Source organism: Mus caroli, unplaced genomic scaffold (assembly GCF_978045245.1).
Source record: "Mus caroli unplaced genomic scaffold, Mus_caroli_1 scaffold_4, whole genome shotgun sequence".
Lineage (NCBI taxonomy): Eukaryota > Metazoa > Chordata > Mammalia > Rodentia > Muridae > Mus > Mus caroli.
Window position 1 is genome coordinate 67,396,259 of NW_028227259.1, and position 136,330 is coordinate 67,532,588.

The 136,330-nt window shown below is 44.1% G+C and overlaps 3 protein-coding genes across 8 annotated transcripts in view; 1 reads left to right on the forward strand and 2 right to left on the reverse strand.

Moving 5' to 3' along the window:
- The window catches only part of Tlr1 (toll like receptor 1), an 8,873-nt gene extending 3,722 nt beyond the window's left edge, over positions 1-5,151 (reverse strand). Inside the window, exons 1-3 of the mRNA XM_021163718.3 lie at positions 5,098-5,151; positions 4,377-4,696; positions 1,713-1,781 (exon numbers count right to left, since the gene is read on the reverse strand). The gene's annotated coding sequence lies outside the window, so the exon portion shown is untranslated. The remainder of the gene's footprint in view (positions 1-1,712; positions 1,782-4,376; positions 4,697-5,097) is intronic.
- Positions 5,152-17,457: 12,306 nt separating this feature from the next.
- Positions 17,458-34,255, reverse strand: Tlr6 (toll like receptor 6). 3 transcript variants are annotated; one of them, XM_029476998.2, is made up of 3 exons: positions 34,220-34,255; positions 31,866-32,002; positions 17,458-19,945 (listed from the first exon to the last, which is right to left on the reverse strand). In XM_029476998.2, the coding sequence occupies exon 3, from the start codon at positions 19,912-19,914 to the stop codon at positions 17,500-17,502; it is 2,415 nt and encodes an 804-aa protein (XP_029332858.1). In that variant the 5' UTR covers positions 19,915-19,945; positions 31,866-32,002; positions 34,220-34,255; the 3' UTR covers positions 17,458-17,499. The 3 variants fall into 3 exon arrangements, with proteins under 3 accessions (XP_029332858.1, XP_021019100.1, XP_029332860.1); XM_021163441.3 differs by lacking the exons at positions 31,866-32,002; positions 34,220-34,255 and adding an exon at positions 30,938-31,002; XM_029477000.2 differs by lacking the exons at positions 31,866-32,002; positions 34,220-34,255 and adding an exon at positions 30,849-30,924.
- Positions 34,256-41,244: 6,989 nt separating this feature from the next.
- Positions 41,245-112,443, forward strand: Fam114a1 (family with sequence similarity 114 member A1). Of its 4 annotated transcripts, XM_085836711.1 has the most exons (15): positions 41,260-41,292; positions 43,505-43,576; positions 50,939-51,294; positions 66,597-66,684; positions 76,538-76,651; positions 76,771-76,880; positions 80,074-80,208; positions 86,173-86,325; positions 92,198-92,321; positions 99,116-99,207; positions 100,793-100,954; positions 101,979-102,118; positions 104,855-104,927; positions 109,226-109,279; positions 111,207-112,443. In XM_085836711.1, exons 3-15 carry the CDS (start codon positions 50,947-50,949, stop codon positions 111,321-111,323), a joined length of 1,710 nt encoding a protein of 569 aa, XP_085692837.1. In that variant the 5' UTR covers positions 41,260-41,292; positions 43,505-43,576; positions 50,939-50,946; the 3' UTR covers positions 111,324-112,443. The 4 variants fall into 4 exon arrangements, with proteins under 4 accessions (XP_021017910.1, XP_021017911.1, XP_085692837.1 ...); XM_021162251.2 differs by lacking the exon at positions 43,505-43,576 and having other exon boundaries at positions 41,245-41,292; XM_085836712.1 differs by lacking the exons at positions 41,260-41,292; positions 43,505-43,576 and adding an exon at positions 43,601-43,745.
- The last annotated feature ends 23,887 nt before the right edge of the window (positions 112,444-136,330 follow it).

Genomic DNA, 136,330 nt, shown 5'->3' on the forward strand with positions numbered 1-136,330 from the left:
GAGACCCCTGGGTCACTGTGTCATGACCCTCCTGCTATCAATGTTTGTCACCTACACAGGTTTTGGGGACTAATTTTGGTCTTACCCAAAAGCTGATAAAGATCACAGTAACTGGTCATTCATTCATTCATTCATTCATCCATTATTTAACTAATCCATATACACTACTCACCCACTAGCCATGTTTTAGGGTCTAGACACAGAACACAGGGCGTAGACAGAAGAGGACAAAGTCTGATTCTCAAGACAAAGACCTGATGCTAAATAACTAATTATAATTTCATGGAATGGTTACGTGTAATCTAGAGAAATGAATCAGGGCCAGGCAATGGTGGCGCACGCCTTTAATCCCAGCACTTGGGAGGCAGAGGCAGGCGGATTTCTGAGTTCGAGGCCAGCCTGGTCTACAGAGTGAGTTCCAGGACAGCCAGAGCTACACAGAGAAACTCTGTCTCGAAAAACAAACAAACAAACAAACAAACAAACAAACAAACAAACAAGCAAACGAATTATGGTACCAATAATCACCGAGGCAACACTGAGTAATTCGTTTTGATTCATTCACTAGAGAAAGTCTTTCAGAGATGACCCCAAGGTAGACACAGGATGAATCCAAAGAGCCAAAGAAAAAGCCTGTCTTGCAGAAGAAAAGGCAAACACAAAGTCTTGAGATGAGACTGAGGTGAGCTGATCTGAGGAACAGGGAAGTCAGGGATAGTCTGGGGTAAAGCAAACACAAGAGACTTAGGGCCAAGATCACTCAAGACCTTGTGAGTCACGGCAAGGAATTAGGGTTAGGTTCTTAATTGGTCACTTTTCTCTGCTGTGATAAAAGCAACCCGAGGAAGAATGGGTTTAGTTAGGTTTTGGTTCCAGGCGGACAGAGTCCATTATTGTGAAGAAGGCATGGTTGCTGGAGCAGGAAGCTGGATAGTCACATTTTCATCCGTACACATGAGAGAGAGAGAGAGAGAGAGAGAGAGAGAGAGAGAGAGAGAGAGAGAGAGAGAGAGAGAGAGAGAGAGAGAGAGAGACTGAGACAAGGCTATAAATCCTTAAAACCCACCCTTACTGTGACACATACTTCTTTCAAAAGGCCCCACCTCCTAAAGACTAGCCTCCCCAAGCAGCACCACCTACTGGGACCAAATGGTCAAATACATGAGCCTATGAGGGCACTTGTCATTCAAACCACAACAGATCCTAAGAGTCACAAAGATATTGAGTTATAATAATGCATGCATCCATCCATTTATCCAGCCAATATTGGAGGTATTTAAACATGGAAAAGCTTCAGAAAATCTTTTTTCATTCATTCAGCCGATGGATATTTCCCCCTCTCAAGTGTGAGACATTGTTTGGTTCCCATTGTTCTGGTAATCGACCCATATGATGCTGTCCTGCTGTCCTCTGTCCAGTGGTATATGAGAACAAAGGCAGCTGTGTTGAGATGAACCCTAGAGGCACTTCAAATGTAAGCTGCACAGCTATGCAGTTGTCTCTGTGAATTTTAAAACTCCCTAGAATGTCACTAGAAAAACGAGACACCAGGACCAACCAAGATCCAGACTCCTGCCCACATGTCCTTCACCATACATCAGATAGCACAGACAGATCTAAAGAATTCAATTCTCAGAAATATACCTGTGCTATAGAAGTTCCAGGCTACACATGCAGGCCTCTCTGCTTTCCAGAACCCTCCCTGGACTTACGTTTCTGTAGGGGTGTCCACAATTGCCTCTGCTCGCCTGAGTTCTTCACCAGCTGCATTCACAAACACTCTGAGCAAGAAAGATGACAGAGCTTCAAGATTCTTGGGAAAAGCAAGACCGACCTTTGCATAGCATCAATTGCCCTTGGAAAAGCCTCGGAATATTCCAGTTATCCTAGCCCAGCACTCCAAAGAGCGACTCACACAAGGAGCCATATTTAAATGGGTGTTATGGGTCTGAATGGGCCCCCCTGAAAGTTTTGAACTTGAATCTTCAAGGGGGTGAGATTAGGACCCAGGCCCCTGGGAAGGTAGAAGTCATGGAGGCAGAAGTCTCAAGAATGGGATAAGGTCCCTTTGGAAAGGACATCATAGGACTCTCTGCCTGTTTCTTCCAAGAAGACATAAGATGTTGACCATCCACAGTAAGAGATCTTTTGTCAGGTCCCACGCATAGAGCACCCTCAACATGGACTTCCAGCTTTTGGCACTACTAGGATACATTTCTCTTGCTTTGGAGTATGTGTGTCTGTGTGTCTGTGTGTGTCTGTGTGTGTCTGTGTGTCTGTGTGATTGTGTGTCTGTGTCCATGTGGGTCTGTGTGTGTGTGTGTGTGTAGTCCCACAGATCAAACTCAAGACCCAGCACATGCCAGGCAAGCTCTCTACCATGAGCTACACCCCTGGCACCAGGATCCTGTCATCTGAAGGTCACTATTGTTCTTGTTAAAGCAGCTTACTCAATCTTAAGAAGACAATGAAAATCAAAATAATACTCAGTTACCTCCTGGGTAATTCCTGAATACTGGCCAGGGCTCAGTATCCCAGGACAGAACAGCATGTTATAATCAGGTCAGAATAAACATAATTGGGCTCAAGACTTGGACTTCCCTCGTTATTTCTTCGTGTGATCTAAACCGGAGACTTTCCCCAAAGTCAAGCCCAGACTCCAGTGAGGCAGTAGTCAGCACTGTTGGGCATAAAATGTGGAGACGTCTCCATGATCAAGGTGAAGTATCTTTGTTCCCTTCATAGCAACCTCAAAGGGTTAGAATCCACCTACGGTCGGGTATGCAATGAAACAGCCTGGCCCAAGCATGTGAACACTGAGCCTCTGCTCTGCGCTTACCTCAACCAGTTGATTCCAGAGCCCTTTCACTTCAAGTCATTAATGGGAGGTTCTCAGTTCGAAAAACTCCTTTCTCATTTATATAATTAAGAAATCAAGGGCTGGAGAGATGGCTCAGAGGTTAAGAGCACTGACTGCTCTTCCAGAGGTCCTGAGTTCAATTCCCAGGAACCACATGGTGGCTCACAACCATCTGTAATGGGATCCAGTGCCCTCTTCTGGTGTGTCTGAAGACAGCTACAGTGTACTTACATACATTGAACAAGTAATAAATGATTAAAAAATAATTTTGAAAAAGAAATTAAAATATTAGGACTAGTGAGATGTCTTAGCAGCTAAGGGCAGTTGCCCCCCAGCCCTGACAACCTGTGAAGCACACAGGAGGAGAGAATCGGCTTCATAAACTGTCTTCTGACCTCCACATGTGCACACGCAAACACACACACTCAAAAGATTTTTTTAAAAAGCTAATTTTTAAAGAAATCAAAGTATTATATACATAAAGAAATAAATTTTAGATGCTTGTAGAATCTCTAAACTGTAGATATCAAACTCACTAAAGTCACTAAAAATCAATGTCTAAATTTTCTAGTCCAAACAAAAAAGAAACTCTTGTTGCTACTATTTCTTCTGTTTTTGTTGCTGTTTCTTTTTTTGTTTTGTTTTTTAGACATCCTCTCAACATATAAGCCTTGCTATCCTGGAATTCAGTTTGTAGCCACATAAACCAGGGTGCCTTCAAACTTGCAGTGAGCCTTCTGACTCAGCTCCTAGACTGCTGAGATGACAGGTGTGTAGCACCATGCCCTGCCAACATACTGTTGAACAAAGTCTTAGGGAGAGTCAATGACCCCCATCTATTTCAGAACCCCCACACTACTTTAACATGAACAAAAAGGATAATTCATTAATCGAACAAAAGGGAAAATGGAAAGAAAACTTTAAAAGCCTGAAAAATCCTCAGATATATTTATGTCCATCTTTATGATCCAAGACAAGCTTAGCTGCCACCCAATCACAGAAGGAAGTGACCTTATGTGTTACCTCTGCTCAGAAACTCTGGGGACATCAAATCAGGGTTTGGCTGGTTTTAAATGGTAACACCCACACAATGAACCTCACTCATTCAGTTCTGCAAGCATGCATGAAAAGCTTGCTCTATGCCAGAGTAACTATTAACCACGCTGGAAGGTCCCACAGAGGGCAAGAGAGTTCCTGGGCTTCCTGTGTGGCTGGGGAAACTTCTGCACTGATCAATTTGGATGGAGCTTGGAGAGCATTTTCAAAGACTACGACTTCACCTTGGTTTCCAGCTCCCCAGAACAGTGCCAATCGTCTGAGCAAAGAGACAAGTATATCTAGTAAGAATAACCCAGGATAAAAAATGAAAATTAGCCTCCCCATTAAAACCAAGGAGCTGTGTGCATCACAGAACCTCTCCAGGAGAAATGAACTATACAATCCAGTCTCTTTCACTGGCATAATGGAGCACCTGTGACAGACGACTTGATAAAGAAAAGAGGCTAATTCTACTTACAGTTCTGCTCCACCGACAAGGGGTCAGTCACATCCTGCGATGACCCTGAGAGCAGGATCCCAGCGCAGCACCCGGAGAGAAGTGGGGACACGTGTATGCCTTCCAGTCACATCTCTGCTTCGATTAAGCTAGCAGTATTTATTCATGGACTTCTACTCTGGTGATCTGATGGATTCCAATCCTAGTTTCCTCGAAAAGGACCACCCCCAAATGCCATGGTCAGCCTGAGCTTCCGCTCTCTTCATGCCTCAGAGAAGGTATCCAACATGTGGGCTCTTGGTAGACACACTCAAGTGTTTGTGGGTCACAACATGTTCCATCTTCATGAACATTTCACGGAGAGGAGGATGGATGGGGGAGAAAGAGAGGTTGGGAAGGTCATCTAAAAATCAAAACAACCGTGTCCAAAAGCCAAAAACCCCTGTAACAAAGTATTCATACACACACACACACACACACACACACACACACACACACACACAGAGAGAGAGAGAGAGAGAGAGAGGAACACACAAGGTCTTGAAAATAAATCACATGAAGGGAAGCTTTTCTCTGAATTAAATTAGACAAAGATTAGTTTCAAATCACACAGTCACAGTAAGTAAATATTGCTACTTAGAGAAACATCCACAACTTGATCATAGAGACAGACGTTTCCATTTCTACATGGCAACTAGCACTGGCCTTGTTTTTAAAAAATAGAGTAATTTGTCTTACTTACCAAGACAACCTTACCCGTCCGACAGAGCAGTAAGAAATTCAAGCTCCTACTTCCTCCAACATTTAATTGGTAACTGCTTTCTGCATTGAAAGAAAGGGCTCTTTACTGCCACCTAAGGCAAATTACTGGAATTGCACCATATCTTAAAGAAAACTAATTGGTAGACATATACACAAATGGAGTTGTATCCTTATGGTTCTACATTTTACTACAATAGGCTCATTGTTGTCCCCACTAATGGGGTGAACTGGTAGACTTTCATTGGCTGAATCCGACCTGCGGTGGCTGTGAATGCTGGATTCACATCTCTTTTGCTGTGAATGCTGGTGGGTCTCATCTCTTTTGCTTTTCCTCTGGCCCTTTGCTCATTGTCTAGTGACTGAGCAGAAGTCAGGGGGCAAGATCAAAGTTTTACAGGAGATTTTTTTCTCTTTAAGAGAAAAGATGATTTGTGAGAGGCTCGTAGGACAAAGACTCGTCGCGTCTTTTGGGCCACTAGTTTTCAAATGCGATTTGGAGCAAAATTTCTCCACAGATATTTTCCAACTTTCTTCAAAACATCACCTTTTAAAACTCTGTTCTGTTGTTTTGTTTTGTTTTGTTTTGTTTTTAAAAAAAAAAAACATGCCACCAGGGTTCTGTTTTCTCAGAGAAAATGCAAGCATCCAAGATGCCTCCTCTAGCTTGATTTTGGCCAGCCATCTTAAAGGATCTATTCTGGGGGTCACACTCCTGTAAAACAACCCCAACAAAAGGTCAGTTGAAGCTAAAGAATGACAACTGCCTCCACTCTTGTCCTCAGCCCAGTGTCCGGTCACAGTGTGACTGTGGGGACCACCAAACCCCCTCTTCCTCTCCCTCCACGCACCTCCACGGTAACCAGCTTTTCTACTCTACAGACAGCGAGGTTCACTTCCCCCAAACTAAGAACACCAGGATTGGTGTTGAACACTTTGATCTTTCTCTGTTCCCCAACTCAGAATTTGTTTAGTGGAGAATATTTAATTCTGGTAGTCGACAACCAAGAACAAGAACAGCCAGCCATCACAGCTCTTGACTACCCCTGTCTCCCAACCAGAATTTGTTTAATCAGGTAAATGTGGGGCTTGATAAAGTTCTGAAACTGACCAAAAAAAACCCCAAAAAAACAAAAACAAAAACAAACAAACAAACAAAAAAGAAGCACTAGCCAGGTGTGGTGGCTCATGCCTTTAATCCCAGCACTTGGGAGGCAGAGGCAGGTGGATTTCTGAGTTCAAGGCCAGCCAGGTCTACAAAGTGAGTTCCAGGACAGCCAGAGCTATACAGAGAAACCCTGTCTCAAAAAACAAACAAACAAAAAGAAGCACTAGATCATCACACACACACACACACACACACACACACACACACACACACACACCCGACAGACAGACAGGCAGACAGGCAGGCAGGCAGGCAGGCAGACACACACACACACACACACACACACACACACACACACACACACCTTCTTCCTTTAAACTCATAACTGGAGATGGAGAATGTCTGAGAATTCAGCCCTTGGCTCCTGTAGTAGTCAGGGTTCTCTAGAGGAACAGAACCAACTAAATGGCTGTGTTTACATACAGGGGTTTTATTAGAGTCGCTTACAGGCTGTGGTCCTGCTAGTTCAACAGTGGCTGTCTACAAGTGTCCAGTAGTTTTTTGGTCCACGAGGATGGATGTCTTGACTGGTCTTGAGTCTACTTCAGAATCTTAAAGAAGTAGGCTTTAGTAACAGGGAATGAACGGACATTGCAGCTAGAGCAAGGACAAGCAGGCAAAGAGCAAAACATCTCCCCTCTTCCTTGTCCCTTAAATAGGCTGCCAAGAGAAGGTGTGGCTCAAACTTAGGGTGGGGCTTCTGATCTCAAATGATTGGATTTAAGGTGTGTCTTCCTACCTCAAAAGACCCAATTAACTACAACTACCCCATAGCAGCTTGGGTTTCCAGTTAATCCCAGATGTAGTTAACAACCAGGAGTCCACACCACAGCTCTCAAAGGCACCGGCTATGACCCCAGATCTAAAGGAATGCCTGAGGAGGTACCCACTGGTGCAGCAGTAGCCCAAACGTTATGAGGTAATCAACTGCTCTTGAGTCAGATCTGATCACCAGGAAGGAAATCCTTCCTGGTACCTAATACTGTAAACCTGGTTAAACTACCGTAAATCAGGAGGTTATCTGCACCGGAGGGGGAACTGACCACTGTTGTCTTGCTAAATGGACACGTTGTTAAACTGCCTTCTGAGTGTTCATGTTTATCAATATAGATTAGCAGTGTCTTCAACCTTGGCCAGAGGAGCCTGCGTCTGCAGTGGTCATCATTTAATGAAGAGTCTCCTTGCTTGTCAAAGTGCTAAGAGTGAGTGACTATTGGATGCTCAGCCCTAAAGAAGACCGTAAGAAGGACATCTAGATTAACCCTCGAATACCCATGTATCAATACAGCCACCCCTCCCAAGGAAACCTTGAACTCTCAGAGAATATGGCTTTTTAAATTTGTAAAAGTAAGTAAAGTATTAAAATTATATATTTTACAATATAAAACAGTATATCTAATACAAAACATTATCAGTTAGAGAGAGAGAGAGAGAGAGAGAGAGAGAGAGAGAGAGAGAAAGTGAATCGAAGTCTTCAAAGCCTGGTGTGTGCTCTAGTCTTCTCATTTGGGCCACCCGCCTACATTCCAAGTGCTCAATGATCACATGTGGCTATTGGCCGCCATATTGGATAGCATCAAGCTAGTTGACACTGTCATAGCTGAGAAAATACATACAAGCCTAATACCCAACTTTTCAGCACAGCCACTTCTCTGTCACCTCTGTTCCATGTCCAGACATATCTTTTTGGATCCAGTGTAAATCAAATATCAAGAAGGTTTGGTTTGTGATTATGGTTAGTGCTGTGTAGTCACTGCCGCCACAATCAGTTTGCAAGATTTCGTCACTTCAAAATGAACCAATGTGTCTCTTGCCCATCACTCTCTACCTGTGCACACTAACCAGTCTACTCTCTAGAAGACACGAATTTCTATGGATTTGTCTCTTCCCACTTTTATCTCTTCCCACTACTTGAAATAGGTGTCTTTATCCATGCTGGGGTCCTTCCTGACTGGCTTCTTTCCTAGCATCATGATTTCATGGTTAATCCATGATGTCCCACAGACCTCTCTCTATCTCTCTCTGTATCTCTGTCTCTCTCTGTATCTCTCTTTCTCTGTCTGTCTCTGTTTCACACATACACACACACAAACAAACAAACAATTTTGGTTTTGGTTTTGATTTCCTTGAGACAAGTTTTCTCTGTGTAGCCTTGACTGTCTTGAAACTCACGCTGTAGACCAGGCTGGCCTCGAGCTCACAGAGATCCACCTGCCTCTGCCTCCTGAGTGCTAGGATTGAAGGCCACCACCACCACGCTGATATTCCATTCTTACTGCTGAGTGATTTTCAGATGTATATAGCTATACCTCATCTGTCCATTCATTACCGGATGTACATCATGGCTCCTATGAGCAATGCTGTTATGAGCAGTGTGTACACATCTTTGGGTAGACATATTTTCTCTTGAGATGGGCACAGGCCTGAGATTGCATATAGTATGGAAGTTCTGTTTACCCTTCAGAAGAGCCACAAGGCTGAAAACCGCAGCAGCACTGCCCTGGTAAGCCAGCACTCGGAAGAATTCTAGTTCTTCACATCCTTTCTAACACTTCTTTAAGAACCTTTTATTGGTTCTTTGTGAATTTCACATCATGCACCCTAGTCCCACTCATCTCCCCCCCTTGTCCCCACCCTCCAGCCTTGCAACTTCCCCCCAACACAGAAAAAAATCTCACCGTGGTAGCTATAGCACATCAGTGTGTGTCATGGCATAACCCTTTGTTCACACTTCTTTGCTTACAGATGTTCATTGCAATGACTCATTGGTCTGATACAAGGCCTCTGGCTTCTGCTACTGGATCCTCACTGGGACTCCTCTCTGATAGCCTGTTGTTGCTCTTCATCATGGAGATCCTGTAGCTTTGGGTCTGTAGGACCAGCCCCTTCATGCGCTCCAACAGTTCATCGATAGGGTAGATATTGCGGTGGACCAGTTCAAAGCCCTAGATCTGGGCATGGGAGGTATCAGCTTGGCCAGATCTCCTGCTCTTATGTTCTCAAGAAGACTCACTAGCAACCCTTGCTACCAGGACCAGCTCTACTCTGCTGCCTAGGTGTGGTGCAGGGCCCACAATCATGAGTGTTGTCATCTGGTGAGGGACACGGCCAGTTCTCATACTCTCATGACCCTGGGGGCTAGCTCTCCTGCCTGCCATAGATGGTGAGGGGTGAGGGATGGGAGGAGGGTATCTCTCCCTCATCTGTGCCACTGCCCAACAGACAAGAGGAAGATCTGACTCACCTTATTCCCGAATCCAGGACCAGATCTACTGTGTTTCCCAGGGGCTGCTCTCCTGAGTGTACAGCAAATGAGGGGCGGGGTCAGCTCTCCCACTCTTGATGACCTCAGGGCCACCTTTCCTGCCTGCCATTGGTGGTAGGGGGAAAGAAGGGAAGCATATCTCTCTCACCGATGTCTCTGCACAGCAGACAAGTGGTGGGACCACCTCCCCCACGCTCACACCTACACTTCACCATCAGAGTCAGTTCTACTGTGCTGCCCAGGTGAGGTGCAGGGCCCGCTCTCCCTAGTGATGCAGCTGGTGAGAGGCAGGGCCAGTTCTCCTGCTCTGATGACCCAATGGGGGAGGGGAAAACGAGGAAATGGGATCTCTCCCTCACTCACAACACTACATAGAAGGCAGGAGTCAAGACCTGCTTTCCCATTCTCACACCTTGGGGCTGTGACTTAGTCGGGGGTTTTACTGCTGTAAACAGGCACCACGACCAAGGCAACTCTTATATGGACAACATTTCATTGGGGTTGGCTTACAGGTTCAGAGGTTCAATCTATTATCATCAAGGCAGGAACATGGCAGCATTCAGGCAGGTATGGTGCAGGAGGAGCTGAGAGTTCTACATTTTCATCTTAAGGCTGCTAGGAGAAGACTGGCTTCCAGGCAGCTAGGATGAAGGTCTCAAAACCCATGCCCACATTGACACACATATGAAAGAATAAAACAAAAAACAAAAAACAAAAACAAAAACAACCAGAGGTGCTCTGCCATTAGGCTGTATCCTGGGTCTTACCTATCTTTTAATTTAGTTTATTATTATTACTACAATTAATAATAATAATAATTAATTATTAGTCTAGTTTCTTATTAATGCTATTGTGGTTATGCATTCATGTGTGTATGACGTGTTGGAGGAGAAGGTGCATATGTGGAGTCACAGGACAGTTTTGTGGAGTCAGTTCTCTCCTTCCACATTTGTGTGGGTTCCAAGGATTGAACTCAGGCTCCTAAGCATGTGCAGCAAGCGCTTTCCATGCTGAGCCCTCGTGGCAGCCCCATATTTGTCTTTTTTTATTTATTGCATTGTAACAGTTCTTTATACATACTCCAGATATAAATTCCTTATTAGATAAACGAATTACAGATTTTTCCCTATCTTGGAGTAATTTTCTCTTTCTTGAAACACAAAGACTTTAGTGTTTTGTTATGTTTCATTTATCTTTTTTCCTTTTGTTGTTTATATATTTTGGAATCATATCTAGGGAAATACTGGCAAATTCAGTGTACCTATGTACACTCTTGGAGGATTGTTTTAACTCTTTAGGTCTTTGATATTATTATTGAGAAAGAATCTTGCTATATAGCCTAGGCTAGCCTGGAACCACAATCCTTCTGCCTTCATCTCCTACCTACTGGAATTATAGGTTTGCACCTATGTCTGGCCTATTTGTTTCATTTGTCCTGTGATGGATCGCAAACCCAGATCTTTATGCATGCTAGGCAAACACTCTATCACTGAAATAAACTCAGTCCTTCAGCGTTTGATAATCTTTCATCTTTTGTACATAGTGTGAGTCAGGGATCAAACTGTTTTCACATGTGGATATCTGTGATGGTTTGTATATGCTCAGCCTAGAGAGTGGCACTATTAGAAAGTGTGGCCCTGCTGGAGTAGGTGTGTCATTGTGGGAGTGGGCTTTAATACCCTGGAAGTGAGTACTCTGCTACCAGGCTTCAGATGAAGATGTAGAACTCTCAGCTCTGCCTGTACCATGCCTGCCTGGATGCTGCCACATACCAACCTTGATGATAATGGACTGAGTCTCTGAACCTGTAAGCCAGCCCCAATTAAATATTATTTAATTGTCTGTTCACATCAGCAAAACCTTAAGACAATATCTAATTGTCTCAGCCCCATAGTTGAAAATACTTTTCCTCCCATGGAGGAATATTCTTGACACCATTGTTGGGAATCAATTGACTGTAGACACACAGGCTTACTTCTAGACTCTAAATTGTTAAGTAGCTTATTTATCCTTGCATTGCCACTATAGTCTTTTAAATTTTTAATTAATGTATTTTTATTTTATGTGCATTGATTGGTGCTTTGCCTGCATGTATGTCTGCATGAGGGTGTCAGATCCCTTGGAATAGGACTTACAGACAGTTGTGAGCTAACATGCGGGTGGTGAACCCTTGTAATCCCAGCACTCAGGAGTGAAGTCACAGGATTGTGAGTTCAAAGCCAGCCAGACCTACACAGAAAGACTTTGTCTTCACAAAAACAAAGCAAGTGTCAGCATCCCTGCCTAGCATTATGCAATAGCATTATGCAGCTGGCATAAAATTCATATCTTACAGAGAGACCCAGGATAGTCAATGTGAGATGAGAAAGAAGGACTCTTACTTTTTTTTTTTATTTTAAAACTAGCTATAGGACTATGTGGCTGGAGAGATGGCTCAGTGGTTAAGAGCACTGACTGCTTTTCCAGAGGACCCAGGTTCAATTCCTAGCACCCATATGTCAGCTTACAACCGTCTGTCTGACCTAATCCTTGTGTCACATGAAGTCACAGCCTCTGACTTTACTCCTGCTTGCTGGGATTATAAGGGTTTCTTATGTATTTGTATATTTGCCATTATACTTTGTCCCTAAACTTAAACATATAATTCAAATATTATTTTAAATATAGGTTCTATCTATGAAAGAAAATGTGACCTTTATGTGTCTTCCCACCTCAGCCTAATCTAGAAATCCACTCACAGGTATGTCTCTTAGGTGGTCCTATATCCTGTCAAGTTGATAAGCAATACTGACTATACACGTATATGCATCATTATACTCATCCCAATTTGAACATACAATTCAAATATAATTTGGATTGAGTACTGGGTCATATGTGCGGCATGAGTGTTGGGTCCAGCTGTGGTTCCTTGCCCTCATATCCTCTCTCAGGGAGACACCACTGCACACCGGACAGGAAGGATGAAGCAGTGTCCAGAACAGGTGGGGTCTGAGACAATCTTAGCATATGCACATACCTTTATTCAGTGTGGGCTTGTACGCATATACTTCATCCGGGGTGAACCAGAGCTATACATACAAACCTTGGAAAGTGGGAAGGGTTTCTGCTTAGGGTGATGTTTCATTGGCTGAGGCCAGGAGTACCTCGGTTGCATAAACAGGTATTCCAGGAAGTTGAACCTCTAATTTCTCTAAGGATTATGTGACATTCCTCAAGTAGAAGATTAGGGTTCGAGTTCCCCAGATCGGGTGGACAAGAGGAAGCCCCGCTAAGAAAAGGGAGTTCTTTATTATGTGCCAAGCACAGGAAAGCTGTCCTGACATGGTAGACTACAAACTTATTAACAAGTTGCAACAATATGACAGTTCTATTTTTTTTTTTTGAGCAAGCTCCATTCTGATTTCTATTGTGGCTACACAAGTCTGCATTCACACTAGTGCTGTATAAGAGTCCCCACTCTCCACACCCTTGCCAGGATTTGCTGTCATTTGGTTTTTTGATTATACTCTTCCTGACTAGAGTGGGATGAACCGTGGCACGATTTCAGTTTGTTTTCCTAATGCCTCAGAGTGTTGAACACTTTTCAACAGTTTATTGGCTATTTATATTTCTTCTGCTGAGAATTTTCTGTTCAATGCATTAGCTCATTTAGTAGATTAATGACTTGGCTCTTTAATATTTAATTTTTGTGGCTTTTTAAAGATTCTAGCTATTAAATTGCCTGTCAGATGTATAGTTGGCAAATTTTTTTTCTTCTTCCCATTCTGTAGGCTGTCTCTTCACTATGGTGGTTACTTGCTTCTCTCCCTCTCCCTCTCCCTCTCCCTCTCCCTCTCCCTCTCCCTCTCCCTCTCCTCCCTCTCCCTCTCCCTCTCCTCCCTCTCCCTCTCCCTCTCCCTCTCCCTCTCCCTCTCCCTCTCCCTCTCCCTCTCCCTCTCCCTCTCCCTCTCCCTCTCCCTCTCCCTCTCCCTCTCCCTCTCCCTCTCCCTCTCCCTCTCCCTCTCCCTCTCCCTCTCCCTCTCCCTCTCCCTCTCCCTCTCCCTCTCCCTCTCCCTCTCCCTCTCTGTTAATTTTATGCAATCCCATTTGTTGGTTCTTGGGAATATTTCCTTACCACTGGAACCCTTTTCTATGTCTGTGTCTTGAGGTGTTTTTCATGTTTTCCTCCAGCAGTGTCAAGGTTTCAGGCCTTACCTTCGGGTCTTTGAAACTACTGGTCAGTGTTCAAACTGCCTCGTAAAATAGAAATACTCAGACTGTATGTTTCCTTCTCTGTGTTTAATTCCATTAAGTGTCTTCTACTGTACCAGACTAAGATCATGAACTGTCTCAGTTTATGCTTGTCTTGAAGTGCCCTTGATTTATTTTAAAAGATAGTTTAGCTAGGTATAGCAAAGTTGTTTGACAATTATTTACTTTCAGAGTTTGAAACATACCCTCACACATTACCCCAGATCTGAAGTTCGCTGACAAGAACTTTGGTGTTACTCTGATGTTTGCCTTTCTGTGTCTTTCCCTTGCAGCTTGAGTACAGTTTCTTTGCTTTTCTTTGCTGTTCTGACATTTTTATTGTAAGACCTCATGGGGAAGGTCTTTCTGGGTTATGTCTTCTTGGGGTTTTAAATGCTTCTTGTGTCCGAATGTAGAATTTTCACAATGTCACTGAGTAGGTCCTCTGTGCTCTTGTTGTCTCCCTCCGCCCTTTTCTATACCATGGATTCGCTGCTTGTTTCTCTTAGCCATGTCTCTGCATGCTTAGATAGTGTAGGCATATGCTCATCTTTTTCATATTGTTACTGTGGTGCAGTCCTTTGTCGGCTATGTCCTCCATCCTTGAGGACATTCTTGCTGGCTTTAGTTGATGCCTTCCACTGAGTTTCCCTTTGAGGTATTGAGGTTTTCATTCCCAGCATATATTATTATTATTATTATTATTATTATTATTATTATTATTATTATTGTGGTGGTGGTTATTAGTTTTTGATACAAGGTTATTATGTTACTGTTATTAATTTTTTGATATGTTATTATCATTAGTTTATTGACATAAGGTTTCTCTGTGTAGCCCTGGCTGTCCTGAAACTTACTCTGTAGACCAGACCGGCCTTGAACTCAGAGATCTGCCTGCCTCTGACTCGATGGGATCAAAGGCATGGATCAAAGGCATGCACCACCACTGCCCAGGGAGCATTTTTTTTTTTACCTTAACTTCCTTGCTGAGTTTCTCTTCCACGTTACTGGCCTTTTCACCTGCATTGCTGGTTTTCCTAGTTCTCATGCTGGCTCTCTTTCTTGCTGACCTTCCTCTCCAGACTCTGAACGGGATTCCTTCACTCATTTGCATTTTCTTTCAGGTTTCTGATAATTTTTAAGTGAAGTTCCAACATTTTATCTAGTATTTTACGTTTTTCGATACCTTTTAAATTTTGTCTTAGTTCACTGAGAGCTTCGTACAATGTGTTTTGACCAAATCCATCCCCTAACTCTTCCCAGGTCCACTTCCCTTCCCTACCCACCCAACTTTGTGCACTGAAAAAAAAAATTCTTCAAGACCAATTTGTGCTGCTCAAATATTCTCAGATGTGTGGTCTTTCACTGGGGCATGGTCGGTTCACCGGGAACTACACTGTTCAGTATCTTTGGATGCAGTAGTTGATGTTTCCCCCCTGATCTTTGGAGGGTTGGCCTGCCTTACTCTTTCATGTTTCTTGTGTCTCTGTGTTGTGATTTTTTTTTTCATCTGATTGTTTGGATAACTTCCAGTTTCGTTTGGGCATCTTCTCATTGAGTAGCCTGTGAGTGGAGGCATGATCTCTGGGACCACTTCAAAGGGACAAAACCGAACCAACACAACCAAACAACCAAACAACCCTGCCGTGAGAGTAATATCACCCATACAAGACCTGGGAATACAACTAAGAGCAGTTACAGCCCACTGTACGTCATCACCCTTAATCACAATACTGAAAGAACCATAGTGGAGGCCTTTACTGGCCACAGTCAGGTTTGCAGGCTGTGGCGTGGGCAGGGTCTGTCACCATCTGTGATGTGGAGCAGTATCTCATAATTGTCACCTTATTACGACATTGGGCTTTTTTTAGTTAGTGACAATTTGCATCTTTTTAGTGAAACATTTGTTCATGAGATAGTGCTGTTTTCATTTTAGGAGTATAATTTAGTTTTATTTTATATAGTTTAATCTTATTCTGCCTTCTCATTTATGTTCCTGACACTGGCCCTGCCAAACTCTGTGCAGACATTTCACTTCCTGCTCATCATTTTTATTGCATGATTTTTTGAAACAATGAATCTATATATTTTATGTACATAGATTTTAAGTTCAGTTTTCCCCCCCTTGGTTACAGCTGCCAGGCAGCTGAGGCTGATGAGCCAGGCCTAAGAGCACTCTGGTTTTAGCACTTGCTGATATTCGGAATGCCAAAACTCCCTCCACAGCTGATTTCTGCCTGCCAGCTAATCTTGCTGCAGAATCACTGGGTATTTTTAGTAGTTTGTCATCACAAGTCTGCACAAGTCAGCTTCAGCATGCTATTGGTGTTTGCTTTTGAGGTAGGGTCTCACTGTGTAGACCAGACTGGCCTCGAACTCAGAGATATGTCTTCTTCTGCTTCCCAAGGGTCAGTGTGCCTTGCTGCTTTGGTATTTTTAAAGTTCTTTTCTACAACAAGTCGAAATGTCTACTTTTTCTCAAATGAAAGTTCTTAGCCATTTCAAAATTTTTATTATCAAAATAAAATGTTTACTAAGAAAAATCAGATCACACAAGTAAGTGAAAAGAAAAAACTCAAGTCAACAAAAATCACACCACATTGTTGTAACATCAGTGGGAATTTTTTTTTTCTCACTAAACCTATGAACATGTTTCAGCTCTTGATGCCAACTGAACAAAGTTTCTGTTGTTCAGAAACTTTTACTAATACACACACACACACACACACACACACACACACACACACACACACCCCTGAGGACAAAGCTCAGCCTAAGGCCAACAAGGACTTACAGGAGTCTCCGACACATACAGTTGAGGTAGCCTTCTTTCTTGCTAACATGAAACCATGTAGACTCCTGCTCACACTGAATTCATCCAGGAAAGGAGGAGGGAGAGGGCACTGTCTCTGAATGATGGAGGATTTACCCAAAAAGGACTGTGTTAGCATGAAAGCAGACAGCTATGCCAGCTGGGATTGAGCTGCCTCTGTCTAAGAAGCAAACTCCACACCCATCCTCCAGCCTCATCCCATAGCTCAGTGGAATCAAGGCTTTCACCAAGTCTCTGTCAAAGATATGAAGGAACGAGAAGCCAGAACTCTCAACTTTGTGCCGCCATAACAGGAGACCTGATGCAGACAAAGAAGAATGTGATCATGGTTTCAGTCCAAGTCCCGAATTCCTGGCTTTGGGACCCGAGGCCATGCAGTGTATCATGGCATTGAGGGCATGCGATGCAAGGGCTGTTCACCTTGTGATGATAAGGAAACTGAGAAAGGGGTCCTGGGGTGGGGGAGGGCACACTCCTAAGCTAATAGTGGTGGTTCACCCCTGTAATCCCAGCTCTTGGGTGGCTGAGGCAGAAGGGATACTCGGAGCTCAGGGACAATCTAAACAACACATGGTGAGACCCTGATATAAGAACAAGAAAAATGAGCCTTGAAGAAAAAATTACAGCCTTCAAAGACAAGCCCGCAGTGACCAACTTCCTCCAATCAGGGCCCCATGCTAATTGTCCATTCAGCTGTGAACTCAGCAGTGGGCAAGTCCATTAATGAAGTTAGCACCTTCATAAACTACTTCTAAACATGTTATTTATCATAAGCACAAAGCAAACTAAGACACCACAACAGAAGTACCTCCAGGTAGGAACTTAAAACCACAGTGCTCATGAGAGCCCAGGTTGACAGTTTATTAAGTTGGAAACCCAAGCTTCAAGTTTACGCATCATCCTCATTGACTAAGGCTAACTTCATAATAAACAAAGCTCTAAGGTTGGCCCAAAACAGCCCACGTTTGCCCTTCTCAGTAGGCCATTCCAAGTAAGTCCGCTGTGCCATGAGAGCCCGCAGCTTGTGGTATCTACTGGGAATGTTGTTCTGTGGAATGGGTTCCAGCAAGATGAGGATTAAGTTATCAGAGCCTTCATGGAAGAGATTATGATGGGCAAAATAGAGTTCATAATGGCACCACTCACTCTGGATGAAGTGGGGAGACAGCACAAAGATGGACTTGTAACTCTTCTCAATGAAATTGATGATGTTCTCCACAATGCTCTTGCCAGGGACAAAGTTCCTCTCATGGAGGCAAATCCGGATGTCATCTTTCTCTAGGTTGGGTAGTAATTCGTTCTTCACCCAGGCAGAATCATGCTCACTGTATGAGACAAAAGCATGGAACTGGAGGTTTCTCTGGAGTTCCTCTAAGGGGATGTGCCTGGCCCTGTGCCTGGTCTGTGTCCACTGACACAGCATCCTCACATACCAGGGCAGGTCAAAGTAGAGACAGAGGAAAGCCCCAGTGACAGCCAGCACCAGCATAGTGGCCCCGATGGTGACAGTCAGCAGAACAGTATCACAGGACAATGGAGACATGTGGAAGTCCTGCAGTGCGGTTCCCTTAGAGCTTTCTGGGTAGTCACAGCTGTAAGAGTCAGGCCAGCCCTCCACCACTTCTCTTGCTATCTGGCCTATGTTCTTGACAAAGTCCCTCAGCTCACATGTGCATCGGAATGGGTTGTTTCCTGCTGTTAGGGATCCAACATTCTGACAGCTCTGGAAGAAATCCTCAGAGGGATGGGAAACTGAGTTATGGTCGATGACCAGCACAGAAAGGCTGCTGAAGGCCCCGCATCCAGGAAGGTCAGTTAAGGAGTTGGATGCTACATTGAGTTCCTGCAAAGCCTGCAGGTGGGTGACATCTTTAGGGATGCTCATTATCCTGTTGTTGTGAAGGTCAAGGACCTTGACCTTGGGAGGTAAGCATCTGAAGACAGAGCCTGAAAGCATATTCGAAGACAAATTCAACACCAATATGCTCTCAGCCCAGGCGCATGTCCTGTCATACGCAAGAGAGTTCAAAGAATTCAAACTAACATCCAGAGTTTCCAGAGAGGACATATTCTTAGTCATGAGAGCTACCTTAAAAAAGTTCTTCAAACCATTCCTTTGTAAGATAAGTGTCTCCAATCTCTTTAAGGTGGAACAGTCTTGAAAAACACTGTCAGTGAAAACATTCTGGGTAAAGTTCAGAAATGTAAATGAGCTTGGGGATGGCGGGCACACCATGTGGATGAAAGGGGTGTCTGAGATAGAGAGCATCTTGATGTTCATCTCAGCAAACACTGAGTATAGCGCCTCCTTTGAAAAGAGGAACACTTGGTTTTTGACGTGCTCTATTGTCAGTGACTTCAGTGCTGTCTCCAAGTAAGTAAATTCTTCCCTGTCGATCCTCTCAGTTATCATTAAGTTGTAAATATTGAGGTGCTCCACCGGTCGGGGCCAAAAGAATTGGAAAAGTTGAACCAAGCACTTCCAGGTTGTTTCTATGTGCTGGAGGGTCACATTCAATAAGGTTGGACCTCTGGTGAGTTCTGATAAAAATGTCATTAACCTTTGACAGTTTTCATCGTTCAATTTAATATTACTCAGTTGTAAATGTCCTACAGCGTTTACAGACATGTTCACTTGCACAGAGAACAAGCTATTTGGATGAAAGACCAAATGGAGAGCGGTGGTGTTGGGAATCCGAAGACTTTCTGTTTCCCCGCCTTTTATGTGATAACTCACTAAGTCCAGAAGAATGCAGCTTAGATGCAAGTGAGCAACTGGGAGCAGATCCAGTTGTCGGAACTTTGCAGCGCTTAATCCCAGGAAAGTCAGCTTCGTCAGGTTCCCAAATTCCTTACACACAGGCAGCACATCAAAGTCATTGAAAGAGAGGTCTAGATGCTTCAGGCTCACCATAGGGCAGCAAGAGATGTTTCGCAACCAATTGTGTGAGACATCCAGGTATTCTAAGTCCTGATTGAACAAGAATACATGGAAATCGAGGCTCCGTATCCTGTTGTGGGAGAGTCTCAGAACTCTCAGCTCTGACAGAAAGCTGATATCAGGCATCCGAAGCTCAGATATAGAGTTTTGAGACAGACTCAAGGCTTTTATTCTTGGTGGCAGGTCTTTGGGGACATGAGTAAGGTTCCTGTTTGAATAGTCTACCATAGACTCAAGATCATTAGAGAACGGGGCCATGCTTCCGACTATTAAGGCCAGGGTGCAAACAAAGTGGAAACTCCCCACGATGGGTTTTCTGTCTTGGCTCATGTTGCAGAGGCTATCCAAGAGGGACTTTACCATTCTTCACAGCATTTTTACTTGGGTCCAAGCTCTAGAAATAAGACAGACTTTAGGGTGAATAAAGATTAAGTGGTGAATTTTAAGCTTCCCATTTCCAAGATTCTGAGAGCTTTCTTCTCCCACCCTGCACTCATCACCACCCCCATTTTTTATGTGATATTGTCTCGGTCTGAAGCCACAGGGAACAATATGAACTTTTAATCCAAGTACCGTGATTATCTGTTTTGATTAGTCTTGGGGATTCCTAAAGGATTCTCTAGGGGCCTCAAGTTTCTTTCCCATGCAGAGCTTTCTCGGGGCTGGAGCAGCCTTCAGGGTGATGTTTGTCAAAATCCAAAATTTAAAGACAAATATATGATCTGCAGCCACCTGAACCAGAGGTAGCAAAGGATGAACAACAGACACAGGGAAGTAAGAGAACAGGAGAGAGGATATGCACAAAGGGGAAGCAGCAAGAAGAGAAATGGAGAGGGGATGGAGGAAGGGCAGAGGGGGCAAAGAGGCCCAGGGGTATCAAGACACATACACACTCGAGAATCTATACCATGGGGGCTCTGAACAGATCTGAGAAAATATCTGAGTCACATCAGGGGACAGAAGCCAGCAAAAGACTGTGGAAGTCAATCAAGTCTCCACAACTTAATTCTTCCCTCCCTCCCCCCCCCCCCCCGCCAACCCATTCCCTAATGCTATCACATTGACAGTTTGGTGTCTGGTATACACATTTCAGGGAAACAGAAGCATTCAGATCCTGGCAGGTTCCATCACTGGAGGAAGGTCTCCACTTTCATCTGTTCTCTTGTTGTTATAACATAATACCAGGGATTGGGAAACTGGTAAAGAATAATTCTTACAGTTCTGGAAGCTAAGAGGCCAAGAGTTGATGCATCTGGTGAGAAACCCCTTGTTGGTGGTGACTCTTTGCAAAGCCCTAATGTCATACAGAGCATGACATGATGAAAGAGATAAGGCGGGGGAGGGGGGAGAGTCTTGTAACAAGCTACTCCCTTTATGTCTCTTTAATTTATTAGTCCATAAAAAGGTTGATCCATTTATGATGGTGCTGCCCAAGGTCCTGCCTCCAAAAGTAATTTACATATGACTTTGGTGGTTAAGTTTCTAGCATGTGAATCCTGTAGATCAATATTCAAGCCATAGGAAAAGCCACAAATGCAGGCCGCTTCTAGAAATGGTTGAATTGCTTGATCCTCAACAGCACGTCGAAAGAATTCAGCCTTATTGATGTCTTGATTAAAGACCTACAAGATGCATCGTGGAACTGTAGAACAATAAATGTCCCTCATGTTGAGGCGCAGAGTTATCAATGGTTTGTTACCGCAGCAGCAGAGCGGACTGTGTTGAGCCATCTTTTCATTAATCAGGGTAGCAAGCACTTTCACTGAGATCCCCAGAATTGGATTGTACAACCAGACTCACAATCCTGCAAAGAGCCAACTTCACAGAAACAAGGACTCAAACTCACCCGGGAAACAGATAAAAGAATAGGACGGACGACATACTGTCTGTCCTCAGAACAAGGTGAGAGTCTGAGACAGAAAGGAATGGACTCTTGAACACTCCAGTGATTGAAATGGTGAACTCTTTGGACGAGCTGAATCGTAAAAATAGCCCCATTGAGTGGGATAGAAGGCCAAGAAGGGAATTTTCCCTAAGACCCACCATAGGGGGCCAAAGAGAAACCACAAAAGAAGTGCTAGAAGGTGTAGAGACCAGATCCATGGTTACACCCTGGGAGAATGGGTCCAATCCTCAGAGAAAGAAATTGAATGCCCTGGCAAGGAGCTTCCAGAATGAACTCCTAGTGGCTTAGTGATAGAAGACTTGTCTAGCATGCTTGAGGTTCTATGTTCAAGCCCTAGTACTGCCAAAAAAGAAAGATAAGAAGAAGCAAGGCAGGGGCTGGAGAGACAGTTCAGTGATCATGAACACACACGCTGTTCTTACATGCCACTCCCAACACCAGTAGGACTGACAAAATGCTCAGACATATAACAATAAACAAATAGATTTCTTAAAAGAAAACGAACAAATAATTAGCAAAAGTGTAGTAATGTTTACTGCTGAGCCACAGCAAATATTGATGACAAATATTTTTAGAAGAAATTGGGACAACTTTGCCAAGGATTATGAAGGAATTATTAGATGTTGGGAGAAAAAAAAAAGAATGAAACTGAAGCATGTTGGGAGTTCTTGCTTGATCGAGTGGAAGCTCTAGGTATCAATAAATTCAAGATGTGAGGAAATTATAAAGTTAAGTGTGGGAACAAAGCAAATGAGTCTGAAAAATTAGCGTAGTTCCACTGGGTAATGTGGTAATTTATGTAAATTCCTTTAAAATGTGCTGCTCTTTACTTCAGCAATTCCACGGCTGAGCATTCACTGGAGGGATCAGTAGAGGTCCACAGGACGATGAGGTTGTGGGGATGCTCACACCGTGATGAAAACCGGAACGATCAGAATGGCTAGGGTAGAAAATGACGGTTCATTCACAACGCGGCATGACATACAACCTCAGTCACTGCATTAAAAAAAAAAAATCCTGCAATATAACATTAAGTGAACGGAAGGAAGGTTACCGCACTGCACACACACCAAGACTCTAATTTGTAAGAATACAGATTACAGCATCACAAAACCTGTGGGGGGAGAATGTGAAAAAATTATGCCAAATGCAAATAGCAGTGGTGCCAGGATCGGGGCTTAATTTAATTTTCTTTCTTACAGTTTCAAGTATTTCTAAAATTTCAAAACTTTTAACATCTTCTGGGGTCTCTGGCTATTATCTCTTACAATCTTGTAAAAAGCTGTCTTTATTTGATGTGCCAGGGTGAAGTGATATGGGGGTGGTCCCCCATCTCAGACGAGGAGAGGGGGAAGTTGGAAGAGGAGCTGCCTTAGGGGGAACTGATATAGGAGAGGGAGCTGATATTGGCATGTAATGTAAATGAATGAGTGAATGAATAAATAAATAAATAAATAAATAAATAAATAAATAAATAAAATAATGGGAAAAAGTTGTCTTTAACAGACTTGCAGCTTGGAGTGTGGAGGCGGGCATAATGTCCCACTCCGAGCTGAGGCAGTTGAGGGTTGCCGGGAGAGGAGGAGCCTTTGGTAAGTCTAACTCAGTCCAATATAAGGCAACATAGCCAAGAATACATGGATAGCACAAGTTGGATTTGATGGGATTGGACGGGGGTGGGGTGGGGGGACACTCGGGTGGGTGGGTGGTTAAGAGTTAGGAAGGGGCGAAGGAAAACAGTGTTCAAAATTCTCAAAGAACTAATCAATTTAAGCTCTCTTAAAATATACCCCGCCAAAAAAGTTTTATATGCGAGACTGCTCTGGTTGGGGAGAGAGAAATCCGGCCTACATAGGGCCACAAGCCTCTTCCGGTCAGAAAAGCACCAGGGCAGCTGGGGCGCAGGTTCGGCTGACACTCGCCAGCTACCCAAAACACCCGCCACAGGATCTTAAGACTTCTGGTGAGTGGAACACAGCTTCTGCTCCAATCCAATTGCGCGCGGGACCTGAGACTGCATTAGTTAGGGAAGCAGAAACCGGCCTGAGTAGGGCCACAGGCCTCATCCGGCCGGATCAGCGCCGGGGTAGCTGGAGCGCAGGGTTGCCTGACACCCACCAGCTACCCACGACCCCCGCCGCAGGATTTTGGGACTGCTGGTGAGGGGAACACAATTCTGCTCCAGTCCAATCACGCGGGACCTGAGACTGCTCTGGTTGGGGAGAGAGAAATCCGGCCTACATAGGGCCACAAGCCTCTTCCGGTCAGAAAAGCACCGGGGCAGCTGGGGCGCAGGGTCGGCTGACACTCGCCAGCTACCCACAACACCCCCCACAGGATCTTAAGACTTCTGGTGAGTGGAACACAGCTTCTGCTCCAATCCAATTGCGCGCGGGACCTGAGACTGCATTAGTTAGGGAAGCAGAAACCTGCCTGAGTAGGGCCACAGGCCTCATCCAGCCGGATCAGCACCGGGGTAGCTGGAGCGCAGGGTTGCCTGACAACCGCCAGCTATCCACGACCCCCGCCGCAGGATTTTGGGACTGCTGGTGAGTGGAACACAGCTTCTGCTCCAATCTTTAAACAGTGACAACGATAACAACTAACCCCAGAGATTACCAGATGGCAAAAGGTAAACGTAATAATCTTACTAACAGAAACCAAGACCACTCACCATCATCAGAACCCAGCATCCCCACTTCGCCCAGTCCAGGGCACCCCAACACACCGGAAAAGCTAGACACGGATCTAAAAGCATATCTCATGATGATGGTAGAGGACTTCAAGAAGGACTTTAATAACACACTTAAAGAAATGCAGGAGAACACTGATAAAAAGGCAGAAGACACTAAAGAGGAAGCACAAAAATCCCTTAAAGAATTGCAGGAGAACACTGCTAAAGAGTTACAAATCCTTAAAGAAAAACAGGATAACATAATGAAACAGGTAGAAGTCCTTACAGAAAAACAGGAAAACACATCCAAACAGATGATGGAAATGAACAAAACCATACTAGACCTAAAAAGGGAAGTAGACACAATAAAGAAAACCCAAAATGAGGCAACACTGGAGATAGAAACCCTAGGAAAGAAATCTGGAACCATAGATACGAGCATCAGCAACAGAATACAAGAGATGGAAGAGAGAATCTCAGGTGCAGAAGATTCCATAGAGAACATCGGCACAACAATCAAGGAAAATGTAAAATGCAAAAAGATCCTAACTCAAAACATCCAAGAAATACAGGACACAATGAGAAGACCAAACCTACGGATAATAGGAGTGGATGAGAATGAAGATTTTCAACTCAAAGGACCAGCAAACATCTTCAACAAAATTATAGAAGAAAACTTCCCAAATCTAAAGAAAGAGATGCCCATGAACATACAAGAAGCCTACAGAACTCCAAATAGACTGGACCAGAAAAGAAATACCTCCCAACACATAATAATCAGAACAACAAATGCTCTAAATAAAGATAGAATACTAAAAGCAGTAAGAGAAAAAGGCCAAGTAACATATAAAGGCAAGCCTATCAGAATTACACCAGAGTTTTCACCAGAGACTATGAAAGCCAGAAGATCCTGGACGGATGTTATACAGACACTAAAAGAACACAAATTCCAGCCCAGGCTACTATACCCAGCCAAACTCTCAATTAACATAGATGGAGAAACCAAAGTATTCCACGACAAAACCAAATTCACACATTATCTCTCCACGAATCCAGCCCTTCAAAGGATAATAACAGAAAAAAACCAATACAAGGACAGGAACCACGCCCTAGAAACAACAAGAAGGTAATCCCTCAACAAACCTAAAAGAAGACAGCCACAAGAACAAAATGCCAACTTTAACAACAAAAATAACAGGAAACAACAATTACTTTTCCTTAATATCTCTTAATATCAATGGACTCAACTCCCCGATAAAAAGACATAGACTAACAAACTGGCTACACAAACAAGACCCAACATTTTGCTGCTTACAGGAAACTCATCTCAGAGAAAAGGATAGACACTACCTCAGAATGAAAGGCTGGAAAACAATTTTCCAAGCAAATGGCATGAAGAAACAAGCTGGAGTAGCCATTCTAATATCTGATAAGATTGACTTCCAACCCAAAGTCATTAAAAAAGACAGGGAGGGACACTTCATACTCATCAAAGGTAAAATCCTCCAAGAGGAACTATCAATCCTGAATATCTATGCTCCAAATACAAAGGCAGCCACATTCATTAAAGAAACTTTAGTAAATCTCAAAGCACACATTGCACCTCATACAATAATAGTGGGAGACTTCAACACACCACTTTCACCAATGGACAGATCATGGAAACAGAAACTAAACAGGGACACAGAGAAACTAAGAGAAATTATGAATCAAATGGATCTGGCAGATATCTACAGAACATTCTATCCTAAAACAAAAGGATATACCTTCTTCTCAGCACCTCATGGTACCTTCTCCAAAATTGACCACATAATTGGTCACAAAACAGGCCTCAACAGATACAAAAATATTGAAATTGTCCCATGCATCCTATCAGATCACCATGGACTAAGGCTGATCTTCAATAACAAAATAAATAATAGAAAGCCAACCTTCACGTGGAAACTGAACAACACTCTTCTCAATGATACCTTGGTCAAGGAAGGAATAAAGAAAGAAATTAAGGACTTTTTAGAGTTCAATGAAAATGAAGCCACAACATACCCAAACTTATGGGACGCAATGAAAGCATTTCTAAGAGGAAAACTCATAGCTCTGAGTGCCTCCAAAAGGAAACTAGAGAGAGCACACATTAGCAGCTTGACAACACACCTAAAAGCACTAGAACAAAAGGAAGCAAATTCACCCAAGAGGAGTAGACGGCAGGAAATAATCAAACTCAGGGGTGAAATCAACCAAGTGGAAACAAGAAAAACTATTCAAAGAATCAACCAATCAAGGAGCTGGTTCTTTGAGAAAATCAACAAGATAGATAAACCCTTAGCCAGACTCACTAGAGGGCACAGGGAAAGCATCCTAATTAACAAAATCAGAAATGAAAAAGGAGACATAACAACAGATCCTGAAGACATCCAAAACACCATCAGATCCTTCTACCAAAGGCTATACTCAACAAAACTGGAGAACCTGGATGAAATGGAGAAGTTCCTAGACAGATACCAGGTACCAAAGTTGAATCAAGATCAGGTTAATGATCTAAACAGCCCTATATCCCCCAAAGAAATAGAAGCAGTCATTAATAGTCTCCCAACTAAAAAAAGCCCAGGACCAGATGGGTTTAGTGCAGAGTTCTATCAGACCTTCAAAGAAGATCTAATCCCAGTTCTTCACAAACTATTCCACAAAATAGAAACAGAAGGTACTCTACCCAACTCATTCTATGAAGCCACAATTACTCTGATACCTAAACCACAAAAAGACCCAACAAAGATAGAAAACTTCAGACCAATATCCCTTATGAATATTGATGCAAAAATCCTCAATAAAGTTCTTGCTAACCGAATCCAAGAACACATCAAAACAATCATCCATCCTGACCAAGTAGGCTTCATCCCAGGGATGCAGGGATGGTTCAATATACGGAAATCCATCAACGTAATCCAGTATATAAACAAACTCAAAGACAAAAACCACATGGTCATCTCGTTAGATGCGGAAAAAGCATTTGACAAGATCCAACACCCATTCATGATAAAAGTCGTGGAAAGATCAGGAATTCAAGGCCCATACCTAAACATGATAAAAGCAATCTACAGCAAACCAGTAGCCAACATCAAAGTAAATGGTGAGAAGCTTGAAGCAATCCCTCTAAAATCAGGGACTAGACAAGGCTGTCCACTTTCTCCATACCTATTCAACATTGTACTTGAAGTCCTAGCCAGAGCAATTCGACAACAAAAGGAGATCAAAGGGATACACATTGGAAAAGATGAAGTCAAAATATCACTTTTTGCAGATGATATGATAGTATATATAAGTGACCCTAAAAATTCCACCAGAGAACTCCTAAGCCTGATAAACAGCTTCGGTGAAGTAGCTGGATATAAAATTAACTCAAACAAATCAATGGCCTTTCTCTACACAAAGAATAAACAGGCTGAGAAAGAAATTAGGGAAACAACACCCTTCTCAATAGTCACAAATAATATAAAATATCTTGGCGTGACTCTAACTAAGGAAGTGAAAGATCTGTATAATAAAAACTTCAAGTCTCTGAAGAAAGAAATTCTAGAAGATCTCAGAAGATAGAAAGATCTCCCATGCTCATGGATTGGCAGGATCAACATTGTAAAAATGGCTATCTTGCCAAAAGCAATCTACAGATTCAATGCAATCCCCATCAAAATTCCAACTCAATTCTTCAACGAATTAGAAAGTGCAATCTGCAAATTCATCTGGAATAACAAAAAACCTAGGATAGCAAAAACTCTTCTCAAGGATAAAAGAACCTCTGGTGGAATCACCATGCCGGACCTAAAGCTCTACTACAGAGCAATTGTGATAAAAACTGCATGGTACTGGTATAGTGACAGACAAATAGACCAATGGAATAGAATTGAAGACCCAGAAATGAACCCACACACCTATGGTCACTTGATCTTCGACAAGGGAGCTAAAAACATCCAGTGGAAGAAAGACAGCATTTTCAACAAATGGTGCTGGCACAACTGGTTGTTAACATGTAGAAGAATGCGAATCGATCCATTCCTATCTCCTTGTACTAAGGTCAAGTCTAAGTGGATCAAGGAACTTCACATAAAACCAGAGACACTGAAACTTATAGAGGAGAAAGTGGGGAAAAGCCTTGAAGATATGGGCACAGGGGAAAAATTCCTGAATAGAACAGTAATGGCTTGTGCTGTAAGATCGAGAATTGACAAGTGGGACCTCATGAAACTACAGCTTCTGCAAGGCTAAAGACACCATCAATAAGACAAAAAAACCACCAACAGATTGGGAAAGGATCTTCACCTATCCTAAATCAGATAAGGGACTAATATCCAATATATATAAAGAACTCAAGAAGGTGGACTCCAGAAAGTCAAATAACCCCATTAAAAAATGGGGCTCAGAACTGAACAAAGAATTCTCACCTGAGGAATACCGAATGGCAGAGAAACACCTGAAAAAATGTTCAACATCCTTAATCATCAGGGAAATGCAAATCAAAACAACCCTGAGATTCCACCTCACACCAGTCAGAATGGCTAAGATCAAAAATTCAGGTGACAGCAGATGCTGGCGAGGATGTGGAGAAAGAGGAACACTCCTTCATTGTTGGTGGGATTGCAAGCTTGTACAACCACTCTGGAAATCAGTCTGGCGGTTCCTCAGAAAATTGGACATAGTACTACCGGAGGATCCAGCAATACCTCTCCTGGGCATATATCCAGAAGATGTCCCAACCGGTAAAAAGGACACATGCTCCACTATGTTCATAGCAGCCCTATTTATAATAGCCAGAAGCTGGAAAGAACCCAGATGTCCCTCAACAGAGGAATGGATACAGAAATTATGGTACATTTACACAATGGAGTACTACTCAGCTATTAAAAAGAATGAATTTATGAAATTCCTAGCCAAATGGATGGACCTGGAGGGCATCATCTTGAATGAAATAACACAATCACAAAAGAACTCACACAATATGTATTCACTGATAAGTGGATATTAGCCCAAAACTTAGGATACCCAAGATATAAGATACAATTTTCTAAACGCATGAAACTCAAGAAGAATGAAGACCAAAGTGTGGACACTGTGCACCTTCTTAGAATTGGGAACAAAACACCCAGGGAAGGAGTTACAGAGACAAAGTTCGTAGCTGTGATGAAAGGATGGACCATTTAGAGACTGCCGTATCCAGGGATCCATCCCATAATCAGCTTCTAAACGCTGACACCATTGCATACACTAGCAAGATTTTGCTGAAAGGACCCAAATATAGCTGTCTCTTGTGAGACGATGCCGGGGCCTAGCAAACACAGGAGTGGATGTTCACAGTCAGCTATTGGATGTATCACAGGGCTCCCAATGGAGAAGCTAGAGAAAGTACCCAAGGAGCTAAAGGGATCTGCAACCCTATTGTTGGAACAACATGATGTACTAACCAGAACCCCGGAGCTCTTGTCTCTAGCTGCATATGTATCGAAAGATGGCCTAGTCGGCCATCAATGGAAAGAGAGGCCCATTGGACTTGCAAACTTTATATGCCCCAATATAGGGGAATGCCAGGGCCAAAAGAATGGGAATGGGTGGGTAGGGAAGTGGGGGGCGCTATGGGGGACTTTTGGGATAGCATTGGAAATGTAATTGAGGAAAATATGTAATAAAAATATTAAAAATCAAAAAAAAAGTTTTATATGCAAGCATGCTTGTATTATTTATGATATAAATACACACATAAAGAGGGCCCAACCTCTTCAACAAGGTAGCAGAGAATGGATATTCTCGGATGAGGTCCCCTCCTACAAATCCCCCCTGGCAGCTTGCGTGTCTATGTTCAGGGGACTGTCATTCAGCCGCCATGTCCCCACATGGATATGCGCATCCTGGAGGATGCTCAGAACCTCGAGGAGTTCCTAGCGTACACATTCTGGCACACAGCCCCAGTCTTTAATGAATTCGTAGGTAGCATGGGTGGGACAAAGGGGAAGGTTTATTTATTTATTTATTTTAAAGGAATGGGGAGACAATAAGAATTTGCTTAATACATCAAACAGAAAGTGAAAGAGAAAAGAATAGTCAACCACAAAACCAAAAGTGGTGGCGGATGGAGGGAGCGCTGTAAAAATTAAAGCTACGAGAAAGGGAGGGGTGTTGTAATCAAGTCAACACAAGCGCAAGAGAAACCTGGCTCTGTCAAACTTTGGGTTTGAAGGCCAAGTGCCAGCTTCTGGCTGGATTCAAAGTTACAAAGAGTTTGGGAATCTGATCTCAGTCACTTCCAACAAATGTTTATTCAGATTCCTCTGTGGACAAAGGGCACGGCAAAAACTAGCGCAGCGGAAACGAATTCACATAGGAGGGACAGAATTAAATCCTTCCTCCAAAACGCTCATAAATTAGTGAGAGGTACAGACCAATAAAAGATTATAGTACCACGTGTCGAGGAAACAGAACACTGTTTCTATACACACAGCCCAGTGTGCTGTCACGACCACAAAAGACTACAAACTTCGTGAAAGGAGAAACCAGCCCAAACCAGGGGGACAGGAAAAGTCACAGAAGTCAGCTCACTTCCTTGGCTACCGCTGAAATGCCAGCTGTTGTCTGTCTACCCGAAAGTCACAGAAAGTTCTTAGGGAGTCCAAACGACAGCCACGCTTTAAAACACCACCACAAAATCGTTTTGTAAAAATTTCAAAGATATGTTACCTATTTCCAGCACTGACGGTACCATTTTCTTTCTCGATTGAAACATCAACGCAGTAATTTGAAAAATCCAGAAAAGCCTTCTTACTTACCAAGACTTCCTTCTCTGAATTACTCTGAAAAAATAAGTTGCTTGACCAACCCTAGTCCTGAGCCTGGGAACCACGGTACTTAAGAGTGGTTTGGCGCCATCTCTTGGTACCCGTTGGAATTACCCCGTGTATAAAACCCTTCCAAAGCAGAGGGGCTCTGAGCTGCAGTCTATAAATCTTTGCTTCAATCTTTAGATTCATATAAACAAGCAGATTATGAACATTTTGGTGTTACTAGGACTATTTATTTAAGGTATGTTTTGTCTGCTTTTTGGTTTTTATTTTTGTTTATTTTTGTTGTTTGTTTTGTTTTTATTTCAGACTGAATTTTAAATTGCCACCAGGATAGAAGTTAGGAGATTCACTTCTGTGCTGTGACAATCCTTCATATTTCCCCTACAAAATCACCACTGTCATTCGAGCAAGGTTTCAGCATCTTGGGACTGGCAGAGATACTTTAAAAACAAAATAAGCTTAAAGCTCATGGTGTGCTTTTTGGAAAGCCGGTTTTCAAGAGAAGTTTCAGTGTTAATACACATTTAGCCAGCCTCTACAGTTTGTCAACATTCGCTACTACTGGGAGCTTCAGTTCTTAATTCGGGAAGAGCAAGTGATGCTGGTCTTCTTCCAGAGCAGCTTAGAACTTGGTTTTCTAAAGATTGTTTAGAGTTTGAGAAACACGTTTAGTCAAGGCTGAAAGGCAACGAGGATGAAGGGCAGACACTTTGAGCAGGTGTCCCTGTACCCGGGCTTCTCACTCGTTTAACTAGATGATCGTCTCCTAATTGATCTCTCTGGCTACCATCATCTCGTCTTTGCAAAACAAACAAACAAACAACCTACCAAGACTGTGAGTTGGCCAATGATAAGCTGGAAACCACTTCTGCTTTGGGGGGGGGGGGGGCGGGAAAGAAGAAGAAGATCTTACCGCTCATCGTCACTCAGCAAACATAAGAGGAAGTCTTCTCCGAACTGGGGAGGCTCAGCAAGGAGTGATGGGGCAAAGCTGGCAACTAGTGTGTGGAGGGAGCAAATGAGGGGAGACATCAGGACCCGACTGGAGACCTAGGCAGACGGGAGAGGAGGCAATGAGATGCAAGGGATTGCAGGCAACACTGGGCCTGCTTCTTAAGAAACCTCATGATTCAGAGGTATACACACACAAGCTTGAGCGAACACGCACGCACGCACGCACGCACTCAGGCACACACATACGTGTGCCTAGCACTGAAGAGTGGTCACATGACTGGCGTCTCGGTTGTATTGCACAGTTATGATGACATTTGGGCAACTCACATGGAAGGGACCACATGACAGGAAAAGGAGCAGAAAAGAGAACACATTGGGCCGAGCGCCTCCCTTAGCCAACGGTGCAGCTTTGGGCAAGTTGTGTGACCTCACTGAGATTATTTTTTCATCTACAGAACAGTCAGAGTTGTGGGTTTTTTTAGGGATGATAATGAATACCAAGCAGCTGGAATGATAACTGACAAAAAAAAAATGGTGCGGGGAGAGTGGGAGATTTGGATTCTGTGAAAGCCATGTTTTCACGTGGAAAAGTAGAAAGATCATAGAACATTGAGATCCCATGAAGTAAACCAGGATGCAGAACCATGGCCTAGCACGCATATACAGGGCTCGTCATCCTGCCGGCTTTACTCTGGGCACTTTACAAGTACTTACCAACACTCATAAAGGTGCTGGGAGATAAGTGTTCTACCCCCACCTCACACTGGTTCAGGAGTAACTAAGAAATGGACTGGTCAGGGGCAGGCTGCCCCAAGACTGTGCTCAACATCACAGTGTGCCAGGTCCCAAGTCTCACATAAGGAGACTCAGAGAGGTAGCCATTTGACTCAGAAGCCGGAACTCACGTTCAGAGTCAGAAGCCGATGGATGCCTGCAGCCAGAAGGCGGAGGGAGCACCACCCTGCCTTCACTTCCAACTGTCTGACTTCTATAGCCATAAGAAGAACATGTTGCTGTTGTTTTAAGCCATGTGGCTAAAGGAAATTTCCTATGTCGGCTACAGGAGACTAGTAGCATTATCACATACATACACTGGAACACATACAATGCTTTTCTTCAGAACTCTTATCTTCCAGCAAAACTAAGAGAGAGTCCCATTCACCATGTTATCCCCCTTTGTCCTTTAAAAAATACCATAGATGATGTTCCATATTTTATGAGATAGCATCTTACAAGTGGGTCTCATATCCTCCTGCCTCAGCTCCACGGGGTTGACATTGCAAGCATGTGCCACCCTATCCAATTTTATGTGTTATGCTACTTTAATTTTTTTAAATGTCACAGTGGGGTAAATAAGATAATATAACCTAAAGCCAGCTAGTATCCTGTCCCAGTTCAGACAGAAGCAAAACATTATCAAGTACTGATATTAAACCTAACATTTGCTGTTGAATTTGTGGGGAAGACAAACCACGGACTGAATTAAAATGGTATTTGTAGTGCATACAACCATGTAATGGTATCCAAAATATATCAGGTTTTCCACACATCAATAAAAATGTGACTGAGAAACCCAAAGAGCGGGTGCAAATTAAGCCAAGAATATAATCAGATGGATTTGGGGGTGGGGGCGCTAGAAATGGGTCTAACATGAGAAAGCACACAGCCAAGCATCCTCACTGCCTGTGGGAAGATATAGATTCATACACTACTCAGTGCACACTCCTGCGATAGACAAAGAACGGGACACTCAGGGATACCAAGTATAAGTCAGAATGTTAGGAAACAGGAGCTTACCAACACTTCCTGGGCTCCCAATTTGTTAAAACGGCTCAGAGGAGCCAGACGTTGACACCATTTTTGAAGCTCTTCTCATGACTCTAGGAGGACCTGGGCAGTGAGACCTGCATACTAGCGTGGTGTCTGGCTCCTAGCTGCATCCTTACAGGACCCTGGAGGCATCTACCCTTGACTTTCTGATTTCCCCATCTCTGTCTTTCCCTCCAGCATTTGAAACCAGTCCTTGAAATCAATCACAGACTGATCTCTACCATTCTGCCTGATGTTTCAGGTTTGGTGTTTGGTTCACTAAGTTGAGCACCAGCCCTTCACTAATTCAGGTTTTGGTAGTTGTTATAGAACACCCCTGATTGTACCCAAGATGCTGTTAACACCAGTGGCTACGCTCCAGCCATGATCTGGCTTGTAAGCATTCTGATTTCTATTTCTAGCTCAAGTCTTTCCCTCTGATGCCAACAGTCCCCAGCCTCACTGCACTGACCAGAAACATCATGGGCCACCCCTTCATTATACCTCTGCGTTCATTCTCAGCGACCTCACTCCTCTCTCCTCAATCCAAATTAAGTCACTGTTTTCCCAGGACCACATTGCCAGTGTGACTTAGCAGAGTTGCCAGTAAATATTGACGCTACCCAGGGCTGGTCTCATGTGGACTTCAGACTGTGTCCTGGCCTAAAGGAGGTGCCATTCTACCAGCTTTCCACCACCCTCCCCTGGCCCAACACCCTCCTACCCTTTCTCACGCCCACCCTTGTCCTCTGTTACTTACCTGACATCACTCTCCCTTGTTCATTTTTAGCTGATGATGCTTCATATTGCACAGATAGGCCTCTTCAGAAGAGCAGTGCTTTACAGTCTGCTAAGCTCTGCCAGTTGACCTGAACAGCTCTGTCCTTCCCTTGTGGAGCAGAAGACTCACTTTTGCCTTGTCTACACAGTAAATCTCTCTTGCAATTATCCTTTCTCCACTTGTGGTGGTTTGACTAGGAACGGCCCCAGTAGATTCATGTCTTTGAATGCTTGGCCCGTGGGAGTGGCACTATTAGGAGGTGTGGCCTTGTTGGAGTAGGTATGACTTTGTTGGAAGAAGTGTGTCACTGTGGAGGTGGGCTTTAGGTCATGAGTGTGTGTGTGTGTGTGTGTGTGTGTGTGTGTGTTCAAGCTTTGTCCAGTATAGAAGCCCTGTCTCCTCCTGACTGCCTTGAGATCAAGATGTGGAACTTAAGGCTCCTCCAGCCCCATGTCTGCCTGCACACTGCCATGCTTCATGCCATGATGACCATGGACTAAAACACTGAAACTGTAGCCAGCTCCAATTTAATGTTGTCCTTTATAGGAGTTGCCTTGGTCCTGGTGTCTCTTCACAGCAATAGAAACCCAAGCTAAGACACTGCTTTAATGCCAATGTTATTCTTCCCTAGTGTGGGATTTCTGACCCTCACATGATGTTGCAGTTTTCTTCACCTCTAAAAAGCAAAGCTCTTACTTGAAGGCACAGTCTCCTCATCCTTGGTCCTCCTCACACCGCTGACTTATTTCCCCCATTCACTGTCACTAATTATTCTCCTCCTGTTTCATTAGATACACACCAATCCCTGCTGCTCAAGAGAGATAGCTCACTAACTGACCATCATGGTGCCAAATAAAAGGCTCAGGTTTCATTTTCATCTCCTTTGAATCATCAAGCAACATTTTATGTGGTTGAAACATCTTTGGTTGGAGTTAGTTCAAGACTAACTATGTAGCCTTGGCTGTCCCGAACTCTTTCTTTAGGCCAGGCTGGCCTTGAACTCACAGAGACCCACCTGCCTCTGCCTCTTGAGTGCTGGCATTAAAGGTGTACACCACCATCACCCACCTTGGTTGAAACATCCTGAAAGGTTCTCTATCTGGGTGTTCTGGTCACCCATCTTCCAGCCCCTTTTCTTGAGTTCTCTGTGAGCTCACTGACATTCCTTCCCACCCTCTTGGGTCCTTTCTGTCTCAGGTCTTCTGTTTTGATGATGAGATAGCTAAGGTCAAGGGCACCATCCCCATCTCTGGGTCACAGGGATAAGTGAAATAGTTCCATGACTTTTCTATTAAAAAATGTGAAGGCTTCTCTTCTACTCAAAAGTATAGATGGACCCCAATCCTCTCACCCACCACGCTCTGGGCCTTACAGGTTCTACAGAACCTCTATTTCTCCTAGTGTGCTATCAAGTTAGCTCCCTCCCCCACCCCACCCCCCGCCCAGTAGAAGCAGCATTACTTGCTACATAATGCATGCTTTTGAAAAGTTGTGTTGAAAGCCTGGGGGGGCTACTCAGTGAGTGGTTAAAGTGCTTGCCAAAGGAGTGTGAGGGCTGGAGTTTAGATCCCCAGAGTCCAAGTAAACACTGGATGGGCTTGGCAACCCACCTGTAAGTCTAGCCTTGAAAGGCAGAGATGGGATTCTCAGAGCAAGCGGCTGTGGCGACTAGACAGATCAGTGAATTCCAGGTTTGGACAATAGGTCCTGTCTCTTTGACCAAGGTAGGAGAGCATTTGAGGATGATTCCCAACATCCACCTTCTGCTTGCATATCACATGTACCCACATGTATGCACACTCCCTCACATGTGCACACATACATGCAAATGTGTACACACACAAATACACACACACATACCACATACACACATGAAAAAGGAAAAATGTTGAATAAACTCTTCAACCATGCTGAATCACAATGGACAGCAATTGAGACATGTCTGATAAAGGCAGCCCAACTATTCTCTTCCTAACCTCTTGGAGGAGAATATATACAAAGACAGTTATTGCAACATTCTCTATAAGTGAGTAAAATACAAAGCACAGGAAAGATCCACTAACCAGGAAATTGCTACATTGTGGCATAGACTAGATGTCTAAAGGATACCAAAAATGAGTGTCCTAGAGCTACATGTATGAACATGATTGATTCTCAGAAAAAGCTATGTTAGGACTGGGGATGCAGCTCAGCTGGTAGAGTGACTGCCTAGCATGCAAGATTCCCTGGATTTGATTCCCAGCACCTATAACTTGGGTATAGTGGAGAATTCCTGTAATTCAGCACTTGGGAGGTAGGGTAAGGAGAATCAGGAGTTTAAGGTTATCTTTGTCTGCATAACAAGTTTGAAGCTAGCCTGGGATACCTGAGACCCTATGTCAAATAAACAAAGAAGTTAATGTTGAATTAGCAAGTTTCTATAGCTATTTGTAAATTTCTAAATCATTTACAGATTTATTTGGTCATTATTTAAATCATTTGTAGCATTTTAAATAATTGTTATACATTTATAGGTAAGGATATTGGCAATAAACACACACCAGTCCGGGTGAAGAGACTCACAACTACCTACCTCAGTGCAGTGATGCTCTTCAGAGAAAGCAAGGAAAGAAAGGAAAGGGCTTTCACGCAGATCCTTAATGTTTTTTCCTTTGAAATAAAGGTTCTAAAATAAATATGTCAAAAAAAAAAAAAAGTAAAACCTGACACCTCTTAGCATTGTCATGGTACAATCTCCCTTTTGTGCCCACAAGTGAGTACTTAACCTGTTATCTTTGACTTCTCTATATGTTTTTAAACAATTCAAGATATTTTAAATCAATGAAAAAAACTTCCTTGCAAAAACGTAAACCATCTGAAAAAGACCAGGCTGGCTTGGATGTAGCTGCCTTTGAACTCTAAGGGCATAATTACAGTTTGGCAGAAGCACAGGGAACCGTGTTGCTAGGATTGTCTGGGTGAAAATTCCTTGCTGCATAAGCATGTTTGGGTCAAAAGAGAAAAAGGAAACACTCCCTGTCTGACTGAGCTGCTGACCTCTGCAGAGGGACAGACAGCTACAGCAGAGGCAATGGCCGTCTCTAGGATGCGGACTTCTGTGGGTCATTGAAACATACCTGTTCCACCTGAGACACAATTTAGTAAGAGTCACGGTTTTAGGACTGGGGTAGAGTGTGTGTGTGTGTGTGGGGGGTGCTCTGTGCTCTATTTTTTGAAGTAGAAAGTAGGGTACAGGAGTCAAGCACTAGATGAGGGTTTAAATCCTCAATTTACAAAGACCAGCTGTTGAGATTTTGTCTTTTACTGTCTATTGTAATGCTAAATTCGGGCCCCAAGACCTGGAGTCTGCACATAGACCTAAGTGACCTTGCCTCATAAAGATGCCAACAGCCAAAAGCTGGGTAGGAGAGACGTAGGTGGGGTTTAGGTTTCCCAGGCTTGGGAGAAGAGGAGGAAGAAGAAGCCACTGTGGGTTAGGAGTCAAGAAAGCATGGCCCTGTGGGCTGGCCAATAGGAGTTAAGCAGCCCAGATGGAACACAGTGAGCGATAATTCGAGGTTATCGATAGGAAAGTAGATTCTAACAGCATGGAGGGTAGATACCTGCCCTGCTCTTGTGCTGTTTAAGACGCATTGTAAATGTAAAGGTTGTTTGTGTCTTATCTGGGAACTAAATGGTCAAAGGCAGGGTAGAAACCCCCTCGTTCGGGATTTAAAATTTCTACTTCAACCAACCTTGGTTTCTGCCCTCAGTCACATCCAGATGACTTTCCAGAGTTTCTATGAATATAAAAATAAAAACCGGGCATGATGGCACACACCCTCGATTCCAGCACTTGGGAGGCAGAGGCACACAGATCTCTGAGTTTGAGGCCAGCCTGGTCTACAAAGAGAGTCCCAGGATAGCCAGGGCTATACAGTAAAACTCTGTCTTGGGAAAAAAATGAAGTAAATAAATAATTAGCCTTAATTAGCTTCAATTTCTTTATCCCATAGGGAAAATGTAAGGAAGAAACCCAAAGTGACCTAATGGTAGACTGATCAGATACATTGTTATATAAACAAAATATGATGTCGACTGTAGTAGAATGCTTTGACTGACCCATGTTGGCCAAGAACAACGGTTACCAGTAAACAACGGTTACCAGGAAGGAAAAAAAATGCCATAATCTTGCCTTAATTTTTAAAAAATTTTTGATACACGGTGTCACTATGCAGTTCATGCTGGCCTCAAGTTTGCTGTGTGGTCCCGGCTGGTCTCAAACGTGCAATTCTTCTGCTTCATTCTTCTTGCCGTGTGTGTGTGTGTGTGTGTGTGTGTGTGTGTGTAGAAAGGAACCACAGTAGAATATCCAGGCACTTAAAAATGGTAGTGATCGAATGGCGCACCCCTGCAATCCTAGTAACAAGTTCAAGACCTGCCTGAGCTAGTAACCGGTTCAAGAACAACCTGGACAACCTGGCAAGACCCTGTCTCAAAATAAGATGAAAAAATTAAAAAAGGTTAGGAATGTAGAATATATATATATATATATATATATATATATATATATATATTCCTGTGTCTACTCCTAATCCTGACAAAATGATGATGATGGTGATAATAATGGTGATAGCGGTGATTGATGATGATGGTGGTGGTGGTGATGATGATGATGATGGTAGTGGTGATATTAAAGGGATAAAAATGAGGTCGTTGTCATTTTTTTTAAATTTTGAATTAATAATCTATTTAATTTTTAGGTACAGGAATTCTTTCTTCAGTTGAGACTGAATACATAATATTAATGTGTTCAAATTCACTGATGGATATAGAAAATTAGGAAAAAAACTGTAGGCTATACCATATCACATATTATTTGAATGTTCTAAAATTCAAAGGAATGACATATTCTCACAAAACTCTTAAAAAGAAGTTGACATACTTTTGTGAAAATCAGACTAGAAAATTAATGGCTTTTCAGTAGAAAGAGATTTTCAAACTGTCTCATTATATGATTTAAAATAAAATAAAATTTGCTGTCACATGCCAAGGTGCTCTTCAGAGGCTTTAGAAGTAGCATACCATAGTAAGCACCCGATACAACCTGTCAGCAACCAGTGAGAACCAGGGTCTAAGGGCTCAGAACACTCAGTACCAATAACAGGGTGGACCAGGCACAACTTACAGCCCCGTTGAGTGGTCTCACTATCAGAGGGAAACAAACAAACAAACGAAGCTAATGGAAGCAAATGCAAATACCTGAACTAGCTTAGAAATCCAAAACTATCAGTCTTGAATGGCCCCCCTCAGAGCCCCTCCCACTCCGAACGTTTTTTCTCATCTTCCTAAAAAGAAAAAAGAAAAGGGCAACAAACTAGCAGAAGTCAACTGTCTTAGGGTTTCACTGCTGAGAGCAGACACCATGGCCATGGCAACTCTTAAAAAGACAACGTTTGATTGGAACTGGCTTATAGGTTCAGAGGTTCAGTCCATCATCATCAAGGCGAGAGCATGGCAGCATCCAGGCAGGCATGGTTCAGGAGGAGCTGAGAGTTCTAAGTCTTCATCTGAAAGCTGCCAGCAGAGCAGTGCCTTTCAGGCAGTTAGGATGAGGGTCTTAAGTCCATGACCACAGTGACACACCTACTCCAAGGCCACTCCCAGTACAACAAGGCCACACCTCCTAATAGTGCCACTCCCTGGCTCAAGCATATACAAACCGTCATACCAACAACTGACTACTTAAAACTGAGAACTCCAGGGTGGTGAAAAATCCCCCCAAGCACACAAAGTTCTATTCTAATAGGTGTTTATTGTTTGCAACTGCACAGAAATGCACAAGCAACTCCTCAAAGGAAAGAAACACACAAACGGAAGCTGCCTAAAAAGAGAGAGAAAACCAGAAAGGAGGGCGCGCATGAGAAATGGTGACCAGTCAAACCTTGGAGGCACATACCTTTAATCCCAGGCAGAGGCTGGCAGAGGTCTGAGTTCAAGGCCAGCCAGGTCTACAGAGTGAGTTCTAGGACAGCCAGGGCGACACAGAGAAACTAAGTGGTGCAACCCCATCCCACTCCGCCCCACCCTACCCTACCCCCTGCTGCCATCAGAGAGGGGGGGTGGGGCGAAGGCAGAGGAGAGGAGAGGAGAGGAGAGGAGAGGAGAGGAGAGGAGAGGAGAGGAGAGGAGAGGAGAGGAGAGGAGAGGAGAGGAGAGGAGAGGAGAGGAGAGGAGAGGAGAGGAGAGGAGAGGAGAGGAGAGGAGAGGAGAGGAGAGGAGAGGAGAGGAGAGGAGAGGAGAGGAGAGGAGAGGAGAGGAGAGGAGATTTTGTTTGCTTTGGACAAATACATTTTCCACGCCAAATGTGCAATTCCCAGGCCAAAGAGAATGAATTTGGGCTTTGATCCACATTTCCAAGCTGGCCTTCTAGAAAGCATGGCTCCTTTGATTCTTTTTACTTTTGTTTCTAATCACATCCCACTCCCATCGCTGACGTGGTCAGAGAATTCCACCTAACTTAGAACCGGGAAATCCCACGGTGAGGCTAGGGGACTCCTTACAACGTGCAAGGCTCCCCCAGTGCTTCGTAATGGAAGGCAGGGGACCCTGCGCTCTGCCCCGACCACGGATCTGGGACAGCGGAGTTCGGAGTTCGCAGCAGGTCAGGGCGCAGTGGGGCCGGGCAGGGGCGGGGGAGGGCGGCCCGGGGCGGGGCAGCTTGGCCGGTCCCTCCCCTGCGGCCGCGTCCCCGCCGGTCCTGCCGACGTGGCGGGGCGGGACCCGGGGCTCCCGCGCGCACTCGGCCGGCCAAGCGGTAAGAGCCCGGGGCGCCCTCTCCCCATCCCCTTCCCGGGCGGGAGGGGACCAGAGCGCTGCGACCCTTGTCCGCTGTGGGGTGTGAGAAATCACCGGCGGAGAACCGTCCCGAGAAAGCAACTTGCTTGGGGACGAAGGTCGGGGGAGACGCGGCCGAGGGCCCTGAGTGGGTGCGGGCGTGTGAGTGTGTGTGTGTGAGTGTGTGTCGCTCCAAGTCCACGCTCATGCACACACCCACACGCCCGCACGCCCGGTCTGCATCCTCGTCCGGCCTGGAGCTCCGTGGAGTCCGCTGCCAGAGGCTCGGCACAAGCCAGTCTGGAAAGTTTCCCCAAGTGTCCCAAGTCTGGGGCGGGCTGTAGGGTCCTCCCAGCGCGACGCTCTGAGGGATCCAGTTCTTGCTAGTCAAAGACCTCCATTCCTAGGGTGGGCTTGCCCTCCCCCTGGGAAAACCGAGCACAGGCCTTGACCTCCATCCTGGTCCATCATCCCTCCCTGGCGTGCCCCCCACCCAGCATGCCTGCGCTCCTGCTCCCCTGAAACACCCTAAACTAGCACCTCTTGGGACCCCTCTTCCCCACCCCAAAGGCAGCCCCTTTGCCCAGCCGGCTTGTCTTCTCCAAGGAATCTGGTGAGTATTTCCCAGCTGTCAGTCAGTCCTCACTTGGATTTCACTGGCTTTTCTTAAAGAAGGAGGACTTTCCGCAGACTATGGGAGCACTATTTGGGCCATACCATCAGTGTCCACTCCCGAACCTCTTGATAGAAGCTGATGGCTTTTTAAATCAGCAGCCCTTGAACTCCTCCCTGGGACACCAGAACAAGAGACACAAGGTCATCCCGAGAAGCCTCTCTTAGCTCACCTGACTTCCTAGAGTTCTTTCCTCCCAACCCATGTCCTAGACTCTCTCCTCCATATCCTCTATCAATCCTGAAATGCTCTGATTAACTTCTTACATTGAAAGCTGCCAGCGATGGAATGAAACTCCAAGGGTGGGATTTGAAGCACAAGTGAGCCAGTGTAGAAGGAATTTGGGGACGGGGGTGGGGTGGAGTGGGTGTTAGGGGGTGGGGAGTCGGGGGGCTTCCTGAATCTTGGGGATTCAGATGTGTAAGTAGTTATTTCTTTCATCAGAGCAGGCTTATGTGAGGCATCGTTTTTCGTTCAAATCAATATCAAACACAGTATATTTCAGTTGAGTAAATATTTGTGGGTCAGAACGAAGCAAGGGCTCGTGGTTCACAGGCTTGAAGGGTGACATAGACGAGTCTCCCAAAGGCATTCGAGAAGTCTGCGGAAGTCTCAGAAGAAGAGATACAGGAGCAGTTAAATTTTTAGGAGGCTATGGAGTAGACAAAGATCAGCTTCAAAGTTAAAGATGACATCAAGATGCTGGGTAGCCATGGGAACCGGAATTGGCCTGACCGGAAGACAAGGCATCAGTGGAGAGGCAGCCAGCCTGGGGGTTTAGGAGCCGTGTGAAGAGAGAGGGCCAGTGCTGGGGGGAACAAAAGTTTAAGTGTCGAGTTGCAAGAGATAGGGTTGTGTGGACTGTGAAGGGCCACACAAACACTCCTGTTAGTATTCGTTTGTTTGTGTGGATGGATGTGTGTCTGTGGGCCATGTATATGCAGTGCCCACTGAGGCCAGAAGAGGGCGTTGGATTTTTCCCTCTGCTGCCCCCCCCCGCGCGCCCCCCATCCCCGGAGGGGGGGGTTGGAGCTATTGAGGGTTGTGAGCTGCTATGTGGGCGCTGGAAACCCAACCCATGCAAGTCCTCTGGAAGAGCAACCTGTGCTCTTAACCACTGAGCCACCTCTCTAGCTCCTACTTAGTTTATAAGCAACGCAAATACAGTTCTCTTCTGTGCTTCCAAAAATACCTGCCAGGTATAGAGGCAGGCCTGGAGTCAGAGTGTGTGCACTGCGAAAACTGGACAGATCTGGGAGCCTCTCCTCTGTGAGTTTACTCTGAGTCACACACTTTTGTAAAGTAAGAGACAATCTGGGACAAGTTTCATGTAACCACATTTGTATCTCACCAAGTGAGGCTACTTAAAAAGGAAGCCATCTACTGTCACTACATTTTCGTGACATTTTAATACCAAGAAAAGCACGGATGCTAAATGGCCCAATGAAGACAGAGCTTTACTTCCAATAAATTTAGACTTAGGAAAATCTTGAAACCCTCTCCTCATTTTTCTCCGCAGTCGGGACTTGGGGACAAAGTTTCCAGATCAGGTTATCCATTCCAGCTTGACACAGGAGGGAGCTGAAAGCCGGTGAGAACGAGGGAGTTGTTTGCCTACAAAGAGACACTGCAGTCAGACCCAGAGGCCACTGTTTGGGCTTTCCACTTCAGAATCCAACTCACTGTTCCTTCGTGCAGCCTCTGGTCTCAGACACACGGATGTGTATCCTGACGGTCTAGAGCTCATTTCTGATGTCTAGGTATTTGCACATACTCCCATCAGCCCGAATACTCATGCCAAAGGCATGGTCAAGATTCTCCCTTGCTCTAGTTCAGGGTGTTGTTTATTATGCTGTTTTGCACAGTTCTTTCTCTAGTTTTCTTTCCTTTTAACTTAATATTTTTTTCAGTGCTAGGAATCAGACCCAGTGCCTTGTGCATGTTAGGCAAGCACTCTCCCACTGAGCCATACACCATCCCTGGATGGCTTTTTAATGGTCCTGTTCTAGCGCCTTATACATTTCTCATTTCTGAAATATAGTCCCCGTGCCTCTCGCACTTACTGGGGGTGCCATGATACAGCCGCCCCAATGGTTCTTGGGGCATTTTAGATGATGAATAAATTTGCTCATGAAAAACTAACTTATTCCCAGTCCACAATGGCTTCATTATGCACCCCTTTCCTCTCCTTGGGGTTTCCTGAAGCAGCTTCCTTGTTTCTGTGGGTCAAAGCCACCGACATGGCTGCAGAGATCACTGTTCCAACCCCAAATCGGGAGAGACTTCCAACCATGCAGATTGGATGAGCAGCACCGACCCAGGACACATGGTGCTCACTCGAGTCCCCGTGCCCTGCCCTAGTCCCTGCTCAGAAATGGCTGTCCATTTAGAACACAGTGTCTGGTGGTGACAGACAAAAAGGCAGTCTTAAAACTGATGACACGTTCCCCATCACAGTATCATCCAGAACCAGTGAAGGTCTGTCAGGACAAACAGACGGAAGACTTGGGATGTAGCTCAGTTGGCAGAGTGCTTGCTTAGTGTGCCCAAAGTCCCAGTTTCATCCACAGCAGGGCATAAAATAGGTGCGTTGGTGAATGTCTGTAATCTTAACACTCCAGAGATGACCACAGAAGAATCAAAGGTGCAGGGTCATCCTTGGCTATATAGAAGGCTAACCTAGGCTAAATGATATCTGATCTTAAAAGAAAGAAAGAAAGAAAGAAAGAAAGAAAGAAAGAAAGAAAGAAAGAAAGAAAGAAAGAAAAAGGGAAAAATATTGTTTTGATCTTTGTTTTGGTAGGTAATAGAGAAAAATCAGGCCTGTGACAGAAAACAGAAAAGATTAAGGTAACTAAGTGAATACAGATTAGGAATATAATTAGAAGTTAAAACAGGACTCATCCCCATAATTATTTTGGCCTTTCTGCAGTGTGGGCATTCTGTAAATTCATTTTAACAACTTCCACTGAAAACTTTGTGGATGATTCTTTGTTTCTGAAGGGCTGGTTTTTGCTGTTGGTTGAATATAACACTAACACCAAGAGGAGACCTTTAACTGCAGCAGTCTTTCTGTGCGTTAGCTGAACTAACTGAAGGCCATTTGGTCACCAGAGGTGGCTGAGGCTGGGGGTCCTGCCCTCTGCTGCTCCCCCACACAAACAGTATTCCCATGAGTCTCCCTGGGTTTGTGCGGAATACGTACATGTACACTAGCAGTCAGGCTTGGTTATAGCCTGTCCCTGGAAGCCTGTGGTCCTTGCTCATTGTTCTTTTAGGCCTGTATTCTAGAGCCAGGGCTGATCCAGTGCCCAGCTAGCTTCAGGCTTTAGAGTTCTGCAGTCAGCAAGAAGCTATGGAAAAGCCCAACCCCAAAGGACCTTGTTGGGCTTGATACAATCTTAGACCCATACATAGAAGGACAGAGGACACCAGAGCATTGTTTCTAATGGGAGCACATGTCTTAAGGACTTGCCATGCCAATTTCTAACCAGGCATATGCAATTTGCCATACCCTTAAAAACCCTAAAACATCATTCTAAGAGGATGAAGGCTGAGGTCTCTCCAAGGGTAGACACCCAGTGATAAACCATGACGCTTACTAAAGAAATCTGAGATTGTGTGCCTGAGCTGAGCAACATAGATATTAGCCAATCATCGTAAGATATAAATTAAAATTTATTAACATGCACATAGGTCATATGGCACATGCCACAGGACATTAGAATGCCTGAGAGTGTTACAATAATGGAAGCATCCATTGTGGTTTTCATTTGCCCACAAATGTTTATCATGTCCCTGCTAACAGAAAAGTCAAATTGCAGTACATAGGGATATATATCTTTAATCCCAGCGCACAGGAGGCAGAAGCAGGCAGATCTCTGTGAGTTTGAGGCTAACCTGTTTTACAGAGGAAGCTCTAGGCCAGTCTACATATTAAGACCTGGTCTCAAAAAGAAAACAAAAAACAAGCTAAAGAAAATGGAGTTGATTGGAGCTTCTTAGTCATCCAGATCAATAATAAGGATGATCAGATTAATGTACAAAGAAATAAAAGTATTAGGTAAAGCCTATGACTAGCTGTGGCTGACAAAACCAAAATGAAACAAACAAACAAACCAAAAAAAAAAAAACAGATAAAAATGATGTGGATGTGAGGATGTGCTTGTGTTTCTTCCGGAGCCTGTTGTCCAGGTTACATCCAGAAGATCAGTCAGGAAGACAAGAGTGAAAAAGAGATCTTTCTTACTCCTTAGAACCCACACACACACATACACACCCTCCGCTCTGGGGCTAGATAGTGCTCTGTGTGCTAGCTTAGACAGTACGTATTTCTGTTTCTGTGGCCTTACAGCCACATGGTCTGTGTTCCATCTGCAATGATCCACCATTATCAAGAAGTGCTAACTGCATGTGAACAGAAAGGTTCATCTATGTTCAATAAAATTTTATTTACCCAGGCAGGGAAGGGCAAAGAGCAAGATTTGACCAGCAGGCTGTACTTTGCCAACACCTTATTCCAGACCAGGCCCAATTCACAGAGACGTTTTCATTATCGGCTTCCCGCTGACAACACCTCGTCAAGTGTTCCCTGATGTCCAGTCTGTTCCATCTCACTCCTGTAACCCAACACAACAGCCTCTCTCAGCCCAGTGGCCTTCAGCCATCTTTACTACTTCAGCAAGATTTCAGACAGACTCTTTGGTCTCCCACAGCTAATGCTGCCTGCCTTAGACCTCAGCCACCAGCCAGAGCAATGAGAATAGCCTTTGCCTTTCCCAGCACTAGACTTGCAGGAGTGTGACATCCCAAAAGTCCATACTTTGGTTTAAAAGGAGATATTCTAACTTAATTTTAAGAATTTATAGCTAGAGTTTCCTCCCAAGGCCCATGTACTTGCATGGACAGTCTCATCATAGCATCATTTGAAACCACTTACCATAAAAGCACAGACATTCTTAGTGCAGTCTTCAGTGTTGAGCATATTTCTTGAGCTTTCTAATATATGCAGAAATACATGTGCAATATACATATTCATAATTCATATTATACTTCATTGATAATTGAGAAAAAATTAATATAATAATATTTTAATATATAGCCAAGATCCTTGTCTTTCCTGGGTTTTCAGTTTAATAAGAAAAATACCTCAAGTGACTTTATTCAGATAGTTCAGTTTGTCCTAGAGGAAGCAGAAGCAAAGCATTCTGGGAATTTAGAAGAAGCATTACATCTAGGGGAGAGACACCAAACATGAACAAGTGATGGTTTTACCTGGACCTTAAATACGCTAGCAAAACAATGCACTAGACAAAGACAGAGAGAATACTTAGCAGACATCTTATCTGATTGATTAGCCAATACCAAAGTCCATGGAGTCATGCTTGCCACCATAGAAATTGTTTTGTCTGTGCTGTGCCAAGACAGTAACTACCTCCAGCTTACTTGGCCATCGGTGATTCAGAGCTGCTCTGGACCCACTCAAACCCATTATGTCCAATTCATCCAATTGAGCAGCCCTGAGGTTGTAAACGAGAAGGGAATGGCAAAGCCCTCCGAAGGTTCTGCTGCCCCTCCCAACCGTGCTGTGTCTTACAGCATTAGTGAAGGGCGTGTCTTCTGGACTCGCCCGTGGTGGAGGATCAGATTTTAATAACCAGTGCAGTCTGTTGTGAATGTGTCCGCAGACAGTAAAGTTGTCTCATTTAATGTTTGGAATGGCATAGTGGGAGCTAAGTCTAACGGGATCGCACCTCGGATGGCGGTAGAAGTATGTGGCTTCCCCTCAAGGGGACAAGGAATGGAGAGGCTCTGAGATGCATCCAGGATAGCCCTATAAGTAGAACCAGTAGAATGTGGATTTGGGGAATAGCTGAAGGGGAAAAAGGAAAGTCCAGGGGTGAAACTACAGAGCAGCTCCACACTGAAGACCGTCAGGGAAGAGAAGTGGGGAAATGGGCGTGGCTTCTGAACACCAAAGCTCTGATGGGGTTCAATCTCAAAGTCACGTGTTTCTCGAACTTTATTTCTGTCATTTACTAAAGATATGTCTTCACTAAGCCTCAGTTTTCTGATCTGGAAAATGGAGCTTACCATACCTAGCTCACAGGAAACAATACATTTGCATAGCCTGGCTAAGGTGAGCGCTCGGTAAATCATAGCTCTGGGTGTTTTATAGTCTCTGTTTTAATTCAAAGTTTTAATTTGGGAATTTTATGCAGGAGTACTTTATTTACATCATGTCCACTGTTCTCTTCCCCTCCTCACATGTCCCCCACTCCTTCTCAAATTCCTGACCTCTTCTTTAATTATTATTACATATGTAGGTATATATGTGCAAATATATGCATACACGTGTGCACGTACCTGCTGAGTCCATATAGTGTTGCTCTTCTGTCTATTGCTTATGGCTGACCACTTGGGATTGGGTAACCTATCGGGGACTCATCCTTGAAGAAGCCTGTCTTCTTAGTAACCATTAATCGCCTGGAGCGCTTGGTTTAGGGGCGGAGGCTAGTGAGACTTCTGCTTCCCACTTCAGCATGTCAGCTGCTGTTGTCGTTACGTGGCTCTTGGTTGGGTGACTATGTTGTGAAGATTTCTTGGGTGCAGCTTCCCTGACTTCTATGGAAAGCGTGATCTCACAGCAGACACCCTGGTCCACTGGCTCTTATAATCGTTCTGCCCTCCCTTCCACGGAGTCTCCTGAGTCTTAGGTGGAAGAGTTGTGTTGTCAATGCATTAACTGGGGTGAGGCACCCCACAGATAAGTTTTGACCATTTGGGGGTTTCTGAAATGATCTCCATCTGCAGCAAAGAAGTTTCTTTGATAAAGGGTGAGAACTGCCTGTCTGAAGACAGAAAGACAAGCATTTAGAATGAAGTTAGAAATTATACTGGTTTAGGAAAATGGCCATAGTAGATTCTCTTTAGAGCCCATGACTTCTATATACTATATATTCTTAAGAGGGTGAAGTTTTCCTGGACAACAGCACTGAGATTTAAAGCCTGTTATTGGGAGAAATGTAGGATTTGTTGTAAGAAATACATAAGGCAAGGAGACCTGCTGTTAAAAAATCCCAGCACTTGGGAGGCAGAGACTGTTGGATCTCTGAGTTTGAGGCCTACCTGGTCTACAGAGATGTTCCAGGATAGCCAGGGCTACACAGAGAAATTCTGTCTAAGAAAAAAAAAGGGGGGGGAGGAAAGAAGGAAGGATGGAAGGAAGGAAGGAAGGAAAGAAAGAAAGAAGAAAGAAAGAAAGAAAGAAAGAAAGAAAGAAAGAAAGAAAGAAAGAAAGAAAGAAGGAAGAGGAGGAAGGAAGAAAGAAAGAAAGAAAGAAAGGAAAGGAAGGAAGGAAGGAAGGAAGGAAGGAAGGAAGGAAGGAAGGAAGAGAAAAAAGAAAGAAGAGAAAGGAAGGAAGACAGACAGACAGAAAGAAAGAAAGAAAGAAAGAAAGAAAGAAAGAAAGAAAGAAAGAAAGAAAGAAAGAAAGAAAGAGAAAAAGAAAGAAGAGAAAGGAAGGAAGGAAGAAAGAAACAATAAGTTGTGGAATGATGTCCACTTGGCACTAAAATTTCTTATTGGCATATTAAGCTATTGTTTACAAATCATAAAATCCACTTACTATGGAGTTTCCTGTGTTTAGGCATTCTGGTTAGTGGTTTTTGGTGTATTAACACATCTATACAGCCAGACACCGCTCAACTGCAGAATATTCTTGTCACTTCCAAGAGAACCCTCCTCTGCATTAGCAATTACTGCCACTCCTCCTCCCTTGAGCCCCTAAAACAGCCACTTGTCCATTCTGTGTTTGTGGAATGGAGGTAGGTGTTTGAGAACCACAATAAGCAAGTAGTGGATGAAAACTGTTACAAGGACTGAGGTCACCAGGAGCCATGTGTGTCTGTAAGTCCTTGTGTGTGTGGATGATGCTGCAAAAATTCATAGCACTTATTAAAATCAAGTTCACAGATACATTTTTTTCTTCAAGTAAAATGTTCTCACTCATTCACACATTCATTGGTTGTGAGTGGAGGGTTCCCTTGTGGAGTCAGAGGACCACTCTCAGAAGGACGTTCTCTCTGGCATAACTCTGGTGGCTACCAGCCATTCTTTATTCTTTTCTTTTCTTTTTTTGTTTTGTTTGATTTTTTTGAGACATGGTCTCTTCATAGGGAGCCCAGGCTGTCCTCACAATCATTTTCCAGACCAGAAACCCAAGGGCATACATTGAGGAATCGACAGAATTAAAGTTTGAGGCATTTCTGTCCATGAGACTGAATCCCATCAGAGCCCCATCAGCAGTGCTGGCTGCCTCTTACAGCAGATTCTATTACTTACACAATACACATTTTCTCTCTTACGGTGTAGAGGTCAGACTGGATCAGACACCGATTTTTCTTAGGCTTAGATCAAGATGGTGGCAGGGCTGGGTCCTCCTAGACTCTCAAAGAGAAGAGTTGTTCTCTTGCCTTCTTCAGTCTCTGGTAGCTGCCCTAGTCCTTGGCTTATGCCCCTCCACCAACACCACTCCCACCCCACCCCTGCCCATCCTTAAAACACCTCACTTCAGTCTCTGCCTCTGCTTTCATGCCATCTGCTTCTCCACGTCACTCCGCTTTCCCATCATGGCCGCTGCACTGAAGAGTAGTGGGGACACTCATCATTATGTTAGGGTCACTCAGAGAAATGAAGGCAGCCTTCCCATGCCCAGATCCTCAGTAGCACCCAGAGTTTCTACTGCCATGTAAGAAAGCACTCACACATTCCAGGGTTAAAAAAAATAGGCATCTTTATATGTCTACCTATATAGAGTTACATAGCGTTACTTAGGTCACATAGAGTTACTTCCTCGTAGAAGGGAGTTTACCCCTACCTACTAGGCCTAATTCAGTTACTACATGCTTTGAATGAATGTTACCAACACAAGTGTTTGTGATCACGTTTACAGATATTAAAATGTCTGATGATGCTCGTGACACCATAGCCAATGGAGTCGGAGAAGATGCTGCTGAGATGCCCGACAGTGACTCCCCTGCTGAAGAGGCAGCAGAAGTGCAGTGTGGTCCAGCTACAGCTTCAAACGAACCAGCACCAGCTGACCACACGGAAGAGCAGCCTGAGAGCACAGCTGCATGTGCAGAGTCCACCCCTACAGGGATTCTGGACCAGTCCAAGGCCAGTGCTGCCGACGAGACTCCCCTCAATGGAGAAGTAACTGAAGACACCCTGGTTGAGTGCATTGATTCCGTCAGCCTCGAGGGAGACACCGGATCTGAAATACCTCTGAAAGAACAGAACGATGCGGTAAGAAAAAAATCACCATATTTTAACCTAAACTCTCCCTGACAGCCAGTGTCTGGCCACTGTTGCTAAGAACACAATGCCAAGAACCACGGACAAGATAAGGTATCAAGAAAAGAGGTTTATTCTGACTCACAGTTCAATTCCAGGGTAGGGAGATTTTATATATATATAAAACCTTTCCTCCAGGGTCTCAAGGTAATTCAGGGCATCATTTGGCAAGAGATAGTTGTGCATAAGACACCTTGCCAATGGCTGTTATAGCAGCCCTGTTCTCAGTCTAACTCACTGATGGATTAAGCCCAGGAATGAGCTCACCTGTTTGTAATGGCAGAGGCCTAACCTTTTGTGTTTGTTTGTTTGTTTGTTTGGAGTGTTGGGAATAAAATTTGTGGTCTCTCCCATTCTAGACAAGTTCTCAACCACTGAGCTACAGCCTTGGTCTTCTAGCTAGTCTTTAAAGGTCCCGCTTCTTCTTCTCCCTGGCAATTAGATTCTAATGTAAGTTTCAGAGGGAAGTGGAAAACCATATTCTGAGGTGACACCATGTTCAACCTATCAAGCGCAGCACTCTATGCAAAGCTCTGCCACTGAGATGGGAGAGTTCTAAGTGTGCTGTGACACCATATTTGTCCTTAAAGCATGCTCTGTGGTGGGAGGGAAGACACTGAGAAGAGGAATTTGTGGATCTAATATTTGTATTTTGAACATTGCGTTAAGAGTCATGAGAACCATCAATTCCTGGACATAGCCTGTATGCCAGGAACTCTTCTGGCCACCTGGTTTGCAATTCTCTCTATGTAACAGTTCCAAGCTAGGTATTCCTGACTCCAGTTGATAGGGGAGGCACCTAAGCTCAAAAATGATATGGAGCTTTGTCCTGCACTGCTTAGTTCATATGTATAATTGTGTTGGCCTTAATAATTCCACATTATAAGGACCAGGAATCTCTGGATAACCACAAGAGCTATGCTGCATAAGTTAAGGTCTACTGTAGAGACCTTCAACATTTAGACCACAAGTTTATTATCACTTGTCACCTTCCAGGGGACTGGAAGCAACACTCACTTGGTGATCCTCCCCTTGGTGCCTACACCTGCCCCTCTGCAGGATAAACTAAGCCAGTGTCTCCCTGTTGGTCCTCCCGTCTTGTAATAGGAAGAGTATTTGAGACAAGGTCTTGCCATGTTCCTCAGGATAGCCTCAAATTTAGCCTCCTGACTTAGCCTTCTGAGTGCTGAAATTATAGGCACTTCTTGTGCTACAACAACATAGCCATCTAAGCTTGGTTTCCTGGTACTTCCTGCTCCAAGGCATAGAATAGGAGGTGAGCTGTTAGGGTGATCTAGAATGATTGCGCATGAGGGGGTCGGGGTCTAGCCTTCACAAAGTACTAGTCCTGTTAATCTTGAGGTGTGCTCTTCAAGTCACCTAGAAGTGATTGTGTATAATGTTCTGAGAGGAGACATGGGACAGAGAACCAAGAGGTCTGATCATTCATTTTCCAGTGGCCATTGCCTATGTTAGTTTGGTCAAGAAACATTATATCTCTGTGTCTGAATTTTTTTTCTCTATAAAATGAAGAATTTTCACGCGAAGATTTTAGTGATGGCTTCTAATGTTTTATGATTTGTATTCAAGGTGTGGCTTCTCTTTATTTTCCTCAACGGTTTGACTCTCAAACCTGCTCAAAGATAATATGAGCTTCCAGAGGGAGGAGGGATTGGTTCCCTATCACTGGAAACATCCAACCGTTTGGCATTGCCACAGGTTATCTACAGAGTTCACTCTCAAGAGACACACAATCAACTTTAAAGACAAGGGAAAAAATGGGAAACAATCTCATAGTGTCTTAAGAAAGTTTACAATTTTGTGTTAGGTTACATTCAAAGCTATCCTGGTGCAGGGTGGACAGGCCTGGAATTCTAACTAAAGCTAAATGTTCATTCTGTGAGGATGGCGTGGAGGAGGCTTGAGAAACAGCTGGGCATTTGGATCAGATATGGAAAATATCCACAAGGGCTTATCTCTTCTGAGATAAGGCCTTTGAAGCCAGCCATGGACCTCCTAAAGTATCGCAGACTCTCAGACCTCAAGTCAACTCTCGGCTCTAGCCAAGCATCCCGGTCACTGGGGATGCTTACGATGTCCTGACTCCTGAGTTCCACCCTAACAGAGTCTGATTTGTGGATGGTGTTCTGACATATGCCTTCTAAGGAACTTCTCATGTTCATCCAGAATTGAAAATAATTGTTACAAGGCAAAGAACCTTGAGGGAACTTTTTTTTTTTGTTTTGTTTTGTTTTTTGTTTTTTTGTGGTTTTTCGAGACAGGGTTTCTCTGTGTAGCTCTGGCTGTCCTGGAACTCACTTTGTAGACCAGGCTGGCCTCGAACTCAGAAATCCGCCTGCCTCTGCCTCCCGAGTGCTGGGACTAAAGGCGTGCGCCACCACGCCCGGCTTTTGAGGGAACTTTTAATGACTCTTGGAGTAGGTGATCTCTCGGTATCACTTCAGCTTTAAAATATTGAAGTGCTAACCCAGGGTTGGGTGTTTGGCACATTGATAGAGACTAGCATGGGCCATGGTCCTGGACTAGGTTCTTCAGTGTTTGGAGGATACTAATCCGTCCTTTTGGCCCTAGGTAGCTTCTTGAAAATTAGTCTTTAAATAGAAACAACAGCCATAACATACCCAGAAGTAGGAGGGGAACACACCTAATTTCCAAGCTGGCAATTTGTGTAGTGTTTACCAAGTATACCAAGAGATCCTGTTATTCACCCGAAATAAAGCAAAGGAGGGAAGGGGTGGGGATCCAAGCTAAGTCTTCCTAATCCTGAACCCATCCTGCATATTTGCTGTTTACACTGCAAGGAAGACATATGAAACTGCAGGTATCTCTGCTGATGGATAGACACAGGATGAGCACATAGCTTAAGTGACAGAGTGCTTGCCTAGCATGCAAAAGGCTCTGGGTTCAACCTTAGTGTCAGATAAAAATCTCAGCAGGATGAAGAAGCAAACGGATCAAGTTTAAGGTCATCCCTGACTATACAGTTGAGTTTGAGGCCAGACTAGGCAAGAGAGACCCTGGCAACAGATATCCCACCCCTACTCCCTAAACACACACATACACACACAGAGAGAGAGAGAGAGAGAGAGAGAGAGAGAGAGAGAGAGAGAGAGAGAGAGAGAGAGAGAGAGAGAGAGACATTCACCTCCCTGCTGGCATTGCAAGAACCTTGGAAAAGTGAGCATTTCCTCATAGCAAACATCCCAGAGATATTGAAATGGCAGTGTAGAGACTGTCCATCATCCATAGCGCTGGGTCTGAGGCTCTGAGTGTTTGTGGCCCTGCATCTGGAGCTTAGATAGAACCAAGGAACAGGACCAGTGTTTCTGCACACATGTCTTAGGGTTTTACTGCTGTTAACAGACACCACGACCAAGTCAACTCTTATAAATGACAACATTTAATTGGGGCTGGCTTACAGGTTCAGAGATTCAGTCCATTATCATCAAGGCAGGAACATGGCAGCATCCAGGTAGGCATGGTGCAGGAGGAGCTGAGAATTGTACATCTTCATCTGAAGGCTGCTAGCAGAATACTGGGCTCCAGGCAGTTAGGATGAGGATCTTAAAGCCTACACCCACAGTGACGCACCTACACCAACAGGACCACACCTTCTAAAAGTGTCACTTCTGGGCTGAGCATAGACAAACCATCACAACACGTTTGTTCCCAGAAGGGCAGAAAGCAGTAAGGGAGTGGAGGTCAGTCCCAGGCACAGGTTTTCTTTTCTTTATTTTTGAGAATTTCATACATGTATACAATGGAATATGATCATATCTACTCCCATTTCCACCTCTCTAATGCTCCCCATTTTCCTCCAATACATTCCCTGACCCAATTTTATCTACTTAAAAAAAATTCACTAAATTGAGTTAGTATCACCTATATATACAAGGGTGTGAGGTTGCACCCTCGAGCATAGGAAATCTATCAGCAGCCATACCATTAACAAAAATGATTGGCATCCCAGCAACTCTTCCCCATCAATAGATCTTTGCTGAGGGTATGGCCCGGAGACCATCTACCCCATCTAAGTCAGAATTTTGATTGGCTTGATCTTGATCTTACAGGTAACACTAGCTGCTATGCGTTCAAGATTGTGTTAACAACATCATGTCCAGAAGACAGCACCCATCAAAACTTCCCTTACCCTTCAGTTCTTACACTGTTTCTGCCTCTCTGATGTCCCCTCAGCCTTGGGTTAGTGGGGTTAATACAGAGGAATCATGTAGGGCTAACCACTTTCTTTCAGCGCTTTGACCCAGTCCATCTCTCTCTACTGACTGTTGTCCTCTGGTGTGGGAATCTGGGTGAAACCAGGGATGGAAGGGATGGCTAGCCCAGTGGAAGGTGGGTATGATATGGAATCCTACCATCTCAAAATCAACTTAAGCCAGGCATGGTAGTGCACACCTTTAATCCCAGCACTTGGGAGGCAGAGGCAAGTGAATTTCTGAATTCGAAGCCAGCCTGGTCTACACAGTGAGTTCCAGGACAGCCAGGGCTACACAGAGAAATCCTGTCTCAAAAACCAAAAACAAACAAACAAACAAAAAAATCAACTTAAAATGTGAGATGGAAGGATAGTAGAACGTGTGTGAAATAAAGGAAGGGTGAAGATACTGAACATTAAAGAATTAAGCAAGGATGGGAGCCAGGGCATCGGGAAGAGAAAAGGGTAGTCAGTGGGCTAGCCACAGATATGTATTTGTTAAAAAGCCATATGAAAACCCACTAGTTAGTATGCTAAGTTCCAAATACAACTAAAAAAAAAAAAAAAGAATTTGGACAATGTTGCTCCAGAAGACAGGGGTTATTAAATGAATATCAGAGTTCAAGGCAGGCCCCAGAGGGATGCAAAACAATACAGGCTATTGTCATTGCTCCTGGATGCCCACCATGACCGTATTATATGACACTATTGCTAAAGATACACACACTTTGGCCATAGAACATAGAGAAAGTCACCTCAAATGTACCGGGGGAAACTTCTTTCCTGTTGGTTAACTGTCATAGTGCTGGAAGTTACTATTGCATTGCTGGAAGAGAGAACACATTGGTGGTCTTCTCACCAGCACTGGACCCCAAATTCTGCAGGTGCCATAGTGGCAGGGGCCAAGGCAAGGTGTGCCTGCAGGCACAATAGTGGTGCAGGGGTAACCAATCACTTTTTGATTTGCTATGAGGCCTGCTCCACTGGAAAGAATTTAAGGTCTAGTCCTGTAATCCTAGGCAAATGCACATGGCTTGGGCAGTCATAGACCTTATGGTAGAACTTGATATTATTTTGGTAAACGGTCATGCTGTCAAAATTTCCTTCATTTATACTTATACCATGGGGTCAAATTTAAAATCTTCTGTGTAGGGGTAGATTTAGTCTCACTTAAGGAATTACCAGAAAAAGACATTCTACTCTCTCCCTTACATTCTTCCACTGAGTTCCTCAAGTTAATATTAGAAGTAATCAATTTTGCACTTAATCTTCAAATACTGGCCATTTATTATATTCGCCTATTGTTTGATATTTACAAGCAATCTTCTTTCGATGATAAAAATAATTCTATCAATCCAGGTAAAAATAAATCCTTTAGACAAAAACAAAAAACAAAACAAAACAAAAAACCCAAAAAACAAAAATAGATAGGCAGGGAGGAAGGAGGCCCTTAAAATAGAAAGTTCATCTCTAAATTGGTTACTTGTCTCCTGTATACAGGTTCTTTAGTAATGTCAGACTCTATTGGAAAACAGTCATGCTCCTAAAATATCTAAGGTTCTAAAGTATCTAACCCTGATAAAGCCTCATTATCCGGTTTAAAACAAAGTTTCTGTAGGAAAACTGTCTTCAAGAACACACTAAACTTTGTCATGCTGTGCATAATGCCTGTCTATAAGTGACCCGTATCTGCACAGTTACTTTGTATCCAGGTGGAGGCTCTGCCTTGACAAACAAGAGGGCGCCACCAGGACAAGGTGAGAGCAAAGTATGTGTGGTCAGTAGTCTACCAGGTGACAACTGTGACAGTTATGTCACGGTGCCATGTGCAACCTAAGGAAAGGGAGTAATTACTTTGATGCATAGTCTCAGAGGGCTTGGGCCATGGTCACTTTGTCTAAACATCACAGTGGCAGGAACATGTGACAAAGGCTGTTTCACCTCGTGGCAGACAGGAAACAGGAAAGGAAGATACAGGAAGAGGCCAGGACCAATCTAGCTCCCAAGGATATGTTCCAAGTGACTCGTACTTCCTGTGTTTACTGTCTTCTAATAATGCCTTAATGTTGTGAATCCACCAAGGGATGATGAGAACAGTCGCTGTGTTGGCAGCCTCGCATCCAATTGTCTCTGGAAACACCATCAGACACACTCAGAAGCAGGCTTTAGGCTCTCCTACGTTATCTTTATCCAGTCATGTTGTTGGTCAAGACATCCCGTCACACTGCTCTGAAGGATCAACCATCTATGCTCTCAAGAAAACCATCTGTCTGTGGGACTCTTATTCTGGCCTGCAGGCTCAGAAGCCTTGGAGCTAAGCCTTTCTGCAAGATTTACACAAAACATCTGTGGGAGAGAGTCTCTGTCCTACTCAGCCATCAGATATTAGCATGACATCTCCTCTTACACCTCCACCAACTCTGTGCTATCAAGAATCCAAGACACATGGCAACTGCATGATTTCTGCAGTCTAGCCAGGGCAGGCAGTCATATGGAAGCAGTTATAGCTGCAGTGTGAGGGAGGCCTTCAATGGAACATTTATGTAAACCAACCTTTAGGATCAGGTAAGTCTCTCACATCAGTCCAGAGAGTCTTGGGTACTGTCCTTGTTCTTATGAATGTTATATATCAGCCCAGCAACCCTTAAATGACCCAGCCTGGGTCAAGTTTTTCTAGATTCTTGTGTGTGTGTGTGTCTATAGCATGGGGCTGGAGAGATGGCTCAGCAGTTAAGAGAATTGGCTGCTCTTCCACAGGACTTGGTTCAATTCCCAGCACCCACATGGTGGCTCACAACCATCTGCAGCTCCATTTCCAGGGGATCCAGCACCCTCACACAGACACATATGCAGGCAAAACACCTATCAATGCTCATAAAAAAAAAGATTTGCCTACAGGCATGTATATAGGAATATTTTCTAGATTAATGGTTGGTTTATGAGGGCCCTGCCCACCGTGGGCAGTACTAGGCTGGTGGTCCTGGGTTCTATAGGAAACAAGGCTGAACAAACCATGAAGAGCAAGCCTGTGAGTAGCATTCCTCTCTGGCCTCTGATTCAGTTTTTGCCTCCAAGTTCCTGCCTTGAGTGCCTGCTCTGATTTTCCTCAGTAGTGCATTGTGAACTGAGAGTTATAAGACAAAATAAAGCAAGTCCTCTCTGAGTTGCTCTTGGTCACAGCAATAGAAACCCTAAGACACCAGCAGTGGAGAGACAGAGGCAGGACTGCAAGGTCATCCTGGGCTACTTAGTTTGAGGACAGATTGAGCTGTGTATTAGAATAATTGAGATGCTTATTAAGAATCCGTGCTTCTGGCCTGGGCATAGTGGCTCCCACCTTTCATCACTGCAGCCAGGCGGATCTCTGTGAGTTCAAGGCCAACCTGGTCTATATGCTGACTTATATAGTGAGACCCTATCTCAGCAACAACATCAGACCTCTGGGTTCTGCCTTGAAATACTTTTATGCAGATGATCATAGCAGAGAATGTGACTTTATGTCTAGCTGACTGCCCCAGGTGGCATTCCCGCAGTGTCTGTGGATAAGGGTGGGGATTTCTAAAACCAGGATACAGAAGTCTTATAGGATGCAGAGGAGCTGAGAAGAGTCTAAGACCGAGAGACAGCAAAGTGGAGATATTTTGCAGACAGTTGATATTTTAAATGAAACATCAAGGGACACGAGAGGTAAGATAGTCCATGGAAATTGTTTCCTGTGTCGGTTTGAGAATGCTCCTCTGTTCCCTCCCTCAGGTCTCTGTCTATCACCTTGCATGAAAAGGCTCACTAAATTTCAGGGGTAGCTTTATTTCCCTGAGAAGAATCTAGGCATGAGTAACCAGAATTCCCCAGCGTTCAAAGCTGAATGGAGGACCATTGACACAAGGCAAAGGCCTCCCTTCTTTTTATATTATATATCATATTATATTTATTATATTTATTTCTGTGTGTGCACATGTGCACACAGGCATGTATATATATGAGTGCACATGTGTTGTGGTTCATGTGTGGAAGTCAGAGGTAACCTGCAGGTGTCAATCCTCTCCTTCCACCACATGGCTCCTGGGATCAAACTCAACTCATCAGGATTGGCAGTGGCACCTATAACCACTCATTCATCCTGCTGGGCTGAAAAAGTTTCCCTTGTGCCTGGCCATGTCAAGGCAGGAAGACTCTCTTGGATGTGTTTAACTATCTATAAATCTTGAAGACCTTTCTTTTCAGATATTTGGGGTGCTAGTAAAGAGTATGCTGTGTTCACCAGTTAAAATATATTCCTGCAATTTGGAATGCTAATTATCCAACCATCAGCTGTTAATGGAGGCAGAGATAATAGGATTGCTTATTACGGCTGCCTCTGGAGCCTGGGTTTCCTAATGAGAATGCCCTGCTGACCCGGACTGTACATATTTTATTGGAATGCTGACAGCTCTCAGATTGTAGCTTAATCTAAGAAGCCTACATAATAGCATACTATGTATGTAAGAGTGTTCTAAAAATAACCGAAGTCATAACACTGAATGCTGACAGTAAGTAAAAATGGAAAGATAGGGCAGCGGCAGTGCTGTGCTTTGGATATAGTTTGAGTTGGCTCCCTAAGGGATGGGGTTAGAAGGTTGGTTCTCAGTGCAGAACTGAACTGTTGGGAAACTGTACCTCTGGCAAGTAGGGACCAGTGGGCATTCCTAGGGTTCCTGGGAAAGCTGTCCTAAGAAAGGATTAAGGTGCCTCTCGTGAGACTCTTGAGCTCTCACGAGAACGGGTTGTTAAAAGGATGAACCTAAGCAAGTAGTTGTTCTCCGGCTTCCAGTTTTGAGATGTAATTCCTTAATAGCTTAATCTAAGAAGCCTACATAATAGCATACTATGTATGTAAGAGTGTTCTAAAAATAACCGAAGTCATAATACTGAATGCTGACGAGCTCCCACTACTGGGACACCATCCACCTTGAGACTCTCAGCAGAACCAAGCCAGGTCTGGAGTTTACCTTGAAGTCTCCAGAACTGTGAACTCAGTAAACACTTTTTCCTTATAAAATGTGCCTGCCTCTGGTATTTTGTTATAGTAAAGAAGAGTGAACGGGCACTGATGCTATGGAACTAGAGTGCTTTAAATCCCAATCTGTTAAGTTTCAGATCCTACTGAGAGGTCAGGCAATGAAAGACTAACATGAGTCTGTAGCTTGACAACAAGGAAGCCACTGTGACTTTGACGCAGATGGCTTCATAAGGTGGTGGTGGGAGGACTCTTGCTGTCTTTGATGGAGAGGTGATGACAGGACTGGGTACAGAAGATCAGCATCATGCTGAAGAGTTGGGGAAGAAACATAATGGAGCATAAAGCTGGTTTGAGAGAAACCCCTTCTTCCTGTTGAGGTGCTGTGGTGGAGACACTGTAGGCATAGTTAAATGTGAGAAGTCACTGTTGGGAGAAAAAGGAAGCCAAAAAACCTGGAACCAGCCCAGGGTGGGGCAGTGTCAGGTGGTAAGGATAGTGGTAACTAAAAGGATGACACTGTTTCCATGACAACAGAAGAAAGAACCCATGGTTCCTTGGCTTGGGTATCCTTCGATTTGGGTTTAGATGGGTTTTGGTGTAAGCTGATGTGTGTATTGTATAAAAAGGAGATCTGCTTAGATGCTTAATTTGATTTAAATAGTTAGTGTTTAGTTTATTAAGACTGCAATTTTAAACACTCAATTCTTCATCCCAAAAATCATAATTCTGTATATAAGCCCAGCAAAATTGAGCAGCAGTTTTCTAGGGATATTTGTTTAGTGTTTGATTCTTGTTTTTTCCTAGTGACCTGAATGTTTTAAATGTAATATATTCTATATCCTTTCGATTATAATTCTGTATATAAGTCCAGCAAAATTGAGCAGCAGTTTTCTAGGGAAATTTGTTTAATGTTTGATTCTTTTTTTTCCTATTGACTTGAATGTTTTAAATGTAATATATTCTATTTCCTTTCAAGTGCCTCATCTATAGATTACAAAACCTTGTTGAGTACTTCATAATTGTTATAAAAGCTATTAAATATATAAAGTGGGCTTAAAGACCTAAATGTTAATACAGTATTCCTAAATGTGGGCCATTTCAGCTAAAGTCTGTGATGTGATAATTCAGCTAGTCATTGTAAATTGGTTTTCAAACCTTATGACCCTGTTAACTTTCATAAATATCAGTAGGACAGAAAAGGTCAAATGTGCACAAAAAAGCATTAATAGCGTGGCTTTGGTGCTTTAGCCTTTCCATATTTAAGTTTTAAATCATCCTAGAGTTGGAGAAGGTTTACTCATGAGCAAAGAAAATTACTTGGAAATAACTGAGGCCATTGCGAGTGTGACCTTCTGACAGAGCAGCAGGCACCCAGGACAGCTGCAGCCTCATTGCTGTATTGAGGATCCTTTCAGAGTATCTGTGCCGTGAGTTACAGGACTTAAGGAAGACCTGGTCTCGTGGGTCTAATGACGGGCATCCCTGATATGAGATCTACACAGTACCTGATTCCTCATCTCTCCTGGGGATGGGACATCCAGATTGGTCTTTGATCTTAACGCAGAAATATATATATTTCCACCTAAATGTGAATGGTCCTCTAGATATTTACCTTGTACCTATAGTTTTGAACTGGTTCGCCTAAATTAAATAGTTTATTTTCCCAGAGCTCTGACTCAGGGTCTCACACAAACTAGGCAGATGCTTTGTGACAGAGCCACACTCCAGCCTCAGTAAATGATGTGGTCATTTGGGTGGTGGTGATGGTAGTGTTAGGAATGGAACTTGGGCCTTCCTCAAACCAGGAGAATGCTGTACCACTAAGTCACAGGACCAACCTAAAAAGCACTTTCTATTTGATGTTAGGTGGGATGCTAGACATTTAGATGTCTTCTCTATTTAAGGAACTTTGAACTTGATGAAATCCTGCATAGTTAAATATTCTTAGGATCACACAATGGATGCAGTTGTTCAAAGGACCAATTGTGTTTTATTTTTTGTTTAAATTTTATTTATTATATGTGGATGGGTGTTTTGTCTATATGTATGTCTATGCATCACATGCATGCCTAGTGCACACAGATTTCAGAAGAGGCTGCTCGATCCCCTGGGACTGCAGTTATAGATGGTTGCCAGTCACCATGTGAATGCTGGGAATTAAACCCAGGTCCTCTGGAAAAAGCAGCCAGTGCTCTTAACTGCTGAGGCATCTCTCTAGCCCCTCTAATTATGATTTAGATGTCCTTGATCAATCCAAGTCTGATTTGCCCCAACTATACAAGGTCATTCTTCTGAGTTTATGGGAAGGAGAGAAAGAAAAACAAACCATAGTGAGTTCTCATAGGATGCCTTCTGCTTTCTGAGTTAGGCCCTGAAGGTCTGTGTTAAAGGAGGTGAGAGCTATCTAGGTGAAAGGTGAGAAACAAAGCTTTCCAGCAGCATTTAATAATGTGAGAAACAAGTTGATGCACTCTGCTTATTTCGTCTTATTTGGGTGTGTGTGTGTGTGTGTGTGTGTGTTTGTGCGAATGTAGAGGTCAGAGGACTTTGTGGCGAAGGTTATTTCCTTCTGCCTTTATGTTGATTCCAAGAGTTGAACTCATGTCATTAGACCTACATGGAAGTACCTTTACCCCCTGAGCCATCTCATGGGACCTATGCGGCTATTTTATAGGCTCCTAAGTGTGTCACCTAATGACCAGTTAGTGGAGACAATACTTAGGATATATAATTCATGGTTGATATTTATTTAGTTTATATTTTTTGTTAAATGTGCACATCTAGCCACTCAAGGACTTTCTATTAGTTATAGATATCCCTTGTAACTAGTCAGAAGTTCAATGTCAAGGACTTTATTAATAAAGCACAACTGAAGTAGTCGCTTATTACATAGCATTTGACTTTCTGTTTTATTCACTAGCCAATTACCAGCTGTCAGGGCACAGTCAATATCGTAGATCTGAGTCAGAAGCCATCACCCCTGAGTGCATTGTTCTTTCTAATCACAGGCAGTGATTGGCCCAGTGAAAGAATTATATTAGTCATCAACTCACATCTGTCCTCCTGGTGGTACAAAGTTGCTACTGGATTCCATTGCCGAGTGGGATGAATCAATGCAGACACCACAAACGAGTGCAGACAGTCATGAGTCATGGGCGTTCCGCTCATGTTGACAAGTCTCTCTCTGTTTCCAGACAGAAGGAAAAGCTGACAGCCAGCTTGCAGAGCTCCCTTCTTCACAGCCTTAAAGCTGGTGTTTCAACCTAACATTTATGCAGCGTTTAGATGACAAATTCATAGGAAATAATTTTTTAATCAGCTCAAGACCTGCAGGGTTATTGGTGCTGAGAGTTCTTCTATGTATGTAAAACATTCATTGCATATACTCAAGGTACAATTTACAAAAGTTTACAATATCACTGAGCGCATTCCCCCAATCCCTGGGAGCTCGCCCCTGTCTTGTCTTGCATTTTGTAACAAATGAATGGGGGCTGAGAAAAGCTTCCGTAACTCATTACACAGAGTAGCAGAACCTCGACTCAATTCTGCACAATTCAATTCTGTGACCTTTTCCACTGGTCTCTCTGCTGAATAGATGATATTTGATATTTACTGGGTAAATAGGAACGCAGTGAGATACAAATAACTAAAATCCACATACAGTGGTTTACAGAACAGCGATATATTTTTCTCCCGTAATACAAAAGAGGAGACAAGTAGCTCCCGGTGTTGGCTCAGTGCTCCATCAGCATCAGGACCAGGGATGCTTTGGCCTTTCTCTGAGGCAGAAAATTTCCCTGCTTCACTGCCAAGCATCGTTTCCACACTCAGAACAGGAGGAAGAATTGGCGACGGCTGTAACTGAAAATTTATCACAAAAGCAACGGCTTTTATGTACATTTATGTACATCTTTGTGAATAACTGAGCAGTATACCACCCTTATCTGCAAGAGAGACAGTAGGGGAAAGGGCACTGGGGATGACTGATGGCCAGCCTTGGAGTTACAGAATCTACAGGTTATATAGGCCTCTTCCTCTCCTCCCTCCCTCCCTTCCTATAAAAAAAGCTCTCTTACTTTGTCTATATACTTACTGTGGGTCTATATATTCTTCCTTTGCTTTCTATGATCTGTTTGTGAATAGTAAGAGAAAGCTGTGTTTTTCGCTGACTGAGTCAGGACTCACTCAATGAGATTAACAGAAACTACTACATTCCTATGCAAGAAAATGGATACATCTATCCAACAAATAATATTAGGCACTCTTTGAAACTTTAGTGATGAATTAGGGGCCAGAACCAAAAAGAAAGAGAGGAGGACACGCGCACACGCGCGCATACACACACACAGACACAGTCAGAGACAGAGAGACAGACAGAGACAGACAGACAGACTGAGAGACTGGGAGACTGAAAGGCAGGGAGGGAAGTTTTTCCGTAAATCTCTAACCCAAATAAGCCTGGGCAATGAAAACACAACTCAATTAATATGAATACATGCTGTGCACCTAGATTGAGCAGATCTACCACTACACTACCATCTTCCCCATATAAGAGACCCCTTAGAACTTGCAGTTTCTCCAGGTCATGTCCTTCTGTTCTACTCTCCTTCTTCCTCCTCCTTCCATCAGCCTCTCTCTCTCTCTTTCTCTCCCAAAACCTTCATCTCCACCTTCCCCTCTTTCTCCACCCAATCGCCGGCTCTAGCCTTTATTTATAAATTAAGGTGCTGACTCATTCCTTGTTCGAAGCCCCTCACAGGAGAACGGAATCAACATCAAATATAGTCAGCTCCAGGGCTATCCACAACAGGGAAGCAACACTATGAGGGACTCTTCTAGAATACAAAGTTGTGAATGCAGCCCAGACTAGACTAGACTAGCTAAGACTAGAAAGCCCAGATGCTGCTGAAAGTCTATGCAGTGGCCTGGGTGCACCACCATCTTGCATGCCCTACTTTCCCTTAGCTAGCTCGGTGAATAGAATAGGGTGACCCTCCATGCCTGCATTTTTTGTTTGTTTGTTTATAATTGATTTTTTCATTAGGTATTTTCTTCATTTACATTTCCAATGCTATCCCAAAAGTCCCCCATAACCTCCCCCCACTCCCCTACCCACCCACTCCTACTTCTTGGCCCTGGCGTTCCCCTGTACTGAGGCATATAAAGTTTGCAAGACCAATGGGCCTCTCTTTCCAATGATGGCCAACTAGTCCATCTTCTGATACATATGCAGCTAGAGACACAAGCTCTGGGGGGTACTGGTTAGTTCATATTGTTGTTCCACCTATAGGGTTGCAGACCCCTTTAGCTTATATTTTGTTGGAAAAAAAACAACTCACACTAAACCACAGTCTCCAGTTCATAGTTCAGAAGCCAGGGAGACAGACTTTGATAAGCCAGAAACACATTCATCCCTGCAGGTGAGTGCTAGAGTTACAGGGGTCATTTGAGTGAAGCCAACAGCTTGAATACAGATATCCCACAAAGCTTTCTGTTGCCACCACCCCTCTCCAGGCTAGTTGATGCCCTTAGTCAATGCTGGACACCACCATCTGCCAACCACACTAGCATTTCCACTCCATCCCACTCTGGAAGTTAACTCTGTCTTGAAAGGCACATTTAGTTAGCTTTGTAAGAATTGGTTAAATGTTTTTGAATCAGCTTTTGTTTTGTTATATTTCTCCCTCTGCTCTCCATCACTCCCCTAACCCTGACCCATCACCCCTGGCAGCCCTTGTCTGTCTTTCATGTATTGGGAAGACTACTGATCCCTCTTCACACTGGGCCGAGTTCATAGGAACCAACACCTCCATTACTCTGGTTCCAAAGTACATATTGCTGTGTGGGTCAAGATACTCTTTTATGACCCATATAAACTACAAGCCTGAGAGATGTGGTTGCTTGGTGATAGGTTTTGTTCCTGAACTTTCTCTGCTTCTCAACTGCTTCTCTGAATGAATGTTTTTCCATATTCAGGGGCAAAATGAATATCTGACCTGCTGCTAATCTGTTCTTCTGCAGGCTGTGGACCCCTCGTCACAGGCAGGAAGATGGGCAGGCTGGGGATCCTGGGGGAAATCTCTGCTCTCATCTGCATCAGCCACAGTAGGTAAGTGTTGGATGTCACCAGAACAGAGTTCAGAAGCTTGAAGGGACAAGAGATTTTGACATAGCGTACATTGCTGGAGTTTAACGTTTGCCCAGAAGAAATCCGTTTCCATTTCCACTGCTCTAAGGGCATCTCGTACATTAACGCGTTTGTTCCTGCGATGACTCTGTGAGGAGACAGTCTATTTCCTCCACTTTACAGATTCAAAACGCTGAACCACCGAGAGACGAGGACATTGTTCAAGTCAGCATTGTTTAGTGTGGGATTTGAAAACCAGGTGTTGTGGTTTTAAACCACTATCTTATTATTGTCCAATAAAGTATAGATTTAAGATACAGATATGTGGATATGTATGCACATATTTGTGCATATACACAAATAAACACACACACACACACATTTTAAGAACTGAGCCTTACTGTGTAATCAAGGCTGTCCTTGAACTTGTGAGTCTCCTACATCAGCCTCCTGAGTGCTGAGATTTCTCAGGTACCGCCACATCCAGGTTGCTACATTCTTCTAGCTATGTGTTTATCATCCAACTTTAGTAGTGTTTGTTTTCTGTCATCTGGTGTTCTGTCTGTCTGTTTAGGAGAGGGTCTTGCCATGACTTCAATCTCTTTTACTCTCTAAAAGAACTAACCAGCGATGCCCGTGTTTAGCAAGCAGGCAGTGGCTTCTGTGCTCACTGCCCTCTGTCCTTCAGGCCTCACGGGCAGTGCTCGAGCTGCAGCCTTCACTTGTGTTTGGTGTTAACTCTTGAAGTCCCTCTACCTGAGGCACCATGAAGATAATAAGTACAGTATCTTGCTGCCTTCACAGCCACACAATAGCCCTTCTGGTCCCCCGCCCCCCAACCCCAGCCAAACAGTTAATCCAACAGAGCCTACATCTTAGAATCTAGCATCAGGACTTGGACTAGCATCAGGATTGTGCCAGTTGCTGTTGCCCCATTCTCACAGCCTTGATTTCTTTTCCTGTTGTTGTTGCACAACGCCTTGACAAAACAAGTTAAGGAGAAAGAGTTTATTTGGGCTCCCAGCAGTTCTGGGGTACAGTCCATCATGCCAGGGGAGTAATGACAGCAGGAGCCTGAGATGACATGTCACACTCCATGCATGTCAGGAAGCAGGGAGATACTGATGCTTGTATTCCGTCCACTTTTCCCTTTGTCTTCTTAAAAAATTATTATATTTCATTTATTCTTATCAGGGAGAAGGGTAAGCAGGCCGTATGTAGGAGTCAGTTCTCTCTCCGGTTCTGGAGACTGAACTCTGGTCAGCAGGCTTCGTGGCAAGAGCTTTTACCTGCTGTAGAGCCATCCTGCTGGCCCACTTTCTCCTTTTTATACAGTCCAGGATCATACTCCAGGAAATGGAGCCATTCACAATGGTCAGGTCTTCCCTTAATTAACTTAATCAAGATAATTTCCCCCATAGACATGCTCAGAGATTAACTTAACATAGGTAATTCCTCAAAGGTGTCCCTGGAGGAATGTTTCCTAGGTGACTCTAGAGCTCATCAAGTTGACAGTTGGCACTAACCATCATACTCCCTCATATGACCAAGATGTCCCACATAAACTCGAGGGACACAGTTTGGTATACCCCCTTGTATTCATTTCTTCTACTGTTCTCAAGACACCATTGCCAGTTTGGTCACTAAGTCTATTTTATAGACTTGTGGTCAACACTTGGTATGGCTCTAGCCCTACACAGTAGCAGTCGCCTGTAATAATGACCTTTGTGTCACTGTGACCAAAACACCCAAGGGTAACTTAAAGGAAAGACCATGTATTGGCTCGGAGTTTCAGAGATCCACTCTGTGGTCCTTTGCCTCAGCATTTCTGCATGCAATATGGGGTTAAACACCATGGTGGCAGGAGCCTGTGGGAGAAGAGAGTCTCTCCTGCACCACATAGAAGACAGGAGGTAGGACAAAGGGAGGCAGGAGGGAGACAGAGCAGTTCCAAGAACACACCCCATGAGGCTTATTACCTCCACATAGGCCCCTTTCATCACTTTCTAGATATGAGCAGTAATGTGAGCAGTAATGAGGGATAACTTCTGTGACATCCAGAAAAAAGTGTCAATACCAGGGCTTTGTAGCATTAACATTGTAGCATCAAGGGGCAAAGCAACTTATTAGGAAGCAGGGTGCTTGTGGCCAGGGAGATGCTCTTGAAGGTTCATAGCTTGCCTTCAGAAAGTAAAGAAAGAAAATAACCACATCCAACTGCTATTGATTTCCATTCGCAGCCTCATGTCATCCCCAGGGTAATTCAGTTGCAGATAGACACGCAAAATGCAGTCCTTTACACATGGCTGACAACTGCACTAGAAACACAAGTCCAACTCACAAAGGCAGAAACACTGTAGTCATGGTGGTTTTAAGTCTCTACAGTCAGCAGGAAAGTGATCAGAGATTAGAAACCTTTGGAAGGTGCTACTTTCTTGGAATGAACCCTGTACTATTGCATACTAGGAATGGAGACCCAGTATCAGTACTTCTGATCTGTCATGGTAAAAGACTGACTCCATAGCTACACCTGGTAGCTGCCCTTTGTGAGACCCAGGTTCTCTATTTGAAAAAGAGTGTGTGTGTGTGGGGGGGGGGGGCGCGGTGCTGAAGAGATAGTTCGGCGGTTAAGAGCATTGACTATTCTTCCAGAGGTCCTGAGTTCAATTCTCAGCAACCACCTGGTGGCTCACAACCATCTGATGCTCTCTTCTGATGTGTCTGAAAACAGCTACAGTGTGCTCATATACATACAATGAACAAATAAATCTTAAGAAAAGGGGGATACTTGAGAAAGCATAAAGTCTCTTCCCACTTGTAGAAAATGATGTTTCCATCTCATGGTTACCTGTAGATGGAACTCTGTGCGCGCAGCCCCTGTGCCGAGTGGAAGCGTACCGCACTGAGACTTGCGTTTCACCCCTCTGCGTGTTCGGCCTTGTCTTTTGGTGTATTGCTTTGAGTCTAAGGTTAAGAGGAATGCATATGTGAAACCAAGCATTTCTAGCTACCAGTTCTATGAGGGACCCTCCATCTTAAAGATATTTTCATCACTCCGAGACAAACTGTGTCACAGTCTAAGAAGACTTAATCATCCACCACACATGCCTGTGGAAAAAAATTCACAAAAATGCAACAAAAATCTCTGTCATCCCATTCAGAAACCAAAGGGAGGAAATGTTAAAAAATACAGAAAAATGACCCAATAAGTGATAATATTAATAACTTCAAAGCAATATCATGAAAATCAGCAATGATTTCCCACAAGCACATTATAGACAGATCTTTTCTCTTGGAGGAAGTGGATGGTCCAGCTGTTACGCTGAGTCAAACCTCTTCAGAATGGGGAATTTGTTACTAGAATAGCCAAAGGCCTACATGTTTGTTTGAAAAGTTGCTTGTGACAGTGTTATGACTGCAAATATCTAATGCCAGGACAGTTGACTGGGGAATAGAGTGCATCTGATATTTCTTTCTCAAAGTCACTCTGTCCTTTCCCATCCTCGCCCAGGTTGCAAGTTTTCACAGTCTGGTGACACTCTCTACCAGCCCTTTCGAAACAGCATCGATGTTTATTGCAAAGAATGGCAGACTCATCAAAACTGTGCTACTGTGAAAACTCCCCTCTGTACAACTGTAACATCAACAGAAAGGAAATATCTATCTATCTATCTATCTATCTATCTATCTATCTATCTATCTTTCTACCTATCAATTTATTATGAAGTAATGTTGATGATATAAAAATTCTTAAGGGTTAGGAACCCTGACTAATACAGGGTTCTCTAGAGGAATAGAACTTACAGAGCTAATATGAATATATATGAATACGTATATATATATATATATATATATATATATATATATATGTGTGTGTGTGTGTGTGTGTGTGTGTGTGTGTGTGTGTGTGTGTATGTATATCCTATATATATATATATATATATATATATATATATATATATATATGGTCCAGCTAGTTCAACAATGGCTATCTACCAATGAAAGGTTAAAAAAAATCCAATAGTTGTTCAGTCCACAAAGCTGGATGTCTCAACTCTTCAGTATATGTCAGAATCCTGAAGATGTAGGCTCTAATGCCAGCAAAAGAATGGACTGGCAAACAAAGGAAGAAAGAGAGCTTCCTTTTTCCATGTCCTTTATATAGACTACCTGCAGAAAGTGTGGCCCAGATGAAAGATGGATCTTCCTACTACAAAAGATCTGGATTAGAAGTGGGCCTTCCATTTCAAAGGGTTTAATTGAGAAAAAAGTATCTCACAGGTGGGCTCAGCCATTTGGGTTTAGTTGGTTCCAGATGTAGTTGAGTTGACAACCAAGAATAGCCATCACGGTTCATCCATGAAAAGGATGATGCTATTGATGCTACAGTGTCCCACAGTGCTTTGAAATCTCTGTATCAGGAACAAGACTGATGGATTTCTGGTGGGCTTTGACGCAAACATTGTCAGCTCAGTAGCACTTATTCTTGTCCCTGACCCTAGGGTAGGGTATATTGAATATTGACCACAGAGAAATTTGCCCATCGTTTTGGAGAGCGAAGACTTTTCCAGAAAGAAAGTTTATTGTCACCTCCTAAAGCTGCATTTAGTTTGCTTATTTGAGCATGGCAGCCTCAATGTATCTTTTTCTAAAAAACTACATTCTACGACTTGTTATTATGTCTTGAATTCATTAAGAGAAGTGTCTGAGGCAAGATCAATATTTTTTAGATGACTGTCATTACAATTCACCCCCAAGAAGAGTGTAAAGCGAGACCTCTCCGAAGGGCAGTTGGCGTTCTCCATAGAGTTTGAAGTGCACATTCCTCTAAGTCCAGCCCACCTCTACTGGTTCTTTGCAAAGCTCACTGATGTATATGTACAGAGATGGTCGATACAGAAGCCAGGCAGTGACTACTTACTGTATTGGGTGTGCCATAGTCACTTGAGTGTGAGCAAATGAATTAAAGCTCCCTCCCCCAAGAGGGAGAAAAAAGCCAGCGGAGAATACACTCTCTGAATAGGAAAATTATACAGAGTTCCAGGAAGTAGCAAATATCTAAAAATATACAAAATAGAAAAAGCTCAGAGTTGCTGGGAATGTAGGTTAAAGTTCTTAAGAGGGTGCTGGGGCTAGGCTTTGATGATGTACTATCTGAACAAAGAGCTAGAGGAAAGGGTGGTTCAACTGAGCGCATATATGAACTAACAACCAATAAAGAACTGTTAGGATGTGATCTACTTATTTTATTGCTGGTATATATTCAGAAGGCTTGAAAGTAAGGTCTCAGAGAGTTATTGTATACCCATGTTCAAACTGTCATTATTCACAACACTAACATGTAGGTGCAAGCCATAGATCTGCCAATGGTATATATAACAAGCAGGGTATACAGTGAAATAATGTGCAACCTTAAAAAGGAAGGGAATTCTGACACACACCACAAATAGATGAACCTTGAGTGGTGTTATGCTAAGTGAAACGAGACCAGGCACAAAAAGCAAGTACTGTGGGATTCCACTTGGATAGGGTTCTTAGAGTCACCAAAATTAGAAAGGCACAGAGTAAAACTGAGGTTATCAGGGCCTGGTAGGTAGAGGGAGGAGGCGCTACTGCCTAATGGGTACAAATGAGGTCTGGAAATGGACATTAGCAATGTGCCTGCTCCATGAAACTGTGTAGTAGAGCACTTAAGAGGATACATTTTATGTTATACCCATTTCCCTCAAAATGTATTAGGGAAAAATTCAGCCACGTAGATCAGAGAACCAACTGATGGGATTTTGTCTGTTTGTTTTGTACGTACTGTTTTTAAAAGAAGAAAATATATTTAAAAGAAAGCAATTTAGATGGGAAGAGACCTCCTCATGACGTAGCTGCAGCCCTTGCCATTGGCAAATATGTCTAACAGAAAGCAGCCTTGGGCTACCCGATCATGCTGTCTAGAGCTGCAGCTATTCCTCTTTACCACTGGTCGGAGACCCAGCCTCCACAAGTATGCTATTTCATCTCTCCCCCAATGGGCTGGGCCTTTGGATTTGATAGGACTCACAAGAAGAGGACTTAAGAAGAATATTGAACTGGGGTGTGGTATCACTCCATACCCCATGGCCCCAACCCAACCGCATCCCCACATCTTCCAGTACAGGGAGTGATTCCGAACATCAGCCCTGACCCTGCAAGGCATGACTGGGATACAAGAGCCAGAGTAAGGCCACACTTCGAACATGGACTTCACCTTGGTCAAGGTGAGGCAACTCAAGTTCAGGTTAGCATAAGTCAAAGTGTTCTAAAGAAGAGCCTGTCCAAGGATCTGACCTTCAAGGAGTTAGGGAATCAAGGTTAGAAGGCATTTTCAACTATAAAACTTCCTCAGTATGTCAAAGGAATTATACATCTTGATTTTGGCATCAGATAGACTAGATTTAAATCCTGCTTCCCACCTACCAACTTTGGGACCTTTGGCAGATAATGTTCTTTTGATTGACCTCAGCTTTCTCAGTTATGGAAGGGGTATTACACATCTCTTAGCACAGTGTTATTAAGAAAAGTAGACCCTTTAATACAGTGTCTGGGATGTCCTAAAGGTTCAATAAATGTCCATAGTGGAGAGATTTCACACATTACTGGATTGTCGATATTATAATTCTCATGGCAGAAAAAGCACAGACGCAGAGACACTTGGACAAATTAGGTAACTAAGTTAACATCACACAGCTAAGAAATTGTGGGACCAACGTCCTTGACGGATTTCAGTCTAGATTGCTTTCATTTAGAGTGTAAGCACAGGTAATTAAAAAGCCAGATGACCATGGAATGTTTTTAGAGGACACTGTCCTGCAACATTCCTGGAACCTTCTTGCCCTCTTGTTTTGATTTGGGTTTGTTGTTTTTTTTCTGGTTTGGCTTTCCAGCACTCACCTACTGCAGCCTGAAAACCAGACCCAGTCCCAGCCTCAGAGCCTTGGGATTCCGGAGCCTTCCATGTTTTAGGATATTTAGGGTTCGTGGTGGTGTGAAGTTATTTCACAAACGACACCAAGTAGTGTCACACACATTTGTTGTCTTTTTCTTGTTAGTAGAAACCTCTGGAAATGGAGTCATTAGTCAAAAATAAAAGTCCCAGTGGCTCTGTTATGATTTCCTTATCTGGGCACTAGATGTCACACTAAGTCAAGCTTTGGAAGTGGCTCAGCTAAGTAGGGTGTGGCAGTCTCTACCTGTTTAAAAAAAATCACAACGTTTAGGTAAATATTATGCTTAACTTTGAATTTCTAGGAAAATTCAGAAAGCATTTTCTTTTACATATAAAAAAAACTTAGAATTGTTAATCAGAGAACAGATAGCACCGTGGTGACATGCCGGCTTAAACACATCTTAGCTGCATGCACATGAAAACTGTCTTCCATTCCAAAAACAAAGGGGTAGTTCTGGAGACAGTTTATGCACACTTGTCTGTGGTCACGTGGGAGGCTTGTTCTTTTTTCCCTTTGCTGTTTTGTTTGAGACGGTGTCTCATGTAGCCCAGGTAAGCCTTGGACTTGTTAGGTAGTTGAGGCTAGTCTCTTACCTTCCTCTGCTTTCCAAGTGCTGGGACTACAGACTGGCCAAGATGAGAAGCGGCTCTCCCAACAGAGAAACAGACAAGACTGACCTACTGTGGAGGAAGTCAAAGAGGGGGATGTAAGGCCCCGGAAGATTAAAGAGCTAATAATGAGTGTGAGCACCGCTGAGCCCCAGAGCTGAGCAAGCTGTGCCTCCAGAGATTACTTATTCCCTGACTTTGGCTCTCAGAAATCTATAGCTGTGAATCGTGCGTGGAGAATTCTGCAGTCTCCTTTTGGAAAGTCTGTGTGGATGTTGTTGTTGTTGTTATTGTTGTCTTAACTACCTTGAAGAATATGAAGCCAATGACTTAAGTGTTTGCTGAAATTTCGATGAGATTCCATTGAAATGTTTGGAATTCTTTGGAGGCTAGAAAGAATTAATTCGAGTCAGATTGAAAGCTTATAATTAAGTCTTCGGCTTAGCAGTTTGTTTTTTTTTTTTTTCCGAGTAACTCAGTAATGAGTTTGAGCTGTGTTTAATTATCTGCATGAGTGTAGGCACATATTTCTATTGTAATTAAAGTTGTAAATCATGTTTCCTAAGTTTTCAGGGTTTGTAGGTAATATATGATGACAAATAGCTTTCGTTGGAAGGAGCCAGTAAATACCATTGCCTGTGTTGCTTTGATAAATCGGGTTAGAATTGAGAAATCGGCCTTCTGTGTGTATGTAGGGGTGCATGTGTGAGTATGTGCAGAGGCTAGCCTCGAAAGTCAAAGGGTATTCCTCAGGATTCTGTCTGCCTTGCCTTTTGAAACAGCATGACTCACTTGGCCTGAAATTTACTGATTCAGTTACAACGGCTGGATGTCAAGCCCCAGGGATGTACCTGTCTCTATGTCCCCAGCTCTGAGGCTACAAACTCATGCCACCACACCCAGATTTCCACAGGGTTCTATGCATTGATATCAGATCCAAAATACTACTCTTCTGAGTATATGAGATGAGTCTCATCTGTGTCTTCCTCTAACTCAAGAGATGGATGAACAGTCATTTGAACAGTGTTTTGTAATTCTGATTGGTTCTGGTTGACTCTGGTGTCTTCCTTTGACTTGGTTACCACTGCCTTGTGTTTGAACAACCCAGGGTCCCAGGATGCGTGCTTCCTTTCTCCTTACATGCCAAGGCAGGTAGCAGGCACCCAGATGGAGGGGGCACAGGCTGTTTTCCTTCTAGAACTCCAGTAACCATGAGGACCGCAGTGGTCTACCAGTGCTTTGATCCCTTCCTCCTGTCTAAGAAAGGCTTACCCCATCTTAGTGCAGGGTGTCAAGCTGTCTGTGGATGAAATAGAAGACTCTTTTCTATCAAGTCAAGGGTTGGTTTTTGCCCAATGAGTGGGAAGGTCTGCTCTGTACTCCTTACCGAATCCCAACTGTGCCAGTGTCTTGGAAATAAAGACTGTCCCTTCTTGGAAATACAGGTGCTATTAGTCTGATGGAGTAAAGCCAGTGACCTTCAGCCTACTTTGGACGGCTACTCCTTCCCAATTTCCCCACTGACTGATCCTTTGATTTAGAGCTGTCAGCTCAAGACCTTCATGGTGTACGTTTGAGGAACTGTAGTGTTATTTTTTATTTGTTTGTTTGTTTGTTTGAAGGGCTTTGTTTTGTTTAGAGACACGATCTTGTTAAGTAGCCCACACTAACCTAGAGTCTTATGCAGACTAGGCTAGGCTCAAACTTGCCATCCTCCTGCCTCAGCCTGATGAGTATTAGGATTATATGCCACCATACATATAATCCTAGGAACATATTATACATAGGTTTATACATAGGAACATATTGAAGGTCATCTGACTTCAATCCAGCCAATGTTAACTGAGCACCAGTCATGTGCTAGGAAAACCAACAGCAACCACAAGAGAACGACTGACCAGCCATATGACACTTTAGAAAGCAGGACGAAGACATGGCAGTCATGCCTTTCAAAGATGCTGACTTGAGTTTGGAGTTTCCCGGTTAAAAACAGCTACCATGAAAGGCAGAAGCCAAAAGGGGTCTGGGAACATAGTGAGGAAACTGAGTCACAAAAAGAGAATGGCTTTAAGATCACTCAGCCTGACCATGCTGAGTTCATCTTTGGACCCTACCACAGGGAATCTGAACACATTGCTGCCATTCAGGGTAGAACCCCCCGCAGTCCAGATGGTCTTGTGAGATTAGTCCAGGGTCACAGACTGTGCAGACTGTAATGTCTCTGTGAACTATATATTTATTTCCTTACAGGTCATGGATTAACAGCAGTCAAAGAAAAGGCAGGGGCGACCCTACGAATCCACAGTGCCAATTCCGCATCTCCCGAAGGGGCCCCAACTGATGCCGAAAACGGAATCTCCGGAAGTGAGTGGCGTGCTCGCCTGCTGTTTTGTTACACCCTGTGCACGACTACTCAGTGGGGAAGCCCAAGTTCAGATCAGCAAAACGCATTCTAACCAAGGTGTTCTTTCTCGCCATGACAGATGTGACTCCAGATCAGGACCCTGCCGGAGGCCCCCACACTCCTCCTCCACCAGGGGCGGCAGGGTCGAGGGGCATGCTGTCAGCCCTCACCAATGTGGTTCAAAACACGGTGAGTCCCTAGAGGCCTCCCCTGTTTTCCCTAGTGGCTCAGTTCTTTTGATCTTTGCAGCTTGTGACCTAGATACATCCCAGAGAAGGCGGCCTCGCTCCTGACTTCGGATTCCAGTTTGTTATGCTTTCTGCTACAGAGTAGGGATAACCTTGGATCTGAAATAATAAGGGCAAGATGAAATGCGGTCTGTGTTTAAAAGAAGAGAGTGGTTTAGAAGATATTTTTTTCCAATCTGATCTAACAGTGTCCCTTCCAGCTGCTTCAAGGACAGTATTTAGGTGAGGGAGGGAACTTGGAGCTGGGACAGCTGTTCTTCCTGGATCAGGTCTCAGTTCTCTTAAACTTGGAAATCCTTCAAAGTAAAAAAGGACGAGTAACGACTCAGGGAGAATAACTCAGAGACTAACCCAGCCATAGCCTCCCTCCTGACCCCTACTGCCCCCTTCCCTGCAGAACCCTAAACGTACACCTGAAAGTCCTATTTTTCCATTGTTTGCTTATTCCTTTTTATTTAAGTTGAATTGATTTTTTTTAAAGACAGATACACAACCATCTCACTCCTCCAGGAAGCTCGCTATTGACGATAAACATTGAAAGGAAGCAGAGGTACCGCAGTGAGAAGAGGAAGTCAGCAGGTCCTTAGCACCAGGAAGACAGGAGTCTACTATGTAGAACAAGCTAACTACATTTTCGAGAACTATGGGCTCGTGTCCTTTTTAGTCATGTATCCATTTGTTATCTTAAAGAGAGACAGTTGACCCTTACTGTGTATGAGGAGCCTCACCAGACTCTAGTCGTATAGGCTGATGCTATGTCTTGCTGTATTAAGGCAGTTTAACAATGGCGTGTGATGCATTATGGGAGAGGAGGGGATTGTGAATGGCCCCGTAGGTTATCTAACCCACATGTTGGGACAAAAGAGTGTCAGGAGTAAAGGAAGACTGGGTAGGAAGAAGGAGGCACACCAAGTGTTAAGAGTCACAACGCAGAGCTGTTCAAGGCCACCCATGAGAGTGGGGGAAGCTCTCTCCATAACTCGGCTGTAAAAAGCAAACTCATGGCTTCTCCCCGGTCCCTTTTTAAAAAATTTTTTTTTTTTTGGTTTTTCGAGACAGGGTTTCTCTGTGTAGCCCTGGCTGTCCTGGCACTCACTTTGTAGACCAGGCTGGCCTCGAACTCAGAAATCCGCCTGCCTCTGCCTCCCGAGTGCTGGGATTAAAGGCGTGCGCCACCACGCCCGGCTTAAAAATTATTTTTTACATGATCTATTATTGTGTATGCATATGGTGAGAGGGCACCTATACCATGGCATCTAGATCATGTGAAGGTCAGAGGGCAACTTTGTGGAGTCACCTCTCCCCTTCCACTTTATGTGGGGTTCTGGGAATAGAACTCAGGTCACCAGGTTCACGCAGTGACTGCCTTTACCCACTGAGCCATCTTGCCAGCCCCCAGCAGTCCATCTTGAGTGCATCCCTAACATCTTCAGTCTCCTTCTTGGATTGTCCTGAACCTGCTTGCCCTCCTTCCCACAGTCCCAGCCCACCAGGGCATAGATACTTCCCGGGTCTCCCGTTTATTCTCTGCTAAAGTGACAGGATGTTGGGGTCGGGAGAGGGGGTGGAGTGGGCGGGGCAGTAAATCAAAGCAAGCGAAAGTGTGAGCTTCTGGGAAGCCCATCGTTCTCTGTGCTAGTCGCTTCTTATTATTGCTGGGACAAAGTGCCTAGCGGAAATAACACAGGGAAGAAGATATATTTTGCTCATGGTTTGAAAAGCTTTCGTCCATGGTCGCTTGGTCCCAAGTGCTTGGACAGGATATCATGGTGGTGGGAATACATAAGAAGGAGGCTCTATACCTTCTGGCAGTCAGGATGCTGAGAAAGAGGAAAGGACTGGGGACCAGATATAACCTTTGAGGTATATCCACGAGCGAGTGGCCTACTTCCTCCAACTAGGCTCCACCTCCAGAAGTCTGTAGCGCGTCCTGAAGTAACAGTACTAGCTGAGGGCCAGGGATGTTCCTGAGCCGGTGGGGGATAGTTTATTTTGAATCCATAACTTCACCTTGAGATGTCTCCATTTACAAATCTTTTTTTTTTTTTTTTTTGGTTTTTCGAGGCAGGGTTTCTCTGTGTAGCCTTGGCTGTCCTGGAACTCACTTTGTAGACCAGGCTGGCCTCGAACTCAGAAATCCGCCTGCCTCTGCCTCCCGAGTGCTGGGATTAAAGGCGTGCGCCACCACGCCCGGCCATTTACAAATCTTTTCCACGGTGTGAGTTTTGATTGGGCTCCAGATTTAAAAAAAAAAAAAAATTCTAAATTTCTGAAATGGAAATGTCTGATAAAGTACATTCATTCAGTAAGATTGAATGCTAGCACTTAAATAATTATGAAGATTGAAAAACACACAGATAGACGATATAAAAATAAAAACCTGTTCTTGTAAGGTAGGAAAATACAGCTGTATATAGAGCTGTATTGTTGGGATTATGACTGGAGAGTTCAGAGCAATGTGGTTCTGTTTATTTGAACGGTGTCTGTGACTCTTGGTTGCTTTCACTTTTGTTAAAAGGAAAGCAATGGCCGGCCAAGGGAGTTTTCCACAGTGACACCTGGATAATAGACCAGTTTCAGAAACTGGAAGTACACGGAAGGCAAACTGTCTTACTTCATTAATGTACTAATTATAGTTGGTGTTCCCCAGTTTCTGAAAGTATGCAAGAGCCGTCTGAAACAGCCTGAGGGTCCGTTGCTTCAGGGCCCAGGATTTAAAAATCATCTAAATTAGCATAAGTATTTGACATTTTAATAACCCGCCCCCAAATAACTCTGTTACTTACGCTGGAATTCTTTCAAACACGACAATCGGGTCATCTGTTAATTTTATGTCTTAGACACACATCTATTTGATATGCTCAGCACTACTGACATGAACTCCTAATGTGCACTGTTTTCCCCCTAAACATCATTTTTTAATAACACCGCATGCTCTACAAATTATATAACATATGGTTTTTCGAGGAAAGGAAAACAGGATTAAATAGATGATCTATCTCATGGTGTGAAAAACTTGTGGCTTTCTATTTATTTTAATATTTGACAAGAATGCTGGGTCCTTGGGTATTGCTGGCCACTGCCAAACAGCAAGCTGTGGAGAATCTAATCTGATGTGCTTTCCTCATTTGCAGGGCAAAAGTGTCTTAACCGGAGGTCTGGATGCTTTAGAATTCATTGGCAAGAAAACCATGATTGTCCTCGCAGAAAGTGACCCAGGGTTTAAGCGGACCAAGACACTGATGGAGCGAACTGTCTCCTTGTCCCAGGTGAGACTAGGCCCTTAAGTGATTTTTCCCCCTCCTTTCACCCAACAAAAGTCAAAGCACATGTCCAAACAGAAGAAGTAGTAAGAAAGCTGAGTGTCTGACATTCCCACCGAAGTCTTTGTGGAAGACAGGCAAGGTTAATGATCTCTTATGCACGTTATCGGTTATCATATAGACATAGTGATAAACATCTGGGTATAAGAGTATATATGTTGCTATGCGTTATAAGTGGAACATATGTGTACACACACACTCCAGCCAAAAGGCAGCCTATTGATCACAGTTTCATGTTTTTCTTTATTCAGTTGATAATCTCTTGCAGATTTATCCAAGTATGCCATTGTAAATACCTCAGTTCTGCCACTTTTCAGCCATACAACTTTGTGGGTTTGCTTTCCATATCTGTGCCTCAGTTTCCCCCTGTGCACTGAGGTGACATCAGTACCTCCTGATAATTTTGCTGTGATAGTTACATGAGCTAGAACAGAACCCGATAAAGACATGTCTGCCCCCGTGTGTAACATTTATTCTAGGTAAGATGGCGAGGTTACAGAGAGTGAGACTGGGTCTTAAAAACTGGCAAATTCTAGCTACCCTTGTAAAAAAGAAGAGGGAACCCGAGTTAATTTACCAAGCTACCATATTTTGGGGGCCACCTGCACTATTTCTGTCACAGCTGTAGGCTAGCTACATTTAAAGGGATGTACTATGCATGGAAGTGTGTCACCCAGCACCCACAAGGACCAGCCAGGATGCTACATGTAGGAAGAGCTGTCGGAGAGGAGAGCTGAGTGGCAGTGGCTGCAGATGCTGGCAGATCATGGAGGCCATTTGCAGGGCTGTTAATGAACCGGGGTGTGGGGAGAAGAATACTACAGCATCTGGACAGGTTACAGGGACTCACCTGAGCTTAGAAAGGACCACGGTAGTTACTATGGAAAACAGAGTGCTGGAGGGAAGGCCTGGGCCAGGGAAGCCATTCAGAGTCTGGACGAGTCTTGTTCCTCCCGGAAGTAGATGGGGAAGTGGGCTGAGACAGACAGGGGTTTACTTAGTCAGGGGTTGGGGTGGGTGGTAAGACCTAAGAGAAAACAGGATGGAAACTTCTGAAGCCTGGGGGAACCACCAGAGCTGGTTCATGTCAGCATCCAGGGGAGGAGAACTAAAGAGGGGACCAGGTAGAAGTGTGCCAGACTGCAGTGCAGCTTAAAGAGCTTCGTGAGGGCCATAGGGAGTGATGGCAGCCAATAACAGCAGGGTGACCCTAGCTCACCACAACTTATCAGGTACTTTATAAAGAAGAGAGAGGTTCAGTGGTTTCTCCCAACACGTGGAAGTGATCAGTGTCTGAGGAGATCGATATACCAGTTCTTCCATGTCACATACACACATCAAGAGATCACGCTGTTCCTCATATGCACGGCTATTATGCCTTTAAAGTAAAACGTAATGATTCTTCCCATGTTGGAGAGATGGCTCAGTGGTTAAGATCACTTGCTGCTCTTGCAGGACTGGAGTTCAGTTTCCAGAACCCACGTTGGGCACCTCATGTTTGTAACTTCAGCTCCATGATGGCTGTAAGGATACCCTCTTCTGGACTCTGAGGCAGCTACGCTCATGTGTAAACATATGCCCCCCCCTACACACACACACACACACACACACACACACATAATTATAAGTAAAAATAAGTCCTTAATTTAAAAAATCAAGTCTTCTGGACAAAGAGTCAAGTTTCAGGAATAGGCCTGCCTCGGTGTCTCTACAGCACCAAAGATGGCAGAGAAAAGTGTTGAGAGTTGCGGAATGGACTTACTGACCAGTGGCTAGAGCCCTTGGTCACTTATGCTCCCTGGAATAGAAGGACGGTCTGGAGGATGCCTTGTCACCCTCGCTGGGAAACAAATGCTGTGATCTAAGTGAGAGATCAGGTTAGGTCAGAACAGTGTGGAGGTCCCTACTAGCACTGAGTGGGGAGCCTGAAGTAAAGTTTGGATTCAGATTTCCTGACGCAGTAAATGTGGGCTTTGTGGCAAAAGGGGTGGCTGTAAGGTCTTCGTAGCAACTGGAGGGAAGAAGCCACTATTAACAACAGATCTCAAAAGGAGTCAGCTTTCTGTTGCTGTGGCAAATCCCTGACAGAAACAAGAGGTTTATTTGGCCTCCTTGTTCTGGAGGTTTCCGTGACCAATCAGCAGGCTCTATTGCTCTGGGGCTTGTGGAGTCTGGGAAACAGCATACCTGTTAATCTCACAGTGGCCAGGAACCATGGAAGGGGTGGGTGATGGAAAGGGACCAGATTCCCAATATCCCTGCAAGGGCATACCCCCAACAGCTTCCACTCTCTGGGCTCCAGCTCCTAAGGATTCTACCGCCTCCCACTAGTGTCATGGGCTGGAGATCATGCCTTAAGCATGGAGCCTTTGGCAAACACTGCAGATGCACCTGGGGCAGAAGGAATAGGTAGGCTGTAGAGTGTCTGGTTCTAGACAGCAGAAAAGTTCACGTCTGTGCTGCCTCGTTTTTCTCCCACGGCACAGGGAATGCGATCCAATGGTCAGTAGTTCTTCTGCGCCACTGTTTCCTCTTCCACAGCTCCCATGTTTTCCAGTGTGAGAGTCCCTCTGTGTCAAGATCGCCCACTCCAATTAAACCGTCCACCTCTGTTTTCCAGAGGCACCCTGAGACCAGCCGCCTGGTTAAAGGGCTGCTTTTCTGGGCTGCTTTGATTTTTACTCCACTTTCAAGTAAATCTCAGCCTCTGCTTAATGATGCACCTCTTTCCTTTCTATTTTATCTCTCCATGCTAGCCCAAAGTAGTGATTCAGAGAGGATACTGGTCCTGAGAACTGGCACCATCCCAGGGTCTCTTGGTTTTATCTTCCCATCCCCTGAGGTCAGGGGACCAGTTGAGTTTTATTACAATTGTTAAACCTTCCCAGTAATGGTTTCACTGTGTTATTTTGAAAACTGTAAAAGGCAGAGACTTACTAATTTAGTCTTAAAGATAGACAGGAGAGAGAATTCCTTCCACGGCCTAGTGGGTTCTTGGCTAACAACCTCAAGAACCCAAACGGAAAATGAGGCTGCCTGTTTTATTGGCACATAATAAACACCAGCCTCTGTTCTTGGATGATCTTCCCCCTGTGACCTTGTGGCATCGGCCAGTGTATTTATGGGGCTCTCTGCAGATATTAAAGGATTCCATAAACTTAATGTCCTTGTAAAGTTAATGAGAAATCAAATAAAAGAGGTCTAGCATCAAAGCAAACAAGTGCAGGATGTTGTTAATAATGAACAGACTCGTGGACATTCTGTCGTCTCTGTTTTTCAACAACAAAATAATTGGGGGGGGGGTAAGGGGAGGTGTCTCTTTCTTAGCATGCACAAGGCCTGGCTTCTAGCCCTAACCCTACAAGTGTAGATGAAGAGAAGGGAGAGGAGGTAAGGTGAAGAAAGGAGGAAGGGAGGGAGGGAAAGGCAGAAAGAGAGAAGTTAGTAGTGTGAACAGAAACTCAGGATCATACCTCTGGAGCCCAGCTCAAGCATCTATAAGCCAGTTTCTATTCAGCATCTGCTAATGAATACATTGTGAATTTACATTTATTAACCCTTTTCATCTCTACCCATAGAAGTTTTTATTTAAAAAACAAAAAAACAGAGCAAGATCAAACCAGTTTCGTTCTATTTTGGAATCTGCCTAGGTGCAGAATTTTTTTTTTATAATTTGTTTGTTTGTTTGTTTGTTTTTATGTATATGAGTACACTGTAGCTGTACTGATGGTTGTGAGCCATCATGTGGTTGCTGGGAATTTGAATTCAGGGCCTCTGTTCACTTCACTCTGGTCAGCCCCACTTGCTCTGGCCTAAAATTTTATTTTATTATTATATCTAAGTACACTGTAGCTGTCTTCAGACGCACCAGAAGAGAGCATCAGATCTCATTATGGATGGCCGTAAGCCATCACGTGGTTGCTGGGATTTGAACTCAGGACCTTCAGAAGAGCAGTCAGTGCTCTTAACCACTGAGCTGTCTCTCCAGCCCTGCAGAATTCTTAATATGCTCACAAAGAGTTGGCCTTTTCCAGTGCTCAGGACACATGGCTAACATAGATGCCTATTAGCATACTAAAGTGTGTGTTAGCCTCCAGGTTCACTTGGGACCTGTGGCTCCTCTCAGCTCTTCACACACACACACACACACACACACACACACACACACACACACACACGGTACCCTAACCATGTTAGCATGGGCTTCCCTTCCCCCAGCTTCTCTTTCCGATGTAACCTGCCATTTCTGCTCTCTTCCTTTTGTTCTCTTTGCTCCCTCTCAGCCCCTTCTCTCCTGTCTCTCTCTTAGCTCTTGGTTTTCTTTGCCCTCACTCCTCTTGGCTCTCTTTCTCTTCTCTCTCTCTCTCCCTCCCTCCCTCCCTCCCTTCCTCCCTCCCTCTTCTCTTTCCTCTCATGGACCGGCTTGGTCTTCTATACTCTGTCCATGCTCTAGACTCTTCCAGATGCCTGCAGCTGTTCTGTCCCTCCTATTGTAAGAGTCTGGTGAGCCTTAACTTACCAGAGACCCCCAAGCGCACAATGCAGAGCCATGGATTGATGCAAAAGCAAGAGGAATTTTATTGTTCCAGCATGCTGGGATTGCCCTACACACGAAGGAGAGAGAACGGCCCCCAACAGCCGTTCAGAGAGTTTTTGTACAGTTTTCAGAGCAGCAGCCATTAGGCACAATGTGATTGGCAGAATTAAACTGATTGGTCTTTAGGGAATTCCCCTGTCTGAAGGTGGCCAACGGTTGGTCGTGGAATGTGTCTCTGGGGAAGGGAAGGGCCACCTATGTGTTCTACGACATTTCTCTTCCAGGAGGGGAGGGGTCCGATGGAATTTTCCAAAGTTCCTGAGCTGACCGCTTCACTATCTACAATAAAAACCTTCTCCTCAGCCACACCTGGGTGCGTCGAGGTCCTCACTTTATGCGTCTGGTGATGACACCCCCACTTTATCATGCAGCGCATTGAAAAGCTGACACAGAGGAAAGACTTCAGTGGGAAGCAGAGAGGGTCTTTGCATGCTTCTTTCTAATCCTATCCCTAGGCATGGATGGCTTGCTGTGTTTGGCTCTGCCAAAAAAAAAAAAGAAAAGAAAAAGAAGAAGCTGAACATGTAAATATTAGCCAACAGTATCAATCTAGTATCTATTTTTTACCATTCTTTTAAAATTTACTTTTAGCCTTTGAAATTAAATTATATTTACATCATCTTTCTCTTTCTTTTTCCTCCCTCCAACCTTTCCCAGGTACCCCTTGCTCTCTCAAATTCATGACCTCTATTTTCTTAACTACAGTTTGTGTGTGTGTTAATTACTGTAACACATACATTCATATATATAATTTCCAAATATAGAAACACAACCTGTATAGTCTATATAAAGTCACGTGTGTGTGTACATTTTCAGGGCCGACCATTTGGTATTAGATAGCCTAACTTGGAGGCTCTTCCCTGGGAAGACGGTTTCTCCCACTTCGAGCATTCCTTAGTTGTCTATAGTCTTTTGTGTAGGGCTGGGGCCCTGTGAGCTCCCCCTTTCCTCATTTGCATGACTATTGGTGTCATTTTGGTTCATGTCTTGTTTAGGCAGCCATGATGATTAGACTTCATGGGGACCCGAATACCTCCTCCCCAAGGGCTAGTTTTTATGATATCACAAGGCACCATGCAAGCTTCCAAGGGGCAGGAGCGTTTCTTAGTCCTACCCAGCTATGATGCCTATAAACTAAACAATGACCAGCATGGGGCAGGTCCAGTAGTGGCACATATACCTTGAAATGAGAAATTCCAAAGCGACAAAAGTGATATTTCATATACTATCTGCCCTCCCCATCGCCTCCGTATCCTGTACAGGAAGGCAGCATGGAAAGGCACGTCTAGTTCATGAGCACTGTGTCTCTGCAGATGTTGAGAGAAGCCAAGGAGAAGGAGAAGCAGAGGTTGGCCCAGCAGCTGACAGTGGAGAGGACTGCACACTATGGGATGCTGTTTGATGAATATCAAGGTTTGTCACACCTGGAAGCCCTGGAAATTCTGTCCAATGAGAGTGAGAGCAAGGTACATTTCCCACGGGTCAGGGTCATTTGAATGGCATTCTTGGGTGACGTGTTTTCCTTAGCATGGAAGCAACAACTGGGAAGAGGTGTAAAGATATGTTCTCTCACCTCGTGACTTATGCTAAGCTCTCACATAATGTACAGCCTGTGTACATCCTCAAGCTGCTTACAGCTTCCTCTCTGCCCTGTACTAACCTGTCACTCCGCCCAGCCCAGGAGGGTCAGCAAATCAGGAGTCCCCACCACCCCTTCCCATGGCAGGAAACTTGCCTGCCAAGCCCTTCCCTCCTTTTGGCAATCAGAGATCCCTGACCAGTCTGTGCCTTTATTCCACCCAGTAAGCACAGAGTAACTGGGGTTTCTGTTAAACTGTGGGCATTGAGTGCATATTTTTTTATGAGTTACCATTTTACTTCTTTGATCACCTTTACCACAATATCCGGCCATAAGGGGCAAAGTCATGCTACGGAGAACCATTTAAAAATGTTCCTATTTAGAAACCTATGAAATCCAGATGACTAAACAGATGGCTCTATACATTCGTACTATCCCAACGTGACCCCAGACAAACAAATTGTATGGATTGGAGGCAGAGCTAGGCTGCCTAAGAGAGACCAACCTCAGAGAAGAAACAAAAGGGGCTGGCAATATGGCTCAGCAGGTGAAAGCGCTTGCTGCCAAGCCTGACTACGTGAGTTCAATCTCCAGGACATAGAAGGTAGAAAGAGAGAACTAACTCACTCCCTCACTGTATCCTCTGACCTCCATGTGCACACACAGCTATGATTAAAAAAAATTAAACTATTAGAAAAAACAAGTACACAAAACACAATTGAAGGATAATTTTTAAAAAATGACATGAAAAGACAAAAATGCTAACTCTCATACTGATACAGAATGAGCCCCTAGTAAGAGTTTCTTTAGTTCATTGATTAAACGGGGACCACAGGCAGGTGTTTGCACCAGCTGTAAAGAAAACCAGAGAGGGAGCTTTGAATCACAGTTGCAAATAGACAAACGCTTGTCACCAATGGGGAAGACTGCCTACAAAATCCATTTCTGTGTCTGCAGAGAATGGCTTTACACTGCCATCAGCCACCCACAGTTTACGCTGTTGTAAAACTGCTCCCTTACATTCAGAATCCCATAATCCGGTAAAATGAGAGAGAGAGAAAAAAAAAAGCAATTTCCTACCAAAGCACAGAACTCTACCTATGAAAGCTGAGTCAGGAATCAGCCTTTATGTGATTATACATAAGTATGAGGCTGTGGGATTTTGGGTCCCTCTTACTGCCATCTGCTTGAAATGACAGTGATGATAAAGCCAGCCTTGTTGGGTTTCTAAAGGGATTCAGTGACATCGCCCATGTAAGAGCTCATAGCAGCATCCATGTGTGTAAGTGAGCAGACTGCTGATGACATTGTATTGTCTGTACGTTTTCTGTTGTAAATATCTGTTGTTGTTGTTGTTGTTGTTGTTGTTGTTGTTGTTGTTGTTGTTGTTAAAACAGGAGACTGGTCCCTACTCCAATAATATAGAGAGATTGCATTTTGGCCAGTTCCATCACAGACCTCAGCTACAAAATAACCCTCAGCTTTCTTACAAAATCTTCCTGCCTCAGCTTCTCAGTGCTGAGATCGCAGGTGTGAGCTATATAAGGTCCCATCCATGATAAATTGCTTTGGGGCCATTGGTAAGACAGCACTCACTCAGGCCCAGGAAGCAAAAGAGAAGAAGAAGACTAGACTAAGGTCTCACAAAGACAGGTCTCCAGTGACCTGACACCTCTCCCTGCCCCACCCCCAAGGCCTCAACCAGCTTCTAGTAGCTCCAAGCTGCAAACTAAGCCTTTGACACAGGGACCTTTGGGGGCCATTCTAGAGGGGTCTGGATCTTCTCTTTGTACATCATTTCCACAAACTTTGCTCTCTGTCCCCAGCCAGGAGATCTCTGTGGCATTTGGTGAGAAATGTGGAATTCTTAAAAAACTTACTGATGGTAGTTACTGAGTGCTGTCATAAGCAGCCCTACAAGTCTATGTGAAAATCAGCAGAAGTAATTTCTCAGTCCTATGACAGTCTGGAGCAGGTTACCCCGAAAGCAGACAGCTTCCTGTACACAGTTCTCCAACAAGAATACAAGGTCTTTAGGCACAGCTAATGACAGACAATGGCTGCCATAGAGATGTATTTATAGCACAGGGACTGTGAGGAATGGAAACTCACATATTTCAAAATTCCTTAAAGTGTAAACATGGAACAATCTCACCACAAAAATGGTGTGAGGCCACGTATTCGTTGGTACACTCATCAGCATGATACACTTATTCCCCAGTGTATACATGTGTCAAATCACCCCAGTGTATCTGATACATACATGTACACATGTCACATCATCACATTGTATCCCACAGATACATGTACGCATGTGAGATCATCACATTGTCTCCCACAGATATATGTACACATGTCTCAGATCACCACATTGTTTCCCATAGATACATATACACATGTCACATCACCACACTGTATCCCATAGATACAAGTAATCACTTGTTAATTCAAAAATCAAGTTAAGATGGGCCTGCTGGCATAGGCCTGAATCCCAGGTATTGAGGAGGCTGAGGCAGAAGGATTTCAAGTTCAAGGCTTCTCTGGGTTTCAGAGTGAGTTCAAGGCCAGGTTTTGCAACCTACTGACTCTGTCTCAATAAAAAAGTGCATAAAAAGAATAAAGAGATGATGAGGATAAAGCTCAGGCATAGACATTGCACAAGGCCCAGCACTGAAAATAAATTATTTAAATTCAATTTGAACTTTAAAATAAGGGTCAGGAGCTGGCACATCAGGTAAAGGCACTTACCACCAAGAGCGATGGCGTGAGTTTGATCCCTGGAATCCACAAGGTGGAGGAAGAAACTCCCTGACCTCCACACATGCACACACAAATAAATAAATAATCATGGGAAAAATAAAATGCACAAGAAAGGGGCTGCAGGCCTTTGTAGCTTGTGGATAGAGTACTCACCTAGCAGACACAAGGTCCTAAGTCCAATTCTCTACCACCCCCAAAACAGACAATTAAAATAAACTCATAGGATGAAACTTTAATGCTAACGAAACATCCAGGACACACTTATACTAAAAAAAAATGTTATTGTGTGTTTGAAACACAAAGTAACTAAGTAGCCTGTGTTTACCTGGCAACCTTACATGGATACTTTAAAAGTTAAAGAACGTTTGAGACAAACCTTTGAAGAAACCAGCTCTGTCTTTCTCCATTGACAAACTTTGATCCTGAGGCAGGAAGGCTGAGTTTCCTGGTGGGATTCTCAGTCCCTGAATTTCTATTGCATCCTCCTCTCTGCCCCCTCAGTCTCCAGCTGTCCTTTACCTCAAACTGCCATGCACAGGTAAGTGAGACTCTTTTGTTCCAGCTCCACACATTCCCCATTGCAAGCAGCTATCTGGAGTCATCTTCTAGGTTCACACTGGTCTCAGCACAGCATGGGAAAGAGGCCCACTCAGTAACCTGGAGAGTGTTCTAGAAGGGGAAGCATCCCATGTGTTCTGTGTCTTAAAAATGTATTGGATGTCACCATGGCCTGATGCCTGTGGTCCTCTGAGTCCCGTCAGCCCAAAGAAACAGAGAGGACACTCCCATTTGAAAGCTGTGGACAAGAAAGGATGCTCGTTGTATCCGCTGATATTTCATTGGCTGAAACTCAAACATTACAAGAGAAAGGGAAGGAAGTATTGACGCTGGAGAGCTGGCTCTGTGATTTCAAGTGTGTGCCACAGTCTTGAGAACTGGAGTTTCAGACCCTAGAACCCACATCGTGGCATGCACACCCATACCACATCAGCAGCAGCACACATGCCACAATAAATAGATAAGTGAATAAATAATACAAAGGAATTATTATCAATGATGTTGCGTCAGATCGATTCTAAGACAGACCTGGCAGTGCGGTACATGATCAGTGGGAAAATCTCATCATTTTGTTTCCATTACACTCAGTTGCATTTTTCAAATTTTATTTTTATGGGAAAGGGGCATAAGACACTCTGTGTACCCTTGTGAGGAATGCATGATTAATTATGATTAATTCTTGCGTCCGACTACAATTCAGTGCACGCCGCTGTCGCAGACTAGAGTTAAAGAGGGAGAAGCAGGAACATGCAAGTGAAAAGAAGGCTCTCAGAAAGCCAGAGCCAGAGGGGCTGGCCGGGAGCCACAGAGCAGGGCACATTTCTGCTACCTGCCGAACTGCGTGGCTAATGGGTTTTGTGTTGATTTCCTGCCAAGCTTCCTCCCAGAGCCTTGGGCAGGCGCACAGCACCCAGTGATGTGCGTAAACCTTAGGAAAACAAAGCCTGCCAGCCCGGATGCCCTGGCTGACTCCTAGTCTGCTGTGCCAATTTACTAACACATGGACGGTGAAACCTACCCCAAGGAGGACGGAGCTCAGCTAGTACTCCCTCCAGAGGGAGAATTTGAAGTGCAGAATGAGAAACCAGAAACGAACAGCTTTACAGTCACGCCTCGTTTTTATTACGATGTTCCATGACCTGTGACCGATTTGGAAATTTAGATTAATCTTCAGAGGATGGCCATCTGTACTTGTTTTGAAGTGTATGCAGAGGGCACTCTCCAAAGAGAGACTCTTGACAGTGAGCAGAGATGATGTCAGTCCAAGCGAGCCTCCTCTCCCAAGCTCTCCCTGCACAGCTTCCCAGTTCAGTGACCGTTCTCTCCTGCTGACTGCAGTGCCCTTCCTCCACGTCCATTAGGTCTGATACTGGTAGTCTTGGGATTCCCTCCCCTAGAGCAGAGGTTTTCAACCTTCGTAACAATGTGACCCTTTAATCCAGTTCCTAGTGTGGTGCTGACCCCCAACCATGGAATTATTCCTATGCTTCATAACTGTAATCTTGCTACTGTTGTGAATCATAATGCAAATATCTGATGTGCAGGATATGTGATATACAATCCCCCTTCAGGTTGAGAACTACCATTCTAGACAATGAATTATCAGAAAATGAAAATGTATCTTAAACATTTTTGTAAACTCAGTGTAAGTCATGTCTAATACATATATATATGTATATATATATATATATATATAGAGAGAGAGATGTATGTGTGTGTATATATTTATATACACAATATATACATATATGCATATATATGCACATGTGTTAGATCTTTCATTTATTGAGCAACACAGTGTTTTAAGTCAGTTCCTATGCTTTAGTGACCAAAATGGCCTTAAAGATAAATGTAAGCAGACCCGATTATTCAGATAAAGCCAAAGCATAGGAATGTAAATTACCCAAGGTCAGCAGTAAGTGAGTGAGGAACTGATATTGAGCTGTGTGGAGGGGGTGTTTTTAACCACTGTGATCAATGGGTTCCCGCCACCATTGCCCAGTGCCTCTTGCTTCATGTTTATTGTTTACCACACCAAGAATCCCAAGGAAGTACAGATCCTGCTTTAAGAAGGAGACAGTTAGTCTTGTGTGGTGGCTCGTGCCTGTAACTGTAATGAAGAAGCCAGGGCAAGAGAAGTTCAAGTTCAAGACCAGACTGGACTATTTAATCAGTTCGAGGCCAATCTGAACTATATACTGAGATGTAACAGCAGCAGCAATAACTACTGAATGGGAAGGACTGAGGCCTGGGAGCCCACGCTGTGAATGGGTGTGAATGGGCAGTAGAGCCAACACCCCCCCCCCTTTACCTCCACACTATGGCTCGCTCAGGAGCTATTGGGAAAACTGGAGGCAGCCATATGTAAATGCTTTCCATGGGAAGAAACGATGACCGTTAAGTGACCTATTTCTTTCTATTCCCTTTTGTTTTTTCTCCAGGTTCAGTCCTTCTTAACATCTCTGGATGGAGAGAAGCTAGAACTCTTGAAAAATGACCTAATTTCAATCAAAGACATCTTTGTAGCCAAAGAATCAGAGAATGAAGCAAGTCCAGAAGAACAAGGTAAAAAGCAGCAACAAATAACGAGGTAAACCAGGGGCCTGGGCCTCAGACACAGCGGCTGAGACAGCCTTAGGACAGGGTGGGATGGACTTCATCCAGGTGCTCCCCACACGGCTTCCAGAATGCCCTGTGCAGCTGTTGTGGGTACAGGGCTCGTCTCACTGATGGGTAGCCCTTTCTTTACTGAATGGGAACCCCATTCTTCCTCTGATGTCCAGCATAGTCCCTGGCACATCACCAACACAAATAAATGCAAAAAAGTAAACCAAGCACAGTGTGCTGGGCCTAAATGCCCACAATATATGTGGCACCGTCTACTTCCACGTGCCAGTGTTGTTTAATATGATTGAGGGCCATGGCGTGCAAATCTTGCACTGAATTTCTTTGCATGGCTTCATCATTCCCTTTAATTTCTGTGAGTAGGAGTAGTGTATTCGTAAGTGTCCCACACACCATCTGAACAGTGCCGTTCTTGGTGTGGGAGGCTGGTAGCCTAGCAGCTCGGTGCTTGCCCGCTGTTTGAGACCCCAAGGTCAATCCCCACCAACCACACAAAAAGTCCAGTTCTGGCCACAGCTGTGCCTTTTTCTCCAGGTGCCCAGGGTGAGGTGTTTCAAGTTGAAGGTCATGGAGTGAGTGCAGTAGACACATCCCAACAGCCTTCCCCTTGGTCTTAGTTACTTCTCGATTGCTGTGAAGAGACCACAACTAAGGCAACTTATGAAAGAAAGAATTGAATTGTAGTTTTAGAGGGTCTGCCCATGACCATTATGACAGGGAACATGGAGGCAGGCAGATGGGCATGGTACTGAAGCAGTAGCTAAGAGAAAGACAGAGAGAGAGGGAGAGGGGGAGGGGAAAGGGAGGGGGAGGGAGAGGACAGAGAGTGAGAAGGAGAGGGCAGAGAGGCAGAGAGGCAGAGACAGAAACAGAGACAGACAGAGACAGACTGGGTCTAGCATGGGCTTTTGAAACTTCACAGCCACTTCCTAGTGAGACACCTCCTTCAAAAAGGCCACACCTACTAATCCTTCCTAAACAGTTCCACCAACTGGAGCCTAAGCATTCCCACATGTGAGCCTCTGGGGGCCATTCTCATTCAAACAACCACACCTCTCAAAAGTGACTGGAGCCCAAAGGGATCTAGAGCCTATTTTGAGAGGCCAGGCTTCTTTTGAGAAGGGAAAAGCTATTCTCAACGTTGGCCACGCCCAATGACCACATTGGGTCATCCATTCGGGAGTGGAACAGAGTCAAGCACATCCTGTGTACGTGTGGGATGTCTTCCTACAGACGGCAGTAACAGGCACCACACCACAGGTGCTTTCAGTGGGCGGAGCAACTGCAGACACAAGGCTGGCTGCTTCTAGAACCAATAGGAAAGTCCACTGGAAACCTTTTCACTAATTTCTTGAACACGTTATATGACCCCGCTGAAAGGAACATCTTCACTATACCCTGAGACAATTCTGACTGTTCTGTGAACTGTTGTGAAACTCAGATTAAATGCCATCCATAAAAAAACACACCTTATGGATCTTGGCTTACGGAAACTGCTCAAATACGTTAGCTGTTACTATTGTTATTTAGTGTGTCCACACATGACCAGGGAGGTTGGGAAGGTAGAATGAGCTGCAGCTTTGACTTGTTTGTTCCTGTTATTTCCTCGACATGCAGAGGAGTGATAATAAGTGTTCACACTGTCACTGTCACAGAATCATTGTGTTCCCAGGTGCGTTACATACCTTTGATCAAAGCGTAGATACAAGCGCTCCTGTGCTTAAACCTTGAGGCTCAGGGCAAATTATTGTGTGTATTCATAAACCTGTTTAATCATGGTTTCCCCCTTTAACCCCTCATCCTGATCTTCTGTGCCTTCACCTTAATGAAATTTATGCTCCTTGCATCAAAATAAAAGAGCCAATTATACTGAAGTATAGAAAGGGGCCAATAAACCTCAAAGAGGCAACTGGGAATAATTTTTTTGAGCATTTATATGTTCCTACAAAAGTCACCAACTATGGCAACCTTGTCATTTTTCTAATGAAAAAACTGAAATACTGGGTGTCAGAGGAGATACAACTCATACTGGGGACCCAAGATGACCCAAGAGACGCCCCTTCCCCGCACTAACCATCACCCCGTTAGTCTATTCTCCAAGCTCATGATACTTGAGCTAGAGCTTGGTCCTTCTGGGTGTGTCATTCAGAAAGGATTTTTAAAAGGACCCTAGGACTGGGGATATGGCTCAGCCAGTAAAGTGCTTGCCTTCCAGGTTGTAAGGACCTGAGTTGGAATTCCCAGAATCTCTATCACAAGTAAATCCAGAACAGGTGACATACTCCTGAAATATCAGCTATGGGGAGACAGGAAGCAGAGACAGGCTGTGGGCCAGCTAGCCTGGCCTTTGGTCTCTTTGTTGAAGTCCTTGACCAACGAGAGAGCCAGTCTGAAACAGCATGTGAGAAGTCCTTGAGTCGTCTTGTCTCCCTACACATGCTATGCATGCACATACCCACACCTACAGATGCTCCACACTCTTATGGACACACACACACACCACACACCACACACACACACACACACACACACCACACACCACACACACACCACACACACACACACACACACCACACACACCACCCACCACACACCACCCACCACACACCACACACCCACTACACACCACACACACACACACACACACCAAACACACACACACACACACACACACACACACACACACACACACACACGGGACTCGGGACTCGATATTTTCCCACGTATCAGAGACATTGTTACAAATGCAAAGTGAAATACATTGTTCATCAGTGTTGTTCTTTGGAGAAGAAACTGGGTTGTGCTGCCAAACAGAAAGTGTTGCCACAGGCGATGTGGTATTTTCTCATTTAAATATAGAGCCTCATTCAGTAAATTGAGAATTTTGGATTTCACACACACACACACACACACACTCACACACACACGCACACTGAAGTGCTGAATATCATATTTTAAGAAAAAAATGATAAATTTGGTAACTGGAAGGGGAACGTGGTAAATTTGTCTCTCTCTTCATGACAAAACCCTATTATCTCCTGTAATAGATCCATTTTCCCCAAAGGGCATCTCCAGATGATCAAAACACTATTAATTTTCATTAACTTAATTTAATAAATAAATGTCATCCAGACACTTAGTGAGGCACTGGGAGGGAAGAACTGAGGTGTTGTTAAGTCAACGCCATCACAAAGGCATATGACAGCCCCAGGAAGACGGAGGGGGTTTCCAAAAAGAGACAGAAAGGAATATCATCAGTGAGATGAGAAGAAAAACAGAGCAAAATTACTGCAGAAACTTAAGCATTGCCCCAGGATTTTTTTTCATATAAGTGCATTTCTACTCCTAAAATCCCCTAACAATTAAATAATTTGTAAGTTTCAGAAGGTATAATAACAAGCTGTCGTCTTCTAGATAAATTTAATATTTGGCTCCTGTGCATTGAATGGCATTGGCTCATGGTTTGCATGTTGGCCTTTCTCACCACACAGCCATGGCCTTTCAATTTGCTTTACCATGGCTCTGAAGAGATTTTAAAAGCCCATTTTCTGTTTATATTGCCATGAGGAAGTTCTCTTGGCCATGTATACAGACCGAGAATAGCAGTAATAGTCTTTGTTACAGCATTGACTGTCATCTGTTTTTATATACTTTTAGTGATTTTTCCCCCTGTGAAATGCATGATAACAGTTACTGGTATATGTTTAGTAGAAATGATGCACACTTAGACGCTGGGGCTTCCTGAAGCATTTGTGTTCTGATTTACTGTCAATTCCCACCAAATATATGTAATATTGTGTGTTCATGTCAGTGTGGCACATAGCAATTCTTATATATTGTTTCCTTATGAAACAACTCAATATTATATTTGCATCTTAGAGTAACTAAAAAGAGAAAACTGGAGTCAGGGTGCGGCTCGGTGATACCGCACTTGCTGAGCAGGAGTAAGTCCCTGCATTTGATCCCTAGCAACCCTCCAAAAGTACAACCTAAAATTTTACAAAGAACAGAGGGTGAGTTTTATGATCCCCAGTTGACAGGGGGCAGAGAGGAAGCTGAAGAAACCCCGTGACTGGTTTCAGGCCCCAGGGGTTAAGGAGTTAGGTGGGTCTCAGCCAAGGGTTCCCACCCTGTAGCACAGCCTCCTGCCGAATGAAGGAAACTGGGCAGTTCCCGGATGTGGTCTTGTCAGTAGAATCTGCTTTCTTCTCTCTCTCTCTCTCTCTCTCTCTCTCTCTCTCTCTCTCTCTCTCTCTCTCTCTCCTCACCCCCTCCCTTCCAACCTCTCCTTACTTGGCTAATGGAGTCTCATTCTCAAATCTCCTCAGGCATCGCTGTGTAGGTAGCTTTCTTCCTATGCATTCTCTGAGAAGTCTATTATAGCTGCAAACTATATCCCAGCACTCACCTTCCTGGCTGGAATGAGTCCCACTACCGCTCCATCCTGAGCTAAGGCAGTTGCCACTGTCTACACCCAGGGCACCCATGTTGCTCATTCTGTGCAGCCACCCTGGCCTCCTTACTGCCCCTCAGAACTTGACAGGCACATTCCCTGCTAGACTTTATTGCCACTGCCAAGCGTCTAGAACACTTCTCCCCTGATCCAGAAGCTATCCTCAGGTGGGGACCACACCCCCGCCCCCACGCTGTCTTTCCCTTCTCGGTTACTATAGGAAGCAAATACGATATAGAACTGTTTGTAAGAAAAATGGAAAAGTGGTGTAAATGAATTGTTATGTGCCACATTGACACGAGCACACAAAGATTTTAAATGTGTTTGGTGGGAATTGACGCTGAATGAGAACTTGGATGCTTCAGGAGGCGCCAGCTTTTCAAGGCGCATCCATTCCTCATAGCTCCCTCCTAATCTTGGCCTGTTTAGGTTGCCATAGCAAACATCTCAGTGTACCTTACAGGAACTTACTTCTCACAGTTCGTAAGGAAGTCTGAGATCAGAGAGCTGGCAGATCTGGTGTCTGGCAAAGGTCCATCTCTGGGTCACAGTCAGCATCTTCTAGCTGTGTCCTCCCGTGGGAGTGGAGGCCAGTCAGCTCTCTGGAGATTCTTTACAAAGACACTGATTTATTCACGTGAATGCCATGCTCATGACCAAAAGCCCCAGCTCTTGATACTGTCAGCCTAGCGATTGGGTATCAACATTCAAGTTTAGGGAAACACTGAATGTAGCACCATCTATGTAAAATTCCAAACCTCACTCGCTGCTCTAGCAGAGGACCTGAGTTCAGTTCCCAGCACCAATGGGACTCACAGACATCCATCCAGCATCCTTTTCTGTCCTCCACTGGCCTCGGTGGGCACCAGGCATGCACCCTGTACACATATGTATATGCAAGCAAGAATAAACTAAATGACGAAAACAGTTATAGTAAGATCTCTAAGTTCTAGCTCCCGCTTTCCTTCTCCCATTGTTCAAACTTCTCCGTAAAACTCATCACTTGACAGAAATGCTTTGTTTATCTGTTTGTTTATAAGTGTTAGGTACAGTATTTTCCACGTGGCTTAGCCTTCCCCAGAGGTATACCTGGGCTCTGGCATAAGCCTGGGTAACCTCTTCACTGAGGGTTTTGCACACATACAATTGGGCCAGATGAATGATGCTTTATTCTCCCTCAGTGGGGCTCATAAACCCACTGTGGAATCAATACTTTAGCACCTACCAGAAACTTTAAGATGGCATTGTCTTGAAGTTGCAAATGAGAGAAGTGAGCCTGCAGCTTTTAACAATCTCTGTTTCCTACCATGGATATTTTTGGTTCATTGGTTTGGTTTGGTTTGGTTTGGTTTGGTTTGATTGTTTTGGTTTTTAGTTTTTTGAGACAGGATTTTTTTGTGTAGTCCTGGCTGTCCTGGAATTCAATATGTAGATCAAGTTGGACTTGAACTCACAGAAATCCATCTGTCTCTGCCTCCTGAAGGCTAGAATTAAAGCCCTATATCACCACTGCCCATCCAGGGATATTTATTTTTATTTTATGATGTATAAATATACTATATAACAAATATTATATGATTATTGTATTCTATATCATATGATATCTTAATAGATTATCAATTCAAATAATATTTTCTTTAGCACCTATTATGTTCCAGGGATCATGTTAAGAATGAGTTAAACTCTTCTCTGTCCTTAGATAGCTTCCCATCTGAGAAAATAGATCATTAAAAAGTATTATAGTACCACACAGGTCTTCTAGAGAACCTTGGGAAATTTCTCCAGAGAGATAGTATTACATCAGAGCACACATGAGACTTCCACTCACCCAGCCCTGCCAGTCCCTTCCTTAGCACCACACCCTGGGCATTGTCAAAGTTGCTATAGGAAGCCTAACCAGTTTCCGAATAGCGGGTACCAGATGCCTGACACAGGTCATACATACTCATTCTGTCAGCAATGGGCTGCTACAGCTGTGGCCCCAAGACACACAAGGTCTCTCTCCCTACCGCCATTGTCCCTGAGCCAACCCAGGGGTGCCTTAGTGCCAGAGGCCTGCAGCTAGGCTTCTGCAGAGCTCTCCAGGCAGCCTGCTGCTTCCCTGCTGTGCTCACCGGTAGAAGACTTGACATCCATCTTCCCAGGCAGCCTCAGGGCGCACTGCCAAAGCCTCTCCTTAGTCTATCCTGAATGCTCCTGCAAAGTCAGGGGAGCTGCCATGTACTGAAGGATGAAAAATAAATGAATCATGCCTCTTACTGCTGTCGCGTTCTGTTTCTAGGCCTAGAAGAAAGCGGGGAAGAATTTGCCAGGATGCTTACAGAGCTCCTGTTTGAAATACATGTCGCTGCCACACCTGACAAACTCAATAAGGTTGGAACCAGCCCTTTCTGTGTCTTTGGTTTTAAAGGGGGACTGGAGAAAGAGGGTCTTGGTGGTAAGATTCCTCAGATTCGCAAGAAATGGGGGGGGACCCGCCAACACCCCCCCCCACGACATAACAGGGGGAGGGGTGTCTGAGGTCAGTAATTGGTACCTTCGGAGGCACCCTAATGGATGCAAGGCTTCTGAGACCTCCCGTTCTGTGATTTACGAGTAATTATCTAGTGACCTTGAGAAAGTCGGTTGCCCTTTCACAGAGGAATAGACTGTTCTGTCAGAGGATGATTATCTTCAAAGAGTGTGTGGGGGGTGGGGGGAACCATCACGGGACTTTCCAGACTCAGCTCCCACCCTTGCTTTTTAAAGAGACATGCGGGTTTTAGAGCGAAGAGGGAAGCTCACACCTCTCCGCCCACCTGGGCCGCCGCTGCCACCGCCGCCGCTCCAACACCTCTTAGGACAGTCCAGCTTTGCCATTGCAGATTCCTCTAACACTACAGTGCATTTTGCAAGTTAGAACCAGGTCTAACTGTAGGATTCCTTAAGGAGGTGCTGGTCATTAATTACCCAAGGCTATGTGATTTCTTTTCTCTCTCCCTCTCCCTTTCCTCCGGACTCTTACCTGACCTAGCAGTGGTTTGCATAGCCACTCACCTGTTATAATGGGTGAAGAAAGGGCAGAATGAGGTATAGAGGCAGTGAGATGAGGAATTTCTTTCTCTCTGTTAGGGGTCAGCGAGCTGACAGGTCAGCTGGGAAATTACCTCGTTCATCTCCCTACAACACCTGCCACAGCTTGGAGTGGAGGGGTGGGGGGGACTTCTCAGTTGTATGGGTCAGCCTTTATCCCTAAAAGAGGACTTTTTAAGCGTGGCTCTCCCCTAGTCTGCTAGCTCTTAAATTACCTCCCAACATTCTGACATGTTAAACATTGACATAGGCTTTAAGGTAACTCAGTGTTTTAGCATAAGATGAGTGACATCTTCTACTTAAGCAAACGGCGTAAAGGATCTGATGAGCTCTAGATAAGTCTGTCCTGTCTCCAAATTCAGGAATCGATAGGCAGGGTGAGGAAGGTGGTCTCGGCAGTTTCCAGTTAGCTACAATTTTGTAGGTCACGGGTTGCTTACGTTGCTCTCCTGGAGTACCAGGCCTCTGCTCATCCTAGAGGTCGGACGGGGGGGGGGCCCGCCATGAATCAGAAGGAACAAAGCCATCGATCTTCTTCCCATCGATATGTTATTGTTTCCTGAGATGATGAGGGCTTTAGGAAAACCACCACAGGAGGAACCTGGCTTCAGCCATGACTTCTACTGATTTCTAGCCTATTCGAGAGAGAGTACAGTTCATCTTTTTATCACCAGCCATGAACCAAGAAAATACATTGTAGATTTTGCAGCTTCTGTCCTTTTCTTCATCTGAATGTCATTTTAAAATACCCTTTTAGAAGTTCCATGTGATCTATATACTTTCCATTCCGCCCTTGTCTCCTCATCTGCCCTGGAGGGTTCAGGTTGAGAACACTTGCTTTTCACATTCCCACAGTAAATGTGTTGTTTGGTTGGGACCATGGCAGGCCATGAAGAAAGCTCACGACTGGGTTGAAGAAGATCAAAGCATTGTGTCGATAGATGTGGCCAAAGGTTCGGAGGAGGAAGAGAAGGAAGAAGGAAAGGAAGAGAAAACCGAAGAACCTGAAGAAGACAACACGGGGGGCCAAGGAGCTAAGACTGTAGAGGTAAACCTGCCTGCATCAGCCACAGTTATCTGTGATAATTCTATAAGGAGCCTCGTTTAAAGCGAGGAGGACCACTTTCTATTTACACCATGCCCTACATCCTAGTAAGACTGCGATAGACAATCTAGATTCTCTATCCCAAGACAATTTATGGCTTAGCGTAGATTTTGTAGCTTTTCTCCATAATTTTATAATTTAAAAGCAGAAAGATCTTCCTGAACATAATTGATTTATCTTTATGCAAATCTGCTACTATAAATTGTCTTTATGCTCCCTCGCTAATGAGGCAATTATTGGAGCTCTCTTTCACTGCTGTGGCTTCTTTCCTGCAGTTTAGTACACTCATATGCCTATACTTTATGTCCTGCCTGTGCTCCAAAAGTCATCTGTGATAATTGTTCCTTATGCTGAGTTCCAATTTTAAAGTGACAAAGGTATGGTTCTCCAAAGAAAAACATCCGCTGGAGTGTGTCATGCATCTTCTCTTCCACGCACCCCACTTACCATAACCTGCCTAGTGTGTGGCCAGCAACAGTCTGACTCTTGAAGACACAAATGTGAATAGGTTTGTCTTATCCCTGGGGACCTGCAGCGTTGCCATTGAGTGCACACACACACACACACATACACACACACATTTTGTATGCAATGCATGGTTTGTCTTTGTGTGGAGACCAGAGGTTGCCACTGAACCTGGAGCTAACATAACTTTGGCTATGGCCAGTGACCCCCAGCCATGAGCCCATCTCCATCCTCCAGTCCTGAGGCTAAAGCTGTGCAGCACTTAGGAAGGTGCTGAAGACACAAACTCAGGTTCTCATGCTTGTGCAAAAGCACTTTACTGACTAAGCCACGCCCCCACACCCTTGGAATTTTATAGGGATACAAGATTACATCATCTAGGGGCCAGGGTGTAGTTCAGCAATACAGTATGTGCTTCGAATCATGTCCCGTTTTTTAACATGATGGGGTTTTTGAAAACAGGCTGCTTAGTGAGTAATTCTCTTGTGTGCGTTCATTTCAGGAAGTGTACATGCTGTCCATTGAAAGTCTGGCTGAAGTCACTGCACGCTGCATCGAACAGCTACATAAGGTTGCAGAGTTGATTCTCCATGGACAAGAGGAGGAGAAACCAGCTCAAGACCAAGCAAAAGTGCTGATAAAGTTAATGCAACTTTCAATTCTTACGCTTTAAATTGCATGTGTGTGTGCATGTATACATGTGTGGACATGTGTGTGCATGTATACATGTGTAGATGTGTGTGTGCATATATACATGTGTGTGCATGTATACATGTGTATGTGTGTGTGTATGTGTGCATGTGGATGTGTGGACATGTGGATGTGTGCCATTCAAATGCACATACACATGTACCCTAAACACCTGAAGATTTAGATTTTCATGTCAACTGTTATGGTTATTTTAAGAAATAAGGATTCTCTTAGGAAATATATTATACAGCAATAATAATAATAATAATACATAGGAGTTTTTGAGAGATTTAAGAGGAAACACACTAATGCATTCAGAGGTATAAACATTCATTTTAATAGATCGAATTCTTCAAAGCACAGAACATTGAGAGTAACTATATATTTATACCATACCAACAGAGAAAGGACAGTCTAATATAACTTTTCAGTTCCCCATACAAAAGTAGGCAGACACACACCACCCTTTTCAGCAACTTTACCTGACCTGCTTGGTCTGTTCTCTGGGCATGCTAGCCACTAGTGCAAGACAGTTCACTGCAGGCTGCGTTCCTGTGCCATACACTGAAGTTTATGTTCTTCAACAACCAGTTGTTGTTGTTGTTGTTATTAATTTATCTAGTATTATGTAAACATGAATATACATAAGCTATGTGTATATATATATGAAAACAGTTGGTGTGAAATCTTTTTGAAAATAGAAAATAGTGCTAAAAATAAGTCATTAACTTTTATGTGTATAATTATATATTATGACATGTGGAATATCAGCAGATGTTCAAATATCCCTTTGTTATTATTAAAACAATGGAGCCAAATTATCACCCAAGAAAGAACATTGGGACACACACATACACACATACACACACACCTACCATATTACTCATATGCACTTTGCCACCTCACTAATTTTACTACATCTGACAAGGAAAATTATGTATTTAGAAATAAACTTCACATTATGTGACAATTCTAGAGAGATAGCGTATTTTCTAACGTATAGAAAGAAAAAGAAAGGTTTTGAAATGCTGAGGGCAGTGTCTAGCTACTGCCTTGCCTTTGTAAAGATCTGAAGGAGGAGAGCTGAGGTTCAGAAATCCTCATGGGTCCTAGGACCTTGCTCTTAGCACCTTTCTGATTCCCTTGTTTGTGCCAACCTCATCCAGCTGCACTGACCCCAAGCTGGTCAGTCGGTTCAGTGAGTGCCCTCCCACCACCTTCCCAAGAGCACACTGTATGGCCTCTGATGTCTTCTGGCCTCACCCACAATGACTTCTTCAGACAAATTTCAGATGGATGGATAGACACCTCCATATGGTTCATCATACCTAATACTTAGGCCTAGGGGTGTAGTTCAGTGGCAAGCCTGCTAGCACATGGAGGCCCTAGGTCTGTTCCCCGGCATCACACAGGAGCGGAGGGCAGAGAGATGACTGATCCGGTAAAGTACCACTGTGTTCAACTGAGCACCTGACTCCAATCCCCACCATCCACACAAAAAGCCAGACGGGCCCGCAGGCAGCTGTAATCTCAGAGAAGGCTCCATACCTCCTTCCCCCAGCATGTGGCATATGCACATACAAGCACCTACACATACACAAAAGAAAACGCTACACATACACAAAGAAAACGCTGCATATATAGATTAGACAGAATCTCTATCAAAAAAAAAAAACAAGACAAAACAAACCATTTTCTTTGCCTTCAGTAGCTCTCCTAACATGAAATATTCTTTTATTTTTCTAATAGCATTTTATTCACTATCAACCACACACTGTAATTGTTAGGGGAAAATCAGACAGGACACACATTGTTTGGCAATCATATTGTTTTCTGTCTTCGTCATCTGTGGTGTTAGTATAAACCTTCTGATTAATTTTGTCTCTCTCACTTCACTTTCTTGGAGTAAAGACTTAAAAGGGAATGGCCAAAGGAAACTCCACGTTTGGAGATGTAAAGAGAATTTCCAGGGATCATTGTTTTGAGGCAAATAGGAGTCACACAGCAGGATGCAGGGAGAATCTGGATGTGGTAGAGCACGGCCACTGTCCCAGATCTCTGTAGGCTGAGGCAGGAGGATCTTTGGAAGTGAAGGCACGCCAGACTGGGACACATAGTGACACACTGCTGAAAGGGAAAGGAAGGAGTTAGATGCTTGCCGAGCCACGCCCGAGACCCTGGGTTGTTCTCCAGCACCAAGAAGGGTGCATGCGTGTGTGTGCATGCGTGCATGTTGAATGAATGCCTGCATTTGCGTTTTAATCCCCTTTCTACGCTCGCCACTGTATGCCCCATGCAAGTTACTTGGCAGATTCAGTTTAGTCATGAGATGACATATGAACGAGTGCCTCACTGAACGTTCATTATTTTAAAATGACCCAGACACCGGAGGAAAGCCACCTGGCCTGAGTTTGCACTCCTGTGAAAAAGATGCTCAGGCCTGCTATTTCCCTGCACGTGGCTTTGATTCTAAAAGGAGGGCAAATTAACTAGAGGATTGTTCCTTAATTAAACATGGAAAGGAAACTGTGAGCCATGGATGATTGTCGAGGACGAGTGCACATTTCGGTAGAGCGACTTGGAACTCTGCTTTTGACGTCATACTGCCGTTCATGTCATGCTAATTGTCACGAGGTTTACGTTACTTTATAGAAAACCCCACAAACCTCTTTTTCCCCCTTATTTCAGATTAACCACAGCAATGTGCAATGAAGTAGCCTCCTTATCGAAGAAGTTTACAAATTCTTTAACCACTGTTGGGGTAAGAATACAATTTGGGTCATTTTCTTACATTGTTGAGGGAAGTGGAGCTGTGAGGAGAAGTCAGGACTATGACACTTTTTGGCACAATTCCACAATCACAGCTGTGTCATTCCGTTTTTCTAAAATCAGGCTGAGGTCCCCTCTTTAAGCACCACTAGCCTAGAGCTCCCCTCTGCCTTGGGCACAGACTCCAGTCTGCTGTCTGCCTGGGCTGTAGACTCCAGTCTGCTGTCTCAGACATCATCTGGACTGTGGTGAGTGGTCAGATCTCCGTGGACCTCGCCTTATTCATATATCAAAAGAAAGGGTGTGAAAGGAAGGGACCTTTCCTTAGCTTGTTGTCTATCTTCACATTACTCAAGAATCTCTATTAAAATAACTATCTTTAAATATTATTGTTCAGTATTATCCTCAGTCTAAATAAGCCACATATGATAAGAATTTCAAAGAAAAAGGTGTTGTCAATTAACATCTAAGTGTTTCTGCTCTTAAGATAATAGCTGTGAAATATTGCATATATTTCAATGTGTGGCTTCTGAATACCTATCTCGGTTGTGCCCTTTTCTGTCCCAGGTAGCCCTTGTGGGCTGGGGAAATGGCTTAGCCGATGAAGGATTTCATGTGCAAGTTTGAGATTCTGAGTTCAGATCCCCTGAGTGTGCCTGTAATCTCAGTGCTCTGGAGGAAGACGAGGGGCTTCCCCAGAACAAGATGGCTTGCTGGAGGAGTAGCTAAATGGGCTAGCTCTAGGTTCAGCAAGAGACCTTGTCTCAGTAAATAAAGAAGAGTGTGATAGAGGAAGACACCGAGCATCAACCTCTGCCTCTATATATGTGTGCACACACATGCATGCAAACATGTGTGATTCCCCCATACTACACATATATACATGGGGGATGATGAAACCAATTGTTTTATAAAGCCCCACCTTAGTAGAGAAGGAAGAGCCTAAGTGGGAAACAGTCCTCTTTTATCTTCCTACTTCTAAAGCCCCTAGATGCAAGATCTGACTCTTTCCCAGAGACACAGGAAACAGGCTTTAGTTGGGGTATTTACAATTGCAATGTACAGTTTCAGTTTCCTAGGAATGACCGGAAGTCTGAAACCAGGGCTATGCTCTCTCTGAGGCCTCTGGGGGTGGGTTATAGATGGCTCAGATAAAGGGATGCTTTATGGAAGTTGGTGGAAGACTGTGAACAGCTCTGGGGACCCAGCGACAGAGAAACAATCTGTCTCATCTTTGTTTGTTTGTTTGTTTGTTTTCGAGACAGGGTTTCAGGGTTTCTCTGTATAGCCCTGGCTGTCCTGGAACTCACTCTGTAGACCAGGCTGGTCTTGAACTCAGAAATTCACCTGCCTCTGCCTCCCAAGTGCTGGGATTAAAGGCGTGCGCCACCACTCCCGGCTCTGTCCCATCTTTCACATTCCTTTTTCTGAGTCAGAAGATTCAGAAGACCACCAGCATGGGTCAGACAGCAGATGACCACCTTGATGTCACTCCGCTGTGACTGGGGGCAAGATGGTGGCATCTAGACCTGCATAGCTGCTGTGTGTAACTGCACTGTAGGCAAAGAGCAGTTCTTAAAAGAAATGAGATACCTGTCCCCCATATGTCCGCTAAGTGAGCCTATGGATAAAGGGTGAGTTGTGGGCCACTAACCCATTCTGCTGTCAAGTCTGGTTTGCTCATTCTATCTTGGGCTTACCTAGTTTAGGTTTTCAGCAAGGCCATATCGTCATCGGTAAGCAGAGTGATGGGGAGATGGAAGCCATTGATAGATGGCTATCAGTCATTGACATATTGATATGGAAGCACGTCCCTCGACTTCAAGTTACTCGATGATAGGCTTTGGTGGGAATGGTGGGTTCCTATAACAGTGCGAGGGCTTGCCTCATCAATTCAGGTTCCAAGCTCTTCTGTTGCGTCTCCCCACTTTCTACAGTTCGATATCTGAGGACCCCAAGTGGCAGAGAGAGAAGCTGATGCACTCGGGCCTCTCCATTGACCTCCCAGCTCCCCCATCAGCAGCCTGCCACGCTTTAGACCAGAAATAAACAACTGTTTGGTGCCCCGGGACTGTCTGTGGGTTTTTATAGGATTTGCATTGAATAGTTTTTTCTCCTGGAGTGAGTAATATTTGTGACACAGTTTTCTTCTCCTTGTACCATATCAGACTCTAGCATAGTGCTTCCCAAAGCACACACACCGACCACCTGGAGACCTTGTTAAAATGCAGATTCTCATTCAGCCAGTCTGTGTGAGAACAGGGATTCTGCATTGTTAATTAGCCCTAGGGTGACCGAGCCAAGGTCTTTCCTGAGCCAAGGTCCACACTGGCTGAGCCAAGTTTCTGGCAGGTGGGTATGTGCGCGGACTTACAATCGTGCACATACCCAAACACGAGTGTGAACGTCCTCAAGCACAGACACCAGCAAATGTGTGTTGTCCACTTGGAGACAGTGAAAGCTACATCTGAAATGGAGCTCACCGCACACCACAAAGCCCCCGGTCTGCAGCTCTGAAGTATCATTTACATTCATCATTGTTTCTGGTCTCCAAAGCAGCCATTATTCATAACTTGAAGCTAATGAGTGTGCATTGCTCTCCAGGCTCCCTTTAAATGGTTCGCATAGCTCATCGACTCTGAAAACCGATGTGGTCTTCCTGGCCTCGTTTTGATTGTATCTTAGAGGTTTATTGATAATCACATAAACATGAAAGCAAATGCTATCATGGATTTTCTGGTTACTTACTAAAGTGACTTGAGTGTTTGGAGAGGTTCTTCCTCACCCCTTCTAAGACTCCATTGTGGTTTCCTAATGCCAGCCAAGGAAGGCTTCTCTGGGAAGACAGACTTAATTCATATGCTTTTGTTTGCTTGCCACAGAGCCTTCCAGGTACAGTAAGGGAACCCAGCCGACTAAGATTGCCCCATTAAAGATTCATTGCTGTAGGGGTCTGTTGAGCGGTTTAGATAGGGAAGCCTGCTGATTGACAGCCGAATAATATAACTAAGGATAACAATCATCTCTCCCTTTTGGAGCCCCTGAAACGGGGATTCATTCTCCACGCGGTACACATACACTTGGGATTCTCAAACCTGGATCTACAGACCTACTTGAAAGTTCTAGTTAAGAACGCCCTCACCGTGTCGCTCCTCTGGAGATAACCTACAGTACTTGTGCTCACGGGTGAGGTGGGGGAAGAGGGAGAGAGGGGAACAAAGAGAACAAAAGAAGAGCAGGCAGACTAGTAGGATACATAAGTGGAGGACTGGAAATTTTGAGGCCAAAAAAATGAAACAACAACAATAATAATGTTTCAGGGGCTGGAGAGTTGACTCAGTAGTTAAAGCATGAACTGCTCTTGCAGAGAACCCAGGTTCAGTTCCCAATACCCACATATTACATATTAAAGGTCATGACTGTCTATAATTTTAGGTTCAGAGACTCCAATGCCCTCTTCTAGCCCCTGAGGGCACCTGAACTCACATGCACATACCCTACACCAACATATACATGTAATTAAAAATAAATAGAATAAGCCGGGCATGGTGACGCACACCTTTAATCCCAGCACTCGGGAGGCAGAGGCAGGTGAATTTTTGAGTTTGAGGCCAGCCTGGTCTACAGAGTGAGTTCCAGGACAGCCAGGGCTATACAGAGAAACCCTGTCTCAAAAAGCCAGATAAATAAATAAATAAATAAATAAATAAATAAATAAATAAATAAATTTCTTAAGAATAAGAATCTCAGAAAGCTATACAAATGCCTTAATTAAAATGTGCAGTGAGGCACAGCACATGTCTGTAATCTCAGCCTTTGGAAGCATGAGGCAGGAGGATCATGAGTTTGGGCTAGTCTGGGCTACACAAAAACCAAAAAGATTTTTTTTTAACACAATAATAAAGATCATGACAAATTTACCATCAACATTGTAACCCTAGCTGATCTGGATGTGGATGGTGTCAGGCAGATTGGGCAAGCAGAAGATAGGACCCAATCAGCTACCAGCTTCCCACCACTGAAAAAAGTCTACATTTCTAGCAATGTGAACTCACGTAAATTGCTCAACTTCCTGATTGCTGTTTCTTCATCCAGCTAGCTAGCGCCTAGGCTTACTGCAGCACCAAGCTCCTCCTAGGGTTGCTGGTAGAATTAGAAATTGCATAAGGAAGGTGCAGCCGCCAAGCACACTTCTTCCTCTAAGACATTCCTCTACAAAGTGGTGCCTTATATTTGATGTGCTAAGCCTTGAGGCCCTAATCCGTCAATTTCATACTTTCAATTTCACAGAGCAACAAGAAGGCTGAAGTCCTTAACCCCATGATCAATAGTGTGTTTTTAGAGGTAAGTAGCCCCCAGAGAGAAAGTACTCCAAATCAAAGTGAATGTTACAGCTATGTTCTTTTTTTTCTCTTTTCTTCCTCCCAGTCAGCAAGTGTTATTGGAATTCTAAATCTAATCGTCAACAGTCTAACAGTCTTTGTGTGTGTGTGTGGGTGTGGGTGTGTGTCCATTTCTGTAGCTCAGCCAGCTGTAAAGTGTCTGGTAGAGCAGCAATGCCTAATTTCCAAGAATTCCTAATTATAAAAGGAAATGCTAAGCTTGCAGGCTATTTCCGGCCACCATTTACCGCCCCCCCCCCCCCAGCAGACACAGATTTTTGCTGCCAAGTTTGACACTGTGATTATTGGCTGCAATGGAGGATTATTACCCACTGGTGATTTTCATAAAAACAGGCATTTCCCTTCGTTCACGAGAACTTTTAGTAGAGCTGAGTCTAAGTTCCAGGTTAGCGAAACTGCTGCGGAACGCCTGCCCATTCAGTGGCAAGCATAGAGTCCCCACGAGAGAGGACGCACTGCCTGCCCTGCCTGCTCACTAGGACTTGGTAGCAACAGCAACTGCCCAGATGGAAGGCTATCCCAGCACTGCTGTGGCTCTGCAGAAGACGAACCCAGTGATGTAAGAGAGAAGCAGTCCAAGATGCATTCCTGGTCTTGGAGCATGGGCGCTGTGTCCTGCATTTGAGCAGTGGAGGAGGATCTTCCATTAGAGACCTTGCACATGGGGGAGCCACAGGGGCTATGGGTCATGGGCAAGGCCCAATGCCATTGTCTTCACATTTGGATGGCAAGAGTAAGCTCTGGAGAGATTACATAACCTCAGAACTGGTGGCAACATTGCTGGGAACTGTGTCTCATTGTTAAGCAAAGCAGTCCATGGACCAAACCTAATCAAGTGGTGGCAGTGAGTATCATTGCTTAGGACACGGTCTTGCAATGGACTCAACCATAAGGGGCAGGAACTGTAGGGACAAGCCCAGTGGAACAGACACAGCTAGTAGAAACCCTGGAAGGCAGAGGCAGGAGGATGGTGAGTTCAAGGCCAACACAAACTATATAGTAAGTTTCAGTCTCACTTCTTATTCTCCCACCCCAGATCTCTGTCATGGCTGCCAGATTAAACATGTACATTAGCACATTAATTTAACATACTTGTGCACCACAAACATGGCACCCAATAATAAGCCGCTGGCCAATACCCATTCTAGATACCCTCCCTAAACTTCACTGGCCACTTTTACAGTAATCTCTCCAGGGCACTCTACGTGGAGCTTTCTGTAAATGGTTTAGACCCTAGCCTCCTCTGTCCTGTGATTTCAGGACCACAGGGTTGACCTGAGAAAGGGATAGATAATACTGGCCATGTGGGGCCATGAGTCTACACATACTCATGTCCCTTAAAAGCCCATGGAAATGATTTGTCTCAATTTGAATGAGGGCCTTTTGTTAACTTACATAGTTGAGATCTGGGCACACTCCATCCAAAAACATGTGTTTACATTTGCTGCAAGTGCAGACATTCTGAGAATTCTATGATATTGTTGTGCTTCCTTCACCTCCGAGGAAAAGGATATTGTTAGGGCTGGAGAGATAGATGGCTCAGCAGTTAAGAGCACTGGCTGCTCTTCCAGAGGACCAGAGTTCAATTCCCAGCAACCACATGGTGGCTCACAACCATCTGTAATGGGATCTGATTCCCTCTACTTGTGTACATTAAGGCAGAGCATATATATATATATATATATATATATATATATATATATATATAAAACATATATACATATATATTATATATGAGAGAGAGAGAGAGAGAGAGAGAGAGAGAGAGAGAGAGAGAGAGAGAGAAGAGAATAAGAATGTTGCTATATGGTGACAGCCATCGAGACTAAACTATGAAAATACCCTCAGCTCTGTTTTCCTTCTTGCAGGGCTCCAATAGCACCACATATGTGCAGGACGCCCTCCAGCTGCTGCTCCCGGTACTGCAGGTCTCCCACATTCGCACCAGCTGTTTGAAAGCTACAGCGCAGCCAGATTCCAGCTAGTTCAATAGCAGGTCACATCTCTTCACTACATACCATTTCAAGGCAACGGACGTCTACGTCACTGGCCAGACCATTTGAGGACACTACAAGCAATTTTTGCACAGTTTTGAAAATACAGAGAGTTAAAATTTCTCTTAATGTATACTGTTTTATCAATAATTATGTTTTCTTTATATTAACTTAAACTTGTACTTGTTCTATTGAAGTTTTCCTTTAATTTGCAGTTCATTCACAAATATATCTGTTTTCCTGGTCAACCAGACTATATTTAGAAATTCATAGAGAGAACCTAGATTTTTGTTCAGCTTTGAAATGTCTACCTTTCTATGCCCTATTTTTCTCAAACGTGGCTTTAAGTGAGTTCTTATACTGAACTTCATTTAATTGCATAAACATCATAAGCAAAAACAATGCTACTTATTTGGTTTTAAAAGGGACATAAATATCTTTATAAATATCACTATGTAGATCAGGCTAGCCTAAAACTCACAAAGATCTGCCTGCCTCTGCTTCCCAAGAACTAGGATTAAAGGTGTGCACAATGATACCTGCCTGCCCTGAAGAAGTATTTTAGTTTAGGGTGTGTGGGGGCAAAATTATAAAGCTGAGAATCATTTCAACAGAAAACTTAAGGGGTTTTAGCCAGGTAGAAACCCCGACCTGCATTTCAAAAATACCCACTAACCTGATCACACACATGGTAGCAGCAAAGGGTGGAAAGTCATAAGTTGGCCAAGTGGGGTACTGATCCAGGGAGATGCATCAGAGACCTTGCAAGGAGCAGTGGTACTGAACCTGGGCTCTTCTGAGATGCATCTGTTCTTTCCAGGAGGAGGTTCTCTGGCATGCTTCTGTTTGAGACCATCACTGACATCCCTACCAGTAATGTCCAAAATAGTCATGCCCAGTGGCTTATCCCAGGACAAGTGATGCCTGCAGTCTTGAAAGGGAGAAAATCCCTCCTTTTTATTTGCTTTGTTCCTGTGATAGAAGCCACTGCGTCTGTCCCCTGTGGGCCAAGTAGATATCTGAATTCTTTCAGTAGAATTTTTGTGTGACTGTGTTTTGTTTTTCAGCTGTATATCTCCTGAAACAACCAAATAAAAACTCAAGAACAATTTATTTGCAACCTAGAAAAATTAAATCCATAAAGGTGTGGCATTTCTCCTTTCCTGACCTCCGGAATGTTTCTGATGTTAAGTATGGTGGTGATTCACTGTTGACCATATCACAGTCACCTCTATGAATTCTATAATTTTTAAGTATAGAGCAGAAGAAATAATCTAGATTTATAATTTTCACATCAGAGGGATTTGTACACTAACTAGAAATACGAAAGGAAAACAAATACCTCCAAGGCTTTAGATTCTCAGACTTAAGTCTCTCAGCTGTCAGTGCTGGGGCAGTGGCTCAGCAGGCAAAGTGTTGAGAAAGCATAATGACCAGAGTTAGACTCTCCAGCATGGACGTAAAGTCTGCGCACACACCTGTAATCCCAGCAGTGGGAGGTAGAGACAGGAGGATCCCTGGGGCTCACCGGCCAGCCAGTGTAACCAACTGATGAGCTCCAAGTTCAGTGAGTGTTATGGTTCGTATATGCTTTGCCCAGGGAATGGCTCTATTAGAAGGTGTGGCCCTGTTGGAGTAGGGTATCATTGTGGGTGTGGACTTTAAGACCCTCCTTCTAGCTGTCAGAACTCTCAGCTCCTCCTGCACTCTGCCTGCCTGGATGCCGCCATGTTCCTACCTTGATGATAATGAACTGAACCTCTGAACCTGTAAGCCAGCCCCAACTAAATGTTGTCCTTGTAAGAGTTGCCTTGGTCATGGTGTCTGCTCATAGCACTGAAACCTTAAGACAGTGAGAGACCCAGAGTCAAAAGAAAATGACAAGAAAAACAGTAGAGGAAGATAGCCAAGGTACACGGTGGCCAACTCAGACACACACACAGGCACAAGGACCTGCAGAAATATGTGTGTATACCACACACATACCTGAAAGAGAAGATCAAAACGCAAGGCACTGTAGGCCTGTAATAACAGCACTCAGGAGGCAAGGCAGGGAGATTAGAAGTTCAAGGTCATCTTCGGCCACATAGCAAGTTCAAGGCCAGGCTGGGCTACCCGAGGTCCCATCTTTAAAACGCTACCTAGATGTTTGCTGTACATCTAGTGTACAGCAAAAGAATTTTAATTATAAAACAAAGTTTAAAACAACATTAAAATAATAGATTCAAAGTAAGCGATATTATTGACATTTTATTTTTTTATGAAAAAAAAAAGCATCCAAGGTTGCCAAGTCGAGACATGAACTGAAACGATTCTGTGATCTATGTCCTGTAAATTCAACTGTTTAAGAGAGAACAGTCATTGACTACAGACCCATTGTCTAGGATTCCTCTCAGTCCTGGCTTCCACCATCACCTTGAAATAATTGCTGCTTTGCTTTGCTTTAAAACCTGTCAAAACACATGATCCAGACCTGGGGAAATGTGAATCTATTCCTGAATGAATGATTTAGCAGGCTTACTGTGGAACTTTGTTATTCCTTCAATAATACTTTACATAAACTGGGTTTATTGCACTGTACACAATTACCCTGAACAAGCAATGCCTGATTTTTGCATCAAGTACAACATAAATTCTGGTCTAAATAATGAATATAGCCCCAAGTCTGTGCCTTATTAAATAAAAAGCATCCAAAGCCTTTCCAAATTCAAAGTAAAAAGCATTCAAGAAAACATTGCTTCGGGGTACTGACACACACAGATGCAAAGGACAAACCGAGTCCCAGACCCGGAAGGACAGGCCTAAGTTGGCATTCTCGGCCCTGTGAACAGCAATGTGTGCTTCGTCTGGGTGGCATACACACGGCTGGACACAAGCTCAGAGTTAAAGGAGCATGTGACTCACTGAAGCTGTGACCAAAGGAAGCCACACACACCAACTAAGAAACGGCACACCTCAGACACAGAGCAAGGGGACCAGGAGTGTCTCCATACTTCTGTGTCCTGGCAGAAACATCGTAAGGAAGGAACAAGTTCTTTGTTAATAGATTTCAGCCGTCATAATGGAGATGATAATGGACAGCTCGTGGCTGCGGGAGCCTGTGGCAGAGACTGTTCACATCACCACAGATCAGAGAGCTGAGAGTCCAATAGGATCTAGGACCACTTCAAAGGTCCCCAATGACCGGTTTTCAACAACTAGCTCTTCCATTCCTCACACCACACCTAAAGCTCCCAGGGCCTCAGGAAAAAAAAAAAAGGCACCACCAATTGGGGAACAAGCTTTCAAAAAGAAACCCGGGGTGGAGTGGGTGCACCTTTAATCCCAGCACCTGGGAAGCAGAAGCAGGTGGATTTCTGAGTTCGAGGCCAGCCTGGTCTACAAAGTGAGTTCCAGGACAGCCAGGGCGCGATACAGAGAAACCCTGTCTCAAAAAAACAAAAAACAAAAAAAAAAAAAAGAAAGAAAGAAAGAAAGAAAGAAAGAAAGAAAGAAAGAAAGAAGAAAAGAAAAAGAAAGAAAGAAAGAAACATCAACAATGTGCTGGCTGAAGGAAAATACAAATGACCAGAAAAAGCCCCAGTGCAGGAAGCAAAGGCATCCTTGAGAAAGAAATCAGCTGCTCTGAAATGCTTACGATTCCAGAGACGCACCGCACCGTCTGTGCTGGCTGGCCTCGCTGCACCCGTTTGAGAAACAAAACCAGGAAGGGTCCTCTCAAATTTACAAACTGTTGAAATAGCCATTGCATTTCTCTTTGTCCTAAAGAAGTGCTGTGTGTGTGCTCACACACGCACACACGCACACACGCACACACGCACACATGCACGCACGAGCTGAACAGATAAGGCTAGTCATGCTACACAACTTCAAATGGTGGTTAATTTTGTAAAAGTAATTACAGAGCCAAACTGGAGTGGATTTTGGGGTTTTGGTTTTTGCTTTTTGCTTTTCTTTTCTTTCCTTCTTTCTTTTTCTTTCTCTTTTTGATAATAAAGAAATTGCTCTTTGATCCTTTCTTTAAGCATGCCCTGTATGCTAATGTTCAGACCCAGGCTTCAACCTGGTTCCTTAAATTACCACGGTTGTAAAGGCACTTCAGTAAAGATGGTACTGAAAAATCCATCTTAGAATGGCAATCCCATCCTGATTTTGTAGTTGATTAGAATTCACATTGCCACTGGAGTGGCTTCAAACCAGACACTCTTCTCATGAAACAAAATAAAGGAGGGGTTAATGTGTGTTTTATTTTATTTTCTGGACCATCTCATTTCATAGACCGGTTTATATTTGTTTCCTATATGTTCACAGGTCTGAAGAAAGGCATGGTTTTCTTCGATTTCTATCTTCCATCCTATATTCTCCACTTTCTAGTTAAATCATGACAACCTACACAGTGAGAATATGTTGATGTTATTTCTACTAGTTCAACTGTCAGAAGTCGTCACAGATTGGGCATAAAGAGAGCGTAGAGGGTTGGGATTTTGTGTTGGGAATTGAACTAAATCCACCATTGTCTGGATCACAGAGGATTTTTCTCGGCATGAGCCATCAGCCAAGAAGCAATAGAATTATGTCAGCCTGTCGTGACTGCGACTCACCCGACTGGCATGCCTCTTGTATTAGTCTCCGGGGAAGTTTCACCTGAAAAGAATAATAGATGGATGTCTTTGATGCCTTCGCTGAGTGCAGAAATTTGGGGTGATCCAGAGCTGATCTATCTTCCTGCCCTGTGCGTTCAACTGGCAGGCTTCTCAGATGCGATTTGGATGGAAAAGGCAGTACAGAAGCCAAGGCCAGATGGGTGAAACCTTGGCAAAAAGCTAAGCTAAGCCCTTGAGTCCTTGCCATCTTTATCCTGCCTCTCACAGGATTTTTTTTAACTGTCATTAAGTACACAGTTCTCAGGATCAGTTTTTTTTTACCAATCTGCCCGGCTTTTTCCCTCTCTCTAATTTCCTTTCCCCATTTACCAGAGAAACATCCACTCAGAATTTCAACTGTGATCGCTCATATGTACTTGCCATATGCTGGGCTGTGTGTTTAGTGTTTAAGGCGTGGTTCCATTAAATGTTCACAATCACCCGTGTTGTGTTAGGGGAAAAAAAGATAAGGAAGGAAGGAATATGTTTGCTGGAGGTGTAGTCAGGTGTGAGGGAAGGGGGTACCTCTGCAGGCCCATGCTGAGGCATCCCTTCCCTCTGCGGGGCCAGTCACATGACAGTACAGTATAGAATAGAGTTTCTTCAGGGCATGGGGAGGGGAGCTGAGAGGGTAGTAGAGACAGAGAAAGGGAGAGAGAGAGAGAGAGAGAGAGAGAGAGAGAGAGAGAGAGAGAGAGAGAAGTTGAGGCCAGCCATGAGCATGTGGAGAGAGAGGGAAAAAGAGAATGGGGGAGGGGGAGAAGGGGGAGGGGGTGAGAAGGCAAGAGCAAGAGAGAGGAGGGGACAAACAGCCCCTTTTATAGTGAGTCAGGCACACCTGTCAGTTGCCGGGTAACTGTGGGGCGGAGCTTAGACAAAATGCTAACAACCCGATTGGAAGCTGGGTGGTTATAATTATAATCCCCACCACAAGAACAAAAACAGAGACTCAAGACAAGTTAGGTAACTGGCCCAGAGCTGCATGAGCAACAACGGAACTGGAATTTGAACCCAGGACAGTCTGACCTCACTAGCTAGCTGTTTGAACAAGTTAGAACCACCTAAGAGGAAAGCCACTATTGGCTTTAGGGAGATCTGAATGCTCGGGTTTCGAGGCTTAGGCACTGTGGAAGCCTCAGGGTAGGTATACAACTGAAAGCTTCAGTTGTATGCTTTGCTTGTTCTCCTGCAGCTGAGAACAAACGGGGACTAAAGAGAGTAGACTGGAGTCCGTGGGGTCACCTGGTCCCTTGGGTGGCTCCCACCACAGCTTTGTTCTCCGTTCTCAGACATTTACACTAAGCAGCTCAGCGGCCCTGTCCTCTCCGTTTCCTCTTCCCTCCCTGTCTCCTCCATGCCAGGGAAGCCAGTCTGTAACCAGCACCATCCCTGAGCACTGAATACTCTCCTTGCTTCCTGGAGCGTGGCGGTTTTTAATGTTCTCCCCGCCTTAAAGATCACAGCCTTGTCTAGACTAGCTTTAAGCTTGTGTCTTCACAAAGTTCCACAAGAGTCTGAGAAACATTCTAAAAAAAAAAAAAAATGCTGGCTGACGCCTCCTGCTCCCTGGACTTGGCACTGGCACCGCGGCCAAGAGACAATGGTGGTGGTGACTGCGGCGATGGTGGTGACGATCGATGAAATAATGGTAATAAGCATTTAATTACTTCTTGCATTTCAGATACCCGGAGTAAGCACTCGGCCTCCAGTCTCATTTAATCCCCAACTCTAATCTCATAGATAGCTACAGCTACTATCATATCCATTTACAGCTGAAAAGCTCAATCTGAGGTAAAATTAGCTGCCTATGATCATCCAACTCCTAACTGCGAGACTAGGGATTCCTATCCCAGCCATAAATAAAATGCTGGACAGAGCTCAAGGACAGGCCAGATACCCGACAATAAAAGAAAATACAAATACGTGTCCCTTTGTTCTCTCATTGACTGAGATCTTTGCTTCTAATAACACTTGAATATCCATCTCTGTATCCCGTAGCCTCCAGCAGAGCACTGTGGCACTGTGTCCCCACAAGTGCCTTAGCGCCCAGGAGTCACTTGCACCTCCCATTCTCCCTCATTGTCCTCATGGTATGACCCTCTAATGCTAAGAGACCCATTGGTCACTGGAAACTCAGATTGTCTCTTGTTGACAGTGATGTTGTGACAGGAAAGTCTGGTGTCTCTGGACAAAGTAAGGAGGGGAAGCAGTTCACTGCTGGGGACTAACACAGGGTGATAATGCAAAATGGTGAACTGCAGGACAGACTTAGGCCATTTCTCTGTCAGTAAAAGGCAGTTGTGGCACATGTCTTTAATTCCAGCACTCGGGAGGCAGAGGCAGGCGGATTTCTGAGTTTGAGGCCAGCCTGGTCTACAGAGTGCGTTCCAGGACAGCCAGGGCTATACAGAGAAACCCTGTCTTGAAAAAAATAAAACAAAACATAACAACAACAACAACCAAAAACAAAAACAAAACCAAAAACAACCAAAAAAAAAAAAAAAAGCCTTTGATACCCGAGAGCTGTTGAGGCTTAATCTGTTGCTATGTATTGTAATGTTAGGTTCTATACAGAAGTTTTAGCTGCTAACAAGTGAATTCTCACCTTTACCAGCTTTTCTTGTGCAAACCTTGTTCCTTAATTTAAAACTATAGGTTAAAAATAAATGGCTACAGCCAACTACTGGAAGGATTTGAGGTAGGCAGGTTTGGAGTTACCTGGTTGGGGGTTTCAGAAAGGAGGAAGAAGAAGGACACAGGAGAGGGGGGCAGGAAGCTGCCGGGAGAGAAGATGGACTGTGAGCACATGGCCAGGAGAAAGAGCAAGTATCTGGGGTACATTGCTGGGGAGGCACCCAGGCCAGCGGTTAGAAAAGAAGATTAAGTGTGACCCGCCCCCAGTAAGTTTAAGTGTGCCCCCCTGCCTGCTCATTTTCTCTAAGGGCATCTCTAAGTAATGGCCTCTGTGTCCTCTGTGTCCAGTCTACTCTGCCTGACATTGGAATGTGATTTCCACAGGCCAGCATTTTTCATTGTTTTGCTCTCTGTTGCAGTCCCAGCACCTTACTTAGCACCTAACTGGCCTTCAGTGATTTCTCCTTGGAATTCACCCTTTGAGGCGCCTGTCAAGACTTTAAAGTAGGATTAACTGTAATAAATATTAGGTTAACTATGAAATGTTGTGAAACCATTAAAAAAAGAAGAAGGAGAACCAAAAGAATGAACTGTCCCTCTGTACTGTCCAGTTGCTAGGTGGACAAGCAGTTCTAGGTTAGTTACATAAATGAACATGAATATGTGTTCAGAGCACATTACACACAAACACACAAAACTGTAAAAACCACGGAGGCAGTGGAATGAAACAAGTGAGCGAGCATAGCAGAATTTGACACAATCATGCTAAAGGACTCCAGCCCAGTTTGTAAGTTAAATTCAAACTTTTTAAATAATGTATTTTTAAACGTGTATGAGTGTTTTACCTAATGTGTGTCTGTGTATCAATCACATGCATGCCTGGTGTTGGAAGAAGCCAGAAGAGGCTAAGACCCCCTGGGAATGGAGTTACAGACAGCTGTGAGCTGCCATGTGGGTGCGGGGATTGAACCCGGGTCCTCCAGAATGCTATTAACCACTGAGTCATCTCTCCAGCCCCAAGCCGTTAAGACTTTTCAATAAAAATGTATTAATGGGTGAATTAATAGAAGTACATTTAATAATCAAGAGGGTCTAAATAAATTGCTTCTCATAAGGAGGTGAACTGATAAGTCTTATCAGATAAGAAAACTATGAAATACACAGATTAGTTTTAATGAGAATAGAAGTATCTGGGAGTGTCTCCAATCTGAGTTCCTTATGTGCTTTCAGGGCTGATGGTGATGACTAAGCACATCTGCCCTTGACTTTCTCAGGACAGTGCAAACCAGGGTTCTAAATGCAAAACTTCTAAAGATTATGCTGATTAAACAGAGAACGAGGGCATTTCTGTCTCATCGGAAAAGTCTTAGCCAGATGCTCTCTCTCGTCATCCTTCTCAGCCTGACTGGTGGTGGGACCTGTAACGACTACAGAAGCAATCTCAGACACTTCTGGAGAGAAATGCCCAGCCAACGAATTGACTCGGTGCTTTGGAGTTGCTAGCTTGATGCCCAGATGCAGATCATGTTTGCAAGAGACAGTTTACAATCTGCTCATCTCCACAAATGCAGCACGAGGGCATTCAAATCCCTGCGTCTGCAACTCCTGGCTCTCCCTCTCTAAATTGATGAGAAAGCTGTAGACACAATGGGTCTGGGCTGAATGAATCTGGGACTCTGCTCTGCTCCGCAGCTCAATCGCATTCAAAAGGAGACCAATGAATAGAAAGCACATGACAAACAAATGACCTTCCAGAGCACAGGCTTGTAGTGTCGGGGGCAGAATCTAAACCATTTGGTGCATATAGGGAAGTACTAAATCATTTTGGCCATTCTGTGCCTTTTAAAGCACTTCAGTAACTCATAAGTACTTTCCCACTGCATTATCAAAGTAGAAGTGCTCATCACAACAATGGGAGTCATATTCCCAGCCAATCATATTCACTGGCTTGATGATCGACTTTGATTGGTTACCAAGAAGTCTTGGTCTATTCTGCACTCTCTGAGATCATAGCAAGTCGAGACAGATTAGATAGAGATGTTACAATTCAAATACTATGCATCAGTCACACTTCCATTGCTATAAGCAAAGACCTGACAGAAATAGCTTAACATTGGAAGGACTTATTTGGGCTCACTGTTTCAGAGGATCCTGCCCATGGCTGCTTGGCCCTACACACAGGGTCTAAACATCATGGCTGCAGGATGGTGTGACAGAGTCGAGCCATTCACCCCACAGCTGCCCAGGAAACTAAGGAAAAGAGGGAATGCCAGTGCTCAGCTTCCTCCCCTTTCATTCCATCTGAGCCACAACAGCCACAGCATCCTGCTGCTCACATTCATGTGAGTCTATCCTTTCGTTAATCCTGCCCAGGAGCGATACAGACTCATCCAAAGGTGTGTCTCACCGATTTTAAATCCAGCCAACCTGACAGTATTAACCATCACAGTAGGCATCCTATCCATCTCACTCAAAACCACAGGGTCTCTGGCAAGGAATATAGAGCAAAAACTCACAATTCCCCAAGAGAAATCATGGGCAAACTAACAAGTTTGCTTGCTGAAGAGCACCCAGTGTCCCGCTTGGCTGGTTATTTCCACCTGTGTCTGCTGCAGAGACAAGAGTTGGTCCAGTCACTGCCAATGCACCAGTACCAACGGGGAATCCACATCAAATGGTCTGAAATTGGCAAGCTTAAGGAATGAAAGGCTCATTGGTTTTTAAGAGCAGGAATAAAGCCCTCCATGTATCGCATCCAAATGTTGCCTTTTTTTTTTCTTCTTTGAAGCAGGCCAGTTTTAAAACTGAAACTGAAACAAATTGCAAGATAAAGTTCAGGAGAAAAATCTATTGATTTCCCTGAACCTGTGCTTGTCATTTATTTAATCACAGATCCATCCAGTCAGCCCACAAACGTGCTTTGAAAATATATTTATGGAAGAGATGGTTCAGTGGTTCAGAGCTCATCCTTTCTCAGACAGTGGAGCAGAGTACAGTTCCCAGCTCCGGTGCTGGGCAGCTCACAACTGCTTGTAACACCAGGTCCCAGGGATGCAACATCCTCTTCTGGTCTCTGCAGATACCTGCAGTCATGTACACATACAGACACACAAAGTCACATAATTAAAAGCAATAATAAAACTTCTGAAAATGTTTAATTTATTTTTTGACAATTTCATACACACACACACACACACACACACAAATAATGTATTCTAGTCTTACTCATCCCATTACTCTCATTCTCATTATCCCCCTCCCACTCCTCTGAATTCCTCCTTTTACTAAGAAGCTCCTAGTCTATTTTCATGTCTTTTTAATTTTTATATGACCTATTTAAATAATAAAGTACTTAATTAAGGATGCTTGCCCATGCGTGTGGGAGTGCATACTGGACCACTGGCCTCTTACTAGTGACTACATCATTCAGGAAAAGGACTCCTGCCCCTAGCAGCCATTAACTAGTAGCTCCTCATTTAGGGGCGGAGCCTCATAAATTCCCTACCCTGGTCCTGTGATGGAGAGTGGCAGGCTCAATCTTGTGTAGGTCTTTAGTCTACAAATATTTATTATAAGGGGTGTGCACTTCCCCAAGTATATTGGGGTTTCATTGGAAATTTCCTTCATATTTCTTTTAGTGTGCACTGGGGCTCTCTGAGAGTTGGGTTAAAGGAAGATCTTTCTCCAGGCTGAACAGGCAAACCTGGTTGAGAAGTACCAACAGTAGCAACAGAGTGTGGGTTTTCTCTTAGGGTTTTCTGGCTTCCCTGTATTCCAGTAACCTTCTGTGCAATAAATCATTCTTTCAGCTGTGCAGTAGCATTTCAGGCCTGCCTGCTTAATCTTTAATTGGCTAAGCAGTTACAAGCTCAAATCATACTGTGTAAAAATATATTGCAATAGATCACGATACTGTCAGTTTCCCCTTAAAGAACTCTGACATTATCAAGCACAGCAAAAGACCACATCTCCCCATATGTTAATTAACTGCAGTGTCCTTGGAATAGGGAATAGTGTAGTAATCACTTACAAAGAGGTCACACTTCTGACTTCAGAATGTTAGAAGGCTGCATGTGTGTTTGTGGGTGGTGTGTGTGTGTGTGTGTGTGTGTGTGTGTGTGTGTGATGGCGAACACCTAGGCAAAGCCGAAGAATCCCATTTTTGGTATGCCTGTGCATACATGAGTTTTAATTTTTTTTCACATGTGTGTGTGTGTGATGTGTGTGCATGTTTGCATGTATACAGGCACATGTGAGGAATCTTTCTCAAAATTCACTGGACATTAGTGCATGGCATCAGGAGTCTTTCTAGATCATTAGTCATTGAGACACCTTAGTCACTGAGACAGGGTCTTTCAGCTTAACCCAGAATCCATCTGTTGGACTGTAGTAAGCCAGGGTTGGGTTACACAAGAAGAGCAGAGGAAGCTTCAATTCCAGATACCTCAAACATGAGGAAGGCAGGTGTACTGGCTGGTTGTGTGTGTCAAGTTGACACAAGCTGGAGTTATCACAGAGAAAGGAGCCTCCTTTGAGGAAAGGCCTCCATGAGATCCAGCCATAAGGTATTTTCTCAATTGGTGATCAAGGGTGGGAGGGCCCATTGTGGGTGGAGCCATCCCTAGGCTGGTAGTCCTGGGTTCTATAAGAAAGCAAGCTGAGCAAGCCAGGGGAAGCAAGCCAGTAAGTAACATCCCTCCATGGTCTGTGCATCAGCTCCTGCTTCCAGGTTCCAGCCTTGTATGAGTTCCTGTCCTGACCTCCTTTGGTGATAAACAGCAATGTGGAAGTGTAAGCTGAATAAATAATAATAATAACACCTTGGTCATGATGTTTTGTGCAAACCCTGACTAAGACAGCAAGAACTCACTCCCTTCCGGCTCCCAACCTGGCATCATAAAGCCAGCTCCTCCGCCACCAGCCCTAGAGGAATTTATTACCCTGACAGTTATCAGGCTTCATTCCTTGTTTGACCTTACAAGGTTTCCCCTCCCCCCACCCAGGCCCCTACAACCCCTGAGTATGATGATGAAGTATCTTCCAGTACCCCTGGCCAATGGTACAAGGCCACACAACCTTTCCCCAGAGACCCTGACTACCACTACCCCCAGGTGCATACATATTCCTTTCTCTCTTCCCACCGCCAATAAACAAACTAGTTCTCAGAAGCTGTTTTGGGTGTGTTTAGTGTGCTCATCACCAACCGAGCTACTGAACTGCACTCTCCTGAACCCACTAAGCTTCCCACATCTAGTCCAGCTCGGGCCTGAATACCCACAGTGGTTAAGTGAACTCACTGGCCAACTGGCTTTGGCGAATCTCCCATCTCTACCCTCTGATCTCTGGAAATGCAGATGGGCTGCATTGCCATCTCCTGTGAGCTGGAGAACCCGGCCTCTCAAGCTGGTGCTACAAGTGTCTCACCAGCTAAGCCATCTTCTCAGTTCCCTTCTCACTCCATCCCTCCTCTTTCCCCTGCCCCCACACTGTACAGGTGTCTGTTTCTTTCACCTTGACCAGCTCATCCTTTGAGGATCCTTTATTTTACCTGTGTCCCCTCCTCCAAGAAGCCCTTTCTTGATTCTGCTACCTTGATTTAGGTGTTCCTTGAGTTCTTTGTTCACTAGCAAACACTGGACTTCTTTTTTTTTCTTTTGCATCAGGTATTTGTGCTGGGTATTCAGATGTAGTCCCTTAGAAAGCAAGAGGGTACAGTGGCTAAGTTATGGTGCATGTACTTGTTCATGCAGAGATCCAGGTTAAATTCCCAGCACCCATATGGTAGCTCAAAGTCATCCACAACTCCAGTTCCAGGGGATCTAATATCTTATGTCCTCCAGGGCACTGAATGCTTGTGGTACCAGCCATAGGTATGCACAAAACACCCTCACACAAAAATAATAAAACAAATTTTTAAAAAGGTGGGGAGGCTAAGCTCTAACCACACCTTCTCAATTTACACAGGAACCCAACTAATGACTATCTATCTATCTATCTATCTACTTATTTATTTGTTTATCTATCTATCTATCTATCTATCTATCTATCTATCTATCTATCTATCTATCTATTGAGACAGGGTCTCTCTATGTAGCCCTGACTGTCCTGGAACTCTCAATGTAGACCAGGATGGGCTCCAAACTCACAGAGATCTGCCTCCTGAATGCTAGGATTACCAGAGTGTGCCACCACAACTGACTAGCCATTCCTCTTCAAGACTTCACTGGTACTCTGAGTTACTTATCTCTTATGACTGCCTGGCATTAGATACATCTAACATTAACAAATGGATGGACAAATAAAAGACATTTTCTTCAGCAATATATTAACAATAAAAATATTCCACCTAAGATTTTAATATGTAATAATGTTTTCACTGGAAAGAAAAAACATGGGGCAGCAGTTTAAAGTACTACTTGTTGTTGCAGAGGACCTGGGTTAGATTCCCAGCTTTCACTGTGTGACTCACACCATCCCTAACTCCACCTCCAGGGATCTGACTCCCTCTTCTGACCTTCTTGGATACCAGGCGTGCATGTAGTGCACATATAGGTAAAACATCCTGTTGGGGATTAATTCCAATGCTTTGAATTAATCTAGCCCCACAAGTCGGGGAATCTGCATGTCCAAACGATGAAGGTTCTTGTCCCCAGTTGGGTTTTGATCAATCAAATGGCTGGGTAGGCAGACTGAGGCAGAATCTTTAGGGGACAAACTAGAAACTGGGAGAGAGGAAGACAGGATCACCATGACTCAGGGGGAGAAGGATAGGACGTAAGAGCTGCAAGAGAGAAAGCCAACCAGCCATGTAAGAATTCAGGTAAGTGACCACTGGCCACTTCTCTGATTGGATCTGGGGTAGCTCAGAAGGTTTAAGAGTCTCAGGAGTACTGGAGGGGAGTGTTTGCTAGTAGGGAAAGGTTTAGGAATGCCCAGCCTTTGAACTAGTCATGGCATGTCAAAAAATAACTGATGTGTGTGTGTGTGTGTGTGTGTGTGTGTGTGTGTGTGTGTGTGTGTGTGTGTGTTTCATTCGAGAATCTAGATTGCTACTGGGTGGCTGCTCATGTTCGACCCACCGGGAACCAAAGCAGTGTGGCCAACTACCGCTACAACACTCATACACATAACATAAAATAAGTAAATACAAGATAAAATCTATTAGTTAGCCAGATCTGGATGCTTAGGTGAGAGAAGTCCAGGGCTCTCAGCCATTGTGACAGAGGTAAGTGAACAAAGGGGAAAGATGGAATCTCACATTGGCTTTACCAGGGTTCAGGTAGAAAAGTTGGATGGTTCCACACCTATGGCTAATGCAGCTGGCACCTCAGGGAGTCTTTTCTGCTCTTCTGTCTGCCATTCCCCAACCCCATCTCTGCTATCCCAGCCTGCATAGTCTCTGTGGGAGTGCTGTCTCTGATATAGTTTCTGGCCCTAGCAGCTTTGGAGGTAGCTCAGTGACTGATGGGCTTTCCCCCAAAACATCCCCAAAATCCATAGAAAAACACCGGGTGTGATGGCTGGGATGCTTGTAATCCCAGTGCTAAGAGGTGGGCCCTCAGTGCCCAGTACTCACAGGGAGTGACCCACAACTATCTGGGACTCCAGTTGCAGGGCATCCAATGCCCTCTTCTGGCTTTCATTTTACACACACACACACACACACTCACTCACTCACACACACTCACTCACTCACATATATACACACGCATTCACACACACACACACACCCTCATACTTTCACCAGCACATGCACCCACATGGACACACACATAAATTTCTAGCACAAACATGCAGTATTGAAAGAGGTTGTCTCTGCCTGCCTTGATCTAATTATTGTGTTAAAGGCACCAATTACTAAAGCCTAGGAAACCTTCCTTCTAATCTTAGTCTCTTAGAGCTGAAGTAAACAACTTTGTATTCCTTCTGAAATTTTCACTCTGAATAAAAAATCAGGAAAAAAAAATCACACTGTCACTTGGCACTGCTGTTCTTTTGTTTTGACATGGTGGATATCTGTACTAATAAGCTGCCTGAAGAGGAAGCCTGAAGACAGAGGTGGAACTCAGCACAGAGCCTAGTCTAGCAAGCAGGGCACTGGTTCAACCCTCCTACCCTGCACTGGTGCCCGGTGCCTGCACCCACACTCGAGTCCACACTCATACTCCACCCGCACCTGGACCAAAAGAGAGAAAAAAGCCTACATTGTATGTTGACCCAAATACAAATTGACTGGAGGAATTTCCTGTCTCTCTGTAGCAAATCTCAAGTAGACAACTGTGTTTTAAACTCTTGAAGAAGAAGAAAGGGGACTTTTCAAAGATTCCGGTGTTTTTCTTGACAATAATTGTTTATTTTGTGTTGTAACATATTTTTCATGTTAGAGGATCTTGAGAATTTCTTTGAAAAAGTCAATTAACACATTACTTATTGATCTTCTTTTGTGAACATCTAAACATGCCCCCCACCCCTGGAAAGAAACCAAGAACCTGTACCTGTGATTCTTCATAATTACCACCTAATTGACGTCTCTGAGGTCTGGTTACCTGGGGAGACATGAGAGGAGGTTTATGGCAGAGAATTGTTAGGGGGTAGATCTTTGGAACAACCTTCAAACAAAGGAGACAAATAACTAGAAAAACTTCTGGAAGGTATCTTACTGTCCTGGAGTTTTGTTCCTAAGAAAGAAGACCTACTTTAGCTCCCGAGGAAAGGGGTCTGTGGTTGAAAGAGTGGCCTTGGAGAGCTGAGACTGAACCTCAGTGAGGAGGGCCCTTGCCTAGCATGAGTGGGGCCCTGGGTTTGACCCCCATGCAGGAAAAAAAAAAACACCCGGTGATATCCAAATCTCTTTAGCTTGCTGTGAGCTTTAGTGAGGGACTTAACTCTGCCTTTTCTCTCCTAATAAAAGGGGCTGTTTTAATCAGTGTTCTATTGTTGTGAAGAGACACCATGACCACAGCAACTCTTATAAAGGAAAGCATTTCATTGGGGCTGACTTACAGTTTCAGAAGTTTATTCCATCATTGTCATGGTGGGTAGCACGGTGACATGGTGACACACCAGCAGACCCCCTGCTGGAGAAGTAGAGCTCTACATCGGGATCCACAGAAAGCAGGAAGAGAGAAAGAATCTAGGCTTGGCTTGAGCGTCGGAAACCCCAAGAGCCACGCCCAGTGTATACTTCCTCCAATAAGGCCACACCTCCTAATCCCTGTCAAGTATTACCACTCCCTAAGGACCAAACATTTGAATATATGAGCCTATGGAGGCCATTCCTATTCAAACCCCCACAAGGAGCACGACAGGAGGAATCCTCTCATAGCCAAGTGAGGAGAAATGAATGAATTCAACCCTAGGTAGTGCTTCGCATCATGTCTGATACAACTCCCCTCTTAAATCCCACTCCAACCTGGGGCTGCCACGGCAGTGCTCCCCTGGCTGTGCTCCCCTGAGCTGTGACTGACCTTGGGCCACTAAAAGCATTGAACAGCAATGGACTTTGTGTTGGGACCGAAGAAGTTTCTCCTCCCACATACACAACTGGAAGAGGCAGGCTGAGAGTTGCAGTCACTTTCAGAAACCCAGCCCATCATCTTCTCCAGAGTAAACCACTTCCTTTCCAAACCCAAACGATAAACACTTACCGAGAGCCAGAGTGCAGCTCTGGATAAGGACAGGCCCCGGCATTGGACCTCATCAGATGTCAAATCTCTGAAAGGACGACCTAGAAACCAATCTTCAACTAGTCAAAGCTGTCAGCTGTGGAGACATCAAAACTTTTAAGCCGTTATCTATCTATTAAATATTGTAATTTCTAAGACAACGGGATAAGGAAAGAGGTTGTGCTTTATATTATAAAGGGCTTTAAAATAAAATCAATCCTACACTAGGCCTGGAGGGAAGAGACCAACTTCTTGTGCTAGAAAAAGATGACGTTGAACTTGGACTACTATATTCTTAGAGCTCCAATAGCCTGTGGCTTTATAAAGTAATGTAAATCTTGGATGTATAGGATTGGCGACAGAAAGCACTTCTAGAAAGGACCTCTACGTAAGGACATGATCAGCGTTGTAAACAGATGACATGACGTGACCTGGTATGAGAAGGTTTTATGGTAGATATGAGAGCAAGAACAGCCAGAGGCATCTGGAAGAACTAGGAAGAGAAAGAATTAGACTGACCATGTCCAGCAGACTGGGCATGGCCAGGGCTATCTTGGAGAGGGGAGTCGGGGTTAGAGACTAGAGAAAGAATAATAAGAATAGCAAGGTTATAAGGAGGATGAGTACTTAGGGGAGGGAGAGGCAGGAGACCAGCATGGGAGCTTTGAGATTTTAAGTACATGTAAGTGGGGACTGAAGGAGCCAAGAGACTAACATGGACCTTGATATGCTGATAAGTGCCACAGGTATATGTTAATTGGAGAGCTATGTATCCTATTTGCCAGAGGTAAAGAAAATGATTTCTTTTGGCACATGGAGTTTGAAAAGGAAGTGGTTTGTTCTGGGGAAGCTTATGGGCTGGGCTTCCAAAAGCTGACTATGTTCCTAAGGAATGCTAGCTTTTATCTGTTAGAACTGTAGTCCAGGTTGAGCACATTTCTGGATATTTGGACTATGTTTTAGAGTTTGGAGAATTGGAGTTTCCTTTGGATCTGACATCCAGGATCTCACAGAGACAGAGAGGCAAGGAGGAAGCAAGGCCTCTTGTTACGTGGGGAGAGATTTGTGGCTGGAGACCAGAGCACCGGGCAGCTCTGAATAAGCTCCATTTTCCCCACCTTTCTGTCAGTGGCCCCATCACTTGAAGTCCTGAGGCAGGCACTCATGTCAATCTATCTCTGGGTACCCTTGGCTGCTAGACAAGCAACCTTGACTCACATTCTTCCCAAGCTTGAGCAAGTGAGGAAGAGCCTGGAGCAGGGTTACATCAAAAGGTGAGGTCGCCTACTGTGCTGCTGTTACTGCCACATGCCTTTGTGACACATCTGATCACTCTCCTATGTGAAAACACATAGACTATTGTCACAGATCACTGTGAAATTACATGTGACTGTGGATGGAGACAGTGACCCCAAACAGCAGTGTCTTCAAACTTTGACGTGGACTTCCACCACAGGATGATGGGAAATGACACGCGCCTGAGAAACAGTCTTAGCATCCTTGAAGAGATTATTCTGGAGCCAGGGGTGCAGCTCAGTTTCTAACACTTGATTAATACACCCCAAAACCTGGGTTCAATTCCTCAGCTTATGTTTTAAATCAGCCTCTCTCTGTAGTGGGTTGGTCTGATGCTCCTTGTATTGTAATGCTAAATATTGGCTCTTACAGTCAGATTGCCCCCAGGAGCGAGGGAATCTGCACCTACAATGTGATCTTGTTTCTTAATTTAAAATGACTGCTTAAATAAAGATGTCTACTGCCGATAGCTGGGCAGAATTGAGATAGGTAGGGCTTGGGGTCAAAGAAGAACCAGAATGGGAGAAGGAGGTGGAGAGAGGAGGAAGGCATCATGGGGTAGGGGAGTCATAAAAATATGGCCTTGAGGGCTAGCCAATTAAAGTTAAAAGCTGCCCAGATGGAACATGGCATATTACAAAATGGGGTTATCGATGGGAAAACAGATTCTAATAGCATAGAGGTCAGATATCTGCCCAGCTCTAGTGCTGATTAAGGCTTATTATAAATATAAAAGTCTTTTACCGAGGAACTGAATGATCAAAGGCGGGGTAGAAGGCCATGATTGAGATTAAATATATTCTACATCTCTCTCCACACTTCACAGGAAATTAAGGAGGAATATTCCCAGTGGTACCCAACAATTGTTCCCTCCTTTCTGCTTACAAAGCCCTGTCTTTAATTGACTGTTGGTTCCCCTCTCTTGAGAAACAGGTCAACTCCTGACTGGTCTATACTAGTCATATACTATGGTGTTTCCAGCACTCTGCCCTGAGGTGGCCAGGAGTGAATGTGTGGCCCATGTTAGGTGCTCTGATAAGAGTAGGGACTGGTGAAAGCTTCTTTGTTCTTCCTTCTGCTTTTTTTCCTCTTAAAACTGTGAGTGTGTGAGTGTGTGTGTGTGTGTGTGTGCACATGCGCGCACATGTATATGGAAGGGTAGAGGCCAGGGGTTGATGCTGATATTGTCATCAATTTCTCTCTCCCTTACATATTACCCACTGAACCATCTCTCCAATCACAATTTTTGAAGTATTTTTTTTCTTGCCTGCCTGATCATGCACGCTACATTTTTTTCTTCATTTCACAGGAACTGCAAGACCAACCATTCTACTAACATACATGATTCCCAGGGCATAAGTATAAAATTCATGGAGGAATTTTTAATGTATCCTTTAGATCAGTAGTCTTTAACCTGTGGGCTGAAACCCCTTTGAGGGCTGCATATCGGATATCTGACATATTAGGTATTAATATTACAATTCATAAAAGTAACAGGGTTACAGTTCTGGTGTGGGGTCACCATGGCATGAGGAACTATATTAAAGGGTCACAGTCTTAGGAAGATTGAGAACTGATGATTTAGATACTTTAAATCATTTAGCCCTCTAAGTCTATCAGGTCATATTTAGATGGTTTTGCTTAACAGGTATGAGTTTATTAGATCACTATTAAGTTAAAATAAATAAATAAAACCCCAAATCTTGGAAGACACACTAGAGCCAGAATCTGGAATTATCCTCCCTGTCCTCAGATCATAGCCAGATTTTTCAAATGCATGCATGCCTTTCACGTCCCTTATCATAAGGTTGCCATCTGTCCCCGTTAGTTTTCTGTCAACTTGACACAAGCTGGAGTTGTCTGAGAAGAGGAACCTCAGTGGAAAAAAAAATGCCTCCATCTGATTGGCCTGGAGGCAAGTCTTGATAATGATTGATGTGGGAGGGTCCAGCCCACTGAGATCAGAGCCACCACTGGGCAGGTGGTCCCAAGTTGTGTAAGAAAAGAGGCTGAGCAAGCCAGTCAGCAACCTTTCTCAGCGGTCTCTATTTCAGTCCCTGCCTTGAGTTCCTGCTCTGATTCCCTTCACAATGGACAGCAGCTGGGGGCTGCACTGGCTGGTTTCATTGTAGCATTTCAAGTGTAATTTGTTTCTGTTGAGCTTCCTCCCTCCATTCTCCCATAGCCCTTTGGGCCCTCCACCTCCATAGCATTGTTTATTCTGTGATGGCACATGGACTCTGCTACCCTCCCATCCCTTCCTCAGCATCTCTCTTTTTTTTCTACTCTTGTGGTCCCCTTTCCAGTTTCACACCAAGCGCCCCTCACACAAACAGTCAATCATTAACAGATCTATCCATTTCCCTGCAATTTTTATGTTTCTTGATGGCTGAGTATAATTCCATATAATGAATTCTTATGTACAGTACCCACCACCTTGTTTATTAAAGATCATCATCAATATCATGTTAGCAGATCCTGGTGAGTAAACCTGCAATCCTATTCCCTTACAAGTAACCATTTAATAAATTTACAACTAATATTTATCATCAGCCAGGATGAGGACGGCGAGTAAAGATCAGACCAGAAAGAAGTGAGTCTCTGCTGCTGGGATTCAGACACTAGGGCTGTGGCTGCCCCTCTCAGTCTGGAGAAGAAACAGACATAAATAAATATCTGTGATACAGTGGCGCATGAAAATAAGAGGACTAAATTCTAGAGAAGACACATACACACATACATGCATGTGCATGATCGCGTGTGCACACAACATTACTCTAAAGTCAACAAGTCAGGCAGGGCACAGAATGTTTCTAATGATGAAGAAAAAGGAATGTGAACCACCAGGAAAAGATCAGGAAAGAGAAGGTTATCTGAATAACTGCCTCACCCAGGAGTGACCAAGCACAGAACGGGAACAAACTGAACTCAGGGCTAGGATAGGAGCACTGATGTGAGAAGAGGGGCCCTAGAATGTCTGGTTTCCTCTAGAAACCACCAGCAGCAGCTACATATTTGGGCAATGTTATTTTCTTCAGGCAGAAGCCTGCAGCTTGCCCATATTCGTTCTCTCTCTCTCTCTCTCTCTCTCTCTCTCTCTCTCTCTCTCTCTCTCTCTCTCTCTCTCTCTCTCTCTCTCTCTCTCTCTCTCTCTCTCCACCCCCCAGGCTGGTTTCATGTGTCAACTTGACACAAGCTAGAGTCATCAGAAGGGAAGGAGCCTCAGTTGAGGAAATGCCTCCATGAGATCCAGCTAGAAGGCATTTTCTCCATTAGTGATCAGTGTGTGTGTGTGTGTGGGGGGGGGGTGAGCCCATTCTGGGTGGTGCCATCCCTGGGCTTGTGTTTCTATAAGAAAGCAGGCTGAGCAAGCCATGTGAAGCAAACCAATAAGCAGCACCCCTCCATGGGCTCTGCATCAAACTCCTGCCCTGCTTGAGTTCCTGTCCTGACTCCTTTTGATAATGAACAGTGCTGTGGAAGTGTAAGCCAAATAAACCCTTTCCTCCCAACTTGCTTTTTTGTTATAGTGTTTTGTCAAAGCAATAGAACCCTTAAGACATTCTCGCTTTCATTAGAAAGGTACTTGCCATGCTTCACTAACTCTCCCTCTGTATTGTCTCCTTCATCTGCCCCTCTTCCTGCTCCTGTAATTCTACCATGGTCCCTAGTGGCAGAGCCACTGTGGCAGCATCCTAGTGAGGGACCATGTTCCTTCTCTTCACTCTTCAACACAGTCTTGACACAAAATTCAAGGTTAATATAGGTCAAGGCTAAGCTATAAGTCAAGTCCATGGAATGGGTCCAGTCAAGTACAGACTAGTTATAATGCATTACACACTAAAGGCCAGGGTCACTGTTATCCACAGGAAGTCATGAATTATGGCAGACTTTAAGGACTTCAGGCTGATTTTTTACTAGCACTAGTTGAGTGGAGATGGGAACAGAGCCATCAGGCTTGGGGAGATGTTCAGGACCAGTTACCAGGCAGCAATCACAATCTGAAGTATCCTGCAAGAAGCATTCTATCAGACATTGCTCTCCCAGAAGAGAAGCTCCACTGTGGTCTTGGCTATAGCCTCCTCTCTCGGGCAGTCCTCTGTCTGTCCTTCTTCCTTTTGCTACTTCTGCCTGAAGTGCGTGAGAGGGAACACGAGTAGGCCAACGTGAGGAAGAAGGAAAGTTAGAGAGCTTCTTTTGTCTGAGCTTCCTGGGGGAAAGTGTCAGATGTTTCTGTGAAGAAGACATGAATTGATTACAATGGCTTGTGTCAGTGTAGAGTTGGCACTTTGTCCAGCCAACGTTTATGAAGACCCTACAGTGAACAAAATACTATACTAGCTGGCCCGGATATTCCAGTGTGCAGAATCAGGTATGTTACCTACCCTCATGCAGAATCTAGCCTAAAGAGAATGCCAGATATGAATAACTACAAAAATAATTATAAATAATAGCCACGAAGAAGGTAGTGTGGGGAATCTACATACCTAGGAGAGTTGGTGATTCAGAGATACCAGAGGAAGCCATCTTCCTCAGATGTGATTCCCAGCAACCAGAAACAGTTCTGTGAGCTTGAATTCTTGCAGGACACCAGCACAGTTACCTGCTCTTTCATAGCTAGCAGTGTGCCCCCTGGCCAACTACACCTTTGCATGATTTTCACTGCTTATTAGAGAATGTTATTCAGTATAAGGTAGTGAAATCACTTTCTTTTTCTTTTTTCTTTTTTTTTTTTTTTTTTTTTGGTTTTTCGAGACAGGGTTTCTCTGTGTAGCCCTGGCTGTCCTGGAACTCACTTTGTAGACCAGGCTGGCCTCGAACTCAGAAATCCGCCTGCCTCTGCCTCCCGAGTGCTGGGATTAAAGGCGTGCGCCACCACGCCCGGCTAATGAAATCACTTTCTGAAAGCTGCCATAATCCAGCAGGGCCAGAAGCTTAATGTATGCCCATTGTAAGCCAAGTTCCCATTGATTCCCAAGTCATTTGTCAGGGCATAATAGGGAATGTGAAGAGAAACCATAATTTGGCTCCTCAGAAAGTGTAGGATAGCCACACTTCATCATGTGGCAAGACTAAACTCCTGCAGAAAAATGTGAGACCCTAGTTGACTCATCTATGAATAAGGGATACCCAGAAAGGACAAGAAAGACGACCTGAGTTCCATTTGCCAAATCTCCAGTCCCTAAATTTTAAAATTAAAATTGACTGACTGTCTTCTTAGTTGCTTATGAAAGAAGAGAGAGGAAAAAAAACTGACAGAGAGATGGTTCAATGGGTAAGGGTGCCTGCTGCCAAGTCTTGACCAGACTGTTCACATATCTCTCTCTCTCTCTCTCTCTCTCTCTCTCTCTCTCTCTCTCTCTCTCTCTCTCTCTCTCTCTCTCTGTCCTATTCCAAATCCACGTCTTAGTCCTAACAAAAAATAATAAAAAGAGAAAACATACTAACTTATTTAAATAAATAAATAAATAAATAAATAAATAAATAAATAAATAAATAAATGTTATGTAGCCCAACAACCTTATATGAAAATGAGCACTCAGAGAATGTGTAGTGTGTGTGTGTGTGTGCATGTGTGCACATGTGCACACTGAGGTCAATGGCAGGTGCTCTCCTCTATGACACCCACTTTATCACCATCATTATTATTTATATGTTGTGTGTATATTTGTGTACACACATGCCCCTGTGCACATTCAGAAGTCAGAGGACAATCTGAGGAGTCAGTTTTCTCCTGCCACCAAGAGGGTTTCTAGGATCAGACGAACCCTGACCTGCTCAGCTATCTCCCCAGCCCCCCACCATGGCCTTTGAGACAGCGTCTCTCATGGAGTCTAGAGCTGGCTATTTTGGTTAACCAGCAACCTTCCCAGAGTCTGCTTGCCCCCCTTACCCAGTGCTGGGGTTACAGGCCTGTAATTAGCTTTTCTTGAATGCTGAGGATCAGAACTTGGGTCCTCATGTTTGTACAGCAAACATTTTACCCACTGAGCCATCTTGCCAACCCAAGACATGAGTGTGTTTTAGAGTGTGCTTGGTGAAGAATAGAGGATATGATAGGGCGGAGGGTGGAAGCTATCATGATGATTGATAAGGATGGGACCTAGTGAGGCCTGTTTGTTCCAGTCCTCTGACTGGAACTGTCCTGAATCTTTGGAGACAAGGATACTGCTTGCTTATGCTTGGGAATGAGAGAAACCCCCTCCCCCCCAAGGGGACTGAGACTGTTTCTGAGGGAGATCAGGAAAGGACTTATTAACTGCCTCTTAGGAGATGGACCAAGGAGCTCAGGGTGGAGCCCTCACGTCTGCTATCCAGAAACACAATTTTAGTCACATAAGGATACAGAAGGCCATGCTCCATCTTAATTCTGGAATCTTCTTTTTCAATATGAAGAGCTGCTCTTGTGTCTGTGTGTGCTTCTTATTGAAACTGATCCCCAGGCTTCTTCCTGATACCCATGATGGCTTTAACAAATATGAATGAGAGCCAAAAGCACCCGGGAAAACATTTGTTATCAAATTTAAATACTCAAGGCATTTCATTTCAATTATTTTTATTTCAATATCCTTGAAAGTCTTTTTTTTATAAAAACAGTCTTATGCCAAAAGAGGCAAGATTTATAAATGCAAATAAATGTATGAATAAATACCCAGGCCCTCTTAAGTAACTTGCCAACTACAAACCCATCATCTGCGTCGGAAAGACTATCCTGCATCTGGAACATGACCCAGTGAGAGGGGATTTTCATCCTCAGAAG

Bases quoted from the DNA above. Each gene is read 5' to 3' on its own strand.
- Tlr6 (XM_029476998.2), bottom strand. From the start codon at position 19,914: ATGGTAAAGTCCCTCTTGGATAGCCTCTGCAACATGAGCCAAGACAGA.
- Fam114a1 (XM_021162251.2), top strand. From the start codon at position 50,947: ATGTCTGATGATGCTCGTGACACCATAGCCAATGGAGTCGGAGAAGAT. The intron at 51,295-66,596 runs GTAAGAAAAAAA...GTTCTTCTGCAG, and splicing joins TGAAAGAACAGAACGATGCG to GCTGTGGACCCCTCGTCACA. The intron at 102,119-104,854 runs GTTAATGCAACT...CCCTTATTTCAG, and splicing joins CAAGCAAAAGTGCTGATAAA to ATTAACCACAGCAATGTGCA.